This window comes from Delphinus delphis, chromosome 15 (assembly GCF_949987515.2).
Source record: "Delphinus delphis chromosome 15, mDelDel1.2, whole genome shotgun sequence".
NCBI classification, from domain to species: Eukaryota; Metazoa; Chordata; class Mammalia; order Artiodactyla; family Delphinidae; genus Delphinus; species Delphinus delphis.
In genome coordinates this window covers 64395777-64539235 of record NC_082697.1, presented here as the reverse complement: position 1 = coordinate 64539235, position 143459 = coordinate 64395777, and the positions used below count along the sequence as shown (strand labels likewise).

The window sequence follows — 143459 nt, the reverse complement described above, 5'->3', positions numbered from 1 at the left end:
CTGGTTCTCAGGCCTTCAGAATGGACTGGAACCACACCACCAGCCTTCATGGGCTTCCAGCAGATTGTGGGACTTTTCAGCCTCCATAATTTCTTCATATATATATATATATATATATATATATATATATATATATATATATATATATATATATATATATATAATTTGTTCTCTTTCTCTGGAGGACCCTAATACATCCTCTTTTCTATATCACTCTTCTTTCAGTTCCCAGAAGTCTCCAAGTTCTTTCCCACCTCAAGGACCTTTTACTTCTAGCTGAAATATTATTCCCCTCACCACCTCCTTGCCTAGCTCCTTTTTCCTCATCCTTTAGAGTCAAGCTAAAGTCATTTTCCCTGGACTTCCAATATAAATTATCTTCCCGTTATTTTTCTCTTATATACAACTTGAGGATGTATATATACAACAAAGAGACAAGTCTCAACACACAGCTTGGGGTGTATCTTTACTTGTAACATCTCTTTCTTGTGCCAGCTCTGAAGCTCTTTGAGGACAGGGATCGTGTCTATTTTGTTCTTCAGTGTAAACCCAGTGCCTGGTGTGTTGTAGCTCCCAAAATATATCTATTAAATGAAAGAACATAGTCATTTTCAAGGCCAATGTTTGATATAGTATTTTAGAGAAAAAAAACAGGTCCCTTGCCTAATACATGTCTTCATTTTGCTATACAATTTATGGTCGACACAGTATAATTTATTATAATTTATTATACAGAGCAACAAAAAATACAATACTTAAAGTTTCTGCCAGGAGGCAAAAATTAGCCATACCACCCACTAACTCTGGGAGACCCCATAGACTTGGAAAAACCATTGGAAGCAACTGCTAAAACTTTGTTTGTGATGTGGTTAAATAACTAGCTCTCAGAAGGAATTTTAATGCTCATCGTACAAGGTCCAGAGAGTTTCTGTGGCATAATGGCCCACATACATTCAGAGCTCTACGTGCTTCTTTAATGTCTACATCATTTTCTCTGTGAGGAAGAATGATTTATCTTTAGTTTGCTTAAAAATTTTTTTCCAAGAATTCCAGACAATCATAATCTCAGTGATAGCAGAGCTTTCTACTATAGTACATGAGCTAACGAACTCAAAGAGGTTTGTGGAATCCCTGAGACATAGTGCATGCTTAATAAATGATACTTTCCTTCCCACATCCCTAGGGATATTTTCTTCTAAGGATTAAACAAACTTGCAATAAGTAGTAAATAAATCCTAGAGATCTAATGCATAGTATAGTGAATGTAGACAAGAACACTGTATTATGATCACCAAACTGGCTAAGAGACTAGATCTTAATTGTTCCAACCACTAAAAGGAAATGATAACTGTGTGATGTGCTAATTACTGCCACAATAGCAATCATATCACAATACCTAAATGTATCAAATCAACATGTTGTACACCTTAAATGTACATAATGTTATATATCAAATATATCTTAATTTTTTTAAAAGTGCTATTTAACTCAGACTACTGATGATGAAAATGTCCCTGAAAGAAAATAGATAGGTAAGTAAAGGAATTTTCTTTGGGGAAGATAAAAGTGAATATTTAAGAAGAGCTGCTGGGCCTTACCTCTGCTCTATCTTGAAGCTTAGCTATAAATCTATAGCATGCTTCTTTCTTTCTTCCTTTTTTAATTTAAAAAGCTGGAGAAAACATTAAATTTGGAAAATAACTCTTTGGAGTAAGGAGCTCAGTGTTTTCGGGGACAGTCCTGGACGTTGAACATTCTCCCATCTGGTCCCCATAGGAGAATTCTCTCTTCTTCTGCCACATCTCAGCATCCCTGTGGTTATAACTGAGCTCTTCCACTCTTTACATAAGAACCAGGCTAGCTAAACCATCTCTATGGAATGGGATCATGGGCTTTTCCTGAGGCAAAGGTGGATGTTCTACCACTGTCTGGACTTGGTGGGCGATCTGCAGCTTAAACAGGTGCAGCATTCATCCTCCGCATCAGCATCACCTCTCTGAGGATGACGCCACCACCCTCTATTCTAGAGGGTTACAACTGGCCTGAACTATGGCAAAGGGGGTCATCCACATAGATTGGACAGATTGGAGAGCTGGCAAGTCTTGTGCCATGAAGCAGGGGCCATAGGCTGGATGTAATGAGTGGACAGTCCTCTCCAGGTGGCAAGAGAAGGACAGTCAATGCAACTTCCAAGCACTGGTAATTTATGCTTCCTGAAGTGCTTACTTAAGTGAAGATTAATGTCTCCCCTTAGTGACACAACTCTGTGTTCCTTCTCAGCCCAGAGACAGTGGCTCTCAAAGTGTAATCCCCAGACCAACAGCATCGACAGCACTTTGTTAGAAAAGCAGATTCTCGGTCAGTCCCCACCCAGACCAACTGAGACCCTTCAGGGTGGGGTCCAGCAAGCTGAATGTCTTAACAAACCCTCCAGGTGACCCTGATGTGCACTAAAGTTTGAGAACTACGGCTCTAGTCTAGGGCAGTGCTTCCCCAGCTGTGCTTCGTACTACACTCTCTTGGGAAGCTTTGAGAATCCTAATGCCCAGGCTTCACCCACACTAATTCAGTCAGAATCTGGCAATGAGACTTGGGCATCAGGAGTTCTTAAGGATCCCCCAGGGTCATTCAAAATGGGCAAGCGAGTTTGAAAACCACTGCTCTATCTAGGGCCTCACTGCTCAATAGTGTGGTCTCCGGACCTGCAGTATCCATTGGCATTACCTGGGGGCTTGTTAGAACTGTCAGATCTCAGGGCCCCAGCCCAGACCTGCTGAATCAGTCTGCACTTTAACAAGATCCCAAGTGACTCATAAGCACATTAAAATGTGACAAGCACGGGCCTGGGGTACAAAAAACGCAACCTGAAGTGCGTGTCTCAAACTTTCTGACTTATAGATCAATGATTTACTGAACCGGGTCCAGAGGTTGCTGATTTTGTTTTTCCGGTTCTCTGGTGACACTCCCCCTCCCCCCTTCAATGGGGGAGGGGGAGAGCACCTGGGGGAAAGGAAATAAATTCAAAAAGCACCTCAAGGGGGCCCTACAGAGCAAGTAAGGGAGGAAGAAACACTTTAGTTACCATTTGGGTGTATTCTGGCCATATTCTGTTCACCATATTATTAATCACCACTTTGTCCAATGGCAACTCCCAGGAGGCCTCCCCATAAACAAGCTGTTTCTTTCTCTCTCTCTCTCCACCCCACTCTCCAATTTCTTATTTCATTATTTCTCAACATCTTACCAGACCACTACTGAATGATTTAGAAAGTGAAACCAAGGCTGATTCAGAACTGGAATAAATATTAACCATGACTTACTGTTAAAGAAGTGGAAGGAGGTCCAGATTAAAATAGGCCAACGCTGTGACCAAAGGCAATAGAAATTTTATTGCCTTGCAATTTTTTTAACCTATAAGATCTTTTTTATTAACCCAATCCACATAGTCAGCTTTTTTCCTCATCTCTGTATATGTGTGTTTGTGTGTTGTCATGACGAATATGAATTTTCAGGATGCCTGTGTATCCTGGGCAGCAGGGTATAGAAAGAGCCTTCGGCTGGGAGTAAGTGTCCTTCACAGCAAGTCACTTTACTGGGCTGGACCTCAGTTTTCTTGCTTCTACAGTAAGGGAGTTTACAGTTGTGGTTGCAGATTCAGATGCCTCCAGGGGCCTAGGTAGAAATCCAAATGGGGCAAGGGCAGCCCCTCTCTCTCCTTATTAACCTGTGAAAATGTGGGTCCAATGCTGCCAGATTTCAAAGGAAGCAAGAAAAGAAAATCTGGACTTTTTTGTTTGCAATTTCTCAGTTTTTGAATATTGGTAACTAATAGAAATTTCCCCCCAGAATTTGGAAACCACACCAAACACTCCTGAGGCCATAGTCCACCGGCGCTAGCTAAGTAATGTCCTCCAGCCTCAGTGATATCTCAGCACTCTTTAAGAATTCCAATTCTACCCCTTTAATGAAGTTGTTGTTTTTTGTGTAGTCATATTTTTGTCTCTAGTTTATTCTTTCAATAAATATTTGATTACCCATTATAAGCCAGAAACCATAGTTGACCAGAAAAAAAAAAAAGAATGAGATGGGGCTTTCTACTTTTAGGTGAGCAAATGGGAAAGCTAAGTGAGATACTCCAATAAGTAATAAGGCTCAGTGAATAATTAGGCTTTTTGAAAAGTCTAAGGAAAGGCAGATCTGGTTCTTTAGTCAGACACACAATCTTTTTGAGGCTTGGTATTGTCATCTGTAAAATGGGGGAGAATAATACCTCCCCATCAAGCCTGCGTGAAGATTAGAATTCTGTCTGTAACGTACTTGGCATATAGATGATGCTCAATAAACAATGCTATCTAGCGCTACTACTTTTATTGTTACATTATAAACTCCTAGGTGTTAGGCATTGGGTCTGATGGAAATCATGTGACGGCAGTTCTTAACTTGGAAGCAGCTGGTTGTGTTCCCAAATGTATACCTTCAAGTTTGTTTTCCTGTAGAGATGGCATCAGTTGGTTACTCCCCCAAGCAAACCCAAAAAAGCCTATTTAAACTATAGGATGGGGACTTCCCTGGTGGTCCAGAGGTTAAGATTCTGCGCTCCCAACACCGGGAGCCCAGGTTCAATCCCTGGTCAGGCAACCAGATCCCTCACGCCACAAGATCCCGCGCACCTCAACGAAGATCCCGCAAGCAGCAATGAAGATCCCGCGTGCTGCAATTAAGACCCAGCACAGCCAAATAAATAAATATCTAAAAATTAAAAAGAATAATAAACTATAGGGTGGCCTAAATATTGCACAACTGCAATTTTTTAAAAAATCAGAAAACCCCATTGATGTGATGCAAATACAACAGAAGAAGCCCTGTGGGGTTCTTTTTAACAAAGTTAAAGGCTTTTGGCTTATTGTGAGTGGTGCTTCTAGTTACACATGCTAAGCCAGGTTTAACTAGAAGACCAAGAGCAAAGAGCTGCATACTTGGTGATTCCGAAGTGGGCTTGTAGGGAGGGCCTTTAAGATGGATGATTCTAGGTTTTTTAATTCGTTTGATTGCGCTTAAAAACATATAACTTTCCTTTTGTTTGAGCCAATTGTCTCTAACATTGTGTTCACACTTATCCTTAAGGCACCATCTTTAGGCTGATGACTCTCAAATTTGCATCTCCGGCTCTTAGCTTGGCATCTCTAGTTGGAGATCTCATATGTATCTTAGATTTGACTTGGTCAAAACAGATCGCTTGACCCAAATTTGCCTCCTCCCAAGCCTTTCCTATATCAATAAATGACAATGCCATATGTCAAATCCTGGAAAACATTCTAATTTTTTCTTATTCCTATCACACCCCATATCAAATCCCTCAGGTAGCCCTGTGCACTTTGACTCTGATATTCCATGGCATTATATGAAAAATGGGATCACTCCTCACCTTGTGCACTGTATAGGTAAATTCAAGCCACCATTTTCTCTACTCCAACAGCCTGCTAACCCATCTCTCTGCCTCTCCCACTTCTGACCTAACACAGCAGCCAGGGTGATCTTCTGAAACCATAAATAACATATCTTTTTGGCTCAAAACCCTCCAAAGGCTTTTCATTGCAAGTGGAATAAAAATCCAGACTGTCAGCCATGCCCCAGAAGTCTTATGTGATCTAGCCTCCACCTGTTTTCCCCCTTACTGGCACCTGAGGTCGCTTGCACATCTGCATCTCCTGCCAGTAAGTTCTTTCATGACAGCCTTCCTTCTCATCGTCTCTTCCTTAGAAAGGCCTTCCCTGACCATCTCTTTCACAGACTTCTAGCCGTCCCCCAGTATCCACTCTTCCCCTTTTTCAAAGAAATGGAACCTCCTATTTTTAGCTGAGTCCGTAATTGGCCAGTGTCCCTTAAACTGGTTATGGCTACATGACTAAGTTCTATCCAATGCAATATAAACAGAAATATCATGTGGCAGTATCCAAGAACCAGCCTTAAAAAATCATTGGTACATGCCTTTAGCTTCTTCTCCCCATTTATTCATTCTGCTGGCTGGAACGTGAACTGATGGCTGGAGCTGGAGCAGCCACCTCAGACCATGAGGTAACTTTGGAAATGGAGGCCAAGCACGGCAGAGCAACAGAATGGAAGGAGACGGATCCCTGAGGACTTCATGGAGCAGAACTGCCATAACAGCCCTGGATTACTTGCTTTTGGACTTCTACTTGAGAGAGAAACAAACTTTTGTTGAAGTCACAGTTATTTTGGATCCTGTTACCAACTTAATTCCAACTGATAGACTACTCTGTCTAAGGCAGCCCTCTTTCATATTTATCTGCAATTTTTCTTCAAAACCCTTAGTGCCTAAAATTACCCTCTATATTTATTTATACTTTTATTTATATTTTTAATATCTTGTCCCCTCTGGAATATAAACTCCTTGAAGCCAGGGATTACCTGATGTTCAGTGCTGTATCCCTATCTCCTGCAAGAGTGCCTAGGACATAATAGGTGCTTAACAAATATTTGTGGAATGAATTGGTGAGTGAACACCTACTATGTGCCAGGGAGAGAGATACAAAGATGATTAACATATGTTTCCTGAGTCCCTTGTCTGAGAAGCTCACTGTCTGTTGGAAGTGGTGGTCATCCTCCTTGGGTTCATCTAACCATGGTTCTCAGCCAGGGGCAGTTTTGCTCCCCAAGGGGCATTTGTTGATGTCTGGACCTATATTTGATTGTTACAAGTTAGGGGATGCCACTGGCATCCGGGGAGTAGAGGCCAGGGAAGCTGCTAAATGTCCTGCAAAGGACAGCCCCCCTCAGCAGGTAATTATCTGGCCCCAAATGCCAACAGTGCTAAGGTTGAGAAACCCTGAGCTAGTCAAGGTCAGTGTTGATTAGATTTGCCAGGGGGAAAATTGTTTGGGCTGCACAAGAGTAGAAGCCATGAAATGTGTGGGATGGCTGAATTGCCGAGGTCGGCTGAGTTGTCAAATTCTGCAAAGCTCTCCGCTGAGAGGCCAGCTCCAACCATTAACCATTACTTGTCACTGGGCCCACGTTTGGAGGACACTGTGCATTCAGAACAGTAAAGTTATGTCCAGAACTCTAGAAACCAAGCCAGAGAAGCTCTTTGAATGGTATCGTCATGAGTAGAAAGAACTCTAACATGAATACTCACTTTGCCCACTTTCCCCAGGGAGGCTGACAGAGCTGAGTCTCTCTCCCACTTTCTGCTGTAATAAGTCTCTTCTTTATTTCTGTTGGATGAAAGGGGTGTGTCCACATTCACGGGCCTCCCACAAAATGTGATTTTCTCTTGCAGGTAAACCAAGTAAACAAATGAAAGATGAGGGTAGTCTAAGGGACAGGAGATTATGGAGGTGATAGTTCTGGGCCACTTCATATTTTAACTACCCCCCCTTGTTTTTTTTTAGCTTTCTAATTTGTTAGACACTGATACGCTTCGTGACTTTGGCTAGGGCACTTAATCTCCCTGAGCCTCAGTTTGCTCATCAGCAAACTCAAGGGGGTGGATCAGGCCATGGCTTATCTGTCTTCCACTCTAAATAACCATGATGATTCATCTATCACCGGTTAACCATCAATTAAATGATGGCAACAAATGCCCGGGTTCAAAGAAATAAATTTGAAAATAAAGGAAAGACTACGGTGATTCTTAGCATCAATGTTCCTCCCTCCCACCCTCTCCTGAGCCATTTCAAAAACAAAGCATCAGCGCTAATCTTTGGAACAGTATTTCCTAAAATATGTTTCTTAGAACGTAGCTCCTCAAGATGTGAAAATGGGACTCTACATCAGAAAAATTGGGGAGCATACTAGATCCTCTTTTTGGAGAGTAACAATAAATCATTTTAACGTTTTATAAACCCAATGCTTCTCACTTATTTGACTAGAGATTTCATTCTTCATTGAATATTTATTAGCATCCTAGAGAATTACAGAACTAGTGTTCTGTGAAACTCACTGTTGGAGACCCTGACGTGGTATATAATGCCAATATCTTTTGTTCAGTACCTACTTGGAGAGGGAATGATGGACCTGCTAAAAAGATTCCCAAAAGAGACAGACATGTTTTACAACTTCCCCGGTCTTCAGTAGACATATGGGCATTACCCATATACCTGGTGTCAGGCAACAATAGCATGCTAAAGACACACTATTAATAAAATCCACTTATTGGTCTCATTTTTTTGTTATATCTATGATGCAAAGAGAGAAAACTTTAAACATATGCTTCTTTGCTGAATTTACTCTGTCAATCTTATTCACTAAGACTCTATTACAGGGTTGACAAATAGGTTTTTTCTCTCATGACAATTTTGATCAATGGGTAGTGGCTGCCTAGAGCTCTGTATTAAAAACAATAATAAGACCTTGAATGGGCTTGGAGGGCAAATATGCTGTGATTGATTTTTTTTTAATGTGTTTATTTTGGCTGCATTGGGTCTTCATTGCTGCACAAGGGCTTTCTCTAGTTGCGGCACACGGGCTTCTCATTGCGGTGGCTTCTCTTGTGGCAGAGCACGGGCTCTAGGTGCAAGGGCTTCTGTAGTTGCAGCACAGAGGCCCTAGAGCACATGAGCTTCAGCAGTTGTGGTACGAGGGCTCAGTAGTTGTAGTGCACGGGCTTAGTTGCTCCACAGCATGTGGACTCTTCCTGGACCAGGGATTGAACCTGTGTCCCCTACATTGGCTGGTGGATTCTTAACCACTGCGCCACCAGGGAAGTCCATGTGATTGATTCCTAATGTCTCTTGTGGGTATAGTGCTGTGATTGATTGTTGATGTCTGTTGTGTGTATACACTAGTAGAAGACATAGGGTGCTTGTTGTGTGTTTCCTCACCAAAAATCTTACAAACCACCCACATCGGCTTGATAGGGGAGTTAAGACTTAATACACTTAGGTGTCAAAAGGAATGGTTAAGATAATTCTATAGGGTCAGATCTTAAAGATAAATTGAATGCAAGATCTCATTTGGGCCTTGAAGGTTAGAAAGGTTGGGTCTTGTGAGGAGACCCTGGGAGGTAATTCTCAGCAGAGATTGCAGATGAGCGGCCAAGGCCCCAGGAATAGCTTGTATCTCTAGAGCTGCCCAGATACAGTGTCAGCATCCCTTAGACAGTGCTTAATAAAGGTTCATTCTTATCCTTTATCTAGCACAGCTCTGTCCAATAGAAATATAATTTGAGCCACATATATAATTTGAAACTTTTAAAAAGTAAAGAGAAAATAACCACATTTAAAAAGTAGAGAGAATTCCCTGGTGGTCCAGTGGATAGGAATCCATGCTTTCACTGCCCAGGGCCTGGGTTCAGTCTTTGGTCGGGGAACTGAGATCCCACAAGCTACACAGTGCGGCCAAAAAAAAAAACAAAACAAAGAAAAAGTAAAGAGAAACAGATGAAATTAATTTTAACAATATAGTTTATTTAACCCAATATATCCAAAATATTATTACTTCATACAATCAATGCAAAAATTATTAATGAGAAGTTTACACTCTATTTTTGGTACTAAGTCTTTGAAAGCTGGTGTATATTTTACTTACATCATATCTCAATGGGAACCAGCCACATTTCAAGCACTCAATAGCCCCAAGTGGCTAGTGGCTACCATGTTGGACAATGTTAGTATAAACTACCACTCTTATTCATATGTTCTGTCTTCCAGAAAGTTTGAATAGAGTTAATTTGGTTCCAGCAGTTTTCCCAAACTCTATTCTGATGCTGGTGTTAGCAATATATTTTTTTTTTTTTGCGGTACGTGGGCCTCTCACTGCTGTGGCCTCTCCTGTTATGGAGCACAGGCTCCGGACGCACAGGCTCAGCGGCCATGGCGCATGGGCCTAGCCGCTCCGCAGCATGTGGGATCTTCCTGGACCGGGGCACGAACCCGTGTCCCTGCATCGCCAGGCGGACTCTCAACCACTGCGCCACCAGGGAAGCCCAGCAATACTTTTTAATCTAAAAAGTATTTCTATTAATAGCACATAAGAAAAATCCATTATTCATTACTTTAAAAATAATTTAAATTATTATTTTTTAAGTTAGAGATTGTTATTTTTGCTTCGTGTTAACATTAGGAAGGCAGAGTTATTAGGTAGAGAACAGTAATAGTTCCTACGACTTGTTCTTTCTCTACTTTTTTTTTACCATTTTAAAATTGATGTAAAATATACATAACATAAAATTTACCATTTATGTGTATAGTTCAGTGGCATTAAGTACATCCACACTGTTGTTCTACCATCACCACCATCCAGCTCCAGAAACTCATCATCCTCCCAAACTGAAACTCTACACCTGTTTTTTTTTTCCTACACCTATTAAACAGTAACTCCCCATTCTCCCCTCCTCCTAGGCCCTGGCAACCACCATTCTACTTTCTGTCCCCATGAATTTGATGACTCTAAGTTCCTCCTATAAGTAGAATCATACAGTATTTGTTTTTTGTGTATAGTTTCTTTCACATAGTATAACGTCTGTAAAGTTCATCTATATTGTAGCATACGTCAGAATTTCCTTTCTTTTTAAGGGTGAATAATATGCCATCGTATGGATTTACCACATTTTATTTATCCATTCATCCATCAACGGACACTTGGATTGCTTCTGTCTTTGGCTATGTGAATAATGCTACCATGAACATGGGTGCACAAATACCTGTTTGAGTTCCTGCTTTCAATTCTTTTGGGCATATACCCAGAAGTGGAATGGCTGAATCATATGGTAATTCTATTTTTTAATTTTTTGAGGACCCTCCATACTGTTTTTCACAGTGTCTGCACTATTTTACATGCCCATCAGCGACTTACAAGGGTTCTATTTTCTCCAATTCCTGGCCAACACTTGTTAGTTTCTGTTTGTTTGTTTATAACGGCTGTCCTAATTGGTGTAAAGTGGTATCCTATTGTGATTTTGTTTTGAACTTTCTTAATGATTAGTGATGTTGAGCATCTTTTCATGTGCTTATTGGCCATTTGTGTATCTTCTTTGGAGAAGTGTCTCTTCAAGTCCTTTGCCCGTTTTTTTTTTTTTAATTGAGTTGTATATTTTGCTGTTGCCCGTGTTGAGTTGTAGGAGGTCTTTATATGTTAACTCCTTTTCAGATATATGATTTGCAGATATTTTCTCCCGTTTCACTCTGTTGATAGTGTCCTTAGAAGCACATCATTTTGGTACTTTATGGCCTGACCAGAAAAAATATTCCTCCATTACATGCCCCTCAAGTGGTTTTCAGGTTTTCTTCGACATCAGATAGCCCAGGGTTTAAAACCAGGTTCTGCTATTTACCAGCTGGGTGGCCTGGGGCAAGTTACTCACGAAACTTTCTGAGTACAGTTTCCTCCTATGTAAAAATCAGGATTTGATAATATTTACCTCCCAGCGTTTCAGGAAGGGTGGCAGTTAGAAATAAATATAATTAAAATTCCCAGTAAGTAGTCACTATTATTTTAACAAAATGGTGAAAAAGGTGGTTTCTGAGTTTAAACTGGGGAGCTCAAGGCCAGGCTTTGTCTTTTTTTTTTTTTTTTTTTTCAGGCTTTGTCTTTTATTAGCTCTCTTCCATCCCTGGTATTTGCTAGGAATAAACACAAGCCAGTGATTTGGAGATTAGGCTATTATTTTCCTACAATCCTATTATTTTCATATTTCTGTTTCCCTTACCCCAGGTGATGTCATACTCGGCCATCTGCTTCCCCTGCATCCAAAAGCCACCTCAAGTCATGCTTTTACTGAGAAGCTTCTTCCGGGGCCCAGCAGGAGGGTCCCCTGAGAGGTGGTATGCCTGGGGGATGTTCCAAACACCCAGGCCAAGCAGAGTGACCTTCAAATCATTGTAGCACAGAAGACCTTCCAGAATAAGCCTGCGTTTGCCTCCTTGGCATGGGATGAAGGGATCGTTTCAGTTTCAGTAACGCATATAGCAGTGCACTAAAGAGGTCAAAGAGTTCTATTTCAGCGAGAAGCTCTGCAGGGAAATATTTATCCCTCCCTTATTTGGTAGGCTCTTTAACTACAGTGAATTAAATTTGCAACACCTGTTTGCTTTTTTAAAAATGGCTACTCATAGAAATTGATGCATTAAGTCGATTGTTGGTTAAGTAAATTATCCGGGCAACATGGGGACAGGCATGTGAATTTAAGCTTCAGCTCTACTGTATGCTACCTATGTCACCTTGGGCGAGTTGTGTCCACTATAAGCCTCTGCATCATCTGTAAAAGGGGAATAAGAAGAGCAATCAATCTTATGTGATCATCTTGAGGGTTCCATGAACGATGAGCTGGTTATTGTAGAGCCTTTGTACCATGAATGGGGAGGAGCAAAAGCCCAGTAAATGTCAGCTATTGTTATTATCAACTGTATCATCATCATCATATCAGACTTGGGTGACTTCCAGGCAGTGACAACAAGTACTAAAGGCACCAGTCTTCTTTGCCCTGGGTTAACTTCCATCTCTACACCTCCTCTTCCCACCCCCAACACATTAATATCCTTTCTCTTCAACCCAATCCTGGTGGGCCCTGACTTCAGGCAAAACGTTTCAGAAGGCTGAAGGTGGGTAAGAGACCAGGAAACGACACTAGAAGTCACAGATTAAAAAATGAGGAAAAACCAAATTCTACACTGGTAGGAGCTTCTACTAAAGGCCTGCGAGAAAGGAAGATAAACTATCTTTGGCCGGACAATACTTAACATTTAGCATTTGAAAAAAAAGTTTTGCTCCCCTACAATCCAGTTCTTCAGAAAGACATATACTAGGTACAAGAAGGAGATATACACAGGACATCTTTTTATTTATTTTAAAGTTTTATTTATTTTTATTTATTTTTGGTTGCATTGGGTCTTGGTTGCTGCGCACGGGCTTTCTCTAGTTGCGGCGAGTGAGGTCTACTCTTTGTTGCGGTGTGCGGGCTTCTCATTGCGGTGGCTTCTCTTGTGGCGGAGCACGGGCTCTAGGCGCGTGAGCTTCGGTAGTTGCGGCTCGCGGGTTCTAGAGCACAGGCTCAGTAGTTGTGGTGCATGGGCTTAGCTGCTCCGCGGCATGTGGGATCTTCCCTGACCAGGGCTCAAACCCGTGTCCCCTGCATTGGCAGGCGGATTCTTAACCACTGCGCTACCAGGGAAGTCCAACACAAGACATCTTTTTAAAATGTTAAAAGATGACTGTACAAACAATAGATGGCAATGACTTGCTGGGGAAATTTTATTTACATAATCTGCATTTTATTTACATATGTGCCTGATATTGCTTAAATCTTAAAAAGCAAAGGAGCTGGCTCCTTTAGAATCATCATATAACTTCCTGGGCACCTCAGAGCCAAGCATGGGGGAATCTCACCCTCATGTTTCCTGCACTTTATGTCACAAACAGCTTTGGATGGGCATCATTGTCCTCCTATTTTATTGTCTGGAGTGTGCACGAGTCACTGGGCAGCACATCTTGTGCCCTGATTCACAGAAGCTTGGCCTTGCCTCAAGCTGAGGCAGCCTGAGGGGAGATTTCAAATGTGTCAAGAGGTTTCCCAGCCAAATTCCTTCAGCACCAACTTGAAAACTGGCTATAAAAATAGCCCTTACTGAGGGAGCCTGACCTGTGACAAAGCTTTCCTAGCTGGGAGCAGGAATATGAGGGCTGCTGTTTTTCTTTTCAAAAAATCTGCTTTAATGTCTCTATGATGTGGGGTTTACTTTTTAAAAATCCCTCTTGTACTCCAGTCTCCTGTTTGAGAATGACATCCCTTGATTTTTGGAGCCGAATTGGGGTTAATCCTGCACCAGATCTGGGGATTATAGATCCCCAGATTTGTTTACTCAGGTTATACATTTGAGTGTCTGTCTAGGAAATTTGGAAGATCTATCTAGGAAAATCCTGGGGCCTGTGTTCAAATCCTGATGCCAGGGTCTTTCAGAAGTTAAAGGCTCAGGTCAACTTATAGTTTTGGAGTTTCTGAGTGTATTAAAAAATTAAGAAATAGCGAACAGGACACAGCATTTATGGTATATTTTAACAGTTTTCTTTTTACAACTGACCACTTTTAACACAAGAGGGAAGAAACTACAATGCAAAAGGATTACCTATTCAACAGGTGAATAATGTAATACAATTATAAAGGGTAAAGGCACAGCCCCTCGAGGTGTGTGGGCTGGTAAGGGGACACAATTGTTAAAATCCAGGCTACTTCCTTGTCAGTGTGTTTTTGGGACCTTGTGTATAGCCTCATTAGGCAATAACGTCAAAGGTCTAAATCTGAAACCTTGATGAATGTGAAGTCAGGCGCAGGACCAAATGTCCCTTCTGTTCCTGCCTATGACAGTCCCCTGCCTGCTACCAGCTGGGTGATTTTGGACAGGCTGCTCAGTTACTCTTGGCATCAGAGATACCTACCGCATAGCGTGGTTTTGGAGAATTCCATGAAGTAAATTAGTAAAATAGGCATTAGCAAATGCTCAATAAATATTAGCTAGAGTTGGTCACCATTATTAGAGCTAACACTCTATGCCTTGGCCAAAGTTTATTTAATTGTTCTATGTCGGTCACTGCCACATAAGAGTATTGTTTCTCTGTTCGTTCATTCAATACGTATTTATCAAATGCTTTAGCTTTTTTAAAATTGTGTGTTTCTTTTTAATTAATTAATTTATTTTTGTCTGCATTGGGTCTTCATTGCTGTGCGAGGACTTTCTCTAGCTGTGGCGAGGGTGGGCTACTCTTCCTTGCAGTGTGCAGGCTTCTCATTGCGGTGGCTTCTCTTGTTGCAGAGCACGGGCTCTAGGTGCGTGGGCTTCAGTAGTTGCAGCTCGCAGACTCAGTAGTTGTGGCACGTAGGCTCAGTAGTTGTGGCTCTGGAGTGCAGGCTCAGTAGTTGTGGTGCAAGGACTTAGTTGCTCTGTGGCATGTGGGATCTTCCTGGACCAGGGCTCGAACCCGTGTGGCCTGCATTGGCAGGCGGATTCTTAACCACTGTGCCACCAGGGAAGTTCCTTAAAATTGTGTTTTCAGGGCTTCCCTGGTGGTGCAGTGGTTGACAGTCCTCCTGCCGATGCAGGGGACACGGGTTCGTGCCCCGGTCCGGGAAGATCCCACATGCCGCGGAGCGGCTGGGCCCGTGAGCCAGGGCTGCTGAGCCTGCGCGTCCGGAGCCTGTGCTCCACAACGGGAGAGGCCGCAACAGTGAGAGGCCCGCGTACCTCAAAAAAAAAAAAATTGTGTTTTCAAATACTATTTCTATATTTTAATTAGAAAACGAGCAATAAGCAGGGGAAAAAAATCACCCGTGATCCCACTTATCACAGGATATCAATATTAAGTAAATTTAATACATTTTTTCTAATCTTTTTTCTATAAAACCTTCCCCTCCCTTTTTTTTTTTTTTTTTTTTTTTGCAGTACGCAGGCCCCTCACCGCTGTGGCCTCTCCCATTGCGGAGGACAGGCTCCGGACGCGCAGGCCCAGCGACCATGGCTCACTGGCCCAGCCGCTCCGTGGCATGTGGGATCCTCCCGGACCGGGGCACGAACCCGCGTCCCCTGCATCGGCAGGCAGACTCCCAACCACTGCGCCACCAGGGAAGCCCTTCCCCTCCCTTTTTTAACTGAGCTGAGGTCATAGCACATGTTCACATTTGGATCTCATGCTCTTTTTAATTTATTTTTTACTTTTTAATTTAATTTTTATTTTACATTAGAGTATAGTTGATTTACAATATTGTGGTAGTTTCAGGTGTACAGCAAAGTGGTTCAGTTACACATATACATGTATCCATTATTTTTCAGATTCTTTTCCCATATAGATTATTACAGAATATTGAATAGAGTTCCCTGTGCTATACAGTAGGTCCTCGTTGATTATCTATTTTATATATAATAGTGTGTATCTGTTAATCCCAAACTCCTAATTTATCCCTCCCCTCCACCTTTCCCCTTTGGTAACCACAAGTCTGTTTTCGAAACTGTGAGTCTGTTTCTGTTTTCTAAATAAGTTCATTTGTATCATTTTTTTTAGATTCCACATATAAATGATATCATATGACATTTGTCTTTCTCTGTCTGACTTACTTCACTTAGTATGATAAGCTTTAGGTCCATCCATGTTGCTGCAAATGGCATTATTTAATTCTTTTTTATGGCTGAGTAGTATTCCATTGTATATATGTACCACATTTTATTTTTTTTGGTTCTGCCACTATTTTATTTTATTTTACTTTATTTTACATATAAATGTATCTATTCTTTTTCAAATTGTTTTCCTATTTAGGTTTTACATAATATTGAGCAGAGTTCCCTGTGCTATACAGTAGGTCCTTGTTGGTTATCCATTTTAAATATAGCAGTGTGTACATGTCAATCCCAAACTTCCTAACTATTCCTTTCCCCTACCCTTCCCCCCAGTAACCAGAAGTTCCTTCTCTAAGTCTGTGAGTCTGTTTCTGTTTTGTAAATAACTTCACTTGTATCATTTCTTTTTAGATTCTGCATATAAGTGATATTATACAATGTTTCTCTTTGTCTGACTTACCTCACTTAGTATGACAATCTCTAAGTCCATCCATGTTGCTGCAATCGGCATTATTTCATTCTTTTTAATGGCTTAGTAACATTCCATTGTATATGTATACCACATCTTCTTTATCCATTCCTCTGTTTTGTATTTTTTCATTTTAAAATTAATTAATTAATTTATATTTTATTTTTGGCTGCGTTGGGTCTTTGTTGCTGCGCGTGAGCTTTCTCTAGTTGCGGTGAGTGGGGGGCTACTCTTCGTTGTGGTGTGCAGGCTTCTCAGTGAGGTGGCTTCTCTTGTTGTGCAGCACAGGCTCTAGGCACGTGGGCCCAGTAGTTGTGGCACACAGGCTTAGTTGCTCTGCAGCATGTGGGATTTTCCCAGGCCAGGGCTCGAATCTGTGTCCCCTGCATTGGCAGGTGGATTCTTAACCACTGTGCTACCAGGGAAGTCCCCTCCATTCCTCTGTTGATGGACATTTAGGTTGCTTCCATGTCTTGGCTATTATAAATATTGCTGCTATGAACACTGGGGTGCATGTTTTTTTTTTTTTTTTTTTCGGTACGCGGGCCTCTCACTGTTGTGGCCTCTCCCGTTGTGGAGCACAGGCTCCAGACGTGCAGGCTCAGCGGCCATGGCTCACGGGCCCAGCCACTCCACGGCACGTGGGATCTTCCCGGACCGAAGCACAAACCCGTGTCCTCTGCATCAGCAGGCAGACTCTCAACCACTGCGCCACCAGGGAAGCCCCATGTATATTTTTGAATTATGGTTTTCTCCAGATATATGCCCAGGAATGGGACAGCTGGATCATATGGTAGTTCTATTTTTAGTTTTTTAAGGAACCTCCAAACTGTACTCCATAATGATTGTACCAATTTACATTCCCACCAACAGTGTAGGAAGGTTCCCTTTTCTCCACACCCTCTCCAGCATTTATTGTTTGTAGACTTTGTTTTTGGCCATGCTGCATGGCATGTGGGACCCAATTCCCTGATCAGGGATCGAACCTGTGCCCATGCCCATTGCAGTGGAAGCACAGATTCTTAACCAGGGAAGTCCCTGTTTATAGACTTTTTAAATAAATATTTATTTATTTAATTTACTTGGTTGCACCAGGTCTTAGTTGCAGCAGGCGGGCTCGTTAGTTGCAGCTTGCTGGCTCCTTGGTTGCGGCATGTGAACTCTTGGCTGCAGCATGCATGTGGCATCTAGTTTCCTAACCAGGTATTGAATCTGGGCCCCCTGCACTGGGATCACGGAGTCTTAACCACTGAGCCACCAGGGAAGTCCCCCTGTTTGTAGACTTTTTGATGATGGCCATTCTGACTGGTGTGAGGTGATACCTCATTGCAGTTTTTTTTTTTTTTTTCGGTACGTGGGCCTCTCACTGCTGTGGCCTCTCCTGTTGTGGAGCACAGGCTCTGGACGCGCAGGCTCAGCGGCCATGGCTCACGGGCCCAGCTGCTCCGCGGCATGTGGGATCTTCCCGGACCGGGACACGAACCCGTGTCCCCTGCATCGGCAGGTGGACTCTCAACTACTGCACCACCAGGGAAGCCCCTCATTGCAGTTTTGATTTGCATTTCTCTATTTCATGTTCTTTTTTAAACATGTAAGCATAATATCTTCCCGATTCCATTAAAATCTTCATAATTATAATTTTTAATAATCTGAAGAAAATTACAAGTACGAATGGACTGTCTCCTAATGTTTCCTACTGTTGGACACTGAAATAATGCCCCCTCTTTTTTTGTGTGTGCTATTTATAAGTAAAACTGAGACCAATACTTCTGTATCAATCTTGGTCCATATCTTAGTTAATTTCCATTTCATTCCTTCCACTAACAACTATTTTTTGAGTGCTTACTCTGAGTCAGGTGCTGTGCTGTGTGCTGGGGATGGAGGCGGTAAAGGTGAGACAGGTATGGACTTGAATCTCACAGAGCTCATATCCTAAGGGTGAGACAGATAATAAATATGCAAAGAGACACAATACTTGCAGATGGTGATGGGTGTTACCAAGGAAAGAAATAGGGTGTGTGATAGAACACACCTGGAAAGGGCACTGGCCAGCTTTTTTGAGCAGGGAGGTCAGGGAAAACCTCTCAGAAGACTTGAGATGGTATACCCTGAGAAAACCATCATTCAAAAAGAGTCATGCACTACAATGTTCATTGAAGCTCTATTTACAATAGCCAGGACATGGAAGCAACCTAAGTGTCCATCGACAGATGAATGGATAAAGAAGATGTGGCACATATATACAATGGAATATTACTCAGCCATAAAAAGAAACAAAATTGAGTTATCTGTAGTCAGGTGGATGGACCTAGAGTCTGTCATACAGAGTGAAGTAAGTCAGAAAGAGAAAAACAAATACCGTATGCTAACACATATATATGGAATCTGAAAAAAAAAAACCAAGTTTCTGAAGAACCTAGGGGCAGGACAGGAATAAAGATGCAGACGTAGAGAATGGACTTGAGGACACCGGGAGGGGAAGGGTAAGCTGGGACGAAGTGAGAGAGTGGCATGGCCATATGTACACTACCAAATGTAAACCAGATAGCTAGTGGGAAGCAGCTGCATAGCACAGGGAGATCAGCTCAGTGCTCTGTGACCACCTAGAGGAGTAGGATAGGGAGGGTGGGAGGGAGACGCAAGAGGGAGGGGATATATGTATACATATAACTGATTCACTTTGTTATACAGCAGAAACTAACACACCATTGTAAAGTAATTATACTCCAGTAAAGATGTTAAAAAAAAAAAAAAAAGACTTGAGATGGGCCAGGAAAATAGGGCCAGGACTAGGGTGAGACAAAAGAGGTGCCTAGAGGCCCTAATTTAAGGAGGCACTCACTCACAGGCTGGTGCAAGTGCAGGGTTGGCACTTGGACAACCTCAAGAGTGAGTGCCTCCTTAAATTTGGCCCCAGAGGCACTCCACTCTTTACCCCAGTGCCAACCTTGATGGGAGTAAAGGTAGGAAAGGCATTCCAGGCAGAGGGAACAGCAAGTACAAAAAAGTGCAGGGGCTGGAGAGGCTAAGTGTGTTTCAGGAACTGAAATTCTGTCTCTATTATTGGAGTGGACTGAAAAAGTGCTAATGGAACCAGTGAAGCAAAACTACTAAAAGAAGTGAGAAAAAATTTTGGAAAGTTTTCAGAGTTGATCATATTTGATGTGTATATATTTTTAAGTATCCAAGTAGTCATCATGGGAAAAACCGGGCTTTTAATTCTTTCTTCTCAGTGGTTTAGAATTGTCTTTATAGTCCACATGTATTGGGAGGTGAGGATGTGGTGGGGTCCCCAATAACTTTTTCAGTGCTTAGGTGCTCAAAAGTGGTGTTACTCAATCTTGGCTGCATATTAGAATCCCCTGGGGAAGTCAAAAGTATTGATGCCTGAGAGATCCTGATTTAATTGGGGTACAGCCTACATGAGGGCGTTTTCCTATAAGGACAAACTTTAGAACCATTGTTAGGATCCTGTTTTGGGTATGAGCAGCCCTGGGATGTTTGCAATGCAGGAGAAGCCAGCTTTTACAGGCTCTTAGTAATGATGAGTCTGGATTTTATCCTAAGAATGGGAAGCCATTGGTGCATTTTAAGTAGGATGTTCGCATGATCTGATTTTTATTTTAAGAAAATCACTTTGTCTGTAATGTGGCACATTTCCTTAGGATAGTTTCCCAGGAGAATTAGTGGGGGAAAGGGCGTTAATTTTAAGTCTTTGGACACACACTCTTAAATTGCTTTCCAGGAAGTTGCTGCCACATGACACTCACCCACCTCCCATGTCCTCACACCTCCCCTGTGCCAACACTGTTTTTTTTTTTTTTTTTTTTTTTTTTTGCGTTACACGGGCCTCTCACTGTTGTGGCCTCTCCCGTTGCGGAGCACAGGCTCCGGACGCGCAGGCTCAGCGGCCACGGCTCACGGGCCCAGCCGCTCCGCGGCATGTGGGATCTTCCCGGACCGGGGCACGAACCCGTGTCCCCTGCATCGGCAGGCGGACTCCCAACCACTGCGCCACCAGGGAAGCCCGCCAACACTGTTTTTGAGGGTTAATCACTTCCATGAAAGAAGTAGAAAAAACAATGATAAATAAGAAGGAATTGTTTGAGCAACTGGGCACAACCCCTGCCAGCTACTTTTCTTTTTTTTTCTTTTTCTTCATTGGTCAAATATTATCCAAATAGCCACGTGCTTCAGAGAAGTGGTGAATCTGATCTTTAGGTAATTTTTTTTGATTGCTTACCATGTGGAAGGCACTGTGAAAAACACTTTACATGCAAGATCGCTATTAATCCTCTCAACATCCTCAAGAGGTCAGTGCTAATATTATCATCTTCATTTTACAGATGAGAACCTGGGGCACTGCGAGAGTCAGGAGCTTTGCTGATGCTCCCTCAGCTCTTAAGTGGAGTTGGAATTTGAACCCAGAGCCCTTCCTTGAAGTACTCTGCTGTTGTTCTGTAATTTGAAAAGGTTAAAGGACTCCTGACATTTTTCTCAGGGGTCTAAGGTTCTGATTATTCTGTTGGGAATCATTTTGGAAGCTGAACGATTGACATAATTTGGTCATCACTGCACCTTTGTTGCAATCAACTGTTGAAGCAAGTCAAAATGATTAATTGGCTACATCAGCCATTTGCTCATGGGTCTGAGGGTCCCAAAGAGGAAGAGAGCATCAACTTACCTGGAGCACAAAAAGAAAAGAATCTGAGGAAGACAGGTCCAAGAATCGTCAAAACTTAGAATTAAGAAAAGGCTTTGGGGGAAGGGGCCTTTTTAGTCAGATTGCAAGACAGGCTTGCAGAATGATGGAGAGAGGGGAGATTGAGCAAACATAACAATTCCAGACATTTCTAATAATAGATCTATCTCTCTGACCCCTACTCCCAGAGTTGCTTAAGGACAAGGATTGAGTCTGGATCTCTGTCCCTGTCCCCAACTGCTTGGTTAGTAGATGATCAATAAATTTTGCTGAATGTTGAATGAAAGAATAAATCATGATTAGGCTGCACATTAAAAACATACTTGAGGACAATATGTTCACTGTTGCTTATGTAATTAGACATTAACTACAAACAAACCAAAATAACTTGTGGCAGGATTAACAATTTTCCAGAGAGAACCATACTGAGTGAGGGGACCCTAATCTTGGGACTCGATTCAAGAGGGACTTTTTCTCTTCATCAGAGAGTAGGGAAGAAAGGATACCTCTTGTAGGGCCCCGTTTACAACTGGTGGGATCCTTCCTCACAGCAAGTGCAGGGGAACCCAGGGCAAATTTCAGGGTAGAGTGTGTACCTTCTAGATGCATCTCTCTTCACTCAGGTATTTTATTAAAAAAATTTCTTTTTTACACATGTGGGTGACCATGCTTGGGTCTGACCTAGTGGGAATTTCTGTGTTGAGTCAAATAGCCCCAGTTCAGAGGAGTTTCTTTTTTCCTGAATGGGTGGAGGGGAGAGGGGAGAAAAGTGCTTTTGAAAATCTAACTTTCTATCCTCTAGAACTGGCAGGATCATACCTTTATGAGGGGTTGCTGTGCACAAGAAAGGAGCCCAGGGTTGAAGCGGGATGAGTGTGTAACACCTCATAATCTCAAGTACTTTTGGTAACCATTTTAAATCACACAAGCAACATATAAAGACTTTCTTCTTGCAACATAAAATAGGTTAAGACCCTCTGTGCAGACAAGGGTAAGATCCTTTTTACTATCCTCCCCAAAGGTAACTCCTGTTACCTGTTCGATGTGCATCTTGCTGACCTTTTCTCAATGTATATGGATGGCATTCACATCATGTATCAGATGCTTTAGTGAAGTCTTTCTGGCGGACTGTCGCTGTGGGGGAGAGAGTGCTCAGGTTTGCCCCCCAGCCCCCCGACTCTTTTTGGAGGGGAAGGTGGGCAAGTGTAACGGTGAGAGGATTTCAGAGCATATTTCACATTGCAGGGAATCGGGTCTGGTGCTTGAGAGTACTCCGCTTTCTCGATTTAATTTAGTTTTTTGCAATGTGAAGAAATGGTCGAGGTGTCAGGACTCCATGGGCATTTCAGGCGTTGGCTGGGTAAATAGATACCCACCCTCTCTCTTTTTTTTTTAATTTCCACTTTTTACCGTAGAAGGTGAGGAACGTGGAGGCACGTGAACCCTAAAGGCACGCCTCCGTGTGTGTGTGTGTGTGTGTGTGTGTGTGTGTGTGCGCGCGCGCCCCCCCCCCCCAGCAAGGGCACCCCAGGTTCTTAATTGGATGCTTGTTTACACCTTACTGCCCGGCCCTCAAGGGGTCAGGTGTTTTCCCGGGCTTATGTGGGAGGGTGTGCGTGTGGGAGTGGTGGCGGAGATTCCCCTCTCCCGTGATCCCCTGCGGCGGGGCCAGACCTCGGCGAGGTCCGCGGATAGTGCAGAATACCGCAGGGCGCGGGAGGATCGTCCGCTCGCTGAGCCCGGCCCCGCCCCCGCCCCAGGCCCCGCCCTTCCGATTCGGCCCCGCCCCTCTCCCTGGCCCGGCGGGCACCGGCCCCGCCCCTCACTCCCAGCATGCCGTGCGGCAGCGGCGGCGCGGCGGGCGGAGTCGGGAGGTGGGGTAGCCGTGGCTGTGTGAGCTTGAGGATCCGCGGCCACCGCCTCCTCCTCGCTGTTCTCCTCCTCCTGCGCCCCGGCGTCGCGGGCCGCGTACGGCCCTGTAAGAGACGTCGCCTCCCCTTCCTCCGCCTCCCTCTCACCGCGCCGCTCCCGCCTCCCAGTCCTGCGCTGCGGGCTCAGGCGGAACCCGGAACGGCCGTCCGCCTCCTCCGCCCTCCGCCGCCTCCTCCTCCTGCTCGGCTTCCTCCTCTGACCCGGGCCGGAGCGGAGTGTCGGCGGCGGCCGGTTCGGGCGGCGACTCGCGCTTCTTCGGGCGGCGGCGCTTGGCCATGTCGTGTCGGGGAAGGTAATGAGCCGCAGAGCCCCGGGGTCTCGGCTGAGCAGCGGCGGCGGCGGCGGCACCAAGTACCCGCGGAGCTGGAATGACTGGCAACCCAGGTGGGTGAGCCGGCGCCCAGCTCGCCGACCCGACCCCGGGCCCCGCCTCGGGCGGGCCGAGGCCTAGGACCGCCGGGGTGGGAGGCGCGGCCTAGGCTCTCCACCCTCCTCCCCCCACCCCATCCCCCGCCCCGGGGAACCAGGCGCGGCTTCCTGGGTCCCCTCCCGCCCCGGCCGGGGGAGGAAGGCCGCTGGGAGGCGAGGCCTAAATGCCTCCCCTCTCCCTGCATTTCAACTCGGGGGCTGGAGCCAAGAGCCAGGGCGCCGGGAGAAGGCACTGGCCTAGGAGTTGGGTGAAGGAAGGGGGACCTGGCGGTGGGGGCACTTTTTACTTGCCACCTTGCCCTCAAGTTGGGATATGAGTTGGGGGATCCTGAGAGTACGGGACCCTCTCTGTTACCCATTAACTTCCCTGATCTTTAACCCTTTGAGTCCCCACGTGAAAGATTTCCTTAACTGGGATCCCTTCTGTGACCCCCACGTGTTAATATTAAAAAAACAAAACAAAACCCAGCACTCCAAGGCATTACTCTGACAACAGCGTAGTTGTGGAGCATGAGACTAGATTGTGACTGTGTTAATGGGGCCGACCGACCCTGGTACTAGGAAATGAAGTTTTCCCCAAGTGCAGGGGCAGTTACTCTGGCGGAGAGCAATTCATACCCGGACACTTGTACGGACAGTTGCTTAGAGGAGTAGAGAATTTGATTTGATTTCAGACAGGTTTGGGGCCTAGTTGGAAATGAGTATATGAGGAGGATCGAGTTTTGTTCCCGCCCCCCCCCCACCACTTTTTGGCCACCCCGGGCCGATTGCAGGATCTCAGTTGCCCAACCAGGGATGGAACCTGGGCCTCGGTAGTGGAAGCACGGAATCCTAACCACTAGGCCACCAGGAAACTCCCTGCGGAGCATCGACTTCTTAAAAAAAATTAATTTTCGTGTCTTTCTGATTAATCATGGGGCAGTTGTACCTAATTTAGGACTAATTTATTCTTATCTCTCTTACTGAATAAGTGCTTGTAATACTCAAGACTATCTTGGAACTTAGCCCAGCGCCTAGAAGAACTTCCTAAACGTATATAATATTTTGGGGTTAGTTGATTCATGGAGCTCTCATACTTTGAAGCACACTTGCCATATGATTGTCCAGGAACTGGCCAAATAAATGTTAGACAAACACACGTTGTTGGGATGACTTTTGCTTCTTGATGGTTTCATGTAATTCCAGCAGTGTTTGGAAATAATTTGGTAAGATGTTCGAAGGTAACACTTTAATACTTGATAGAAAAATCAAAGTACTCTTTTGGCTACTGAGTGGTACACATCTCATTCTGTTTAATATGCCTTCCCAAATCCTGTGTCTGTTGAGATCGGGTGTATATAACTAGGTGACTTTAAAAGTTAATGCCTGAGCCTAGAATTGAGATAAGTAGTTAAAAAAAAATGTTTTGAAAGCATAGTTTTACTTGTTCTTTACCACTTAGGGTTTATGCCTGCTTTACATAAAATCAGTTAACTAGTTTTGGTATTTTTATCTGTAATTGACATTCTTTTGTATGTTCATTGAAATGTGTGAAATTTGATTTTTTTTTTGCATCTAATGAATTAGATGATAAATGAGCTTGAATTTGACATTTGAGAGCTCTTTGACAGTAGATTTTCCATTATTTTTCAGTACTGTGGTCAGCATATGTAAAAGAATGTACACAGTATCCCTTTAGAGGACTAAATAAAGTGCCCTTCACAAATAGTCCTGGAGCTTCTGGAAAAGAATAAGTTGTAGCTTGTGTTTCTAAATAAATGGAGTAGCCCAGTTGCAGCTATGGGTTGAGATCACCTGGCTTAATTTGACAGGTATGAAGCAGAATGGCTTATATAGTTGTGGAATATGTACGTGGGTTATTAGTATTGTCTGTTTTTTTTCAAGTACTTTATTTCTTGGCTGTGTGTGGGGGAGGATGTATGCATTCTTGGAAGCTGTGCTGTTTCACAGTCTCAGAACTTATTGCCTAGGTAGACAGATACTGTGAGATGCCCTTGGTTACATGGAGCAACAGTTGATTAGGATGTTGGAAATACTTGACTTTTTTGTAGAGGAAGGAATAGAAAAGTATGGACAGTACGCCATAGCAAAACTTGATTTCTTTGCACTGTTGCCTAATTGTTTTGTTAAATAGCCAATAAAAAACTTCAGGTGTTTGCCAAGTCATAAATTTTCATGAGTTAAATTTGAGGTGGTTATTCTGTACCCTCTTCACTTTAGAAAGGTGACAGACTCCAGTTAACTGACAGAATGGAGCTCGATTTTTCCCCTTGCTTAAATGGGGGTTTGTTTTTCTAAACATCTTCAAATGCAGGCACATTCCGTATGGTTCATCAGAGTCATTTTGGTTTAAAAAAATTTTTTTTTGCCTTTCTGTACCAGTCCTTGTCTGATTTTTTTGGGTTCTATTTTACTAGATTTAGTCTTTTTGAAAAGTAGGATTTAAAAAAGCAATTTTTGCTTGGTTTCTTTTAGTGTTAGTTTGTCAGTTAGTCTGGAAACCGACTGTTGAGTCAATGATGGCCACACCTGATACTTCACACGTATTGACAGGAAGTGTTCCAGGTGGCTGAATAGACTAGTGTCGTGTGGCAACAGAGCAAGCCCACCTTTGCTAAAAGCATACCTCTAGCAGAAAGCATTTTCTTCATTTTCATTCACTGTACTCTCCATTAACTTTTTTTAAAATAAATTTATTTTATTTATGTATTTTTGGCTGCGTTGGGTCTTCGTTGCTGTGCGCGGGCTTTCTCTAGTTGCAGCGAGCGGGGGCTACTCTTCGTTGCGGTGCTTGGGCTTCTCATTGCAGTGGCTTCTCTTGTTGCACAGCACAGGCTCTAGGCGCGCAGGCTCAGTAGTTGCGGCTCGCGGGCTCCAGAGTGCAGGCTCAGTAGTTGTGGCGCACAGGCTTAGTTGCTCTGCGGTATGTGGGATCTTCGCGGACCAGGGCTTGAACCCATGTCCCCTGCATTGGCAGGCGGATTCTCAACTGCTGCGCCACCAGCGCAGCCCCTCCATTAACATTTAAGAATGATTAGGCAAATGAGTGGTTTTATTACTGGCACTAACCAGTCTCTCCTTTTCTTGACTTTATTTTGGGGAGTAATCTTCTGGGTGCACCAATCAAGATAGAGATCAGAATGATTTGTTTTAAAATTAAGTGTATATGGGACTTCCCTGGTGGTCTAGTGGTTAAGACTCCTGGGCTTCCACTGCAGGGAGCGCGGGTCTGATCCCTGTTTGGCGAACTAAGATCCTGCATGCCAGGCGGTGAAGCAAAAAAAAAAAAAAGTGTGTAATTTGTTATATTGTTCATTTTAATTCTCCAAGATGACAAGACTGATTTGACATTGGAGTCAAATATAGATTAGTTCAACAAGCAAGAGTGAGCGTTGTCAAATGAAAACACATAATTTTACTTCCACACTTGGGCATCTTAAGACTTTATTCGTTTAACAGATATATCTTGGGTATCTTACTGTGCCCAATGTTAAGATCTTTCTACAGTTCTAAAAGGATGAAACTGTATATTAAAGACAGCTTCTATTTTTGGTAAAATGTAGACAGATTGAAGTTCTCACAAGTACAAATACCTTCATTCTCCATTGTCACAGACCAAAAGATGGGGAAGAGGGCTGTGAAGATAGAAAAGCCAAAAACTAGTATGTCTGACATTGTGAGAAGCTGGATTTTTGAAACTAGAGTTGTCTATTCAGCCTTTTATGAGTCTGTACTGTCTGATGTCCATAGGTGCATAATATAGTGAAATACATAAAGGGTGAAATTAAGTGGAGTTACATATTTTATAACTATAAATAGAGCTTTAAACAGAATTTAATGGTTGCCAATTCTGTACCACAGATTTTCATGTACATTAAGGAGTTCCAGATAATTGTGTATGGGTGTTTAATTTGGGGGGAAAGTTTATTTTTTCCATTATAGAATAAAATATATTCCTTATGAAACATATGGCAATTTTATCTTTAAATTGAACCCTTTTCCCCCTTCTGTTGTGGTTCCTTTTTAAGTTGGGAGTATAACTGAAGGGTTTTTTAAATAATAGGAGATTGTGAAATATTCTAATTCAATGAAAATATTCTAATTCAGGAAATAGTGATCCTGTAGGGATTTTTATGACTAATAGAGCTACTGTCTTTAAGGAGATTATCGGTTAGTATGGGGGATAAGAAAGGGCTTTGTAAAAGGTAAAGCAGTATATGGATATTAATTGTGATATAATTCTTGGTAAAATTCTTTTTATATGTGGTTTACAGTTTAAAACTTGGAGAGTCAGAGGAGGGAAAGCTGTATAGTTGAGTAGGGGGCAGTGGGACCATGAAATTGATCTGTTCTATTTTGACAGTAAATTTGGGGGGGGGATCAAAAAATAGAAGAAAGCAGGGAAATGGCAAAATGCAAGTTGTCCTTGGTAAAATGTTACCAGTTTGGTTAGAAGGATGGGGTATTTGTGAGGTGTGATACAAATAAGAGATGAAGCTTAAGAGCTGGAGTGGGGCTGTATTGTAGGTCTTGAATCATACTGGACGTGTTTGGAATGACTTTAGGGAACTACTGAAGTTTTACCAGCATGGAAGTGGCGTAATTGAGGAAGATTAAAATTAGTTGTGTGTGTGTGTGTGTGTGTGTGTGTGTGTGTAACCACAGTAGGAGGCAGTTGGAACAGTCTAGACAAGAGACTGTTGAGGACCTGAATATTGTTTATAATTCATGGTTTAAATTCAGACAAAAGTATTCAGCTCAATATATGGAATTTCCATAAGCAAGAGCCCCTTATTTGTTATCTGGTGTTGATTGAGGGTGATCACTAAAGTGATACTTTATATCTGCTCACACTACAATTCAGGTTAGGACACTTACATTATATAGGATGATCATATACACAAAATGGAGTGTGGTTGATGGTTTTTTTTTTTTTTTTTTTGAACACTGAGTTCTCACAACTTTTAAATTTAGGCTTTCCTGCTTTCACTGCTTGGCACTTGCTTACTTGATTTTCTTTCCCAATCCTAATCACCTAAAATAAATCCCTGAGGCGGCTTTCAGTGGACCTCCCTTTATAGATTCACACAAGCTGTCATTTGTTTGGTGTCTCTTCATATTGTTTTCTGCTTACCTGTCTTTGACTATCTTAAAGTTTTCTCAGAATCCATTTTATTTTGGGGACTAGAAAATAAAACACATCCCCTCTTGTTTAGAGGTCTAACAGTGAAGGTTGCAGACATTTTGTGGTTTAATTCCTGTATGAAATACTCCAGCTTATTACTTTTTTTAATGTAGAATATAACCTATTAAATTTTTAGGGAGACATTTGTGTTCTTTTTTTTAAATTGAGGTATAACTGACATACAACATATTAGTTTCAGGTGTATGTATATGTTTTTATTATGTTCTGCTCCATCTTATATTAGTTGACGGTACTTTTTCTCTCTTAGTTGAATTGTTTTTTGAACTTGTTACTTTTTTGAGATAAAATTTATCCATGTATAGGTCTTAAGTTGAGTGATTTTTGACAAATGTATACACCTGTGTAACCATAATCCTGATCAAGATACAGATACACAATGACTTTGCAGTTGGATAACTTCCCTTCCCACTGCACCCACCCACCCCAAAAAAAAAACAAAAACCCTGGCAGAGTGTACATGTGGATCTTACCTTAAAAGTTATTATAGACAGGAAATTTTTGAATATTATCTTATGATTTATTACCAACTTATGGTTTCTGAAGATTGATAACCTCGTCATCTTCAACATAGTTCTGTTATTCCTCTTTTGCTATAAACAAACTTGGGATATCTGAAGATCCTTGTGAAAACAGTTTCAGATGGTGGATCCACTGTTAACCTTTTCAGGCATTTGAGTCCTGGAACACAGAGGAGCTCTCCTAAGTTTGTTGGCTAAATTTATTCCTGTGAACTATACAGGTTCACGGACTTTTCTCTTCCCTCTTGAACCTACCGTTGGTAGCTCTGTTTTTTTGTCCTCTCCCCAACCTAAACATTGCACTTCCCTTAAGATCCTTACCCTACCCTCTGCCCTCTGTGATCTTTCCAAATCTTGGTACAGGTCTACAATGAAAGGGAACTGTGCTTATCACTTCAACCTTTTTTTGTTCTCCCAACTAGTTTGTCCCTGAAGGCTGAGCCTGTCATTTTCTCTACTGTTCTGTGTACTTAGCCTAAAGCACTCCCCAAACTCATTTCTGTCTTAAGGGCCTTTGCAAGTCCTGTTCTTGCTGTGTAGCTACTGCATAGATTGTTCTTCTCAGAGTGCTTGACCTGGGTGTTTTCATGCTATCTCAGCCTAAGTGCACCCCCTCAGTGAGAAGCACCAGGCTTCTCTAATAACACTCACTATCTGAGTTTTTTTGTGTGTGTCTTCCCCAGTAAGACATAACCTTTATGTATGCATGCATTGTATAATGGTTTTACTTCTGTATCCCTTCTTCCCTACCAGTGCGTCAATAAATAGTAAACACTCTAAATTTGAGTGTCCTTTCTCGAGTAAATACATGAAAATGGAATTCTGCAAGTTTGTTTTTGTGTTTAGAGTTAACTGCAGGGCTTAGAACACTGTAACTGTAGGAGGCATTTTGAGAGGAACTGTTCCTTGTACAGCAGCTCGGTTAGCCGGAGGCAGCAACTTAAGTAAGGTGATTGTACAGGTTCAAAGGGACAATGTTCTAGTGGACTGAGGTGACCAGATCAGACTATGGCCATTTAAGATTCATAGGTTTTATCCATCTTGAAGAAATACTCTGCTCACATAAAGTTAATTTATACATTGACAGTTTATCCCATATCTGTTGTATCTATTTGTACATTATTTAAACAGTCTAATCACCAAAAAGTTAAGCACTGGGTGGGTTGAGCCTCTTTTGACATTCCATTAGAAGGCCTGAGGAAACAAACCTCTTGCCAGTTGTATGCCTGCTGATTGGGGAATGACTGAAATCCAAAATTTCCAGAATCAACAGGTTTCTTTCATAGTGAATTACTTCTTTCATATTAATCTTCATACCCTTTGAAAAAAGGAGATTGTATTCCTGTTAGAAATCATTCCTTAGGAAGTTAATGTTGCTATTCATAGCGTGTCTAGGATCTCATGTTTATTATTTAAAAACCTGTTACAGACTTTTTGTGTTTATTACTTAAAAATCTTTTTCAAAAGAGGAGTTTCTGGGGAATTCCCTGGTAGTCCAGTGGTTTGGCGCTTTCACTGCCAGGGCCTGGGTTTGATCCCTGGAGGGGGAACTAAGACCCTACAAACCACACAGCCCCCCCCACCTCCCCCCTCCCCCCAAAAGAGGAATTTCTGGCTTCCCTGGTGGTGCAGTGGGTTAAGAATCCGCCTGCCAATGCAGGGGACACGGGTCTGAGCCCAGTCCCGGAAGATCCCACATGCCGTGGAGCAACTAAGCCCATGTGCCACAACTGCTGAGCCTGCGCTCTAGGGCTCGTGAGCCACAATTACTGAAGCCATGGTGCCTAGAGCCGGTGCACCGCAACAAGAGAAACCACCGCAATGAGAGTCCTGTGTGCTGCAACTAGACAAAAACCCGCGCACAGCAACAACGCCCCAATGCAGCCAGGAATAAATAAAATAAAATAAATAAATTAAAAAAAAAGAGTTTCTGGTATCAGAATTGTAGATTGCTTTTTGGTATGGAACTTACTAAATTCTGCTATTTCTTTGTTTATAAGGAAAGGCACTACTTTTTTCCTTTACCCTTTTTATCATCAATAAAGCACCTCAGCAGTGCTCTTATAGGTCCACAAGAAAATTATTACAAGCTCTGCAGTGGCCTAAGGTAATTATATGTATCTGTGTGCAGATTTTTTAAAAAAATTGTTGAACTTAGTATTTACTAGATTTTTATTTTTGGGGTGGCATCTAATATATTAATACCTTTTCTGCTGATTAGGCAAAAGCCGTCACTAATAAGCATGTCTTGGACTATATAGTGACATGTATTAGTTTTTCCTCTGTATATGACAGCATTGGCAACAATCTTGTTTTTTACTGAAGTTCTTTGAATTAAAATTTTCCCTCTTATTTAAATTTAATTGAAAAATTATCTTTACTGTCTCCTCTTTAGCATTTTCATCTTCTGATTTAAAAAGATGTGTGTATATGGAGTGTGTGTGTCAGTGTGTGTGTTTGAAATTTTAACTTTCATCTTGGAATATTTAGTTCTTTGAAGCAACCTATGACTCTTGCTATCCTGCCTCTTAAGGGTCTCCCTAGTTTATATTCCTAGTAATATGGACCCTGGAATCCTTGTCTGAAATATATCACTTTATTTCCAGTCTCTTTGCTTTGATTCTGACACTGGAAATTCAGACTCATTGCCCTAATGACAGAGTGTATGTTGACTTCCTGCAGTTTGCCAGAAATTAGGCAGAAAAATCTATTAATTTGAGGAAAAATGTCAGACTTTTTGTCTGTTCTCTATAGAATGGGACTCTCTTCTGATTTGATGATTAAAAAGATCCAAAGATGATCACCAGTATCACATAGTATTGTACAGATGAATTAATGCATATTTAATTGGAAAGAAAACACATCCTGGATTTTCTTTCCTAAAAAGATTGATTGTTTTTCTTCCTGTCCTTATATTCTTTTGATAAATTTGAAGAAAAATGAAAATGGTTTTCCAGAAGTAAGACAATGAACCTTGAGATTTAGTGTCTATTCATTAGTCTGGTTTAGAGGAATCTACCCTGAGGTACAGTTTGTATTGTTTTTGAAGGACTTGAGTTAGAATTCTGTTATAAGTGATTAATTGTCATTATTTGAAATATTGATGTAATTTTCATATGTGGTATCTTGTTCCTTTTTTGAAAATACTGAAACTAAAGATGAACTTATGCTTAATAAAAGTGTGTTGGGGGGTGGTAATCAATTGACTGACTATAAGACAAAGTTTTGTAAAAGCAGCCTTTTATTTAATTAAAGTGGCCTATCTTGTATAGTTACTATAATGCTAGTATTCCCTGTGTTTTTATTGTAATCTTATTGAAGATGTGAAAATTACACCACAGTGCTCTTCTCCCTGCTCTTTTAGTCCATTTAAAAATCCACTTGTTGTCTTAGTATAATTACATTGGAGAAGTTAGAAGTAGAACCAGAGTGTTTTAGATTCTTCTCTAAGGTATATTTATTTTTAAGAATGTGTGCATTTTTAGTTTTGATCCTTTACAAATATTTGTCTTAGGAGAGGCTGGGGTCATGAAAATAGCAATGGACTAAGAATGGGAAGACAGAGGTCTTTTGTACTGACGTTACCAGCTGTCCCTCTGAGGAGGGATGCATTCCCTAAGACGCAGGGTTGTGAGGGTTAAAGATAAAGTTTGGGAAATTACTTTCAAAACTGTAAAATGCTATACAAATGATATGTATGTTGTCACATCTGAATCAAATTTGGAATTTTAAAGAACCTCCCTCTTTTATCTCTTCCTCAAAAAGTTAGAATTTACTACACACATGCACCCACGCTCTAGTTCAAATTTCATTTTTCTCTTCTAGAACTCTGAGTACCTAGAATGTGTGTGTGTGTATGTGTGTGTGGTAACTTCTAAAAGTTTCATGAAGGGCATTTATGTCAAGTGTCTTAGAGGATATATGACTGGAAGCTCATATAATTGTTAAATTTCTATTAGGTATGGCATTTGCCATCCTTAGTATAATAGTGGCTTTTCTTTTTACATTTTCTACTTATAGGCTTCTAGAATGAAAATTTCCATTAGGCTATCATCCTGTTTCAAGTTGGCCAATGAGGAATTTGACTGTAGGTCTGCATCATTCTTTATTATTTTTTCTATATATCTTATAATTCACACTTTAAGAACTTGATACCAGTTGAAATTGTGAGACAACAAAAATAATCTAATCTTTCTGACTGCATTTATTGTAGGGCAGGTGCAAATGGAATTAAATAGAGACAGGGTAGGTTAAAAGGTAGCTTGTACCTTGCTTAACTTTCATTATACAGTTGGAATTTAAAAACTGATTCTTATAAGAACATCAGTTGAATGCTGCATTGCGTTTTCTCCCCTACTCTAGTACGTATGTATGTTTGTTTTAAAGGGAGTAGGGAAATCATGGAATCATGGAAAGGATAGCCTCTGGCAATGTAATAGTTTGAAATACATAAAAAAAGAAGAACCACATACATCTTCTAAACAGATAGGAATTAATGAAATTTTGTATCATTACGTAGTGTATATACAGTATTAAGCTTTCATGAGATTTTGGTACTATTTTACATTGTAGCACTATAAATTTACTCAAAATGGGTAAATACTGCCTCCTAAGGAACTTCATATCTAGAAACATTGATTTTTCTCTTTCGTTTTAAAGTTCTTATTTTATACCACTTAAATCGATCTGATACAAGTGTGTTTAGTGTAAAATATAACAAAAGAAAGAGATAGGGTTTGTATAGGCCTTTTGAGTTTGTATAGGCCTTTTGAGTTTAAAGTGGCTTAAGTGATGATTTTGAACTGTTTCATAGCTTTCTCAAACTTATAGCTAAATACTTTAAATACCTCAGTGTATTTCTGGCCACTGCTGAGCACAGTTGGAGTGCTGTTTCTTGGCGCTTGATTGCTGCTTACTAGAATATTTCAATAACTACCCCAAACTGTCTTCATTTAATAAATATTTCTGCAGTTAGAAGAGTAATCTGGTTTTTGTGGAAAATGTCTTCCTTTCCCAACTATTTGATTTAGGAGCCCATGTCTTTTGAGATTTATCTATGAGACATTTTTATTTGTTTATGTTTAAGCAGGGGAGGATATGGCTGTTCAAGATCACCTCTGAAAAAGAGGTTCCAATGCTTAAGTAGGAGGGTTTACCATACATACTTTACCATGATACCACTGATTACAGGTAGTATGTTTCTTTACCAGTTTGGTGTTTAATAGTGTTATTTCCTACCCCAGGATACCTAAGGAGATAGGTCCTAAAGGAGTTACTGGACATGTTGAAAGGAGTCAGAGTCCATTTAAAAATCCATTTGCTGTCTTCATATAATTATGTTGGTAAAGTTAGAAATAGAACCAAGTGTTTTAGATTTCTCTCTAAGGTGTATTTATTTGTTTAAGAGGGTTGGGCTTGGGGGTCATGTGTCTGATTTGAGAATGGCCTAAAGATATTTCTGGTAATGTCTTCCTCTGTTGAGAATCATGTGTGGAATATGAAAATCAGTGTCTTTTCCCTACTTGCCATTATATTTAAGATGTGTTACATGTTAAGGGGTGCATGTTAGAATATTGCTTTTTCGATGCCCACATCCTTGACTCTGCCCAGGATTTGTAGGGTATACCATACCATTGTGGCAGTAGAGCCTAACTTGGTAATAGTTTTCTTTAAAAATACCTGTGTCTAAATTGCCTAGTATTTACTTTTTCTTGATGTGTTACAAGTGATTTTTGGCAACCACATCATTTTTCTTGACCTGTAAAAAAAAAAAAAAAGTGGTAATGATGTTATCTGTTACACAGTACATATTTGTACCACAGTGCTTTTTTGGATTATTTTTAAAGGGAAAATTTAAAATATGTAATTGTTAGAGAATCTCACAAGCATGTTAGTCCCTTGGGTGTATGCTTGAGTCTATTAGTCAGAGGAACTTTATCAGAATAACTCTACAGTCGTTATTTGCCTGTTTTCAGGACTTTTGATTTTTATTTACTTATTTGTTTGTTTTGGCCCCCCCCACCCCAGTTTTCAGGACTTTTTATGTTTTTAAATATTTATTTATTTGGTTGTGGTGGGATCTTCGTTGCAGCGTGTGGAATCTTTTAGATGCGGCTGCAGGATCTTCAGTTGCGGCATGCAAACTCTTAGTTGCGGAATGTGGAATCTAGTTCCCTGACCAGGGATCAAACCCCGGCCCCCTGCATTGGGAGTGCAGAGCTTTAGCCACTGGACCATCAGGGAAGTCCCCAGGACTTTTTAAAAGATGGTCGCACACATTTCTTATATTATAAAACACTCTGCCCTATCCTTGATTAGAGTCCCCCTCTGGTCTCAAGACTTCGTTTTAGGATTTCTTTAGTGTTTAACTCTTAGTGATTCTTAATCTTCTGTGTCCTAAGTGGCTATGTTTGGCATATAACTGGAGAGTCTGCGTGAAGGTGAGGGGGTGGGACATGTTTCTTGGTAGACTTTCAGTCTTTTTGTCCTTCCTCTACTAGGGAGGTCACGCAGTAAGAGATTTCCTTTCAATCTTGGCATTTTCCCAGGCCGAATGGGATGTTTCTAAAGTACTTCCAGGACTTGCTGACAAAAGAGGAAGATAAGGGATGCAAATGGTAGCTGAAGCAGGGTTTTATTTAAGGCTGTAAACTAGCTTGGGTTAAAAATAAAGGTCAGGGCTTCCCTGGTGGCGCAGTGGTTGAGAGTCTGCCTGCCGATGCAGGGGACACGGGTTTGTGCCCCGGTCCCGGGAAGATCCCACATGCCGCGGAGCGGCTGGGCCCGTGAGCCATGGCCGCTGAGCCTGCGTGTCCGTGTCCGAGGCCCGCATTACCACAAAATAAATAAATAAATAAATAAAGGTCAGAAGAAAGTGAGTCCAGTTAACGTGGTGCCTTAGATTCGGAAGCCTTCAGGTGAACAATTATTTAGCATTAACAAAATTGGTTTTTTTTGTTAAATGCTGAAAATTGAATTCACATCTGTATTGGAGATTAAAAGCATACCACCTTTTATCAATATTCTTAATGCCTAGTAAGAAATGAATTTATGCCAGATGAGGTACAGAACCTCATAATACTTAAATACGTGAAATAAATTAGAAGTGGACTGCCTGTCTCTCTCTCAGGCAATGATTTTTCTGATTTTGCCAGCGACAGTGCTTTGACTCTTTAAATTTTTTATGAAAGCTATCAAAATGGGTAGGTAATAAAATATTAGGAATTTACAGGGTGTTTCTTTTTTAAAAAAATAAAGTGCTATAAGGACTTATCTCAGGCATTTCTCAAGCATTGCTGAAGAGTAAAATTACTATCTTGCTAGAAATTTGGAACTTTTTTACTATTAGTCTAGGTAACAGTTGTCTTTTACTGGTTTAAGTGCACTGTTTTCTTTCTTTCTGTACCTTGGCTAGGTTAATCCTTCCCTAGCTTAAAGTTCCAGCTCTCATGCCTGATTAATTCAGACACTGACAGTCTGGTTTCATTGGAGAGCATCCAGTGCTACATTTTTGCTTTTCCATTGAGAATGGCTACAAAATATGGCAGGCAATATAAGACACGAAATATCGAATTATTAAAAATAAATCAATGTTCTTTTACTTTTATACCTTTACTGTAAAGAAACATACTCTTTCCTATATGTCAGATTTATTGAGGTTTAGTTTATATGCTGTAGAGTTCTTTGAGTTTTGAGGAATGCAGATAGTATTGTAACCATGAGCACCACAATCACGCTGTAAATAGTTCCATCATATCTTCCCTTCCCCCACCCCAAGTTTCCTTGCTCCCTTTTGTAGTCAACTTCTCTCAGCCCTTGGTAACTCGTCTTTTTTCCCCTATAATTTTGTCTTTTCAAGAATGTCATAAATAAGGTTTTAAAAAATTGTTGTAAAATACACATAAAATTTACCATTTTACAATTCAGTGGTATTACGTACATTCATAACATGTGCAACCGTGACCACAATCTAGTTCCAGAACTTTTTATCACCCCAAGTGGAAACCCAGTATCAATTAAGCGGTCACTCCCCATTTTCCCCTCTTCCCAGCACCTGGCAACCACAAATCTATTTTCTCTGTGGATTTGCCTATTCTGGATATTTCATATAAATGGAATCATGTAATATGTAACCTTTTGTGTCAGACCTCTTTGACTTAGTATAACATTTTCAAGGCTCATCCGTGTTATAGTAGGTATGGCTGAATAATCATCTGTTGTATACCACATTTTGTTTATTCATGCATCCTTTGATGGGCATTTGAGTTTCTATCTTTTGGCTATTGTGAATAGTATTGTGGTGAACATACACCTAGAAGTTTTTGTTTGAACATTTGTTTTCAGTTCTTTTGGGCATATACCTGGGAGTGGATTTGCTAGATCATGTGGTAATTCTATGTTTAACTTTTTGAGGAACTGCCAAACTGTTTTCTGAAGTCCTTTGTACCATTTTACATTCTTATCAGTGATGTACGAGGGTTCCAATTTCTCCACCTCTCACAACATATTCCATTAAAATTTTTTGGCTATTCTAGTGGGTGTGGTTTCTGTTTGTGGTTTTGATTTGCATTTTCCTATTCACTAATAAAGTTGAGCAACTTTTCATGTGTTAATTGGCCATTTGTGTGTCTTCGGAGAGATGTATCAATTCAGGTCTTTTGCCCATTTTTAAATTGGATTGTCTTTTTGTTGAGTTATAGGAGTTCTTTGTATATTTTGGATACTAGACACTTCTCTTATGAGGTATATGATTTGCAAGTATTTTCTCTGGTTTTATGAGTGGTCTTTTCATTTGATAGTGTCCTTTGCACAAAAATAAATAAGACTTCTAAAATGCATATTAAGTAGAATTTAAAAATTTGGAATCATTTAAATATATTACCGAAGCCATCCCTTTCTATTACTGGCTTCTTTTTTGTGTTCAGAGAAGTTATTATTAAGATCATATGCATAGACCATATTTTAGTTATATAAAGTTTTACCTTAGAAGACAAAATTTTTACTTAAATAATCACAATGGATTTTGATCCAAGGTCATCTTCTACTCAGTTCCCCACCCCTCTCCATGCAGCAACCACTATATTGTTTTCCTTTCCTTATGAAAGGTGTGTGGTATTAGATAATACAGTATCTCTGCCTTCAATACTAGCATCTTTTCAAACTAGTGGGCAAATTGAAGCTAGTATATAACTACTAAAGTGCAAGCTAGTGTGGTTCTCTCTTTGAGTGTTGTAAGAGTTTGAAGAAGGGGCTGAATGATGGGATTTTTATTTTATGTTTTTTCTGAAAGCACAGAACATTTTATACTCCTAATTGGAACTTATACTAACAGTTCTTTTTTTTCTAGATTGTAAATTCTTAGAGGGTTGGAACTATCTTACTTAGTTCGCCTTTTGGAGTCATTACTCCAAGTTAGTGCTCTTGTTGTAGAACATAACCAAGAAAATATTGTTGATTAGGGAGTATGGGTTCTAGGTTGAATGTTGAAGAAAACTTAGTGTTGGGTTAGGTTAGGGGACTGCATTCCAGTGTCAAGAGAAAGGCCTCAATTGTGAGAATAGGCAATCATTTAGTCAACAACTAATTTGTGTGCCATCAAGGCAATGAGGGGTACAATGATAAGCAACGCTAACAGGCTCTTGCCCTTTTGGAATTTACAGTCTCCTGGCAGAACACAGTTAAATAAGCTTCTCAAATGGTGTAAGAGCTAAGGGAACTATTAGGTTCTCTGGAAGCACTTATATAGCAGGGACTCCTAGTCACCCTCAGGGGAATCAGAAACTTTGTGAAGGAAAGCTGAAGCTTGAAGGACATTGAAAAATTAGCTAGGGTTGGCAAGTGCTGAGGACAAGGCTGTTCCAGGCAGACGAGCTGAGCAAGGTGACTGAAAAATTGGGATGGATGGAGCATAGAATGTAAAAGGATTACAAGAGTGTGGAGAGTTAGCTGAAAAGGGAAGTAAGGTACATAAGATGATAAAGGGCAGTGGGAGGACATCAGATTTGTGTTTCATAAGAATTATTTTTGTTGCACTGTGGAGGAGAAGTGGGAGAGAGGTGAGAATTGGAGGTGGGAAACATACTGTGTCTGACTGGCCAAATAGTGCCATTTATTGGAAAATACCTGATGGTGGTACCATTTATTAAAATGGGGGTTCCAGGAAGAAAGGAGCCAGTTGTGTTTGAGGCATTAGAACATTAAGATTGTTTTTTTAAACAGTTGGGTTTATAGGTCTGGACCTCAGAGTGGACATCTATGATGGAGGCCTGGATTTGGGAGTCGATGTCATATAGGTGATAAGTACTGCCATCGGCATGGATTGCGGGAGAGAGTACAAAGTGAGATGCATAGAGGGCCTGTGGTCAAGCTTTGAGAAACTCCAAGATTTAGTATTTGATAGAGGAGGCTGAGCAAGCCTTCAAAGGTTCCTGAAAAAGCAGAACCAGAGAGGCAGCAAGAAATACAGACTATAACATACTATAAGCCAAAGGAAGGGAAGAATCTGGTTACTTTGAATTCTCAGGATCTGAGCCCAAGTTATTGTAAGGATTTTAAAAAGAAGTTTTCATTCAGCCCACCTCATTCCTCTGTAAGGCACCTTTGTGTAGGCCACAGCCTGCTCAACCCTGCTCAGAAGCCCTGTGAAAACCTGCTATGAGAGGATGAGTAAGAAGCAGCCTGGAGTATATCTTGCTTTTATCAACCTGGAGGTCTTAGTTGGTTTTGCCAAAAGTGATAGGGCAGAAGTTGGATTGGTGTAGCTGGAGGAGCTAGTGGAGGTAAAGAAGTGATACAGCGAGTAGAGACAATTCTTAGTGTGACTGCAAAGAGCAAGGGCAGATTGTTTAGTTGGAGGGATGTGGAATTGATGGACTTTTTCTGTTTTTGGGGAGTTTTTTTTTTTTTTTTTTTTTTTGCGCTACGCGGGCCTCTCACTGCCATGGCCTCTCCCGTTGCGGAGCACAGACTCCGGACGTGCAGGCTCAGCGGCCATGGCTCACGGGCCCAGCCAATCCGCGGCTTGTGGGATCTTCCCGGACCAGGGCACGAACCCGGCGTCCCCTGCATTGGCAGGCAGACTCTCAACCACTGTGCCACCAGGGAAGCCCTGGGTGTTTTTTTATTTTTTTTAATATTTTTATTTTTTTTTCGATACGCCGGCCTCTCACTCTTGTGGCCTCTCCTGCTGCGGAGCACAGGCTCCGGACGCACAGGCCCAGTGGCCATGGCTTACGGGCCCAGCCGCTCCGCGGCATGTGGGATCTTCCTGGACCGGGGCACGACCCGTGTCCCCTGCATCGGCAGGCGGACTCTCAACCGCTGCGCCACCAGGGAAGCCCTGGTGGGGTATAGCCCATATTTTTTAAAATATGTTTTTGTATTCTTATATTGGAGATATTAGGAAATTTTACATGTTTAAGGAGAGCATTCAGTTTGGTGGGAAAGGTAGACTCCCTAGGAGAAAGACTATTTGTGAAAAGTTATGAGAAGGTAGACATAGAATCCTAATCAAGGCCTAGAGTTGGGTGCAGGTGTGTTATGGTATCTTTTTTTTCCCCCTTGGTTAAGTAGAAAGAGAGAATTTGTCAGGGATTTAGGAGAGTATTTTGGAATCTGAAGAGAATGGGGAATGTCTGGATAGTGCATGTGGGAGATGAACATTGGAGGACCTGGGGATGTGGTGCTTACTGATGGATGATGGAATTGATAATTGGGTTTATGCAGGGTTGGGATTTTGCCAGATTGGTGTGAGGGAAATGTTAAGGCAGGTTAAGGGAATTGGCAAGAGTTATTGAAATGATAAACCATGAAAAACTGGTTAAAGAAGGAAGTTAAGAAGAAAGAAGGTACTTGGATTGGAAAAAAGTAGAGAGAATCACTGGAATTAAAGTTACTAAAAAAACCTTTAGAGTGGTATTGAGAAAGTGTGAGTAGTAGAGAGTTGTCAAAAGCAAAGCAAGTCATTGGGGGCATTGAGCAAGAAGAACTGAAAAGGGCTTGTGGGATTTTAGAGACAAGTAAGCCACCAGTGGCGGTTGCTACTGGGGCAGGAGCAGTTTCTGTGGAGTGCGGAGGGTGGGACCCTGGTTACAGTGAGTTGGAAAGTGAGAGAAGGCAAGGAAAAGAAATTTTCAAGAGGTTTGGCTGTGAAGAATCTATCTAGACAATTAACTTTAGAAGGAGAAAGAGAATTGAGGTTTTTGTTTTTGTTTTTTTAGAGGAAAGACCTGAATGTGTTTATATGTTGATGTTGTGATGAGCATTGGGAAAGTCAGAGATGCGAGGCATACTCCAGAAGGTAGGGAAATGTACGAATCCAAAGGGTTACTGCAGATAGGAGGTTTAGTTGTTCCATTATGTGAGTGTGATGGGAAGAAATGTTCTGTGTGCAGACATAGGTAAATTTGTAGATTGCTGGAAGGAGGTTGGCAGGCAGTGGTGGAGTGTTGAAGAACTTGAAAGTTAGAACTGAGTTTGAGTTCTTGCTCTGCCTTTAATTAGCTGTGCTGCTTTAGGTAAGTTATGGAATCTTTGTTACCTCATCTGTAAGAAGGTAACTTACCATCTTCAGTAATCACAATAGGATTATGTTGAAGATTAAATGAGGTGATAAATGTATGTAAACTGCTTGGGGAGGTTGCCTACCAGACTTTATTATGAGCTCAGAATTTAGTTCTTACTATTCAGAGTGCTGTAGAAAAACTTGTATTTCTAATATAGCAAGAATCTGTAAGGTTATCAGTGGTAGTGCTGGGGGAAGGAGAAAAGTGCAGAAAGTTTGAAAGCTGTTTTGGAAAGCAGAAAACCCTGGCTAGGGAGTCACGGGCAGCATTGAAGACTCAGTGATAGGGAACTACATGGGAGTGGTGTATTCACCAGCCTTTACACTGAAGACACTTGTGCACATGAAGCAAAGTTTAAAATCTAATGTAGTACCCTCCTAGTTACTTTGTTTGTCCTTTGTGGTTAATATGATTAGAGATCTGTCAATAGAGGCTGTTTGAGATTCCTTGGGAGGAATATAAACTATACTGAAGTTGAATCTTTTCTATGTTTTGCTTAAAGATATTATATAAAAACAATTTACAACCCTTTAAATTTTGGGTTAGAGTATATTCAGTCATATAGGTGCAGAGTTAGAGCATGTCTGTAAGACCACCCTTACTTCTGATAGTTGCAAGTTTGGGGGTCCCCAAGACCATTCCTGGGTTGGATGATTCACCGGAAGGACTTATAGGACTTATTGAAAGCTGTTATACTCATGGTTACAGTTTATTACAGCTATAGGATACAGATTAAAATCAACCAAGGGTAAAGGTGCATAGGGTAGAGTTTACGACAGTTCCAAATGTGGAGCTTCTCCCCGTGGAGTAGTGAGCAGTGTTACTTTCCTGGTATTGATGGGTGATAATACGTATGGAGTATTACCAGCCATGGAAGCCCAGCCCAGCCTTGGTGTCCAGAGTTCTTATTTGGGCTCCATCATTGACTGCCCACATGCACGAACTTAGTTTCCAGCCCTACTAGAGGTTGAGTTGATCCGTGTGACTCAAAGGCCCCACCATGCATAGATCACATTGTTATACTTTCTAGTGTGACCCAAAGTTCCCAGGTGGACAAGGGCACTTTTTTTTAAAAAAAATTATTTATTTATTTTTGGCTCTTTTGGGTCTTCATTGCTGCCTGCGGGCTTTCTCTAGTTGCAGCGAGTAGGGGTTCCTCTTCGTTGGGATGCGCGGGCTTCTCATTGCAGTGGTTTCTCTAGCTGCGGAGCACGGGCTCTAGGCTCATGGGCTTCAGTAGTTGTGGCTTGTGGGCTCTGGAGCGCAGGCTCAGCAGTTGTGGCGCACGGGCTTAGTTGCTCCACAGCATGTGGGATCTTCCCAGACCAGGGCTCGAACCCGTGTCCCCTGCATTGGCAGGCAGATTCTTAACCACTGTGCCACGGGGGAAACCCAAGGGCACTCTTATTAGGCATTATATTCCAGGAGTTTAGAGATTACCTTCCAGAAGCCAAGGGTTAAGTCCAGATCTCTCTTTGGGCAAGGTAAAATTCTTTACAGTTTTACAACAATCGTTAAATATATTTTTATATTTTGAGGCTGCAGAAACTAATTAGTTGATGTTTGATTGATAATTAAAAGTTGGTAATAAAGAACCCATAAATTGTATGGGTTTGGTATCGTAGACACTTAATACTTAAGTAGCTAAGGAAGTTTCATTAAGAAATACTAGCTGTTAATATTTATAGTAAAATTGAGGTAAACTTATAATTTTGGCATGATGGTTCAATTCTGTTATATTAAATTTGAACTTACTGTTTTCTCCTGTGGAAACAGTTTCATATAATGAAGTCCCTGAGCCTCCCAAGTGAATTTTTTAGCCATAGACTCATATTTTAGAGCAATGTCTCTAATGTGAAAGTACACAAGCCTCAGAGTTATGCATAGTTTCACCTTTTCTCTTATACTTTTTTGAAAGTATGTCTGAATCCAGGTGAGTAAGAGATATCACAGAGATAACCTTGAATTTATTTATTTATTTATGTATTTTTGCGGTTCGAGGGCCTCTCCCGTTGCGGAGCACAGGCTCCGGACGCGCAGGCCCAGCGGCCATGGCTCACGGGCCCAGCCCCTCTGCGGCATGTGGGATATTCCCGGACTGGGGCACGAACCCATGTCCCCTGCATCGGCAGGCGGGCTCTCAACCACTGTGCCACCAGGGAAGCCCTTGAATTTATTTTTAAAAAGTAAATCAGTTTTAGTGGTATTAGCTGTTAGTATGAAAAACTCACAGCATATCCTACAACTGCTTTGTGACAGTGATGCTATGCATCTTTGAGTACCATTGCTTTAGAGAATAAATGCATTCCCACCTCATTGGCTTTAGTGCAAATATCATTTCCTAGTTGATATCCATTACAAATTAGATCTCACCATGAGAACGAAATCCCTTAATAAGCCTAGTTAAAAACAACTTGAAGCAATATGATGCTTATTCCGGTGGCACCACTAGGTGTGGTGTTTGCATCAAGTCATTTCCGGGTGCTTTATGGAAATGTTTTCTGATAGGGAATTCCCTGACTTCACATTTCCAGGCTGACTTTTCCCCCTTAAGAACTGGACCACAAGACCACACTTAGCCAGGAGATACTTAACTATCCCCTAACACGTGGTAGGTTGTTGACGTGAGGTCTGAGGGCTTGGGTCATTGAAAATGAATAACCTCTCAGATGTATTACATTTTCTGTATATTGAGAATAGGTGACTAAAATGAGCGGTAACTATATTTGCATGTGATTTGTATGTTATAGTTAACATTTAAATTCTTTTGTACTAAAAATTTTTTTGTTGCCACCTTAAGCCTCTGTTCTCTAAGGCATAGAGTGGCATGTGCCATCTCAGTTTTTGCTTCAACATATGAACCCTAGAGGGCCATAGTGCAATTAAAAGCACCTAACCCATAAATGATATTTGCTTCATGTTTGAACAACAAATGTTTTAACCCACTGTCTTCACTAATATTGTAACTACTGTCTTACAGATTGACTTGATGCAAAAACATCACAAAGGCTCCATATTATACAGTATGCGATTTTTGAGGTATGAGCTTTAGAAACTTACCTCTCATGTGGCATGTACATCAGGCTTTAACTTCAGTTTAATCATTTTGGGGAATTTATGCATTTCTTTTTTTTCCCTCTCTCTCTCCATAATATTTTTAGAGTATTAAAGGGGCTGTGGAGGTATTTTTGGATTCTTGCTAGGATACTTAGTCTTAACAGATACATTTTCTTTTTATCACTAAATTGAGACACTAATTCTGGCAGATGATAGCTTTTTCAGCCCTTATAACTAACTTAACATTTATGCCTGCCTCTTTGAGTTCAAATCTGCATTTTCTATTTTGTGCCTTTGATTGCCTCATTTTAAGTGCTCATTTCCGTTCTTAACAGTTTTCTATTTATTGGACTGGGATGATCTTGTTGGTGCTAACTGCCTGATATTGACTTTTTGAGAACTAAGCTGTCTAGATATTATAAAAATAGAGATTTCATATAAATGCTGAACTATTTTGTGCTTTTGGGTTCAGAATACCTATAACTTGAATTCTGGTTAGAAATATTTTGATCAGTTTGTATTGGAAGAACTTAGCAACCAGGGAGTTTTTAGACAGTTCTGAGACAGTAGTTCTACCCTAGTGAATTTTTTGCTATATTTCTGAAAACCCAAATTCTGAAAAAAAAAAAAAAAAAAAACTTGGTGTTTATTACTAATGAGATTTAAAAACGTGTATTTCTAACAAATTGGGAGGTTGTTCCTGTTTTTTTTCAGTTTAGTTTGAAATCAGTGCTTCCTAGTTAGCAATGGATTTGTTGGTAGCAGTAGATTGCTTAATTTCTTCAGTGAAGAAGTTAAAATCAGCTATTGTATGTTGAGTATAAAAACTTGTTTTGATCATATTCATATGTTTATGAACTATTTATATTTATTTGTTTAGACTGAAAACCTTAAGTATATTTACTATTATGGTCATAATAACTTCAAGTGTACCTTAAAAGCTAAGTATTTCTTAAGAACTTATCTTTCTTAAGCCTCACAATAACATTACATAATAGATAGGTATTATCCCCATTTTATGCAAAAGACAACTGAGGCTTGGAAATTAAGTTCCTTGTGCAGTCACACATACCTTTTCAGTGCTAGAGCTGGGATTTGAGCCCAGATCTTTTTTTAACCCATATTCGCTATTGCCTTGTGTTTACTGGTATGTCACCAGCAAAAGATACAAATATTTAACTCTCAATGGTAAGAGTATATATGTGATGCATAAGCATAATGAAAATTAGAAATTCAGATTATTTAGATATTCATTTAAATATTGATAGACTTAAGTTATCTTGATGTTTTAGAATTATTTTATTCATTCATTTACTAACAGCTTCCTTTTCTAGGTTGTGTTAGATGCTATACGTATAGACAGGTTCAAAATCTGCCAGAAAAGCTCATAAGTCCTCTTTTATTTTTCAGTTCCCTTTTAGAAATTAATGATATGTTATGGTTTATTATAGGTGCTCATTTAGTGTGCTATTTTAGATACATGGGGGTAGATCATTATGTTAGTTTTAAAAAGTTCTCATGCTCCATTTAGTGGTAAAGGTATTTAAATGCTTATACTTAGTATACTTAGAAAATATCCTAATACATTTTTTTTGAAATTCCATAGATTTTATTTTTCATATGTTGGAAGTTCTGAGCTTTGTCAACAAGTGAACTCTGAATGTTTGAAGAAGATACTTCACTATGGAACCTTAGTTATATGCATAGTATGCTAGGGTTATGGATTTTTATCAAGTTTCAGATTGAGAGCCTTCAGGAATAATTTAGATTGGTGCCACATAGGTATCCAAGTTTAATTGAATCTATTTGTCTACATTCTGTATTAACAGTTATTGCAGTAGGTACAGATCAGGGTGTCTGAGCCTATGCACCTTTTCATATTTAGTGTTCTTGGGGGGGCAACGAAAGGATGATAAACTCGAAATGAAATACACAGACACTTTTTTTTACACATAGGGGAGGGCCATGGGGGTTGAGGAATAGCTCAGTTTCTGCTCTTGCCAGTGTCCTTAACTTTTCCAGATAATTATGGGTGCAGCAGGTGTTTTAGTAAGTATCATAAAAGTGATTTTTTTCCAGAAGGTTGTTCCTCTCAGAAGAAATATCAATAGCAGAGGAACTTTTTTCTTGGTATTTTTCATATGCTGCCATAGGGTAGTTAGTGTTTTATTTCTTTCTTTTTTTTTTTTTTTTTTTGCGGTACACGGGCCCCTCACTGTTGTGGCCTCTCCTGTTGCGGAGCACAGGCTCCGGATGCGCAGGCCCAGCGGCCACGGCTCACGGGCCCAGCCGCTTCGCGGCACGCGGGATCCTCCCGAACCGGGGCACGAACCCGTGTCCCCTGCATTGGCAGGCGGACTCCCAACCACTGCGCCACCAGGGAAGCGCATGTTTTTTTATTCTTGATACCTTATGGTTGATGGAAGAATAAGGCTCATGAGAAATTATAAAGTTTAGCTCCCTATTTTACTGATGGGGACATTGAGGCATAGAGATGATCCTTAGATAAGGGTACTAATTTTATCCTGGGGCTGAGCAGCTTGTTAATATCAGGTATCTCGGATTATTCTAGGCGGTACTTGAATTTTAAATAGATTATGGACTGCAACCTTCAGCTTTATTGGATTCCTGACACCTTGCTTTTATTTTCCTCATTTTTAATAATTTTAATAGATATTCTTTATATGAGGAATCTTCAGTGAAGTCCTCAGTATTGCCATACATTAAAACAATCTTTGCAGCTAATGTGTTCTTTCCTAATATCCTATTGAGCTTGCTTTCAAATTTCATTCTATAATTTATTTTCCCACCAAATAGTCAAGTTACAAATTTAGGTGAGAGAGGGAGAGAGCCACATTGCCATGAGGCAGTACTTTAAAAATAATTTGGTAACACATTGCCCCTGCCTGATATGTTGCCAGTGTTTTTTTTATTTTTATGACTGGGAAGATTGTAATTTTTCCACTGGTTAAAACCCTGTTCTGGGAGGAGGAGATTTAGGAAGAACTATTCCTTTTATCAAGTCATGTGAAAAGAATCCTGGGACCAGGGTGACCAACTGTCTGTTTGCCTGGGACTGAGGGAGTACTTAAGACATGGAACTTTCAGTGCTAAAACCTGTTAAGGTTTGCGTTGGCCACCCTAGTCCTGGTAGTTATTTATATTTCTGTATGGGTCTTTAGATAGCAGGAGGGGCTGAAAAGCTGGTATTTCATCCATTGACAATCCCTTCCCAGTTGAAAGACTTCTTATTACACATTGGAATGCTTATGTATAATAGTAATGAGGAGAGAGGCATGTATGAAAGAAAGATTTATGATTTGGGTTATCAAAATGTTTGTTTAAAGTTGTAACCTTATATACTTTTCTCTCTTTGCAGAACTGATAGTGCATCAGCCGACCCAGATAATTTAAAATATTCTTCATCCAGAGATAGGGGTGGGTCTTCCTCTTATGGACTGCAACCTTCAAATTCAGCTGTGGTGTCTCGGCAAAGGCACGATGATACCAGAATCCATGCTGACATACAGAATGACGAAAAGGGTATATATATTTCCTTGCTGCTAGAGGCACGTTTTTTGTGCGTTTGTTTTTTTTAACCTAGCTACCTCTCCCTTTCTTCCTCCTTGCCTGTCTCTCGCTCCCTCACCTCTCTCTTCTAATATGTTTAAAATATAAATATTACACACAGTGCTGTTCTTGAAACTTCTTAAGTTTACCCCCTTAATTAAAAAAAAATTTAAATGTACTTTTCACACACGCAATACATAAATGCAGTTTCCTTGCCCCCAAAATGCAATATTATCACTAAGGCTTTCCTGACTACTGTCTCTCCTCTAGACTTCTGAAAAGTTTTAAAGTACAAAATCTGAGTTGATTTAGTTTCCATTTCTCTTCTTATCTTCCACTGAAGATAACAAAATGAAATCAATGCATGCATCACAGGGAAAGAGTAGAAGCCAAGGCTGGTTGAACTGCAGATTGGGTCAGAAGAACCTGAACTATCAGGAATTGATTGAGTGAAACAAAGAGCCCTATTGAAATAATGTAAATGTTGCTGTTTTTAGGTGGCTACAGTGTCAATGGAGGATCTGGGGAAAATACTTATGGTCGGAAGTCGTTGGGGCAAGAGCTGAGAGTTAACAATGTGACCAGCCCTGAATTCACCAGTATTCAGCATGGCAGTCGTGCGTTAGCCATCAAAGACATGAGGAAATCACAGGGTAAGGCTGGGTAAACTGGGGACAATCACACAAGCCTCTGCTGAGACATCTCCTAAATGCCTCTTTCTGTACCAGTGCCTTGCACCTGTGTGAGTTGGTTAGCTTACTGAGTTGAGAAACATGTGCAGGTGATAATTGTTTGCATTCCTTTTCCTGTGAACTGTTCCCTACCATGAATTACCACAAGAAGGTTTTTAATACTTTTTAAAGGAGAATTCTCTTAAAATAAGATTAGAAGACTGGGTAAGATTTTAAAGAAAGGATTTTCCTGATTATAGTGGATACTGAATGTATAGTGGACTCTTACTGCAGCAAGTCTTTGAACTCTAGGGTGAGGGTAGGGGTGTACATGGACTGGGCCCTTTTCTAAAGTTAAATACACAGTTACTGCTTCTTGCTTTATAACACAAACCTCACTCTATAGGTAAAGTGTCTCGAAAATTCATAGGATTAAAGGTAATGATCATTTTTTTTTTTCTAAAAGAGAAATTTATTGTATTGGTAAAGCTGCTTAAGAAATCAAGATTTCTGATTTATACACTTTGTTGGGTATAATTACTCTTTGGACATTTAGTTTATGACCGTTTTTTCCCAGTGAGGGCTTTGTGTGTGTGTTGTGTGTATCTTGGTGAACATCTTTGTGTTTATAGTTTTTTGCATGCAGTTTAAAAAAAATTTCGATAAATTTTCTAAAATGGAATGACTAGTCAAAGCCTATACTGTCTCAAAAGTGTTTGAAGGGACTTCCTTCGTGGTCAAGTGGTTGGGACTCTGCGCTTTCATTGCAGGGGGCACGGGTTCAATCCCTGACCAGGGAACTAAGATCCTGCATGCCAAGTGGTGCGGCCAAAAAAAAGAAAAAAAAAAACCACCGGTGTTTGAAGTCTTAGATTTAGGTATGATAGAGTTAGAAAGTGACTCTAAAGCTTATTTAGTTTAGATCCCCCTTGCAAGCTCAGAGTTATGCAGTTTGCTAGGGGTAGAATTGTAAATAGAGCCTAGATTTCCTGACTAGTAACCTAAATACATTTTTAGCAGTCATCCTTACTGAAAATACTCTATAGGCTAGGGATTTTTAAAAATCTTATTCCTTCTCTCAGATGTTGTAATTTCTTTTATTATCTATTTTCCTTTCATTCATTAGAAATGAAACTGTCAGACCCTTTAATGTGGTTTGTGTTAATGTACATGGGTTAATGATGATAAATTGTGCAGCTGAAAATTTAAAAAGAAAAATTTAGTACTTAAAACCATCTTTATTAGTAGTGTTCAGCATTTTGAGTACTCCTGCTTGTTCTTGTCATTAAAAAAGGGAAGAAAAGTTTTGATTTGCCACTTTCCTTGTGGCAGCATACTTGCACATGGCAGGTGGTAATTAGACGTTTGTTGAACTGAATATGTGATTGCCATTCACCAAAACTTTGTCCTAGGAAAATGATGATGATGTGAACAAGAGGCTCCCCTGCAGTGGGAGACCTAGGTGAGAAATAGAAGCATGTACCCTGTTTCTGCCTGATAGAGACTTTATCCCTAACCTGTTGAAGTTTCTTACCTATGCTCTTTACCTAGATGTTGAAAACAGTTTGGAACAGATTCGAAGAGAATAATTTCTAAGCCTTTCTTTTTTCTCTGTCAGTTGATCCTCTGGAATGAGGTGTTTGCGTATCCTTTTTGAGGGTCTGCTGTGTGCCCGCAGTCTGCTGGGGCTGGGTTTATAGTGATGAACAGAAGTGTTAAAGGACCTACATTCATTGAGCTTTTATTGTCTGGTGGACTGTGATTTTTAATATACTTTAAAATATTTGGGCTGTAAAGTTTCTGTGCTGATTCATACTCAATGTTTATATTCACAGAGCGATCGATGTCTTATTCTGATGAGTCTCGACTGTCGAATCTTCTTCGGAGGATCACCCGGGAAGACGACAGAGACCGAAGACTGGCTACTGTAAAGCAGTTGAAAGAATTTATTCAGCAACCAGAAAATAAGCTGGTCAGTATAGTATGTTTGGAAATGTTGATCAGTTTCATTTTTCCATAGTTTAGTAGATAATGTTACCTAGAGTGGTTTTAAGAAGGGAAAAGTTTTGCTTCCAAGGAAAAATAATAGGGATTCCTTATTCCAGATTGATTTGGCCTATATTATGATGGTCTAGAACTTAATGCCCCTAATGTATAATTTATCTATACAAATGTTAGATCCACATTGGTTCCTTTTGCAATAAAGTGCTTTTGACCTTTTACACATTTATTCTGTTGTCCTCGGAATTTTTTTTCTGTGTTCCAGGACAGAATATCTCTGTTTTTCATATGTGAAATTGGGGTAGGAGGTACATATTTTGTTCATGGGTAAGTTTGGTGGCCTGGGCTAAATAAATGGAAAAACACTTTAAAGAGTAAAGTACAGGAGGGAGTTCCCTCGTTGCCTAGTGGTTAGGATTCCGGGCTTTCACTGCTGTGGCCCGGGTTCAATCCCTGGTCAGGGAGCTGAAATTCCACAAGCCGTGTGGCCCGGGCAACAAAAAAAATAAAATACAGGAGCAGTTACAAATTTCTTCACCCTTCAAGTAAGTCTCCTAATGTTAAATTAAGAACTTGCTATAGGGCTTCCCTGGTGGCAGTGGTTAAGAATCTGCCTGCCAATGCAGGGGACATGGGTTCGAGCTCTGGTCTGGGAACATCCCACATGTCGTGGAGCAACTAAGCCCGTGCGCCACAGCTACTGAGCCTGCACTCTAGAGCCTCCGAGCCACAACTACTGAGCCCGCGTGCCAGAACTGCTGAAGCCCGAGTGCCTAGAGCCCGTACTTTGCAACAGGAGAAGCCACCACAATGAGAAGCCCGCACACAGCAAAGAAGAGTAGCCCCCGCTTGCCGCAACTAGAGAAAGCCCGCACGCAGCAACAAAGTCCCAACACAGCCATAAATAAATAAATAATTTAAAAAAGAACTTGATATAGAACAGGAGAAAATTAATGAAATGGTATAGTGAGTCAAATAACATTTGGTTCAAAGCAAGCTTCCTCCAACCCTCCTCCCCATTTTATTATGAAAAATTTCAAATACACAGCAAATTGAGAGAATTTTACAGTGAATATCATAGTGTCTAAGCTCTGTCATTAACACTTTTATCGTATGACTGTATCATATATCTCTCTACCTCTTCCTCTATCCATCAATCCATCTTTTGTTTTAAAAATGCATTTCAGAGTAAATGAAACAAGCTTTTTAAGTTTTTTTTCCCCCCCATTGATGATCATGGCTGTATATTTCCTATGGGTAAATTTCTTTCAGAGTCTGAAAGGAAACTTATGACACTCTTAACTTATGATATAATTGGGACCTGGGAATAATAAGAAAAGTAAGGTGTGGTCCAGTTATAATTTGGAGGGAAACACAAGTTAAAAAAAAAAGAAAGTACACAGTGTTATTCTTAAAAGTATAGGAATCTGAAGCTTTTATTAATGTGTTTTTTTTTAAGGTACTAGTTAAACAATTGGATAATATCTTGGTTGCTGTACATGATGTGCTTAATGAAAGGTAAGTAATTTAAAAGACTAAAATATATTTTTAGAAACTATTAAAAAGTGTACAAGAAGATAAACCCATTGGCTTCATTTATGAACATCTACTTAATGTTTAACTGGGTTCTCTTGTCATCTTTATTTGTGTAAAAATATTTAAACAGTAATTACCACTGAATACAAACGAATCCACTTGAAAGGGAGAGCCATTCTTCTTTTTAATTTGTCAACATGACTGAATAATTGAGCATTGACTTGTAGAATGACGTAAACTCTTAATGCAAGTGTGAATGAATGCAATTAACTTTTGTAAACTAGAGCATTTGGAAACTGCTTAGAGAGTAGAGGTGAAAGGGAGCTTCCTTCTTTGGGCAACAGTGGATTCAGGCCATCTATCCTCTGAGGCTACTGGGGTTCTCCAAAGGTGTGCAGTCATTTCTTCATATGGTGATTCCCAAAGAATTGCAGTGTTGGAAAGCATCCAAAACTCATCTCAGCAGATCACAAACCTTACTGCTTTTTGATGGTTTTATTTTATATAGTTTCTCATTAATATAATACTTAAATCAGTGTTGTCCTTTAAGTTTACTGTATTTAACTATTACCATTTCCTATTTTATAGTCCTTACATATTGAATATTACCAAGTATATAATTATATAGTGTGTTTTATCTGATCACTTGTTGCTGCCCTTTTCTGCAAATCAGTTAATGTAGTTTGAGATGGAATTTGAAGTCTGAATTTTAGTATTTCTAAGCCTTTCCTTACTGTTTGTAAATAATTGATTCTATAAAAGGAAATCTAAAGTCTTAACAAAGGTACTTTTGGCATTGCAGGAGACAGAATAGAGAGAATATTTGAAGTGGATAAAATTTCAACCTTTTGTGTAGTTTGAATAAAAATTATAAAATCATTTAAGACATTCTGTTGTAAGATGTGTCATTCTTGTCATCTTTGAAAGCTTAAGCTTTTTGTGTATTTTGTTTTGTTTGCATTAAAATAAACACAGTAGCAAATTGCTTCAGGAGTTGAGACAGGAGGGAGCTTGCTGTCTTGGCCTTCTTTGTGCTTCTCTGAGCTATGAGGCTGAGAAGATCTTCAAATGGATTTTTAGCAAATTTAGCTCATCTGCAAAAGATGAAGTTAAACTCCTCTACTTATGTGCCACCTACAAAGCACTAGAGACTGTAGGAGAAAAGAAAGCCTTTTCATCCGTAATGCAGGTAAGAATTTCTGGAGGGTTGGGGGGAATGATGATGCGCTTGGGAAGAAAGTTGTCCTTAACACACATCCTTGAAGGGGAGCTTAAAGAAAGGAAACTTAGAATAGGGGTTATATACTGATTGATATATGACGTGAATAAAACTCATGTTTCTGAATTAGAGTAAATGATACACACTGAAGGTAGATTTAAAGTAAGTTATTTTAAAAATTTTGTCTTTTTGCTTTTTAGAAGCTTTCTTTTGAATTTGCGTAGTACTAGAATCATTTACAGATTTGAAAATAGAAGCTCCATGAGGAAAACCACGTAGAAGGGGGCTTCACATTTTTTGAGGGAGATAAAAACTAAACACCACAACTTATTTTGGGCCTAAAGTTTTGATAATATGTCAAAAATTCTTATTCCTAGTGATATAAAATAAATAATTGTGTGTCTGAATTACTATTATTATTTTTTTGGCTGTGTTGGGTCTTCGTTGCTGCACGCGGGCTTTCTCTAGCTGCGGCGAGCGGGGGCTACTCTTCGTTGCGGTGCGTGGGCTTCTCATTGCAGTGGCTTCTCTTGTTGAGGAGCACTGGCTCTAGGTGCGCGGGCTTCAGTAGTTGTGGTTTGCAAGGGGTACGTGGGCTCTAGAGCGCAGGCTCAGTAGTTGTGGCGCATGGGCTTAGTTGTTCTGCGGCACGTGGGATCTTCCTGGATCAGGGATCAAACCTGTGTTCCCTGCATTGGCAGGTGGATTCTTAACCACTGCACCACTAGGGAAGTCCCTGTATCTGAATTATTAAGATCGTTCCCAATTTAATTTTGAGCAAAGTTATAAGTAAGTAAATTTTTGTTGAGCTAATGTTTTTAAAAATTTAGGATGTGGTGTCTTTAGAATATTTGATATCTTTATGTAATTTGCTTTTTTTATTAAACAATTCATGGTATGTTTTATTTTGGTTAATTATTTTTAAAAAACATGAGAAATCTATTCTGTCTTTAAAAATTTTATTTTTATTTGATTATAGAGGTTGTGACAAAACTTTGGAAAAGATGCAGAAAATAATTTGTAACTAACCAGCATAACACCAAATTTGGCTTATTCTGCATACAGTTTTCATAATATGAACATTTCCCCAAGTATTTATTTTGAAAAATTTTAAATCCACAGGAAAACAGATGGGCTGGCACATTAAACATCCATATATCTTTTACCTAGATCTGTCACTTATTAACATTTTGCTGCAGTTGTTTTGTTTCTACACACACACAGACACAGACACACACAGAGACACGATTTTTTGTTGAACTGTTTGAAAATAAATTCCACACATCATGATGGCTTATGCTGTGATACTTCAGCATGCCTCTGCTAAGGTTAAGGCTAATCTCATATTAACATTATAATCATACCTAAGAAAATTAATTTTGTCACATAAGACAATCCATGTTCAAATTTTGCAGCTGCCACTAAGATGTCTATAACTTTTGTCTTAACCCAGGATCCCATCAAGGTTCATGTATTGATGAATCTTTAATCTCTTGAAGATGGTGGTGTGCCTCTTTAACCTCTTAAGTAGAACAATTCTCTGCACCCTTTTTTGTCCCCCTTATTTTGTAGAATGTTCTATGTTTTGGGCTTGTCTGATTATTCCTTCCTGTTTAGATTCAGTTCAAATATTTTGGTCACGAATACTTCATGGGTTCATACTTAGTGCTGTATCACACTAGCAGGCATATAACTTCAGGTTCACGTAACTCTTAGATAAAGAGTTTCATCACTTGGTTAAGGTGATGACCAACCAGATCTTTCCATTGTGAAGGCTTATTTTTCTCCCTTTGTAATTAGTGAGTAATGTGGGCATGATACTGTGAGACCTCCTGAATATCCTGATTTTTTCATAATATTTCACTTGATTTTAGCATTCATTCATATTCTGTGCATTGTATAGATTATAGCATTGGCTGTTGCAAAATGGTGGTTTTCTAATTGTAGCATTTCTTCTATATTTATAACATCATTCTTTTGTAGAGAAGAACTTTCCTTTTGGGGAAAAAATTGATTTTAACAAAAAATTTTAGCTACAAAATATTCTATAGGTAGTATGCCATATATTTATTTTAAAAATATATATAGTGGTAACATGAGCCTGTGTGTCATTCTTGTGTTGGGGCCATGCTAACCTTCTTTAAATCATTCCAATTTGAAGCAAGTACTAATATCTTAAAGTATAAGTCGTACAACATCTGCTCTATGTTTTGAATTGGAAAATAATTCTGGTACTTTAAAGACAAGTTTCCCAAGCACATCTTAGTTTTTCTACTTAAAATTTTAATCACACCCATGGTTTTGAAGAGAGCACTTAGGAACAATGTAAACATGTAACTTAGGAATAATGTTAATAGATATTAAATGAGGGGAAAACAGTGGATTGAAATGTTTTCAACTTTTTTGGGAACTAAAACTATAGAATTTATTTTCTTTGATATAGTCAGTTTTGGCTATAGTCACTATTAAATAATGAACCTAATTTGCTTGTTTTCTCCCTGTTTTATTAAATGTTCACGGTTTGTAACTTTTATTTTTTAGCTTGTAATGACCAGCCTGCAGTCCATTCTTGAAAATGTGGATACACCAGAATTACTTTGCAAATGTGTTAAGTGCATTCTTTTGGTAGCTCGATGTTACCCTCATATTTTCAGCACTAATTTTAGGGTGAGTTCCCCGCCCCCTCTTCCCAGATGATGGGGTAAGGGATTGGCTGCATGTATGAGGACCTGGGGAATTAGATAGAAAACAGAGTTTCTGCTCCTTTGAGTATAATTGGTTTTAAGGTCCAGGATTGAATGATGCAATAATGTAGCTTTATAAAAAATACCATCTGTACTTGCTAACACTAATACCTTAAAATACTTAAAGAAATATTTCATCAGTGTCATAAAGAAAGTTCCATTATTCTCCTGCCCTGCCCCTCCCAACCCCGCTTTAATGTATAATGTCAAGAAGGTGGGACGTAAGATGTTCTAGGTTCTCTTACTCTGAAATGTTCCACAGGTTGGAATAGCAATAAGACCTTAAAATGATTAGTCCCCCTTCTCTGTCTCCATCCAGGATACAGTTGACATATTAGTCGGATGGCATATAGATCATACTCAGAAACCTTCGCTTACACAGCAGGTGTCTGGTGAGTCGTTCAGCATATACCAGTCATTTAAATATTGTGGGAAGGAGTGTTCGTTTCTCAAAGACCAGCTGTTAACACTACTTTTTTGATAATGCAAGAAAAATAATTGCTTCAGAGGATATTTTGGTGAAGATTACTTGTTAGCTAAATTTATCTTTTAAAAGGAAAAATGTGTACTTTTGTAGTAGGTAGGGAGAGTAAATACAGATTGTAGTGTTGCACCTGTGAGTAAGGACTTTATCTCAAGTCATTTGCTGCGTGTGCTGGTAGGAGATACCACAGTGGCAGTACCCTGAAGGGTAGAAAGGAAGATCCTGGATATTCGTGATTTATTGTTTTTCTATTGATTAAACAAATGGATTAATTTGGAGGATTGTCATAAATGATAAAGAAAAAATTTTTTTTCCGTGTTAAATGAATGACTGTTATGACTCACTTGGACATTTCAACTTGTTCCAGGTGCTGTAGTTTCTCATAGCTTATTTGGTGAAATAAACTTCTGAAATTAAGATATACAGGTGAGAGTAGTTCTCTCAATTCCACTGGCAAGTGGTCCCATTTCCCCTGGAGGGATGAGTGTACGCTTTTGGTGACCACGTGTGGCCCTGGAGAAGAAAGCCAAGGTGGCCATAGATTGGCACATTTTAGTCTAAGTCCTGTGTGTAGTGACAGTATGGCTACTGAATCTACTTATTAAAAAAAAAAGGACATGAGATTATATTTTACTTTCTGGAGAATTTTCATTTCTGTAGCGTTAAAAGAGGCAGTGGTTAATCATTAGTATATTAAACGGTTTACAGGGAATTCCCTGGTGGTCCAGTGCGTAGGACTCTGCGCTTCCATTGCGGGGGCCCGGGTTCAGTTCCTGGTCGGGAAAATATTATCCCGCAAGCCGCGCAGCACGCAGCACGGCCCCAAACAAACAAAAAACAGTTTACAGTCCTAATTTTATGATATAGGGCATGTTTCAAGAGTGGGCAACTTGAAAACCAGATACCTTTTAAAAGAATTCTCTTAAATATTTTTTTAACTTGGACTTAAAATTTTTTTCTACTCTTCCAAAATTTCTTGTATGATTCCTAGGGTGGTTGCAGAGTTTGGAGCCATTCTGGGTAGCTGATCTTGCATTTTCTACCACTCTTCTTGGTCAGTTTCTAGAGGACATGGAGGCATATGCTGAGGTGAGTATATAAAAAATGAAGTTATTTCCTAAAATTTCAGGTAAGAAAAAAGCAAAAACAAAAATCTAAAGCAGTGCTAGATTTATTTTAAAACAATTCAGATCACCTGACATTTAAGCAAAAATTATGAGACCATTGCAATATTTTAATTATTTTTAGATGTTTTTAAGTTGCCAGCAGAATTACCAGAAAGATAGAAAAATTGCAGGCCTAATTTCCCAAAGCTTGAAATAATCTTGGTGGCTGGTAGTTTCCTGAAGACATTTTCTTCAGTTGTTTCTTATTTTTTGTTATGAAAGAGGTGAATTGATATTGTATAAAAGCCCCTAAAGGCTTTTTTCTCTTACTTCTATTGGCAATCTTGGATCATGCTTCGGAGGACAAGGCTTGGCTTCAGCCACCTTTGAGTATGGTACCTTTAATACTGCTGTTGAAGTGTCTATTATTGGTTCTTGGATTTCCTGGCCACTGTCCTGACTTAAACCTGCCATCTTAGTGTTTCTTCCCTACTCAGTTGGTAATTACCAAGATTCTTGTTTGGTGGTCAAGGCTTCCGTAAAGATTTAGCTTCATCTTTTCTTTATACTTTTGCTACTTCTAGCAAACAGTTACTTCACTACTTTTAACTCTACCAATCTATCTGCCTCTTAACTCTACCAATCTATCTGCTCCCTTTCAGAGAAAAGTGAGGGAATATTTTGCTTCCACATGTTTCTTTACCCCTATGCCTAGGATGTCTTGGTTCCTAGCACACCTTTAAAGCTGATCTGCTTCTGATAAGCCACCCATTCTAGTTTGTAGAGACTTCCCTTTGCTATCCCTAAGATTGAATTCTCTTTGATTATTTTGGTGCTTAATTATGTGTAGGTATATGTTGGTTGTAGTACCCCGTTTTTTGCTAATCTTTTCCTTTGAGTATGTCTAATTTCCTCAGCTAGCTTATAAATCTGTAGGCTAGGTCTTCTAAGGTCTTAATAATTTTTTAAACCAACCTCCTCTAAACTCCCCCAACCCCCTTGCTCTTCATGTGAATAATATTGGCTTAGTATACTGTTGACTTGAGTGGCTCAAAGAATCTATTGAGGTTAATATTTGCTTATTTAAATAATTAGAGAAGCAAAATCTACTTTTATACTTAGATTCATGTTTCCTTTTCTCATAAGCCGAAATTCCTCCTTATTTGTAAAAATGTATTATAAAGCTAATTGATTTAAAAATTGGGAGTTGTTTTTTGTTTTTTAAACAATGTCTTACTTAAATAAGAATGCTATTGAATTCACATCTAGGACCTCAGCCATGTGGCCTCTGGGGAGTCAGTGGATGAAGATGTTCCACCTCCATCCGTGTCCTTACCAAAGTTGGCAGCGCTTCTCCGGGTATTCAGTACTGTGGTGAGGAGCATTGGGGAACGTTTCAGCCCAATTCGGGGTCCTCCAATTACTGAGGCATATGTAACAGATGTAAGTTTTAGTAGTCTTTAGTATCATTCAGCAAAAATTGCCTTTTCTTTTAAATGCTTGTTTACCTAGTGAGCTATGTTATTAATCCCTCATTTGTTTAGCATGTGTGTAGGTGTCTGGCCACTTTCTTAAATGGCCAGAAAAGTAGGGAATTCTATATCTCACTCCCCTCACACCCCCAACCTGATGAAAAAAAGTCCACTCTGAATTTTTAAATGCCTATGAACTTTTCTTTTAGGAGATTCTCTGTAGGTTCATTTATTCTTGTTTTTAATATGAATTCTAAAATCTTATTCTTTAGTTTTTTAATAATACTGAGTTTTGCTTTAAAATTATTGTGTCTCCTTTTAGTTTTTCAACATACTAAGAATAACTCTTAACAGGGAAGGCCTCGAAAAGTAATTTTCTCTAAGCATGAGAGGATGAAACAACTTGATAGCCTAACATCAAAGGATGTAAAGATATAAGAACTTAAACTATGTAATAGCCTGAGACCAATCATAAGAGGTAGCTAGATTGCCACATTTCAGCAGCCCCAGACATCAGCTGCACTGTATTACAGTCCAGTGAGTGGTTCAGTGTAATGAATGTGAGAAATGAACCCCCATCATTATATTCTGCTTGAATAAGAAGGGAGAAGAAACCTGTGTGATAGTCATAAAAGATTTAACCTAAATGATTAAAATTTTACTGCTAGTGTAAAATTCTAGCTTTTATGAGCATTTACTTTCGTTGAACACTTTGCTAGATAAAATAGGACATTAATTATATATATATGTAATTCTTGGTAAGTTAATTGTGTATTTGAGCAGAAATGTCCTGAAGATAATTAAAACCAGCATGTTAATATGTTAATATTTTGAAACTGATCCAAGTGGTTTAATATTTTTATTTTTACTGTCTGAAAGATGGGTGGTTGATGACTTTGTCAGTGTTGAAATAAAAGCAGTTTATTATATCTATTTATTTATATCTATAAAACAAAAGGACAGGAATGTATCATTTTCCAGGATAGTTCTATATTAAATGTACTCTTTTATGAAGGTCTTTTAGGTCCTTGCCAAAAATGGTCTTTTAGGCCTTTCAAATCTATATGCAGGTTTACCAAAAAACCCCTATATGTAGTGGTTGTTGAATATTACAGAAAAATTTGAGAAATATTTTTCTGTATCAATCTTTTCTGTGTCTGTTTTTCTGTACTTGTTTTTTCCTAAGTTATTTTTATGAGAAATGTAGTACATTGACTACTGTAGTTTACTGGGGTTTTTTGGGGCTGGAAATGATAAGATTTTCATAATCCTCAAATAGGTATTATATGTTATGAATGAGAATGTTTATATTTATCTTTACATAGAGACCATCAGTACATGAACTTTCATAAGCTAAAGCTATCTTGGATATTTAGTTTTAAAAGATTGATTAAAAGTCCAAGTGCTAGATTACGGAAAGTTATTCTCACGGCAGGTTATTCCCATGTTGTTAATACTGTTACTGTTCTGAGTTCTGGTGTATTTCATGATTATTATGAAGATTCTGAACTTCAACCATTTAGTGACTTTGGTGGGGGGATAAGAATTGGGTATAAGGGAAATAGAGTATGGCAAATTCCATTCCTCTCACAATAGTACTTTAGAATACTTAGGCAATATCCTTTTTGTGTATTGTACCAGAGATACCTTATTATTATTCAGCCACTGAGAACTAGAATATTAAGAGACTACTGACAAGGCAGGCAGTTAATTTTCAATAGAAACTGCATTAAATAGAAAATATTTCTTGCTCTGTGGAAGAATATGAGTTTTTTTTAAAGCTGCTTGTTTTCCCCATTGCAGGTTCTGTACAGAGTAATGAGATGTGTGACGGCTGCAAACCAGGTGTTTTTTTCTGAGGCTGTGTTGACAGCTGCTAATGAGTGTGTTGGTGTTTTGCTCGGCAGCTTGGATCCTAGCATGACTATACATTGTGACATGGTTATTACATATGGATTAGATCAACTGGAGAATTGCCGGACTTGTGGTACAGATTATATCATCTCAGTCTTGAATTTACTCACATTGGTATGTGAATTCTTTTTTGTTTAATATGTTTATTCAGGCCCTTAAATTTAAATTGATGCGGAAGAAGTTAAGCCCTTGTTTGTTTGTGTTTTTTTGCATTAATTAGTCTTATCTATATAATCTAGTTTGTTTTTGCTCTAGTATCTGTGTACTTTTAGTATTTGAGAGCTCATCTCAGTGTAGCTGTACTTTTTTTTCGATGAAATATCCTTTATTTCGATGAAATATCATCCTTCACATGAGACTATCTAGCACTCCTGATAAATACTGTGTAGAGAAGGTACTTGATAGCTATTTTGAAAGACCCTGTTGTTTTGTTTCTGAAACATGAAAACTTCTTTGATAGTTTTTATTATTTTCTTAATCATAAATATCCCTCCTCTCTCCGCCTTTTATTATGGACCTTTTGAAGTATATTAAAAAAAAGTAGAGTAGTATAATGAATCTCTGCATACTTAATACTCAGTTTCTATAATTAGAAGCACATGGCCCATCTGGTTTCATCTAGGCCTCCTACGCTCTGCCTCCTCCTTGCCATCCCTGCATCCCCAACTGGATTATTTCAAAGCAAATTCTAGATGACATTCTGCTAAACATTTCTGCCATAGTTACACTTCCCTTTGCCAATGTGAAAAAAAACCCATGTTTAAGTGTAAATACATGTATACTATTTCGGTATCTAAACGTTTTAATGTCACAATGTTAAGGCCTAAACATATAGCTTAGATATATTACTTTTTTCTTTAATAGATTAATTTTCAGAGCAGTTTTTAGGTTTACAGAAAAATTAAGCAGAATGTACAAAGTTCCCATATAACCTGTTCCCCCAGTAGTTTCCTCTGTTACTAATATCTTTAGTTTTAGTGTGGTACTTTTATTACAACTGATGAGCCAAATTGAGACATCATTATTAATTAAAGTCCATAGTTGACTTTAGGGTTCACTCTCTGTATTGCACATTCTGTGGGTTTGACAAATGTATAATGCCATGTATTCACCATTACAGTATCATGCAGAAGGGTTTCAGTGCCCTAAAAATCCCTTGTGTTCCACCTATTCTCTCCCCTCTTCTGGCTGGCAACCACTGATCTTTTTACTGTCTCTATAGTTTTTGTTTGTTTGTTTGTTTGGTTTAATTTATTTATTTTTGGCTGCACTGGGTCTTCGTTGCTGTGTGCGGGCTTCTCATTGTGGTGGCTTGTCTTGTTGTGGAGCATGGACTCTAGGCACGCGGGCTTCAGTAGTTGTGGCACGTGGGCTCAATAGTTGTGACTCGTGGGCTCTAGAGTGCAGGCTCAGTAGTTGTGGCGCACGGGCTTAGTTGCTCGGCGGCATCTTCCCAGACCAGGGCTCGAACCCACGTCCCCTGCACTGGCAGGTGGATTCTTAACCACTGCGCCACCAGGGAAGCCCCTATAGTTTTGCCTTTTCCAGAGTGTCATATAGTTAGAATCATACAGTATGCAGCCTTTTCATATTGTTTTTTTTTTCCCTTAGAAATATGCATTTAAGATTCCTCCATGTTCTTTTGTGAATTGATAGCTCATTTCGTATTTTATTCTTTTAGATTGTTGAACAGATAAATACAAAACTGCCATCATCATTTGTAGAAAAACTATTTATACCATCATCTAAACTACTATTTTTGCGTTATCATAAAGAAAAAGAGGTAAGTGATTCATTGATCAGACTTGATAAACTTAGGTCATTGAAGGGTTTGACTCCTGTTCCTTAGTAGGCTACATAAATGAAATCGAAATGATAAATATTTGATTTAGAATATAGAAATTATAATGATTCACTTAATATTTGATTTTCATACTGTATACTTTGATCAGTGATATGCAGGTAGTTTTTTCAGATTTTATTAAATTTGTTTTATTAAAATGTGATGTGTATGTTGTAAATAATACTTCATTGTTAGCTTCTTAACCGACTCCCAGTCAAAGCCACTATAGACTTTCTAAGTAGATGTAGGAAAACTTATCTTAATAAAATGGTGTTTGTATGTGTTTTGATACTGGCTTGAAAAAAAAAAAAGGACTTTTAAGAAATTTCACATTGTCATTTTTAATTTAGAGGACCCTTTTTTAAATAAAGCTTTATAGATTTTAAAATGCTTACTGATACTATGTAGGTTTCCTAAATTGCTTTTTTAAAAATTAAGGTCTTTGGTGTTTTGGACAGTAAATTTATCAGTCTTAAACTGATGTGCATCACCATTATGCAGATAGTAATACACTTTCCATTTAATTATCACTTTCCTGAATTCTTATTTTAAGGTTGTTGCTGTAGCCCATGCTGTTTATCAAGCAGTGCTCAGCCTGAAGAATATTCCTGTTCTGGAGACTGCCTATAAATTAATTTTGGGAGAAATGACTTGTGCCCTAAACAACCTGTTGCATAGTCTACAACTTCCTGATGCCTGTTCCGAAATAAAACATGAGGCTTTTAAGAATCATGTATTCAATGTAGACAATGCAAAATTTGTAGTTATATTTGACCTCAGTGCTCTGACTACAATTGGAAATGCTAAAAACTCACTGATTGGGGTGAGTATTTACTTGTAATGTCTTTGTTTTATCCCATTTCAGCCTCTTCTTATTGCATGTTTACATATTTCATTTACCTATCAAGGCAGTGTGTCTACAGAATCACATAGATCAAACGGCCATATTTTGGACATGCCTGGATAATTAAAATTGACAGGAATATTTTCTTGCCATTATGTTTAGCTCTTGCTTTCCTTGATAAGTTTTTTATATTTGTTCTATTTTTTACAAAATGCATTTTAATGCTTTCTCCTATTTACTCTAGCATGCTTTTAGAAAAATTGTCAACATTTTCCACAGGGCAAGTTTGTATAGTTCTTTTAATATGCAACCCCTTCTTCCCCTGGTACTCTTTTCCTTCTTCCCACTAGAGTTAGTGCTTCCATATGGTCCTTATTTTTTGACTAACTACTTTTCTCTAGGAACATTCATATATTCTTTTGGAAAAAGAATAAAGATTTCCTGTAAGAAATTTGAAGTGACCATGCTTTTCATTTATAATTATTGCTGTGGTTAGTATATTTCTCCCTCCTAGTGGACCTTGCAGGATTGAAAAACATGATTTATAATGAAAAGTAATGGGATATTATTAAGGGGATAATGTAGTCTAAGAGAGAAGGGAGGGAAGAGTCAAGATTTGATGTTTATATTTGCATGCTTTCCATATTGTTAGATCAGATTGCCCTGTGTCCCTCCATAGCTGCTCTTTCCCTCACTGCTAGGCTGCGGTAGACTCTTCCATTCTTTGCATTCTAAAATTTGGTTGTTGAGAAATTCACATTGTGCTCAGATTTGAGGTTTACATCCTGCACTCTGGAAACGAGAGGGAGTCGGGACCGGGCAGTCAGATGGAAAGGAGTATCTTAGCAATGGAAAGAAAGGGAAGGATGGAAAAGACTTAGAGTGGCAGCGTGTGCCTTTTTTCTCACTGGACAGGGCAACTTGCCATTTGAAGTACATGGAAAACTGAGGAAATACGATCTACTACACTGAAGGGTGCAAGGGCTTTGTTTAGACGAAGGATCAGCAAATTACAGTCCATGGACCAAATCTAGCCCACTACGTGGTTTTTTTTTCTTTCTTTTTTTAAAAAAATATTGAGATATAATTCACATACATTATAATACTCATTTAAAGTATGCAATTCAGTGACTTTTAGTATACTCACAGAATTGTGCAACCATCACCAAGCATCACCTCTTTTTGTAAAGAATTTTTATTGGAACATAGCCACTTTTATTCCTGTTTTTTTGTCTGTAACTTTTCTCTCTGCAGTGGCAGAGTTGAGGAGTTGGACATTGTACCAGAAGTGTCATGTGGCCTGCAAAGGCTGAGCTATTTACTCTCATCTTCACAAGAAGTATTTGTTGATCCCAGGTTTAGTGTACTAGCTTGTTTCCAAATTTAAATCTGTCAATTTTAATTTTTAAAAATGTGTAGACATATTTTGAAGGATAAACTTTTTGTATGCTCTTGTATGTCTTGGAGGAGCCATACGTTTACTTTCTTTTGTATGTCATCAGATGTGGGCGCTGTCTCCAACTGTCTTTGCACTCCTTAGTAAGAATCTGATGATCGTGCATGGCGACCTGGCTGTTCACTTCCCTGCCATTCAGTACGCAGTGCTCTACACATTGTATTCTCATTGTACCAGGTAATGTATTTACATATACTTCTTAAGAAAAAAAAATTTTTTTTAAAAGGGAACATGGGTCCTTTAGAGTATACATTTATTTTATAATTTATTTTATTTTATAAATTTATTTATTTTCGGCTGTGTTGGGTCTTCATTGCTGTGTGCGGGCTTTCTCTAGTGGCGAGCGGGAGCCATTCTTCGTTGTGAGTGGGCTTCTCATTGCGGTGGCTTCTCTTGTTGTGGAGCACGGGCTTCAGAAGTTGTGGCACTCGGGCTCAGTAGTTGTGGCTCGCAGGCTCTAGAGCGCAGGCTCAGTAGTTGTGGCGTAAGGGCTTAGTTGCTCTGTGGCATGTGGGATCTTCCCCGACCAGGGATTGAACCATGTCCCCTGCATTGGCAGGCGGATTCTTAACCACTGCGCCACCAAGGAAGTCCCTAGAGTACATTTTTTAAAATGTGTATTGACTTAACTTTGGAATTGCCTTTTTTTTAAAAATGAGAGATGAAAAGATGATCCAAATTTTGTCTTCCAGGCATGACCACTTTATATCTAGTAGTCTTAGTTCCTCGTCCCCATCCTTGTTTGATGGAGCGGTGATTAGTACTGTAACTACAGCTACAAAAAAACATTTCTCAATTATATTAAATCTCCTGGGAATATTGCTTAAGAAAGACAATCTTAACCAGGACACAAGGTAACTAATACTTATAATATTGTTTCTAACTTTTGTTAATTTGGCTTCATAATTTGAGAAAAAGAAATGACTGTCATTTGAATGGGTAGAGCAACTTCTTCATTATGAAACACTTTAAATTTTTGTTTTATTATTTAATCTAGAATTTCTTGTTCTTTCCTGAAAGAATTACATGAAACCTCGCCCTCCTGCAATATTTTATAGATGAATGTATTTATAGAGATTTAAAAATATTTTTTGCTACAATTTATGCTAGTTTGGGGAGATTTTCTTAAAAGACAGTTTTGGCAAAGGAATTTCTCTAGTTTTAATATTTGTTTCTTATCACTTGAGGTATTTAAAAGACCAAAAGAAAACTAATGTAAAAAGAATAGGTTTTTCAAGGTGTTTTTCTATTTTTTTTTAATGTGAAATCAACTGTGTATTTTGTGTTTCAGGAAACTATTAATGACCTGGGCTTTGGAAGTGGCTGTTTTAATGAGGAAGTCTGAAACATACGCACCTTTATTCTCTCTTCCATCTTTCCATAAATTTTGCAAAGGCCTTTTAGCCAACAGTAAGAATCTGAGATTATTTAATTTTGTTAATCAGTGCTTAAAAGAGATCTTTGTTAATGGCAGAAAGATAGTCACTTGAGTGCTTTTCATGACTGGAGATGTATCATCCCCATTTTAATGACAAATGCATAATCTGTCTTAATTTTTTTGCCATTCTTAATATGTGGAAAACAAGTTGTTTTTAAGTGATTGTCACATTTTTAAGCTTATGTGATTGTTTATACATTCCATGTACTTTTAAAGTTTCCTTCAGAGAAAGATTTGGGTTAAGACTAGTCACCCTGAGTGGGTTTTGTTGAGAGTATCATTTTCCCAAATGTTACTGCCAGTGATGGTTCCAGGCAGGAGCAGCCCCTCATCCATAGTAGGCACTCATTGTTTATTGAAATGAATGGATTCAGAAAATTATGACATAGTGGCATATAATTTCTTCTGGCAAGCTGAAAGTGTCTTTAAATTTTTAATAGCTCTTGTCGAAGATGTGAATATCTGTCTACAAGCATGCAGCAGTCTACATGCTTTGTCCTCTTCATTACCAGACGATCTTTTACAGAGGTATGGATTAAAGATCCAATATTTTGACCCTGGCCCTTCTGATCCTTGGAAATATTCCACACTTCTATTATCTATTTCATTTTTTTGTAGGTGTGTTGATGTTTGCCGTGTTCAGCTAGTCCATAGTGGAACTCGTATTCGACAAGCATTTGGAAAGCTATTGAAGTCAATTCCTTTAGATGTTGTCTTGAGGTATGTTGGTGCAAAGACATCCCACAATGTTTAGTTCAGGAAAAGACAAGTTGCCTGTTAGTGAATTAATATCACATCTTGTATGGCACTTCTCAGTGACTGAAGAGATGATAATTGCTACAGAATAATACTTATAATGTCAAAATATTTTTCTCAGTAGTTATTATTCGTAAATTGTATTCTTTTATAGTTTTAAATTAGGTCAATTTTGGTGCTTTAAGAACCTTAAATTTCAAAGTTGTAACATTTCTGTATGTATTTTTTAAGTCTTAATTTTATCAGTTTTTACTTTCAAATTTAGTTGGCAGGGAAATGATTCATTTCCAGTATGAACTAACTTTTTAACGAAAACATTTTGCATAACAATGACTTTATTTTCTGTCTACAGCAATAACAACCACACAGAAATTCAAGAAATTTCTTTAGCATTAAGAAGTCACATGAGTAAAGCGCCAAGTAACACATTCCACCCACAAGATTTCTCTGATGTTATTAGTTTTATTTTGTATGGGAACTCTCATAGAACAGGGTAAGATTATTTCTTTGACTCTTTCATCTGGGAAAAGTAATTTAAATATACATGAATGTCTTAACCCTGTGCCCAGTTTTGAGGAGAAAATATGTCAGGGGTGGCAGAGTAGAAAGTAATATTCTTCTCAAATGGGTTGTTTTAAGTTTTCAGTAGTAGGAGGAATTGCTTTGAAGATGGCATCTGAAGAAATAAAAATGGGCTTTGCAACTGACAGTGATGGTGAAATGTAGTTGACAATTAACTGATCTGACCTAGTCATCAGTGCTTTGCGGAGGGGCCTGGGGGCGTAGGCATTCTGGAGATTTTTAGTTGCAATGAATGTTTTATCCTGATAGCCAAATTGTCATGAGCCTTTTACCCTAATAATCTGTCTATACCATACCCCATCCTATTTCAGCTCTAAAAGACCTCTTTAACATGAGAGGTGGGGACATAATGCTTCCCAATTTTACATGTTTGCCTTTTTCAAGTGGGGAAGATTGTAGTCCCCTACTCCCATTTCCCTTGCAGTTTGTTTTTTGTTTTTGTCTTTTTTTTTTATTTTAACGAAGTTATCATTGTCTGTTAAATATGAAACTGCTTTTCCCAGGAAGGACAATTGGTTAGAAAGATTGTTCTATAGCTGCCAGAGACTGGATAAACGTGACCAATCAGCAATTCCCCGCAACCTGCTAAAGACAGATGCTGTCCTTTGGCAGTGGGCTATTTGGGAAGCAGCACAGTTCACTGTCCTTTCTAAGTTGAGAACCCCACTGGGCAGAGCTCAGGATACCTTCCAGACAATTGAAGGTAATTAATTGACTCTGCATTGCTTCAAACTTTGTGATGTAAATACTTTCAAGCTTACATTAAGAAATAATGGACTTCTTATCTTGTTAAAGCAAAAATTTGAGAGTATACGATTTTTTTCTTTAGTACTTTACCAGTTAATCTTTTAGATATGTTTGTTAGAATAAACTTTTATTAAATAATCATGTTGTATGTGTTTTTGTTCACAAATTTAGGGGATTTGTGTGGAGAAGATTTTTTTTCCTCTAAAAATGAAAAGATCTTGTTGGGACTTTTGTTTTTAAATGATGAATATACAGAGGATACTTGATAAATGTGAATTTGTGAAATTATCTCTAAGAACTTCTAGAATCTTTGAAGATTCCTTTTAAATTTGGAATGCTGTTTTTGGTTTTAGGTATCATTAGAAGTCTTGCAGCTCACACATTAAACCCCGATCAAGATGTTAGTCAGTGGACAACTGCAGACAATGATGAAGGCCACAGTAGCAACCAGCTTAGACTTGTGCTTCTTCTGCAGTATCTGGAAAACCTGGAGAAGTTAATGTATAATGCATATGAGGGATGTGCCAATGCATTAACATCACCTCCCAAGGTTGGTTTCAGTGGGCTGAATGTTGCTTGGTCAGTTTCGTGGTCAAACCTGGCAGTGTGTGCATGCAGAGCTGAAATCGCAGTAGACCTATGTATATGCTGTATGTGTATTTGAGACATCTCTGCCTGTAATTTGAACCAGTCCTGAGCTCTTCTTTCTCGTCTAAAGGTCATTAGGACTTTTTTCTATACTAATCGCCAAACTTGTCAAGACTGGCTGACTCGGATCCGACTCTCCATCATGAGGGTTGGATTGTTGGCAGGACAGCCTGCTGTGACGGTGAGACATGGCTTCGACTTGCTTACAGAAATGAAGACAAATTCATCTCAGGTAAAGTGGTGTGTGTGTGGAGTTAATTAAATCTGTTAATTAGAAAAATTGGGGCTTAATTCCTTTGCTATGATCTAATCTATGGATGAAAGAAGTTAAAGTTTCTATTCATTTTTTTAAAATATAAATTTATTTAGTTATTTATTATTTTTGGTTCTGTTGGATCTTCGTTTCTGTGCGAGGGCTTTCTCTAGTTGCGGCGAGCGGGGGCCACTCTCCATTGCAGTGCGCGGGCCTCTAACTGTTGCGGCCTCTCTTGCTGCGGAGCACATGCTCCAGATGGACAGGCTCAGTAGTTGTGGCTCATGGGTCCAGTTGCTCCGTGGCATGTGGGATCTTCCCAGACCAGGGCTCGAACCCGTGTCCCTTGCATTGGCAGGCCGATTCTCAACCACTGTGCCACCGGGGAAGCCCCCATTTTTTTTTAATGAACTTTTAAAAAAATATATTTATTCATTTATTTAATTTTTGGCTGCATTGGGTCTTCGCTGCTGTATGCAGGTCCTCTCTGCTGTATGCAGGTCCTCTGTAGTTGCTGAGAGCGGGGGCCACTCTTCGCTGTGGTGGCCTCTCCTGTTGCTGAGCATGGGCTCTAGGCACGTGGGCTTCAGTAGTTGTGGCTCGTGGGCTCCAGAGTGCAGGCTCAGCAGCTGTAGCATATGGGCTTAGCTGCTCCACAGCATGCAGGATCCTCCCGGACCAGGGCTTGAACCCGTGTACCCTGCGTTGGCAGGCGGATTCCCAACCACTGCGCCACCAGGGAAGCCCGGTTCTATTCATTTTTAAAGCTTTTGTTCCAGTATTTTTATACAAGCAATAACTTCCAGGGTCACCTATTCATATTTTTTACTTAGAATGAAAATATTCATTACTTATGCTTAAGGGTTAGAACTTTAAAGGTAATTCTAAGAAATTTGTGTATAGAAGAAAGAATTTTTATAATAATATATAATGATTAAGTATAAGAGAGTAATAATTTTATTATAGATGTAAAAGTATAGTACTAATAATGTTATAATGTAGGGAAATGTGCTGGCTAGTAAGTAGGGTCACTAAATAAGTGGAATCCAAAAATTGCACATGTTTACTAGTTAAGGTAATGTCAGTAGGCAATATTCAAAGACATAAAATTAAGCATTCTTTAATTCATGGTTATTTAATTTTTGTTTTATATTTACCTCACGTGTTACTCCCAAAGATGCCACAGTTTAAATGTTTAAGTAAGTTTGTTTTGTAAAGACTGACGCGCATGTGCTATTAAGGTCCATCACCACCACCGCCCTTTGTATCTACATTATATGTAACATTTTAGGTAATTCCAATAATGCAGTTTCATTGTTGTAAAAATAATTGTTAAATAAATTTGACTTCAGGCTTTAGATTGTGATCGGTAGTTGTAAATTTAGTAGAGATTTGGATTTTGAAGGTATTGAGGTCTGTGATTGATTTTTCTGAATGCCACTCTCAGGGGAATGAATTGGAAGTAACTATCATGATGGTGGTAGAAGCACTGTGTGAACTTCATTGTCCTGAAGCTATACAGGGAATTGCTGCCTGGTCATCTTCGGTCATTGGAAAAAATCTTCTCTGGATTAATTCAGTGGCCCAACAGGCTGAAGGGAGGTAAGTTGGAAGGAAGGAAATGGGTGATAGGATTTCTCTATGTTAAATTTTTTTGTATTACTGACTAACATTGTAATTAAATGTTAATTACACTTAATGTTGATTCTTAATTGATAACCTTTTATGTCAGAGTCTGATACAAATTGCCCTTTGTGGCCGGAGTTCTTGCTCATTAGCTCTGTGCACTAAATGTTCAAACTCATTGCTCTAGGTAAACTCATTCAGTGCCTCTATGTATGCTTATGTAAGTTTTACCAAATCTGGAAAATGTAGGGAAAATAAAAGAATGGCTCATAATTCCATCTCTTAGTGGTAACTGTTAGTTTTGGTGTACATATATGCCTTCTTTCTAGTTCTTTTTTCTCTTATATATAGTTTTTTATCCTTTTCGCAGAATAGCAGTATTTCTGCTGGTCTCATGATTTTGCTTTTTCTACTCGGCAATATTTAAAAAAATATTTTGCCGGGTTAAATATTCTACGATGTGATTTTTAACAACACATTTTTTTTTCTTTTTTTTGGGAATGCACCATAATTTAACGTTCCTTATTGTTGGACAGCAAGGTTATTTGTGATGTTTTTACTAATCTTAATGCACCATGGTACTTAGTTCTTTGCTTTTGTTTGTGATTATTTTCTTTGAATGCATTCCTACAAGTTGATTTACTAGAAGAAAGGCTATAGACCATAAGGCATATGATATAAACTATTGCTAATTTACCCTACATAAAAGATGGTTCCAATTTGTATCTCTAACAGTAGAGTAACACCTCTTCCCTGCACGTTTGTGAATACAGAGGGCTACTGAGAAACAAGAACCCTGCCACCATATTAGTGAAAATGTTTAATTTACATTTCTTTATTAATAATAGAACTTTCCCCATATGTTATTGACCATTTGTGATTTTTAAAAACATAGATTATGTCTTTGTGGCCTCTCGGTTTTTTGTTATTGATCTGTGAGATTTTATTATACACCAAGATTATTGATGCTAACTTCTTGATTGGTAATTTGTTTTTAATGTTCATGTTTTTTAAAAAATAAATTTATTTATTTATTTTTATTTTTGGCTGTGTTGGGTCTTTGTTGCTGTGTGGGGGCTTTTTCTAGTTGCGGTGAGCAGGGGTTACTCTTCGCTGCAGTGCGCGGGCTTCTCATTGCAGTGGCTTCTCTTGTTGCGGAGTATGGGCTCTAGGTGTGCGGGCTTCAGTAGTTGTGGCACGCAGGCTCAGTAGTTGTGGCTCACGGGCTCTAGAGCACAGGTTTAGTTGCTCCACGGCATGTGGGATCTTCCCCGACCAGGGCTCCAACCTGTGTCCCCTGCATTGGCAGGCAGATTCTTAACCACTGTGCCACCAGGGAAGTCCCTTTTTTTTTCGGATGCCCAGAAGTTTCAAATTATGATGTCATTAGATCTGTTAACTTTATGTATTTTTTTTCTTGTGTTTGTTTTTCTATTTAGTCTTTGCACACATTGAGATTAAATACTGATATATTCTGTTAGTTATTTTATACTGTCTCTTAAACATTTAACGATTTTTGAACTTATTTTCATTTTTTGTGAGGAAGAGATCTAATTTTGTGCCTGCTCAACCCCACACAGAATAATCAACTCATCGTCTCAGCTCAATTGATTAACTCATTCTTTCCAGTTTTTTTAGAAATGAAGTATGTGGATAATTAAAAAATAAGACTGTTTGAACTTGTGTTGAAGGTTTGAAAAGGCCTCTGTGGAGTACCAGGAGCACCTGTGTGCCATGACAGGTGTTGATTGCTGCATCTCCAGCTTCGACAAATCTGTTCTCACATTGGCTAATGCTGGGCGTAACAGTGCCAGCCCCAAACATTCTTTGAATGGTGAGCATTCGGGGTTTAAATAAAAAGTTGTAGTCAAATAGTTTGTGCTCATGATCTTACTGTATATTTTTAGATTTCTTTGCTCTTTGAAATATTTATAACCGCTTTGGGTCTCTCTCTCTCTCTGTTTTATGAAATACTTTCACTCAGGTGAATCCAGAAAAACTGTGCTGTCCAAACCAACTGACTCTTCTCCTGAGGTTATAAATTATTTGGGAAATAAAGCATGTGAGTGCTACATTTCAATTGCTGATTGGACTGCTGTACAGGAATGGCAGAATGCTATCCATGACTTGAAAAAGAGTACCAGCAGTACTTCTCTCAACCTAAAAGCTGATTTCAACTACATAAAGTAAGGATTTCTTACCCCATTAAACAAATTTTCAGTAAATTTAAAGTCTTCTTTCATGGCAGAAAAATATTAAAATTGTCCATATTTACTATGGCAAGATGGTTATAGTTCTAATAATACTGCCATTCTAAAAATGACTACAATGAAAACCCAACATTAGAGGTGAGGTGGGTATTCATGCAATGGGAAGACAGATTTCTATGTTGAAACAGTCATTTGGTATTGATTCTCAGAGCCTGTTCTAAAATCATGATGAATATAAAGAGAAATTTGCCACTGCTTTAGAAAGGATAATGTTTGATGGCTTTGTTTCTAAACTAGGTGTGAATATATCAAAAACATTTATTATAAAGAGGTCAGAGTTCATGACATTTGTAAATTAAACTCCCTTTTTTGTTTTTCCCTTATTCCTCTCTGCATTTATTAATCTCTTAATTCGAAATTTGAGTACAGGCTGTGTCCCAGACACTTCGCTGGGATGATAAGGGTCATTAGCTGTCCTCACCATCAAGGAGCTCAGCTTGTAGTGAGTAAATGAATTAATGGGTAGTTTCTGCATTGAGCACGTACTGAGTGCCAGCCACTGGGGTGTAGCACTGTGTACGACAGACACAAATTCTAACCCTTGAGGAGCTGACCTTCTAGTGAGGAGGAGACACACAGACTAGGTTGGGGAATGCCATCAGGACGTCATTTGAGCACAGACTTGAAACAGACCTGATGCAAGGATGATAGGCTTGGAGTGTTCTGGAAATGCCTGGGAAGCCACTGTGGTTGGAGCAGAGTGAATAATAGGAGATAAGGGTAGAGAAGTAGGTGGGAACTCTGAAAAAGACTTTGACTCCCAATAAGGTAGGAAATCTTAGGTGGGATTTGAGTAAGAGAGGCATAGCATGATCTGACTTACTGGCCCACTCTGCTGGGTTGTCAGGAGACTGGAGGTAAAGGGCCAGCGTGGATGCATGTAGACCATTGATCTGTGGGGCAAAGGTAGAGGGAGGAAAAAACAGATGCTATTAATTGAAGTAGGAACACACAGAGAACAATGAAGTATGTTTAAAGTATGTGAAATATGCAGACAAGATTGTTTTAGTAAGCAGTTAAGAATTGGATTTGGAACTAAGGTGAAAACCCTGAGCTTGAGAGAGATTTGGGGAATCATTAGTATATAGGTGATACTTACAGGTCCTCTTTCTTTTTCATTCTTTATACTCCAGAGCCTTCATAAACCACCAAACCACAGATAATGCTCTGGAGAAGAGTGAGTGAAAAAGAAAGAGGGCCATGGTTAGAGTCCTTTTGAGCATCTTTGTTAAGGGATGGGAGAAGAAGCTGCTGAAGAAAACACAAGGACATTGAGGAAGGCAATGTTAGAGATGCAGAAGAACCAGACAGGAATAGTCATCCTTGTCGGGCGCTTCATAGACTTTGAGCAAGAAGAGCTTTGTAGAGAGAGAAGGAGAAGCAGCCAGGTTGAATACTGTGGAGTGGTGGAGAAACTTGAAAATGAAGTTTTAGTTAGGTTAATTGGGTAATGAAGTCAAGGAAAGAATGCTGTGGCTGGAACAGAGTACTGTGTGTTTATTATAAATATTGGAGAGATTAAATGTTCTTTTAAGCCTTGGGGAAGGAGCCATAAGAAGACAGGTTGAAGAAGCAGGGTAAAGAAGAGTGATTGAAGGATTAACTGGACTCCACCTTTCCTGTGCCTCAAGGAAAGCAGTTAAAGTTGGATATATACAGTTTGGGGAGTGCATGTGGATTGGGGGGTAAAGGTAGAGAAAATGAAAACAGTCTGTGTTTGTTTTTTTCCTGAGGTGTCAGTCATTAGCTGAAAGTGCAAGGGCATAGTGGGGACACAGCAGACCTGCCTTTTCTGTGGTGGCAGAAATGATAAGTGTGTTGGTCACCACACCGAGACAGTTCATCAGTGCCAAGTGATTATGGCTCACCTGAGAAGCTGGTGGTTGCATTGATCCAAGCTTGGGGTTTATTAAGGTAGAAGCAGGTACAGTCAAGTGATGTACATTTCCAGTGCTATATTCAGTGCTGGAAATGTAAGGGAGGTGACATAGTGAGAGGGACGGGAAAAGATGAGAGATTAATGGAAAAGAGGGAAATTGAGAAACTGTAAATCATCATGTTGGTTGGAGAACAGCTGTAATAGGAATGGGAACAGAATGCAAGATCTGGAAGTAGCAGTGGGTTGCTAGGAGGGTAAGGCCCTCATCCTGGCATTGAAGCTACAGACTATCGGAAGGAGTTCCAGAGGTGTACCATTTTCAGGTAAGGTGAGGAGAAGGGAAGGAAAAATTCTTTGAAAGAAGAGAAACAGCTTCCAGGAAACAGTGGAAAAGGGAGAGGAGGAGGGAGGCCAGCAATGAAAGAAGGCAGGAGTAGGATATCAGATTGAGATTAATAGAATAGGAGACCTACTGGGGCTTGCGCTTTAGGTGAGCAGTGAGGCCATGCAGGGAATTTAGTGGTAGCTTGGGGAGAACTAGATGTTGAAGTTGCCCTGCAGAGCTCTACTGTTAGTGTTTTGGTCGGGCCCCCAAGGATAACAGACTGCAAAAAGAGGAAGGAAACATGGAGGGTTGAGTATGCTAAACTGAATGTCTGTAGCTATGACTTTCCAGTTTGCCACTCTAATTAAGATGGTAGTCACATCTTCAAAGTAAAAATAAAATGGTGGCCTACGTGGAAGGAACTTTCATCAAAGGAATTCTGTATAACTGCTTTCTTTTTCTAGAATTTGTTCTGTATTTTTGAATGGTTCCACAGGCTGGATAGAGTGTAAAACGAGCTAACCAATATTTTAATTACAGATCACTAAGCAGTTTTGAATCTGGAGAGTTTGTTGAATGTACTGAGCAATTAGAATTGTTACCAGGAGAAAATATCAATCTACTTGCTGGAGGATCAAAAGAAAAAATAGGTATTTGAGATAATTTTAAAATTAAGTATTTCAATGAACAAGTTGTTTAAAATGTTTGACAGTATATTTTAGTGGAAAATCTGGAAGTTTTTCTGTACATTTTTTGGGGCAGAGTGTGAAGCAAAAAATTAGGGCTGTTCCCTTTACCTTTGGTTTAGCAAATAAAAAATAGTTTAATTCAAATTAAGCAAACTAAGAAAGGCTACTGTAACACTTAGAGATTTATCTAGCCATTTTCTTTGAAAAAGTGCAAGTTGTGTTTAAATATTTTTCTTGCTTGACATCTTGATGTGGTTCATTAATTAAGTTCTTTGTCACAACTGGAGCATTTTGTAAAATGTAATACTGAAGTTAGTATTATGAATATTTTGTGTGTTAACGTTGACTTGCTAAATTCAGTGTTTGCCCCTTTAAGTGGTAGGTTGACTTACTGATTTTTGAGTCTTTGAACTCATTTTGAGAGGTCTGAGGTATTATTTTATGTGAAGTATTTTTATATAGCTACCAGAAATGCTTAATCATAGTATCTGAACTTAATATGAAACTGCCTGAACTTAAATATGAACTTAAACATGAAAGGAGGTATTCATTGGTGATTGTTTTTTAATACTGTCAAGGTATCTTGTTAAAAGCGAATTAACTTAGTGGAACTTATTCAATTTCTGTAGATATGAAAAAACTGCTTCCTAACATGTTAAGTCCAGATCCAAGGGAACTTCAGAAGTCCATTGAAGTTCAGTTGTTGAGAAGTTCTGTTTGTTTGGCAACTGCTTTAAACCACATAGAACAAGACCAGAAGTGGCAGTCTATAACTGAGTAAGTGTCATCCTAAGGAGGTAAATATGCATTATGTGTACCTTATGGTAAATGTGTGTAGATTGGTGGGGGTGAGACAGTTACCAGATCACTGCAGCGCTAGTCATGATAGCTTCATTTTAGTTGTAGAAGTCGTATGATACGTGAATGTCACTTGCTAATATACAGAGGTTGAAACTAAGTAAAATTAAAAGTTTTATATCCCCAAAAGCTAATATTGATATCTTGACTTGCTTGTGTCATTTTACTTAAGAGCAGGCAGTTCCTTTTTCTTTCCCCACTTTGGATGCCAGTATAGTAGCATCTTATCACACTGCCTTATCCCTTTAGTGGTTGCAAGTTGGAAAATCTTATTTATTAATTAGCAGTAAATATTTTCTTTCAGAAACGTGGTGAAGTACTTGAAGCAAACCTGCCGCATAGCTATTGGGCCACTGAGACTTTCTACTTTAACGGTTTCACAGTCTCTGCCAGTTCTAAGTACCTTACAGCTGTATTGCTCTTCTGCTTTGGAGAACACAGTTTCTAGCAGACTTTCAACAGAGGTGTGTATATGTGTATTTTTAACCAGGATATCCTTCTGAACATTAATAGGCATTAGTGTGGAACAAAGGCTGTTTTTCACGTTTTAAAAATAGCATTTGTAGCATTTTTTGGACAAGCTAGTAAGTAAATCCAGAAATCTAAAATTCCATTTTCAGGCAAATTTTTATTGGAGAAGTATGTGAGGAAGATGGAACCTAAGATGTATAATCTCAAGGATGGCTGGTTGCTTAGGGTTTTTTCTCCCTCCCTCCCTCCCTCCCTTCCTTCCTTCCTTCCTTCCTTCTTTCCTTCCTTCCTCCCTCCCTCCCTCCCTCCCTTTTTTTGGAAGAGGAGTTGGTTACGTAAATGTATACCAGATTATATAAATTTCAGATTTGACTGAAAAGAAGAGACTGTGCCTCTTCCTTCCAAATAGGGTAAAGTTTAACCGAAGATGGGCCCTTCCCAAGGGAAATAATCTTTGAGAATCTGTTTATGAAGCAGTAGTTTTATGTTTTTCTGTAACTTAGCTTCTGCTTTATAGTAAATGAGCTGTTTATTTTTTTATCAAAATGTGACTGCTTTATTGATAAGTACAATGATAAATTGGACTTAATATTCTGAAAAAAGTTTTTTCTTTTGGCAAAACATAGGTTTTTCTCTTTAGCGTGTTGTTTTCTCTTGTAATTAGAAGATACAGTGAAGAAAGGGGAGCGTTTAATAGATAAATCTGGAGTAGATCTGAAGTAGCTGACCTGTGGGGTCGTATAAGGAGCCTGTTTACATTAAGCAGTTTTGGTTTTTCTCTGGCAGGACTGTCTTATCCCACTCTTCAGTGAAGCTTTGCGTTCATGTAAACAGCATGATGTCAGGCCGTGGATGCAGGCATTAAGATATACCATGTACCAGAGTCATTTGTTGGAGAAAATAAAAGGTAATTAGCTTTTTTTAAAAAATGGCTTTGTTGAGATATAATTACACATTTTGAGTGTATAGTTCATGATTTTTGACATTTCTTCACCTGTGTAGCCACCAATTCAGTCAAGATGTAGCATACTTACCTCACCCCCAAAGGTTTCCTTATGCTTCTTGCCAGTCATTTCTCCCATCTGTCCTGTCTTGGGCAACTGCTGATTTGCTTCCAATCACTATAGATTAGACTCATCTTTACTAAAGTTTTTTTTATAAATGGTACAGTATGCTCTGTGTCTAGCTTCTCTTGCTCAGCATTTTATTTTTTAAGGTTCCCTGTGTTCCACGTGTCAGTAGCGCCATCCTTCCTATAGTTGAGTAGTATCCATTGTATGAATATACATCGTATGAATATACATTGTATGAATATACCACAATTTGTTTATCTGTTGATCCTTTGATGGATATTTGAATTGTTTTCAAATTTGCGCTATTATGTCTAAAGCTGCTGTGAAATTCATGTACAGGTCTTTGGGTGGATATATATTTGCCTTTCTCTTAAGTAAATGCCTAGGATTGGAATTGTTGGGTCATATGGTTTAACTTTTGAAATAGTTCGGCAGTTTCTTATAAAGTGATTGTACATTTTACACTCCTTCTGACATCTACATACTTGCTATAGTGGTTCTTTAATTTTAGTCACTGGAGTGAATATAATAGTATCTCATTGTGGTTTTATTTGTATTTTCCTGATGATTAATGATATTGAGCATCTTTTCATTTGAATAGTGGCCATTGTATATCTTATAAGTGTTCAACTCCTAGCCATTTTTAATGAAGTCATAAGACTTAAATATTCTGGATTCAAATTCTTTGTCAGATACAATGTACCGTGAATGTTTTAAATGCTTCAATTGAATAGTTAGAGAATTAGTATTTGTATCAATATTCATAGGTCTCATATTTAAGAAAGAAATGTCATATTAAAGGGATATTAGCAATTTCCTTTTCGCTCTAATACAGAAAAGTTGCCAGAATTCTGTAGAATTAGTCAAAAATCTGGTCGCTAGGGTTACCGAGTAAATTTGAGTTTTAAATTTTAAGTAAGCCAATGCTGGGGTATGCAGGGTGATTACTGGCAACTGTGACTCACTTGGACCCTCAGTGCCAGATAGACCTGGGTTTGGATCTTTAGCCCAACACTTGCAAATCGAGGGACCTTAGGGCAAGTCATTAAACTTCTGAGTCGCTTTGCTTTTCAGTTATGGGGGTTGCCCCACTCATGAGATTCTTGTAAGGATTATAGGAAATGAGACAAGGTATATAAAAGCCCTAGCACAGAGCATGGCATATAATAGGAATACAAATATCATCTCCTTTCCCATCCTTCCCATATTGAATAAGTTTTAGAACTGAGAAGAAAAAGTCAGTAACCCAGTAGTTACATTTGGAGACAGAACCTCACTCCTCCTTACTTTTCTTTCTTTATTCAGCAAGTGTTTATCAAAATATGTGCTTTGTGCCAGGTACTGCGCTGTAAGTTGGGATGTAATGGTGAACAAGACAAGCCTTTTTTCTGCATTCCTAGGACCAAAGAGATTCTGGAGTCTAGCAGGGAAAATTGTCATCAAGCAAGGAGCAGCAATATAGTGTGCTAAATGGAAGTGCACATGCATGGTGCTTAAAATAGCACAACAAGGGCACCGATTTAATCCTAGGAATCAGAAAAGGACTCGGGGAGGAAGTAATATTTAAGCTGAGACCAAGGGGCGGGTAGAGATGAGAAAGAAGGCAGACTGGTGTAGTTAGAGAAAATATCATGTGTGAAGTCCAGCAGCAGTAGTAAAAGATTCTTAGATGACTCAATTCTCAATTCTCGCCTAAGGGAGCATGGGAGGAGATGAAGCTGGATGAGATTGAGATTAGAATGCAGTGTAAGCATCAGTGCCTCATAAGCCAAATTTCAGAGTTGGGGCTTTATCGGAAGGACAGTGGGAAGGCCTGAAAGGGAAGTTAAGTGATCAGATTTACCTTTGTGTAAGATCAGTTCAGTTGCAGATTGGAGAATGAATTAGAAGAGGCTAAGGCTGGGGGCAGAGGGACCAGTTAGGCTGAAGTCCCTGCTAAAGGTAACCAAGGTAGTAGCAGTAGGGACAGAAAAAAGCAGATGTGATATGAGGATTGAAAGTAAAGGCTAAGATGACTGCCAGGCACCTGCTTAGGTAGCCAAGTTGATCATGTGCCTTTACCTGAGAAAGAGAAAACAGAGAAGGAAGTAGCTTTGGAGGGTGGTGGAAAACGGATTCCATGTAACACAGGTTAAAGTGCCTTTGAAATACCTGAGTATAGGTGACTGGTAGGCAGGTGGGACTCAGATGTCAGGTCTGGGCTAGAGATGAAGATTCAAGAGTCATCAGCATTTGTATGGTAATGGAAGCCACAGGAGCAGATGATATTGTCCAGGGAGAGTATGCAGAGTAGAGTAGAGAGCCTAGAACTGACCCCGAGGAACACCAATTATAATGGATGGGTAGTGGATGAGAAGGAGACTGAGAAAGATTCTTCAGAAAGGTAGGAGTAAACCAGGAGAGAATGGCATGGTAGAAGGGCAGAGGGTACTTACTCAAGAAGAGGGGATGGTCTAGCCTTACCCTCATTCCTCACCCTTGGCTTAGGCTCTTTATACTAAAACGATTCAGAAGCTAAAAAGTTAAATTTCTTTTTTTTTTTTTTTTTTTTTGCGGTGCGCGGGCCTCTTACTGCTGTGGCCTCTCCCGTTGTGGAGCACAGGCTCCGGACGCGCAGGCTCAGCGGCCATGGCCCACGGGCCCAGCCGCTCCGCGGTATGCGGGATCCTCCCGGACCAGGGCACGAACCCGTGTCCCCTGCATCGGCAGGCGGACTCTCAACCACTGCGCCACCAGGGAAGCCCAAAAGTTAAATTTCTTGTACTGAACGATTTTTACTTTTGTCTACTCTGTTGTATACATTTATTTTAACAAACATTTATTGTTTATTGTATGCCAAGCACTATGCTAGCTGTTAGGGATTTAAAGATGATGAAAAACGAATTATATTTATTTAGGGAGGTAGTGGGGAAGGGAATAGTTGGGGAAGAAATTTTTTGGCCATGTTTCTCTGCAATCTGGGATTAGACCAGGCAAGGACTAATAAAACATTTTCTTCTCTCCAGAACAAACAATTCCAGTTAGAAGCCATCTCATGGAATTAGGTCTAACAGCAGCAAAATTTGCTAGAAAACGGGGGAATGTGTCACTTGCAACAAGACTGCTGGCACAGTGTAGTGAGGTTCAGCTGGGAAAGACCACCACTGCGCAGGATTTGGTCCAGCATTTTAAAAAACTATCAACTCAAGGTCAAATGGATGAAAAATGGGGGCCTGAACTTGACATTGAAAAAACCAAATTGCTATATACAGCAGGTTAGTAAAATGAATTATGATTAATACGCGACTATAATAAAAATCATGTGTGTGAATGTTACTGTGTATGGTGTAAGGCAATAATAGAAAAGTTGATTTTTTTCAACTGTTGCAGAAAATTTGGGTCCTGAAGAGTAAGTTATGTGTAATTGACTTACCTCTGCAATTTGGTGCTTTTAAAAGAGGTAATTTTGTTATTGTTTATTAAAGTAGGAAATGTTTCCAGAGATCATTGGTTATCACTGAATTTAAAATATTACTTTATCCTGAAAAAATGTCATTTGTTTGCTTCTAAGGCTTCTGAGGGCTGGTGTTTTGATTTTTTATAGGCCAGTCAACACACGCAATGGAGATGTTGAGTTCCTGTGCCATATCTTTCTGCAAGTCTGCCAAGGCTGAACATGCTGTTGCCAAGTCAATTCTGACATTGGCTAAATGGATCCAGGCAGAATGGAAGGAAATTTCAGGGCAGCTGAAACAGGTTTACAGAGCTCAGCAGCAGCAGAACTTGACAGGTCTTTCTACTTTATCTAAAAACATACTCACTCTAATTGAACTACCGTCTGTTAATACAATGGAAGAAGAGTATCCTCGGATCGAGAGCGAATCTACAGGTAGGATATGTTTGATTAGCTTTAAAATATTAATTTCAGAAGTTATTTCCCCCTATTTTAAAGTTTACAGTGTTAGGCAGGCTATAATTGGCCACAAAAACTGTCTCTGTGGAAATTTAGTATATTATATTGCCCAGAAGTGACTAAAGCACATTTCTTTAGCATCTGATGCCACTGTGGAAGTCACTGAACTCCGCCTCCAAGGCCATACTTCCCACCTCCCCAGTTCATGGTGCTTTTATGGACCTTGATGTTTTTCCTGGCAGTAAGGTCCTGCCTGTGATATCTAAAATTCTACCTCATGCTAGGAGGAACAACAAAGTTACAGAATAGTGGCCTCTGGTCCCGTTGACTGGTGGAGCACAGAAACTACAGAAAGGTTCAAGTTTCACATCCTGACACTAGTGCTAGTAACAGAAGGATACTCGACAAATAGGATAGTTAATTCATTCAGTGTTTGAGTGCCTGTTATGGTAGGCACCATTGTCCAGGTTTTACAGATTGGGAGATAACTAACCTTTTTGCTGAAACATGAGAATTTTGTTCATGTCGTTCATTTTGTTGTTGTGAAGCCTAGAATTGTAGTTACTTACATTGGTCTTACTAAGTAATTCTAATCTATGTACTGTAGCCATCTTTATTCACAAGGGATATGTCTTGTGATCATTATAAATCTTCATATTAGCAAGTGGCACTATAGCAGGAGATTTCTTCACTTCTAAACTGGAAATAAAGATATTTACCTCATGAATCTTTGATTGAATGAAATTGTATACTCATCACCTATCTGTCATTTTTGCCAGAATGTTTAAGCTGAATCTAATTGTGAGGAAATGGCCAGTCAGATTCAAAATACAAGACATTCTAGAACACATCTGACACCTGAACTGTTCGTAAAGTTCAGTATCATGAAAGACATTGATGTGTTTTACAGGGTGATAATTTAAGCTTACTTGGGAAGCTGAGTGATTCATTTCAACATATTAGCCTTTTAGAAAAGCATAATACAAATGTGTGCTTTATCAAATTATGTACCATATAACGTTATAGAACTTATTATTTGCAGATAGTAAAATCCTAAAATGTTAATGGGAATGCCATTAGAAATTTATGAATGTGACATTGTTATTTTTTTCTCCACTACGGCAGTACATATTGGAGTTGGAGAACCTGACTTCATTTTGGGACAGTTGTATCACCTATCTTCAGTACAGGCGCCTGAAGTAGCCAAATCTTGGGCAGCGTTGGCTAGTTGGGCTTACAGGTGGGGCAGAAAGGTGGTTGACAATGCTAGGTATGTATGTTGAAATGTGTAATTTATTTAATGCATTGTAAAATAGAGATTTTTTTTTTATAAATTTATTTTATTTATTTATTTATTTTTGGCTGCATTGGGTCTTCGTTGCTGCGCGTGGGCTTTCTCTGGTTGCGGTGAGCGGGCTTCTCATTGCAGTGGCTTCTCTTGTTGTGGAGCACGGGCTCTAGGCGTGGGCTTCAGTAATTGTGGCACATGGGCTTAGTAGTTGTGGCTCGTGGGCTCTAGAGTGCAGGCTCAGTAGTTGTGGCACACGGGCTTAGTTGCTCTGCGGCATGTGGGATCTTCCTGGACCAGGGATTGAACCCATGTCCGCTGCATTGGCAGGCGGATTCTTAACCACTGCGCCACCAGGGAAGCCCACAAACTAGAGATTTAAAATCTCTGCTGACATGGCAAAGTTTAGGTTGCTGAAATACTGATGATTTGTTTTATTTTTATAGTCAGGGAGAAGGTGTTCGTCTGCTGCCTAGAGAAAAATCTGAAGTTCAGAATCTGCTCCCAGACACTATAACCGAAGAAGAAAAAGAGAGAGTATATGGTATTCTTGGTCAGGCTGTTTGTCGGCCAGCGGGGATTCAGGCAAGGAAAACATGATACAGTGTTTGGGGGAAATAGTGTCAAGTTCACTGTTCTAAATCACATATACTTGATTAAATGTTTTGTTTCAAATGAAACTTTGATAAGATGAAAGTGAGTTAAAGTAGTTTTCTAATAAGAAGAATGTGATTTCTTGAGAAATCAAGTCATTTCCTTAGGGTCCTGTTAAAAAAGGCAAAGTTTGTTTTATGTAGATTTCTCTTTTAATTGCTCTTCTGATCAGAAATTCTTAATACTGGCTTGGAAGCTTTTAAAATATGCCAGTGTCTAAGCCCTTCTCCACATATTCTGGATGGAACGTTTGTGTATGTGTTGGGGATGGGAGGGTTTATTGAAGTTTTACTAGGTGATTCTAAATATACAGCCATAGCTGAAAACCAGCGGACTAGATGGTCTGTAGCATTTACTCCCGCCCCTCTCAAAGTTCTATGAATTCTAGAATGTTATAACTATTAAGTATTTAGTTGTAGACTTTAGAAGTTTGCATTTTATTTGCTGAGATAAAACTGTGTTGACTTAGTTCTTGCTCTAGACTTCAGCATATATCAGTGTCTGTCAAAGCTGGTGTTAAGTACATGTGCAGTACTGTAGAGAGAGTAAGGTAATTCTCTGCAGGCAGAGTATTATGTTGTAACTCTGAAGCATTTAAATTCCCCAAATCAAAATCTTTGATCTTTGCTAAATGCTTATATCCTTCATCATTAGCTACGTTAGTGAGTATATCATAAAGAGAAGCATAGTAACATTGATTTAATATGTATAACACTAAATGTGGAGTATTTTGGTCTTTCATAAATGAGAAAATGCTTGCATATGTTAGGAAAATCACGTACCTTTCTCCCTTTTTTAATTTGTGCCCAAAAATAGCAACTTTTTTTGCCCTATTTTTCTTCAGGATGAAGATATAACACTTCAGATAACAGAAAGTGAAGATAATGAGGAAGATGACATGGTTGATGTTATCTGGCGTCAGTTAATATCAAGCTGCCCATGGCTTTCAGAACTTGATGAAAGTGCAACAGAAGGAGTTATTAAAGTGTGGAGGAAAGTTGTAGATAGAATCTTCAGCCTGTACAAACTATCTTGCAGTGCATATTTTACCTTCCTTAAACTCAATGCTGGTCAGGTAGGTAGCACAGTGTTCTGTTAGGAAAGTTTATTTGAAATTTCTTTTCTCGTAGATGGAAGCAGTATTCTGAATTGTCTTATTTTTTCCTTTCGTTTTTCATCCTTAGATTCCTTTAGATGAAGATGACCCTCGGCTACATTTAAGTCACAGAGCAGAGCAGAGCACGGACGACGTGATTGTGATGGCCACGTTGCGATTGCTCAGATTGCTTGTGAAGCATGCTGGAGAGCTTAGGCAGTATCTGGAACATGGCTTGGAAACAACACCTACTGCGCCATGGAGAGGTGATAGTCTAAATGTTTCAGGAAAAATTATTTCTGGGTAGAAGATAATAAGGCTGTTGAAAAATAATAGTTCCCTGGACTTCCCTGGAGGTCCAGTGGTTGAGACTCTGCGCTTCCACTGCAGAGGGGCATGGGTTCAATTGCTGGTCAGGGAACTAAGATCACACATGCCAAGTGGCGTGGCCAAAAAAAAAAGTTCCTCTATGTTTACTATTTGAGTGTGTTATGAAATGGCTATATTAGTTCATAGGACACTCTGGACTGCTTGTTATACCACTTCCCTCCCACCTTTCAGAGAAATGGAAGGCTGAGAGGCGGAAGCTTTTTATATACAAAAGGAATTTTGGAGAGAGTGGTAAGAATAAGTTTCAAAAACTTTCATGTACCCTTTGAAAAAATTGTCTGTTTCTGCCTTCTTTTACAGGCACTCACGAAAATATATTTCTCTATAACATTTTTGAATTGCTTAGGATTTTGATTATAGCTCTGTACCCTGACTAAACCTGCAAATCAAGAACTATTGTGTATGGTTCTTTGCTATCACAGGGAGAAATTTGAGGTTCTTGGAACTTATGCTGACATATCAAGTTTTATCCTTTTGCCTCCACCATGTTGACTGTTTTTAATAACTTTAAAGTATTTTTCTTTCTTATCCTGAAGGAATTATTCCACAACTTTTCTCACGCTTAAACCACCCTGAAGTGTATGTGCGCCAAAGTATTTGTAACCTTCTCTGCCGTGTGGCTCAAGATTCCCCACATCTCATATTGTATCCTGCAATAGTGGGCACCATATCGCTTAGTAGTGAATCACAGGCTTCAGGTAAGGAATTTTAAAATACTGCTACTTTAAGTATAAATGAGTTTGCAAACAATGTTTTATAGGTAAAATTTTTTGAGCTTTATGTTCCAGAGTTGATAGAGTTTGTAATTTTTCCATAATAATAATAGTAACAATAATAACACCATTTATTGAGTGAGTAACTACCATGTCTGGCAGTAGGATGTGTGCTTTACATGATATCTTCAGTCTCACAGTAACCCACCAAGGCTTGGAGAAATCTCAGGTTCACCTAGCTGAATTAACTGGCAGACAAGGATGGAAAATAAGTTCTGGGCTCTGGCTGGGGGAACACTTTATTTGTTGAGACTCATTTATTATATTTTCCCCCATTTATCTTTTTTTTTTTTCGGTACGTGGGCCTCTTACTGTTGTGGCCTCTCCTGTTGCGGAGCACAGGCTCCGGACGCGCAGGCTCAGCGGTCATGGCTCATGGGCCCAGCCGCTCCGCGGCATGTGGGATCTTCCCGGACCGGGGCACAAACCCGTGTCCCCTGCATCAGCAGGCGGACTCTCAACCACTGTGCCACCAGGGAAGCCCCCCCATTTATCTTTTATTAGCTTATAATATTAATAAATATAGAAGCTGAACTTGTAAAAAGGCAAAATATCCATGATCTTTGGTCAGCTTAGTGCACAGAAGGCAAAATTAGTTAAATGAGTGCTCTGGGATCAAATACATTATTGATGTTTTCCCTAACTCAACATATGCACATGGAGAAGTATCCAAATTATACCTTATTCTCCCATTTCACTTTAGGAAATAAATTTTCCTCTGCAATTCCAACTTTACTTGGCAATATTCAAGGAGAAGAATTGCTAGTTTCTGAGTGTGAGGGAGGAAGTCCTCCTGCTTCTCAAGATAGCAATAAGGATGAGCCTAAAAGTGGATTGAATGAAGACCAAGCCATGATGCAGGATTGCTACAGCAAAATTGTAGATAAACTGTCCTCTGCAAACCCAACTATGGTGTTACAGGTACAAAAAAACCAACTCATATGTTTTAAAATAAATTTTTATTGTCACCACCCCCCCACCCAAAAAAACTCACCTAAAAACTAAACCCATAAAACTGTTACAGAAATATTATTCAAGGAGTAAAGCTTTTAAAATAACCAAAATTGGTTTTATAAATCTTTACTGATAGAATCACTGATCAAGGTTCTCTAATTGGTTAATGAACAAGATGCACACATTTCACTTGCAATATCCAGTGTTTGCAGAACTGTGCTGTGTGTAGATTTGTAGATGAGCATATTTGGATGTGCCGTGTGTGCAGGTTCAGATGCTCGTGGCTGAGCTGCGCAGGGTCACTGTTCTCTGGGATGAGCTCTGGTTGGGAGTTCTGTTACAGCAACACATGTATGTCCTGAGACGAATTCAGCAGCTGGAAGATGAGGTGAAGAGAGTCCAGAACAACAATACCTTACGCAAGTATGTTTTCATATACTTACACTCCAAAAACATAGCTGCCTCTTTTTTTTTTTAATGTAAAATACATATGAAGTTTGTCATTTTAACTAATTTTAAGTGTACAGTTCAGTTGCGGTAAGTACATTCACAGTGTGATGTCCAGTTCCAGAACTTATCCATCATCCCGAACATCTCCGTACCCATTTAATAGTACTTCCCTTCTCCCCTATCCCCAGCCCCTGGTTACCACTATTTTGCTTTCTGTCTTTATGAATTTGACTATTCTGAGTACTTCGTGTGACTGGTATCATATAGTATTTGTCCTTTTGTGTCTGGTTTATTTCACTTATCATAATGTTTTGAAGGTTCATTCCATGTTGTAGCATGTATCAGAATTTCCTTCCTTTTTACTTCTAAATAACATTCCATCGTATGGATATATACCACGTTTTATTTATGCACTCATCTGTCAATGGACACTTGAGTTGCTCTTGTCTTTTGGCTATTGTAAACAATGCTTCTATCACCACACAAATATCTGTTTGAGTCCCTGCTTTTAATTGTGTGTGAGCCAGTGGATTTGCTGGGTCAGATAGTAATTCTATGTTTAACTTGTAGAGGAAGTGGTAAACTAGGTTCCAATTTCTCCATACCCTTGCCAACATTTGTTGTTTTCTGTCTTTTTGATAGTAACATCCTAATGTGTGTGAAATGGTATCTTGTGGCTTTGATTTGCATTTCTCTAATGACTAATAATGTTGAGCATATTTTCATGTGCTTATTGACCATTTGTATATCTCCTTTGGAGAAGTGTCTATTTGAATCCTTTGCCCATTTTTGAACTGGGTTGTTTTACTGTTGTTGAGTTTTAGGGGCTCTCTAAATATTTTGGATATTAATCCCTTATCATACACATGATTTGCAAATATTTTACCCCTGTTTTATGCATTGTCTTTTTCACTCTCTTGAGTGAAAAAAAAAGTCTTTTTTAAAAAAAATTTATTCCTGGCTGTGTTGGGTCTTTGCTGCACGTGGGCTTTCTCTAGTTGCAGAGAGCAGGGGCTACTCTTCGTTGCGGTACGCGGGCTTCTCATCACGGTGGCTTGTCTTGTTGCAGAGCATGGGCTTCAGTAGTTGTGGCACGTGGGCTCAGTAGTTCTGGCACACGGGGTTAGTTGCTCTGTGGCATGTGGGATCTTCCTGGACCAGGGATCGAACCTGTGTGGCCTGCATTGGCAGGCGGATTCTTAACCACTGCGCCACCAGGGAAGTCAAAAAAAAATGTCTTTTGATGCACATGATTTTTTAGTTTTGATGTAGCCCAGTTTATCAATTTTTTCTTTTGTTTTCTTCTAAGAGTTTTAAATAAAGCCTTAGCTTTTATGTTAAGGTCTTTGATCCATTTTGACTTATTTTTTGACATATAGTAAAAGGTAAGAGTTCAGCTTCATTCTTTTGTAAGAAGATATCCAGCTTTCCCAGCACCACTTGTTGAAAAGAGAAGGCGCCTCTTTTCTATGCTGGATTTTTTGCAATGCTGTTTTTAGTCAGTTACCTTGCTTATATTTTATTACTTTATTTTGACTATTCTTTGATACTGTTTACTTACACTTGACAATTAAATTGTTCCTTGTTTGTATTGAACTCTTTACGTCTTTCTGGTCAGAGAAGAGAAAATTGCAATCATGCGGGAGAAGCACACGGCTTTGATGAAGCCCATTGTGTTTGCTTTGGAGCATGTGAGGAGCATCACGGCGGCCCCTGCAGAAACACCTCATGAAAAGTGGTTTCAGGATAACTACGGTGATGCAATAGAAAATGCCCTAGAAAAACTGAAGACACCATCAAACCCTGCAAAGCCTGGAAGCAGCTGGATTCCATTTAAAGAGGTACAGAAAAATCTCAAGAATGCTACTGAAATAGGAAATTCCCTGAGATGAAAAATTTAAGTAAGGGGACTCCTTTTACTTAGAACACAAGAGAACTTTCTAAGCCCATGGAAGGCAGCCAGTGGTCAGTTTCTTGTAAAGAATATAGAGAAAGGTGTTTTCTTCATTTTTAAGAATTTGAGGATGAGTGGGCCTAGGGTGGCAAACTTTAATCTACTGAGGGTTCACACCAGGGAAGAATATACTGTAAGAAATTAGACAAGGAGGAGCTGTGGCCTTGAGCTAAATACTGACTGCCTGCTATATTCTTCTCATAAAAGATTAAGAAATTTAATCTTGGACCTATGTAGTTTTTCTTGGTGGAATGGTATTCAGTATTTCTAACAGACAAAATATTCACACGTCACAACATCAGTTTTTATAAGGAATTCTTTGACAGCAATTCTGCATAGCCTGTTTGAGGGATGATTAGTGTAATTAAATACTTGAGAATCCTTATTTTTTATGTTTTGGTCCCCTTAATTCTGTATGTTCTTTGGTTTTCATATGTTTCAGCAACAGCACCACTAGTTGGGGGAGACTGTTTATTTATTTATTTAAAATTTATTTATTTTACTTTTGACTGTGTTGGGTCTTCGTTGCGGTGCACAAGCTACTCATTGCAGTGGCTTCTCTTGTTGCAGAGCACGGGCTCTAGGCACGCGGGCTTCAGTAGTTGTGGCACACGGGCTTAGTTGCTCCGCAGCACGTGGGATCTCCCCTGACCAGGGCTCGAGCCCGTGTCCCCTGCATTGGCAGGAGGATTCTTAACCACTGTGCCACCAGGGGAGCCTATTTAAGCTACTTTGTAGCTTTTTTTCTTATCCCTTCTTTTCTTATCCCTTTCCTATATTGCTCTTAACTGATTTCATTAACTTTAGTAATGAAAAAACTATTAAAAGATATAGTGTAGAGACAAAAAATATACCTGACTTTAACTAGTAAATGCAAAATAGAGGAAACTAGAGGAAATGCTAAATTCAGGGGAAATGCCTTAGAAGCACAAGATAAGAGCACTAACATGAAGGATGAAGTTTATTATGTGTGGCCTAGCCAAGACTTGTTTTCTCGTGTTCCAGCAGTAGTTTCTTGCTTCTTTGTGTTCTTCTCAGTAAATCAACCAAGAAATCCAGAGGAGGAGACAGGGAGAATAGTTTTTTTTTTAATTGAAGTATAGTTGATTTATAATGTGGCGTTACTTTCTGATGTACAGCAAAGTGACTCTTTTATATATATAGACTTACATTCTTTTTCATATTCTTTTCCATTATGGTTTATCCCAGGATATTGAATGTAGTTCCCGGTGCTATACAGTAGGGCCTTGTTGTTCATCCATCCTATGTATACTAGTTAGTATCTGCTGATCCCAGTCCTTCCCCCACCCCCACCCCCTTCCCAGGGGGAGTACTTTTAAAAAACCCCGTGTGTGTGTGTGTGAAATAAGTCATAGAGAAAACTTTTAGAAGTCCTATGTCCCTCCATAATTATATCTCCCTTTCCACAACCACTGCTCTGAATTAATCATTACTTACTTAAACAGTTTTTATTGATACATTTCTAAATGGTATATTGTTTAGCTTCTCCTGTTTTTGAATTTCATATAAATGAGATTATATTGTATGTACATGCATGTGTTTACCACTTCCATAATTGACGGATCAGCATTAGGTTTTTGTTTTTGTTTTTGTTTTAATGTCATCCATATTTTGTATACAGCTGAACATTGATAGATTATGGGACAATACCACAGTTTATCCTTTGTCCTGTCAGTGGATACTTGATGTGTTTCCAGTTGTCTTTTTCCTTTTTTGAACAAATGTTGCAAAAGATTGATTTAAAAATTTTCACATGAAAGCAGAGCCCAGAGTTCATTAAATCAGGTGTAGATTATTGAGTTAGCTACAAGTAGAGATACAGCTATACATGATCCACTCCTGTGAGTTATAAGAGATTGTGTGTTTTTCTGCATACTTAAAGTAGTCAGAGCTCTAAATTGTTACCACATTTTCAGATGGCTTCCTTAAGTGTGTGTCTACCTGACAGCCAATAGCTGGCTATATCTTTTGCTCTACTGCAAAGACTGAAGTGACTTGTTTGGGCATTGATTGGACATAGCTTAACAGTGGGGAATTTGCTACAAGCCTTGAATTTTGTGATCACAGTAGTGATTTCTTTCCATCTGCTATGATTTCATTGCATATTTGTACAGAGGAGGTGGGAGCGGTCTGAACAAAGTAGAAATCACCTAGAGCATATCAGCACACCAGTGTTTCCCCTCCCAGGATGGCCTGAATATGTAACATCAAATTAAATGTAAGAACTAGACAGGAGGTGTTTGTATTTTAAATTTATCTTTAAGGCAGATAGAATGGAGAAGAAAATAAGTGTTGTAATGGTATTGTAAACTTTTCCTATCTTAAATATAGATAATGCTGAGTTTGCAACAGAGAGCACAGAAACGTGCAAGTTACATCTTGCGTCTTGAAGAAATCAGCCCGTGGCTGGCTGCCATGACTAACACTGAAATTGCTCTTCCTGGAGAAGTCTCAGCCAGAGACACTGTCACAATCCACAGTGTGGGTGGAACCATCACAATCTTACCTACCAAAACCAAGCCAAAGAAACTTCTCTTTCTCGGATCAGATGGGAAGAGCTATCCTTATCTTTTTAAAGGTGAGATTTAAAAGAAGAACATTAGTCTGATTATTAACACTGTGTGTGTGAGTGTGTGTGTGTGTGTGTGTGAGTGTGTGTTAGGATTGTTTTAGGTGAATATCTATATGTTGTGAATAGCCTGGAGTATCCTGTATTTTGATAGAAGTAGTTGGAGGCTGTGTAGTATGATTTTCCATTGCTTCCTCTCTTCTTGCTTATGAACTTACAGAAGCAGGGCAACTGAGGTACAGCTAATAATGCTAGTATCTAATACCTTGTGACAATAGAATGTTGTCTAACGCTCTCATTGTGCTTCTTTGGCTGTCACTTCTTGACTGCTGTTGCTAATTGAGAGGAGCACAAAAAAGTGGTATGTTTCCAGTCCCATCCCATTGCACTTCACCCCATCTGGTCACCTACTCTAGCTACTTTAATTTTGTTTCCATAGGATTGGAGGATTTACATCTGGATGAGAGAATAATGCAATTTCTGTCTATTGTAAATACTATGTTTGCTACAATCAATCGCCAGGAAACACCCCGTTTCCATGCTCGACACTATTCTGTAACACCACTAGGAACTCGATCAGGCCTAATCCAGTGGGTGGATGGAGCCACACCCTTATTTGGTCTTTACAAACGATGGCAACAACGGGAAGCTGCCTTACAAGCACAAAAGGTTGATTAAAATTAAAATATGTGCTTTTATTTGAATGTTAATAAACAAGTATATATATTAGTCTGTTCTCTGTTACATGTGACATATTTCTAGTCTTACTGCCCTTGAGGTTTTTTCCAAGTTTATAAGAGTTAAAGAAGGAATAGACACAACTTTAAATTTGGAGTTAATCACTGTGGCATCCTATTTTGTACCCGTGAAATTTATTACGATTTAGAACAGTTTTTTAGAATTCATTTAGCTAAGTAGCTGAGTGCTTAGTGTATATTACAGGAGTAGTACTAAGTACTACAGATAAGAAGATAAATTTTTAAAGTCACAACTTCAGGTTCCAACATCTAGACAAATAAAATGAATCTAAGTAGGGCAGGTATGGGAAGCAGCAAGAGTTTGAAAGGCTTCAGATTTTTTTAGGTAGGCCTAGGAGACTACAGAACAGGTACTGAGGGGGTGAATTGGAGGTGGAATTAGAGAAGGGCTATTTAAATTTTTGTCTAAGGTGTTTCTGAATATCTGTTGTTAATTTTACATTGATTAAGTCATATTGGTGAAGAATGAAATATGTGCAATAAATGAGTGATAAATTTTAAACAGAATTATATGTTACAAAGAAGAATGTAACTTGGATGTTGAGCTTGAATTGAACCTCAAGAAAATATAACAGTAGACAGAGTTTTCAATAAAGTAGTAATACCAAATTAAGAAAATGATATGTAGATTGTAAGAAAGATGCATAGTCCAGACGGCTTGGCTATTTGATGGATGAGATTTAGCTAGCTAAGTAGAGAGTTCCGCTGAAAAACCAGTTTTTAAAATACTGCTTTATATTCAAGGTAATCTTTATCCTTATTTAAAGAAAGTTGATCTTTCCTTAAAAAAAATTTTTTTAAAGGCCCAAGATTCCTACCAAACTCCTCAGAATCCTGGAATTGTACCCCGTCCTAGTGAACTTTATTATAGTAAAATTAGTCCTGCTTTGAAAGCAGTTGGACTTAGTCTGGATGTGTCCCGACGGGATTGGCCTCTTCATGTGATGAAGGCGGTATTAGAAGAGTTAATGGAGGCCACGCCCCCAAATCTCCTCGCTAAAGAGCTTTGGTCATCTTGCACCACCCCTGATGAATGGTGGAGAGTCACACAGGTATGTGTTTTGTTTTAGACTATCATTAGTATTATTGTTTCTTTGCCTGCTTCCTGTCTTGTCTTGTTCACCTTCCTCCTGCCTCCCTCCAGACTTGGTAGTTTGAGACCTGCATTTGAATCTTATATTACATTTATTTTTATGAGGCATAGCCATGACTGGATGAAGGCAGAATGGAGGGGATTATGGATTAAATGAAAAGGAGAATAAAAACTTTAGAAAGGGAAAAACTAGAGAGGCTGAAGAATAGTTCTGTTTTTTTAAACCTGCATTCTGATACTGATTAAGTTGGACCAACCTGTGTCCTATGCTGTTGCTCAGTGCAGAGTTTCTGTGACTACGTGCAGCGTCCCTGCAGAGCGCTAGCTGTTTATTTAGAAATAAGGGAGTAGGATTATGGAGGTTTGTAAATTTTAGAGAATCAAGTCCATGTTGGAAGGAAATTTGCTAATGATGCTTAACTTGCTCCCCCATCCCCTCTTCTTTAGTCTTATGCCAGATCTACTGCAGTCATGTCTATGGTCGGATACATAATTGGCCTTGGAGATAGACATCTGGATAATGTTCTCATTGATATGACGACTGGAGAGGTTGTTCACATAGATTACAATGTTTGCTTTGAAAAAGGTAAAATTAAAGACTTTTTATATGAGGGTCGAATTTATTTTGGTGAAAGGACAAAAATATAATGATTTATCTTTTCAAGGTAAAAGCCTTAGAGTTCCTGAGAAAGTACCTTTTCGAATGACACAGAACATTGAAACAGCACTGGGTGTAACTGGAGTAGAAGGTGTTTTTAGGCTTTCATGTGAGCAGGTATGTGTTTTTTTTTTCTCTTACACCTCTTAGTGTACCTGTTTAAATCAACAAATCCTTTGGAATGAAAAACTACATTTTAATGAGGAAACTTGTGGCAAAACTTAATTAAAAGTCTTCTGAAAACAGGTTCTACACATTATGCGGCGTGGCAGAGAGACTCTGCTGACACTGCTAGAGGCCTTTGTGTATGACCCCCTGGTGGACTGGACAGCTGGGGGTGAGGCCGGGTTTGCAGGTGCTGTCTATGGTGGAGGGGGCCAGCAGGCCGAGAGCAAGCAGAGCAAGAGAGAGATGGAACGAGAGATCACTCGCAGCCTTTTTTCTTCAAGAGTAGCTGAAATTAAGGTGAGGCCAATGATAATAAGTCATCGTCATCTTTTGGTTAATAGTTAACGTGTCCAGGACTTCCCTGGTGGCACAGTGGTTAAGGCTCCGCCCTCCCAATGCAGGGGGCCCAGGTTTGACCCCTGGTCCGGGAACTAGATCCCACATGCATGCCACAACTAAGGAGCCTGCCTGCCACAACTAAGACTTGATGGAACCAAAAAAAAAAAATAGTTAACATGTCCAGGGAATTCCGTGGCAGTGCAGTGGTTAGGACTCGGCGCTTTCACTGCTGGGGCCTAGGTTCCAGCCCTGGTCGGGGAACTAAGATCCCACAAGTTGTGTGGCATGGCCAAAAAAAAAAAAGTTAACATGTCCATAAAAAAGTTGAGTGAAACTTTTTCTTTTTTTTAAAAAATTAATTAATTTATTTTTGGCTGCATTGGGTCTTTGTTGCTGTGCACGGGCTTTCTCTAGTTGCGGCGAGCAGGGCTACTCTTCGTTGCGGTGCGCGGGCTTCTCATTGCGGTGGCTTCTCTTGTTGCAGAGCATGGGCTCTAGGCACATGGGCTCAGTAGTTGTGGCTCGCGGGCTCTAGAGCGCAGGCTCAGTAGTTGTGGCAGACGGGCTTAGTTGCTCCGTGGCATGTGGGGTCTTCCTGGACCAGGGCTCAAACCCGTGTCCCCTGCATTGGCAGGTGGATTCTTAACCACTGCATCCCCAGGGAAGTCCAAGAGTGAAACTTTTTCTAAAAATTGGTTTTGTACGACTGTAGTGTATAATACTGAAATGGCAGCGAAGTAAGACACAGTTTGCTGTGATCTTTCACTAAGAAATGCTCCCATGCAAAGACACACAGTCACCCTCACACATGGGAGGTGGGTTAATGATTTGAAAAAATTATACCTTTCTTAATAGACTGAAAAGTGTTTACCAATGACGGTTTTAAGTGTTCTTTACTTGGATAGCCTCCCTCCTTCTTGATTTTAATATCGTGGTAGCCAGTGATGCTAATCTTGTTTTGTGTGGCATGGTGGTAACTGCGTGTTATTGTGGAATTGAGTCTTCATTTTATGGCTGTTTGAATTGACCACATTAGTTATCTTTGTAAAAATATGGGTGATGCCATCACACACACACACCCCGGCTTTGTTGAGATTTAAGTAGAGTAACATGTGCAGAATGTCCTTCTAACATGATCCTTCTGACAGACATCATCATATCTCATAGTCAGCCCTATATAAGAATCTTCTTAATAATGTCTTTTTACAGGTGAACTGGTTTAAGAATAGGGACGAGATGCTGGTTGTACTTCCCAAGCTGGACAGCAGTTTAGATGAATACCTGAGCTTGCAAGAGCAACTAACAGATGTGGAAAAACTGCAGGGCAAACTGTTGGAAGAAATAGAATTTCTAGAAGGAGCTGAAGGAGTGGATCATCCTTCTCATACTCTGCAACACAGGTTTAAAACAAGTGTTGAACTCTTATTTCTAAAGATATGCCATTAAGGATAATTTTCATATTTTTGTGTAAACATTGTCAACTTGAATTAGAATTATTGCAGCAACTCAGATAAATAAAGCTCTCCCAAGGACTGCATTTTCAAAGTGTTAATAAAGCAGAATTCACTTAAATTTTCTGCTTTATTATATTTAATTTACATGTTTGAGTAACTATGGGAGATGGTGGACATGGTGGTTAGAACACTGAACTTGGATTCAGAAAACCTGGGGTTTGGTTTTCTCTCTGCGGTTTGTATCTGAATCCTTATTCATTTGTGCAGTGGATCTTGTCTGCTTGGCTGAGTTTTTTTGAGCATTAAACTAAAAGTGATCTAAGTGAATGAACCTTGCACAGAGCTGCTGCCCAGCTCAGTGAAGGGTGGTTAAATGTATAAGTGCCAAACACTGCCGGAGACGCTGAGATTACGGAGACCTATTAAGTCTCAGTCTTCCATACTTCAAATAACTCGTAACCCTGGCAAATGTGGTAGAATTTTATTTAAAATGTTGAGTGTAGTTAGGGAACTCTGTAGGGTCAGGAAAAAACAGAGAAGGAAAGGACATTTGAGCAGTGCCCTCAAGATTAAAAGGAGCTTACCAGGCAGTCCAAGTATAAGCAAAATGTACTTTCAGGGTAATGAAAGTACACAGAAGAAAGAAGAGCAATCAAAAATTTTTCCTTCCATTAGGTATTCTGAACACACTCAACTACAGACTCAGCAAAGAGCTGTTCAGGAAGCAATCCAGGTGAAGCTGAATGAATTTGAACAGTGGATAACACATTATCAGGCTGCATTCAATAATTTAGAAGCAACACAGCTGGCAAGTTTGCTTCAGGAGATAAGCACACAAATGGACCTTGGTATGGGCTGACTTATTTTAGATATACATGTGAGCATGTGGGTTTTGTTGTTGTTGTGTTCGTGTGTGGAGTTCTGGTTTGTACTCCCTTTCAGTAACTGCTGATTTGAAATGGTTTCATTGTAATCAATGATTATCTTTTACCCAAAGGTCCTCCAAGCTATGTGCCAGCAACAGCCTTTCTGCAGAATGCTGGCCAGGCCCACTTGATCAGCCAGTGTGAGCAGCTGGAGGGGGAAGTCGGTACCCTCCTGCAGCAGAGGCGCTCGGTGCTGCGAGGCTGTCTGGAGCAGCTGCACCACTATGCAACCGTAGCTCTGCAGTATCCGAAGGCTATATTTCAGAAGCATCGAATTGAGCAATGGAAAACCTGGATGGAAGAGCTCATCTGTAACACCACAGTAGAGCGCTGTCAGGATCTCTACAGGAAGTAAGTTTGATCACTTTCCATTTTCTTTACTTCTCATTGGGACTGGAAGCAAAGTTGTGTTCATGTTTTTAATTGCATAGTATTCTATTTTTCTGAAAGAAATGGTTGATAGATGGAATTTAAATGGAGTCACTTTTCTCTTGGTTTTAAGAGGGTTTGAGCTCATGTTTTCCTTTAAAAGACAGTGTGTTTTTCCTAATTGATTAAAATGTATCCCAGTGTAAGCATGGTTGGATCAGGGTAAAGAGAGCTGAATTCAAATATTGATTCTATCGCTCACTAACAAGTTATCTTAGGAAGCTACTTTCGCTTTCGAGACCTTTTCTGTAAAATGGAAATAATGATTTCTACTCTTCAAGGTTTGAAGATCAAATGCAGTATTCCATATTGTCTTTTTTCGTATTTTGTAAGGCGTGAACTTTTTTTTACAAGCACCTCTTTCTCTGTTTACAGATATGAAGTGCAGTATGCGCCCCAGCCACCCCCAACCGTGTGTCAGTTCATCACTGCCACTGAGATGACCCTGCAGCGGTACGCAACAGACATAAACAGCCGTCTTATTAGACAGGTGGAACGCTTGAAACAGGAAGCTGTCACTGTACCTGTTTGTGAAGATCAGTTGAAAGAAATTGAACGTTGTATCAAAGTTTTCCTTCACGAGAACGGAGAGGAAGGATCTTTGAGTCTAGCAAGTGTTATTATTTCTGCCCTTTGTACCCTCACAAGGTGAGTTAGCTGACCACATAGTGAGACCATTTCATTGTCTTGCGAACATTGATGCTTATGGAGAGTTCATGTGTCTTTTGTTTGATCCCAAACTTAAGATATCCTTTTTCTTTCATTAGTCTTGCTCGGTGTAAGACTGCTTTATTTCCTTTCAGATTTTGAATATCCCATTTATGTGTGTTTAGCTAAGTCAGTTTCACTGTACAAATATTTATCTCATTTTTTAGACGTAACCTAATGATGGAAGGTGCAGCTTCGAGTGCTGGAGAGCAGCTGGTTGATCTGACTTCTCGGGATGGAGCCTGGTTCTTGGAGGAGCTCTGCAGTATGAGTGGAAATGTCACATGCCTTGTTCAGTTACTGAAGCAGTGTCACCTAGTGCCACAAGACTTAGACATTCCTAACCCCATGGAAGCATCTGAGGCAGTTCACTTAGCTAATGGTGTATACACCTCACTTCAGGTGAGTACTTCTAAATTAGCTTAAATTTTAGAAGTTTGTTTTCGGTATTGAACGTTGTGTTTCTCATCTCTGGGTCCGAAAAGTGATTTGACTTCCTCCCTTTTAATGCTGCTTTCTCTAAACTCAGAAAGCATTAAAATATGTTTCTCACATATTTATAGGAATTAAATTCAAATTTCCGGCAAATCATATTTCCAGAAGCACTGAGATGTTTAATGAAAGGAGAATACACATTAGAAAGTATGCTTCATGAACTGGACAGTCTTATTGAGCAGACAACTGATGGTGTTCCTCTGCAGACTCTAGTTGAATCTCTTCAAGCCTATTTAAGAAATGCAGCTATGGGACTTGAGGAAGAAACACATGCTCATTACATCGATGTCGCCAGGCAAGTGAATGCTAAGCTGTGTTCTCTTTTCTTGTGAAAGAGATGGGTAGCCAGATAAAAGTTTTGAGTTCTTATTTTACTGTAAGCTTACTTTTAATTTTCAGAGCAGATATATATATATATATATATATAAGCATTTATAAGTAATGTCTTTAAACAAAAAACCTTTTATTTGGGGGAATTCCCTGGTGATCCAGTGGTTAGTACTGTGCGCTGAGGGCACGGGTTCAATCCCTGGTTGGGAGCTAAGACCCTGTGAGCCTTGAGGCAGGGCCAAAACAAACAAACAAAAAACAAAAAACCCTTTTATTTGGAAATAATTACAGACTCATAGGCAGTTGTGTTTAAAAAAAAAAGTGTGCAGGGAGGTCTTGTGTACCCCTCATTCCTCCTTCAGTGTAACGTCTTGCATACCTATGGTACAGTAGCAACACCGTGAAATTGACATCGGTACAGTCCACAGAGCTTACTCAGATTTCACCAGTTACACATGCACTCGTGTGTGTGTGTGTGTGCGCGTGTGTGTGTGGTTTTATCACGTACATATATGTATTCTTTTAGGGCTGTAGTTTCACCATACATGTGCACACACACAAAGTAGAGTGTGGTACTTTTTAAGCCAGCCCTTGGAACTCCATGGAAGCATCTGAGCCAGTTTAGTTAGCTAGTGGAGTATACACCTCATTTCAGATGAACACTTTTAAGTTAGCTTAAGTTTTATAAGTTTGTTTTAGGTATTGAACATTGTATTTCTTGACTCTTAAATCTAGGGTAACAATTTGACTTTGGAACCTGTAGAGGTTGGGCAGTTTCTCCAGCCATGCACTGTACCCAAAGCTAAGCCCTACCCTTTGTGCTTCGTGACTCAAGGCCTCTTTCTTTGGCATTCTGATGTCCAGTTCCCTTCAGAAGGTATAATTGAGAGAGTAGAAATGAATTGACCCACCATACTTCCTCCCGTGGGAAAATTTCCAAGATACAAGAAAGTAGAATAGTAATGAACCTCCATTTTACCAACTTCAGTAATTATCTGTACCTGGTTAATCTCTCTCTCTCTTTCTTGCACCTGTTTAATCTTATTTAAATTGTACTGCTCCAGTTATTTTGAAGCAAATACCTTTTCATTCTTAAACTGCAGGAAGTATATATCTAAAATGTAAACTTATTTTTCTTAATTTATGGAGTCTTATTTCACCAAAAAAGGTAACAGCTCCTTAATGTTTTCTTTTATGTTGCATTAAAAATTTTCCTATTTTCTTGTTTCTTTGTAGTTGTTTTACCATAAAATTTAAAAAGTAACTGTAATCAGTATAGCATAAACATAAATGCCAGCCAAATAGTGATTTAGATTATTTGCACAAGAGCTTTATCATAAAATTTCTAACATTATTTTAAAACTTAGATGCTAAATCTATACACTTTTCTTCCTCACAAAATTTCAGCCCTTATTTTCCCTTAATATCTAATCTAGATTCCCTTTCCTGTCAAATGGAGGAATGTTTCCTTCCATGTATGCATTGGGTTACAGACTTCGTGTTTGATTCTGTTACAGCCTGTGTGTATCTTGTATTAGAGAAACTTTTTGGTAATCTCAAGTAAAACTTTATACCATCACGCAGCTCTTTTTCCATTAGAAATTTCTCGGGTAACCTAAATTTTAAATTCTCTTAATAATTCCTGATAGTTTTTTAGCTATTTATGTGTGTGTGATAAAGTTGAAAATCTAGTTAACATTAGTTTTACTGATAGTAGTCATAGGTACTGGGAATTGTATTTTTGCTTTTTTATATAAAATGTTTAGAATAGTGCTTGGATACATAAACACTACGTAAGTTCTTAATTTAATGATAATGTGAAAGGCACATTTCTGAAGACCTACCTTCGAGCTATGCATTATTCGAAACTCAGCATGCCAAAAATGATAGGTATTTCCATTTACTGTCTGTAGCTGGCTCTGCCATGTGACAGTAGTGTGAACATACTTGACAACTTTTGCTAGGTCCACCGGCTTTAGAACTGTGTGATTCTCGACATTTAAAAAAAAAATTGTCATTTTATATTATTTTACATTCTGTGTATAAAGTGAGACTGTAATACTTTATATAGTTCTTTTTAAAATGTCATAGTTCAAATTTGCATAAAATTTACTCACATTAATGATGGCTAATAACACTCCTTCCTTCATACAGAGACTTTTCCCCTAGACTCCATACACTAGCTGTAAGACTTGTTGATCTTACATTTTCCCCCAAATTTAATACTCTTCAGCGAGGGTTTTAACTCCCCTTTCTTTTCCTCTAGAATACTTCATGCTCAATATGGTGAATTAATCCAACCAAGAAATGGTTCAGTTGATGAAACACCAAAAATGTCAGCTGGCCAGATGCTTTTGGTAGCATTTGATGGCATGTTTGCCCAAGTTGAGACTGCTTTTGGCTTATTAGTTGAAAAGGTAAATATTGACATGGCTTTATGAATAATGCAAATGTAGGAAAGTAGTTGTTCAGTGTGTGAAGAGTGGAGAAGTGAACTTGCTTTTCTTTCATTTACATAGCTAAATAAGATGGAAATTCCTATAGCTTGGCGAAAGATTGACATTATAAGGGAAGCCAGGAGCACCCAAGTCAATTTTTTTGATGATGATAATCACCGACAGGTGCTTGAAGAGATTTTCTTTCTAAAACGACTACAGACAATTAAGGAGTTCTTCAGGCTCTGTGGTACCTTTTCTAAAACTTTGTCAGGTAATATTTCACTCTTAAACAAGCTGGGTTTAGTTGTGTAGTACTTTGGAGGGGGACAGGATAGAGTAGGCTTAATTTAATTGTAAATTAAATTAAAATACTAAGTTAATGCAATCTTCAAGTTTTTAAATAAGCAGCATTATTACCTTATTTTAGTGTTGCATGAAATACTGAAAGAAAAATTTCCTTTTTTAGGATCAAGTTCACTTGAAGATCAGAATACTGTAAATGGGCCTGTACAGATTGTCAATGTGAAAACCCTTTTTAGAAACTCTTGTTTCAGTGAAGACCAGATGGCTAAACCGATAAAAGCATTCACAGCTGACTTTGTGCGGCAGCTCCTGATTGGACTCCCGAACCAAGCCTTGGGCCTCACGCTGTGCAGCTTCATCAGTGCTCTAGGGGTAGACATTATTGCTCAAGTGGAGGCAAAGGATTTTGGTGCTGAAAGCAAAGTTTCAGTTGATGATCTGTGTAAAAAAGCAGTGGAGCACAACATCCAGATCGGGAAGTTCTCTCAGCTGGTCATGAACAGGGCGACTGTGCTGGCGAGCTCCTACGACACTGCCTGGAAGAAGCACGACTTGGTGCGCAGGCTGGAGACGAGTATCTCCTCCTGTAAGACAAGCCTACAGCGCGTTCAGTTGCATATCGCCATGTTTCAAGTTAGTATTTCTCTTTATAAAGGGGTTTTTCCTCAATGTAGGAATTTGAAAAACTGCGGGAATTAATACAGAACAGTATAAAGAAGAGAAAATTTTAAACTTCCTGAATTGTGCCAGCCCAGAGCAAACACCGAAATACATTAGCATTCCGGTGCTGTCTTTCCAATTATTCCTTGTTTCTCTTTTACGTAGTTGAGATCATTTTGTGTTCATGCTTTGTGTCCTTTGAATTAGTTTCCATCAGAGTTGTATGGTTCATGTTTTCATTAAGTATTACTTGTAAATGTAATTTCTAACAGTTGAATGTGTTCGTTAGGTGGATATGCCTTCTGTACTGTCTAACATAATTATTTCTAAAGTGACTTCTGTTTCCCTGATTCTCTAAGCTCTGTGCATACATTGGTCATCACTTGGGAACTGTTTTTTAGAAGCCTGTTTTTGTCCTTGGTTGTTTAGAGGCAGTATGACAGGCTTTGGGGGAGTGAGATGGATTTGGATTCAGGTATATGAACTTAAGTTTAACTTCCCTTAAGGTCTGATTTCCTTACTTGTAGAATGGGGACAGTATCTCTCTAAAATGTTGATGACTGTGCAGGTTAAAAATGATGATTTGTGGGGCTTCCCTGGTGGCGCAGTGGTTGCGAGTCCGCCTGCCGATGCAGGGGACACGGGTGCGTGCCCCGGTCCGGGAGGATCCCACATGCCGCGGAGCGGCTGGGCCCGTGAGCCATGGCCGCTGAGCCTGCGCGTCCGGAGCCTGTGCTCCGCAACCGGAGAGGCTGCAGCGGTGAGAGGCCCGCGTATCGCAAAAAAAAAAAAAAAAAAAAATGATTTGTGTAAGACACTAAGCACAGTATAAATTATAGCTATTTTTCTTCTTTCTTTATTTCAAATATAGGCTTCAATATTGTCAGTAGCTTCAGACAAGTTGTAACTCATGGAGTAATATTGGGGGACTACATTATCCTGGGATCTGTTTTGGCACAAACACTGGTTACTTTGTGTAACCAAATTTGTTTTCTGAAATGTATATAAAGCAGTTATATTTGGCAGTGTTACAAACCAGTTAATAACTTCATTTATATTGAAGCTACTTCCCAAGAGTGGAATTGGTGGGGCATGGAACCAGTGTATTTCCTTCTGTTTGCAGTTTTATCATTAGCTGTGTTCTTACCTCATAAGAAAAGTAATTTATTCAAATTCTGAAGTTGCATTTATTATATATTAACAGTTCTTCTAGCACATTGGGATTTTTTGGTATTTATTTTACTTCTAAAAAATATAATGTTGAGGGGCTTGCCTGGTGGTGCAGTAGTTAAGAATCCGCCTGCCAATGCAGGGGACACGGATTCGAGCCCTGGTCCGGGCAGATCCCACATGCCGCGGAGCAGCTAAGCCCGTGCGCCACAACTACTGAGCCTGCGCTCGAGAGCCCGCGAGCCACAACTACTGAAGCCTGTGTGCCACAACTACTGAAGCCCGCGTGCCTAGAGCCTGTGCTCCGCAACAAGAGAAGCCACGACAATGAGAAGCCTGCGCCCCGCGACAAAGAGTAGCCCTCGCTCACTGCAACTAGAGAAAGTCCGCGTGCAGCAGCGAAGACCCAATGCAGCCAAAAATTAAATAAATGAATAAATTTATTTAAAAATACATATATATATATATATAAAATGTTGAAAAGTTTTATTGTTTAATACATTTTAGAGTTTATTCCCTTAAAAAATTGACAACTATATGGAAAACATTATCAAAATCCTTCCAGTTTTGTTCATCTGAACACATTTTAAGCTGTAAGCACAATGTAACTTTTAAATTTTAACCCAAATGCCCCTTGGGCCTTCTGGGGCCACCTTACAGCATACAGGATGGCTTGATCCTCTGTCAGTAGTTACCTATGCCTTTCTGTCGCTTGTAGGTTCTCTGGAGAATTCTTTCTTCTGTGACTGCTGCCATTGCTTCTTTCAGTTACTTGTAAACTCCGTGCTGGGGAACTCTTCCCCTACCTTGCCTATTCCAACTTCTTAACTGGAGATTATATTTTAGGGGGATTGTGCAGCAGATTTTTACTTAGACTAGGAAACATCTTCAGAATTACTATTTAAATGTTGCATATCAGTGATCCCAGAAATTTATCAGCCATTCTCTACCTCAGGAAATTTTCCACCTGGTTGATTCTTTTATTGTGTTTCTGTTATTCTTCCCTGCTCACCCCACCTTGCTGCAGCTGGGTTTTTTCCCTCTTCCCCCAGTCCTAAATCACACCTCCCCTCCCTTGTTTATCTAAAGGCCTTTTTCCTGCTTATTTTATTACATTTCTTTTTCTTTGAACAGTGGCAGCATGAAGATCTCCTTATCAACAGACCACAAGCCATGTCGGTCACTCCTCCCCCTCGTTCTGCCATCTTAACCAGCATGAAAAAGAAACTCCATACTCTGAGCCAGATTGAAACTTCAATTGCAACAGTTCAGGTGTGTTTTGTCAGATCCTCCTTCTGGTACATCTTACTTTTAGAAATGACCTCCACTGTGGTGAAGTGTTAGTGCTCTGTTGTTCAGTCTGTCCTTGGCTTCTAAGCCACAGGAACATAATACCTTTTCACTTTTATTTTTAATTTATATCTTTTTTTCTTACCCTCCGAAGTAACTGAATCTTAGCAGTATATTTTGAACCAAGAATAGAGATATACTAAATATTCCAAGTTTTTAATGAATTTGATATTACCATGCTTTTATACATTAAGGGGACCTTGGTAATGGGAAAAACTCGAATACCAAATTTATTTTCTGAAATGTATACAAAGCAGTTATATTTGGCTTATTATTAATATCCAAGAAGCTTAGGCATTTCTTTACTTCTATTGTGCAGTTACTTAATGGAATTTTGTGATGTCAAAGGCAGCAGAACATTTTTCCAAACCATTTTTATTGACTATTTTTTGGTCATTTCAGCAAAATATTTAATCTCGCTTTCCTTTTTTAAATAAGAAAAACTGGTTTGATGATGGCTTTATATATCTCTCTATAGTGAATATTCCTATATCTCGTACACTCAGTAGTAACTGACATGTTTCTGTTCTTTTTATAGATTAATACTAGTATAAAATCAAGTATAATCACTTTTATAATAATTAAAATTTTTTTAATAAAATTTTTCTGGAGCTCACTTCTTTGAAGATTGAAATACCTTTTCTCTACAGCATGTTAGTCCTAGTTTTCAATTTAGGAGAATGAACTCATGCCCTTTCTGATTTTAGAGGTGTATATGTGTGAGAGAAAGAAATAGGGGAGGGAGGGGAGAGCGAGAGCGAGAGCAAGAGAGAGACTATGAATGTGAATTCCTCCGCTCAAAACGTTGAATAAATAATGAAGCAACTTCGTTATATAGAATCTTCCTCGTCATGATAACCTGGCTGTATTTTTACCATTATTCGTAAATTTTTGCATTTGTGGGAATCTGATTTTCATCTTTCACAATCAAAAGTATAAATGGATTTTCTTGTAGATAGCACATATAGTGCAGTGGGAATTTGGTGTAGCAGGTGTTTTGTTTTAAGGACTATTTTATTTAAAAATGAAAATGAAACTTCTTTCTGCAAATTTTAAGACAATAAACTGAAAGCCAATCCTTACCTATCCAAAACGTGTTTAGCCTTAAATATTCAACGTGAAATCAAGATTAATTCCAAAAGGTGACAGTTTGTTAAAGATGTTTTCTAATTTACTTATGCCCCATCCTACTTCTTTTGAATCTCTTGTATTTATATAAAATGCTCAACAGACAGGAAGTGAAGAGTGTCGTTTTCACTGAGATTCTGCTGGCTTTTATAGGAGAAACTGGCAGCACTTGAAGCAAGTATTGAACAGCGACTCAAGTGGGCAGGTGGTGCCAACCCTGCACTGACACCTGTACTACAAGATTTTGAAGCAACAATAGCTGAAAGAAGAAATCTTGTCCTTAAAGAGAGCCAAAGAGCAAGTCAGGTATAGGCACTCATGTGCGCCATTTTGTTTTCTGTTACAGGATTATATAATTGATTGGAAGTTACATGTGGGATAATTAGGAGTAGCTTGAGAGCCACTCTCTAGTTTACAGCACTGGGAAGAAGGACTGATAGGCCTTGGGGGAGAAAGATGGGGCATCCTTAGGCTGAGCTCACAGCCAGTTATTTCCCTAGACTCTTATTACCTCGCAGTTAAATATAAGGTGGATCCAGCCTCTTGGAAAATAAAGAGTTTAATTCCATATTTATCTAAGATTTTCCTTATATGCAACTATAAAGATTTGAATGTTATTTTTTCCACATGGCAATAAAATGTCTTAGGACCTTGTGTACTGCCAGAGGTTGTGGATTAACTTTGTTGTGATTGGGAGCAAAAAACAAACAAACAAAAACTACTATGTACTTTTTAATCAGGTGCAAAATTGGACTAATATGATTCCCATATCCCATATACCCATTACCAAAATTTAATAATTATCAACTTAAGCCCTACTTTATTTCCTCTATACTTCCTACTCCTCCTTCACATCCCATATTTAAGGAAATCCCAAATATTATATCATTTTATCTGTAAGTATTTCAATAAGTATAAAAATGAGAACTATTGGGACTTCCCTGGTGGTGCAGTGGTTAAGAATCTGCCTGCCAGTGCGGGGGACACGGGTTTGAGCCCTGGTCCGGGAAGATCCCACATGCTGCGGAGCAACTAAGTCCATGTGCCATAACTGCTGAGCCTGTGCTCTAGAGCCTGTGAGCCACAACTACTGAGCCTGCACACGTAGAACCAGCCCATGCTCCACAACAAGAGAAGCCACTGCAATGAGAAGCTTGCACACCACAACGAAGAGTAGCCCCCGCTCACCGCAGCTAGAGAAAGGCCATACTCAGCAACGAAGACCCAACGCAGCCAAAAATAAATAAATTTATTTTTTTAAAAAAAGAGAGAACTATTTAGGAACACAGTCACAATACTATTGTTGTACCTTAAAAGATGTGCTTAATATTGTCAAATATCCAGTTAGTGTTTTCTGATCTTTATGGTAAAGTTAGGCAGGAGTAGAAGCAGAAGGGGAACATTTCAGGTTGGAATTCAGACACAGCACGAACAAATTGCAGCTGAATATCATAACAGTTTTAGTATGGAGTAAAATTTCAGTTAAAAAACAATCGTGCAGAAGATAATATTTACCTGATTCTCCTTAGGTGCTTTTGGCCTTCTCAGTCTTAACAGCATCAACCAAAAAATGTTCATTTATTTAGCTTTTATAAGGAGTAGGTCTGTTTCCCACAAGAGTCATACATTCATACATTTTCAGGACCTGGTCCTGAATTCTGGAAATCAATAGGTAATATTTTTTTGTTTTCATTAATTGCAAATTTTTTCTTCATTGTGGTGGTTCCACTCTTCTTTTTCGTCTTCACAGGTCACTTTCCTCTGCAGCAATATCATTCATTTTGAAAGTTTACGTACTAGAACTGCAGAAGCCTTAAACCTGGATGCCTCATTATTTGAACTAATCAAACGGTGTCAGCAAATGTGTTCATTTGCATCACAGTTTAACAGTTCGGTCTCTGAGTTAGAGCTTCGTTTATTACAGAGAGTGGTAAGTCTTGAATCTTGGTGGGAGTGAAGAGATCGGGTGATTAAAATAAGACCAACTATATGCCCTCAAAATCAATTTAATACATTCACTCACTACTTTACATTTATTGAGCATGTACTGTATATGAGATGTTATGAGGGGGTACCGTGATGATTAAATCTTGCTTTTAGCCCCCAAGGAACTTATTTACACAAATAATACAGTGAATGAAAAAGTGAAAAGAACTCTCAGAGTTACAACTGGAAGTACTGTGGAGGTTCGGAGGGGAGGAGAAAGACAGTGTGTAGCAAATGACTCAGATGCTCTGAAAGTAGGGTAGCAGACAGAGGGCTAGTGGAAGATGAATGCTGGATTATCAGGTTGATAAATTCGGCATTTCTACTTTGTGGGAAGGCTTTAGACTATGTATTACGAGACTCTGGTTTCATTTTAAAGAGTGATTTAGGGCTTCCCTGGTGGCGCAGTGGTTGAGAGTCCGCCTGCCGATGCAGGGGACACGGGTTCTTGCCCTGGTCTGGAAAGATCCCACATGCTGCGGAGTGGCTGGGCCCGTGAGCCATGGCCACTGAGCCTGCGCATCCGGAGCCTGTGCTCCGCAACGGGAGAGGCCACAACAGTGAGAAAGAGTGATTTACAGTGGGTTTAGTTTCCCGGATATGGATCATCTTTGTTATTCCTTAGGTTTCTTAGGTTTTCTTAGGTTTTAAACTTTAAACATTTATGCCCTGTATGATTATGCAGAAAAGGTAAAAATCTTAGTCTGTATTTTATAGATTGTTTATTATTGTCAAGTAGTGTTTTGTAGGTAATTAATTCATGACTCAGCAACTGAGGTTCTTTGTGTTGCGGCTTGAGTTATGAATGTCTTTTGAGATGATGATGAAGAAAAGAACCTTATATTATTCTGGCTGATACTTAAAATCAAACAAATGCTTATTCTATTTAGGACACGAGTCTTGAACATCCTATTGGCAGCTCTGAATGGCTTTTGTCAGCACACAAACAACTGACCCAGGATATGTCTACTCAGAGAGCAATTCAGACAGAGAAAGAGCAACAGATAGAAACGGTCTGTGAAACAATTCAGAATTTGGTTGATAATATAAAGACTGTGCTCACTGGTCATAACCGGCAGCTTGGAGATGTCAAACATCTCCTGAAAGCAATGGCCAAGGTAAGACTAATACCATTGACACATAATTACTCCCCCCTTTTATAAAATTACAAACAGTTTTATTTATGAGAAAAAACCCTAATTTCTCTCAGGTCATATTTCCAGTTTGTTTGTCACTGAGTTAATTTGTGTTTTCATCAACTATTTTTTTTTAAGCAGGTAGTAAGTATAAGTAGTATTCTGATTTTGTTCACAGAGAAACCGGGGCTTAGAGAAATTGATTTATCCAAAGTCATATAATTTATAGTAGAGCTGAAACTTGAACCTAGTCTCACAGAGTATTTAGATCTCTAACCTCTCTTGCACCTCCCTACCCAAACTTGTATAGCTTGCTTCCAAAATAAATGAAATATCTTCCCTCTAGTACAGAATCTAGATAGTAAGGAAACTGAATCCCCAGAAAAGGCTGCGTTACTTCATCATCACAAAACAGTAAATCATTTCCTTTTTGGATTTTTTTTTTTTTTTTTTCCCCACATCACGTGGCTTGCAGGATCTCCACTAGGGATCGAACCCATGCCCCCTGCAGTGGAAGTGTGTAGTCCTAACCACTGGACTGCCAAGGCATTCCCTGGATTTGTTTTTTTTTGTTTGTTTTTTTGTTTGTTTTTTAACATCTTTATTGGGGTATAATTGCTTGACAATGGTGTGTTAGTTTCTGCTTTATAACAAAGTGAATCGGTTATACATATACATATGTTCCCATATCTCTTCCCTCTTGCGTCTCCCTCCCTCCCACCCCTGGATTTGTTTTTCATTGGAGTTTTTATTTGTGCTGGAAACAAGATTCCTGTGGAAAAGGAGTTAAATTGTAATAAGCATATTATAAACACATTGGTATTTGAAAAACACGTATTACCTGTTATCCAAAAGGTGATGGTTTTAAGAGTAATTACTGAAGCAAATACCATTTTTCTTGATCATTAACATACTGATTCTAGGATGAAGAAGCTGCTCTGGCAGATGGTGAAGATGTTCCCTATGAGAACAGTGTTAGGCAGTTCTTGGGTGAATATAAATCATGGCAAGACAACATTCAGACAGTGCTGTTTACGTTAGTCCAAGCTATGGGTCAGGTTCGAAGTCAAGAACATGTTGAAATGCTCCAGGAAATAACTCCCACCTTGAAAGAACTGAAAACACAAAGTCAGAGGTAAGAATGCCTTCTGGCCTGAATTTAAAATATAAGCAAAACATCTGGTAGAGTAAGTTTGTTTATGTAATTCATTTAATTTTTTTTCAGTTTTGTTCATATTTATAAGTAGCTATTTGCTAAAGCATATCATAAATGAGCCATTTTATTTTATATTTCAGTGTCTATAATAATTTAGTGAGTTTTGCATCACCCTTAGTCACCGATGCAACAAATGAATGTTCGAGTCCAACGTCATCTGCTACTTACCAGCCATCCTTTGCTGCAGGTAAGACTCCCCTACTTCAGAAGAACCTGAATCTTGACCTGTTAATAATCTACACATAGATGCTAAGATGTTTAATGAGTGTCTAATATGTTTCTAGTCATCACCTTTTTAAAGGGTTTCCTTAATGAACCTATTTACAAAGCAAATTGAGTCACAAATGTAGAAAGGGGGAGAGCGGGAGGAGGGATAAACTGGGAGATTGGGACTGACATATACATAATGCTATATACAAAATAGATAACTAATGGGGACCTACTGTATAGCACAGGGAACTCTACTCAGTACTCCGTAATGACCTATATGGGAATAGAATCTAAAAAAGAGTGGATATATGTATATGTATAACTGATTCACTTTGCTGTACAACAGAAACTAACACAACATTATAAATAACTATACTGCAATTTTAAAAAATTAATTATTTAAAATAAAGGGTTTCCATAAACTCTTGTCATATCTCAAACTGAACAAATTCTGGCTTAATTTTAAAAGTACTTATTGTTAGAGAGTAAAAATACCGTGTGTTCAGATACTCTCTAAATAATTTATTTTATGATTATAAAATATATTCTGTTAGGAAAATACAGAAAAATAATTATAGGAAAATCTATAGTTCCATTCCAATTAGAGGTAAAACCACTATGTATTTGTTGAATTCCCTATATGCATGCACACACATATACAAGTTGGATCATTCTGTGAATGCAACTTTTGTTGCCTTTTCCCACTTACTATTAAATAGATAATTTCCCTATCATTAAGTAATCAAAAAAATGACTTAATGGCAAGATTTAATGTGCCATTCTATGACTTTACCGTATTAATTGTTGGACAGTTAAGATATTTGTAGTTTTTTAATGCCACAACAAACTCGTGAGCATCGTTGTACAAATTTATATCTGAATATCTAGCTGTTTAGGCTATATTTTTAGGAGGAGAGTTTTTATTTTAAGGGATAAGGACTTTAAGGTTGTAAAATCATATCTAGTATCAGGGCTGTCCATTTGTAGTTGATGACTGAGAGAGCACTGCCCTGCTCCTTCATTTCCTGTGTACATGTAAATTGAGCTACCAACTCTTTCTCTATAGCAGTCCGGAGCAACACTGGCCAGAAGACTCAGCCTGATGTCATGTCACAGAATGCTAGAAAGCTGGTTCAGAAAAATCTAGCTACATCAGCAGATACTCCACCAAGCACTGTTCCAGGAACTGGCAAGAGTGTTGCCTGTAGTCCTAAAAAGGCTGTCAGAGACCCTAAAACTGGAAAAGGTAATTAGTCAGAATAAGGATACCTTAAATATTAATACTAAGTGGTGGTTTGACTTACACGTTTCCATTGCTTCACAGCTGTGCAGGAGAGAAACTCATATGCAGTGAGCGTGTGGAAGAGAGTGAAAGCCAAGTTAGAGGGCCGAGATGTTGATCCGAATAGGAGGATGTCAGTTGCTGAACAGGTGACCATTTTTAAACTTGAGCTACACATTTTAATGCTGCTGAAACAGTATAGGTTTAAAGATCCCCTCACCCCTATCCTTTGGTGATATATCAAGAAATAAGGAACTTAAATTGATTTTATTGGCTTCAAAAGATTTTGAGTGACACAGTTCTAGGATTATCAGATATTCAGCATTTGACTCTGACTCTACCCTATTAGCACTTTCCTTTCTTCCCAGTTCTCTTTTAACAAAAATTTGGGGTGTGGCTTGACCCCCTGTCCTCCAACAGAAGACCGTTAATTTGCATTTTAGAGAGGGCTGTGTGAAGGTTTTGAATGAAATAAGGATGACATTTTGGGTGTCATAGTATATATAAATAGTAGTATCTATAAAGTGTTCTTGGGTGTCAGTTTGTCTGAAGTTATTACTCTGAAATTTTATCATTAGTGTTTCTAAAATTGTATATATAAATTCAGGAATGAATTCTTTTCCCCATAGCTGTTTATTTTGAAAAGTTTCAAACCTATAGAAATATAGGAATGCTCATATATTCTTTACCTAGAATTGGTAGACCAATTGTTGATGCTTTCTTAACGTTCGCTTTACCTTTCTGTGTATGTGTGTTCATACACACAGTTTTTCAGAACCACATTTGAGAGTTAGTTGCAGACATTCTAACACTTCATGCCTAAATACTTTGTCTCCTAACCAAAACATTTTAATAATATATAGCTATGATATAATTATGTAATTATCAACTCAGGAAACTTAACATTGATGTTAACCATTGACTTCTATCCAACATTGAGTCCATATTCAGATTTCTCCAATTCTTCAAATGTCCTTTATTACTTAGCCTGCCTCTCCTTAACCACCAACCCAACCCCACCCCAACCCATACAAGATTTAGTCAAGGCTTATCTTGAATTTCATATACTTGTTCTACTTGTAATCTCCTTTAATGTCTAGAACAGTTCCTGAGCCTTTTCTTTCTTTTCTTTTATGACACTTATATTTTTGATGTGTCCAGACTACTTGGTTTGCAGAATGTGTCTCAGTTCGTATTTGTCTGACATTTTCTTCATAATTAGATTCAGAATCAACATTTTTCGCAAGAATACTTCGCCAATGATGTGTTCTTAGAATCTTACATCGGGGGCATGTGTGTGTTTGTGCTATCTTTGTTGTTAAGTTAGATCACTTGGTCAAGGGTAGTGTTCTCCTGAATTCTCCATTACACATATGCCTTTTCTTCTGTGGGGTAAAAATTTGAGACTTGTGAATGTCCTATTTTTTTAATGGTTTGGCATCCACAATTCAAATTTAACATCAACAAGGAAAGTTTTTTTTTTTTTTTTTTTTTTTTTTTAAAAAAACACTGTTACATCTCTGTATAGGATCTAAGCTTAAGCTCTTCTTGTTTAAGACTCATTCTTTAGAGAGAGTTTGTCAAGTTTGTCAAAAACCATGGACGGTGTTCTGGGTCCGGGGGTATCCTTACTTCAGAAACTTTTTGGTAGGTTAATGGGCTGTGTGCTTTCATGACTGTGCATCTTAGGTCTCTGTCCATCTTTTTAAAGGTTGCTTGGCTATTGTGCTTTTTATTCTGATAGTTATTAAATTTTATATGAAAAAGTTAAGGGGCTCACAGGAGTGGGGTAAGTATAGAGTTCTTTGCATACAACTTTTGGTGTAGGTTACAATTGAGCAGCCTTATATTGAGCATTTACGATATAATTGGACCCTGATGGGTGCTCTGGATAGAGATAACGATTATATCTCTTACTATAAAAGAAAATTTAGCTGAGTCAGAATCAACAGATATGGGGACTTCCCTGGCAGTCCAGTGGTTAAGGCTCTGTGCTTCCACTGCAGGGGGCGTGGGTTGGATCCCTGGTTGGGGAACTAAGATCCCACATGCCGCACAGTGTGCCCCCCCCCCAAAAAAAAAGAAGAATCAATAGATATTTGCTGAGTACCAATCTGTTTCAGAATCTATCTGCTGGGCACTTTTTAATGCACCTAAGCATTTGCCCAGTGAATTCATATGTTTAATCCCAAGGGCACCTGTGGGGTCAGTGGTGCTCTCTCTTCATCTAAGGATTCATAAGGCTTAAAGGGGATTGTGACTTTCCCAAGACACACATTTGTAAGTTATGGAATTATGAAGGAAGCTCAGATTACTTAACTTCTCTTCCCACCATGACAACTACACATCTTTGGGTAATTAATTTGGGAACTTACTCCTAAACAGTTCATATAACTCATATATGAGCCATGTTCTTTCAAGTTTTAAATGGCTTTAATTCTATCCTGCCTATTTTTACAGGTTGACTATGTCATTAAGGAAGCAACTAATCTAGATAACTTGGCTCAGCTGTATGAAGGTTGGACAGCCTGGGTATGAATGGCAAGACAGTAGATGAGTCTGGTTAAGCGAGGTCAGACATCCACCAGAATCAACTCAGCCTCAGGCATCCAAAGCCACACCACAGTCGGTGGTGATGCAACTGGGGGCTTATTCTGAGGAAACCTAGGAAATCTCGGTGCGCTAGGAAGTGAATCCTGCAGGACAGCTGCACTCAGGGATACGCCCAACACCATGGCCTGCAACCCCAGGGTCAAGGGTGAAAGAAAGAAAGCTCACCGCCTGAACACGGAGATTGTCTTTCTGCCACAGAACAGCTGCAAACGTGTCAGGAGGTTAGCTGCAGAAAGAAATCGGGATGCCGCGGAGCACAGAGTGATTTGGAACTCCATTCCACCTGACCCTGTGTGTACAATCCAGGAAAAATCAAACCCCGCTCAGAAACAGAGAAAACTGGGGCCGCGACACAGCCAAGGAAGATTTGATGCATTCAGATTCTTGCATAACACTTGTTGCTTGGCAACAGTACTGGTTGGGTTGACCAGTAAGTACAAAAAGGCTATGCGATATGAATTTCAGAAATGGACTGAAGAAGGAGAGCTATGTAACAGATAACACTACGTTGGAAGAACTTCTGAAATGAAGGGAAAAAACCCACCCCATCCTCCTCCTCCCCAGCCCCCACCATCTGCCCATCCCCCTTTACTTGATCTAGTAGATTAGCCATCTTTCACATTCACTTTTATTTCAGTCCTTATACTTCATATTCTTCCATCTCAATGCTGTTAACAACTTACATTTGGAGTGATAAACAGAAATTTTTCCAAAACCACCAGTAACGTGGAAAATGCAAGGATGGTTTAAAGGTCTGGTGATCACATACAAAATGTAATTCTGATTATTTAAGTCATTTCTGTGATTCTATCATGTACAGTTTCCAGAATTGTCACTGTGCATTCACAGGTAATGAATCTAACAGACATTTGATTTAATGTACACTCCCCTTCGCTTATAGTGTACATTTTTGGGAGGTCATTCAAATTTTCCCTCTTCTGTGATTGCTGTAGTTTCTTTCATAGAAAGTAGCTAATCCAATGTAATCTTTTACCTTTTTAAAAACCAGGATAGAGTACCTATTAGAGTTTTACATTGTTGATGACAGATTAACAATAAAGTGATGTTCTGGTGGAGGTAGAGTGAAATGTTTTTTTAATTCAGTTTTCTCATTTGGTACTTTTAATTTACAATTTACAAGGTGTAAATTAAAAGTGCTTTAGTTTACCTGGCATTTTAGGACATATACATGAAACATCAGCAAAAGTGCGAACCACCAACATCTTTTATTAAGTTCAGTTATTAGTGTGTGAAGTACTTTACTTTTTCCACAATTTTAAGTTTCCTGTTCAGTAGTGAATTTATGATCAAGGTTTCCTTAAATTTAGCATTGCATTTCAGTACTGACTGTGTAAGCTCAATTGTTGATCCAAAATAAAAATCCAGACTAGAATAGGATTCCTAAAGTCACGTATCAACACAAAGTAGAACATGATTAAAATCTGGATTGAGTACATTTTTCCTGCATTTTAGAGATTAGCACTGTGATCACTTTCTAGTTGCCAGTCTTCACAAACTTGAAAGGTATTAAGGAAAAATTCCACATAGCTCTGGCCTTTCCTGTATCCTCATTGCCACGTTAATATATAATCTTTAAATACTCATGGGAGAATGCATTTCAGTATCAGTGCTCTTCGAATACTTTGACAGGTATTACAAGAAAGGTGGTATCTTTGAATACCCCCATGTGTCTAATAGCAAGTTAAGGAACCTAGTGCATCAGATTTTATTTTCTTCATTCATCTTGAACCTTATTTTCACAATCAAAACAACCTATCTGGAATAATAATGCCATATTTGTGTTTTGCACACTGCTTTATTTCCTAGAGGCTATTGCACTCATCACTTGATTACCTCTACTCTCTCTCAAGATTAAACAGTCTTTCAACAACATTCTTTGTCACAGGAAAAACTTTTATCACAGTGATAAAACAAGTTCACACTAGTTTGTCCCTATAGGTAGTATTCAGAAATTGCTTCTTCTTTGGTAAAGAAGATAAATGAAATAGATTAATTTTATTGCCTGTGAATTTCAGGCTTCAGAGGTACCTGGCACCTTATCCTAGCGAAAACAAAACAGCTTTACATAAAAAACATGCGTCTCTGCTAAATTGTCCATCACTTTTACTTTAAAATGGTCCCTCAGAGAATAGTGTGGCATATACATGTTTGGTTGTAGGGCAGATAGGAATAACTGGGGACTTCAAAGCTTGCTCTTCACTGCACTCTGGACAACAAGACTCCCAGTCTGTACAGTTTGGCTTCTTCTGGGAAGTCATTTGGCAAGTAGCCTTATTTTGACCTGTTGTAAGAGAACTCAACAGTCAGATTTAATCAGAGGTACAAAGGCCTTGGTGATACAGCAGTTTGAGAAGACAGGGATATATTTTGGTGATTATCTTGTAAAATAATGTAAAGTTCAGAGTGCTGTGGTTATGAAGTCATGCATTTTTGACGATACAGAAATACCTGTGGAAAACCAGGGGTCTGCCTCTCTCTTTCTCTCCCTCCTTCTCTCTCACCCTCTCCCTTCCCTTCCCCTTCCTCTTGCTCTCTCTCCCTCCCGCCCCACCCCCTTCCCCTGTCTCTCTTATGCTCTCTCTCTCTCTTTTTCCCTCTCTAAGATTCAGGGGGTACAGAATAACTTATGACCCTTGGAAATTGAAGTTTATCTTAAGTGTTTTGCTGTCTTTAATTTTCTAGAATTGCCTGAGTTTTAGTTGATTTATCTGTAAAGCTGTGGAGGCTTAGTAGTTTATGGTGCTGTCTGTGTTTCTCTTTTACTGTTTCTTTGGTGTGTCTTGCAGTATTTCATTATTTCTGGTCATGAATTCTTCACATAGTTTGCTAGATGGTTATTAAGATTCTTTTGTGTCTGACACTTGTGAGTTTTTTGAGATGTGTGAGGTTTCTGTGTGAGAACTGAGAATCAAGCTCTTGATCTGCTTCCCTAAATTGCTTTCTTAGAGCCCAAACCCCAGGTTCAGGGTGAGGGTTTATAATACAAAGAAGAACTTCCATCACTTCTGCCCTTAACACTTGCCTCTATTACCTGAACTTAGTATGTAGTGTTCTTTATATTGTCCAGCGTTTGATGTTATCTGCATTGTTTTTGTTTTTAACTGTGGTTGTTCTGATGTGTGAAATTTAAGGAAAGAGCCATTAAAAAATTCCAAGCAGGGCAATGCAAGTGCAGCCAAATATTAGAGTTGATGTGCAATCTTAGGTCCTTTTAAATTTGGGGTGATATAGGCAGTACTTTGAATTGAAAAGTCTTCCTGGCCTATTTTCCTCCACATATTTGTGATTACTCTGGGGGCTTACTTGTTTTGGCAGTACTAAAATCAAAGAAGCTGGTTCTTCTTTTCTCCCAATTCTTTTCATATTAAAGAAAGCATCTACAATTAGCCTTGTTAGCTTCTGTTCGTATACATCAAAAATCAGTGAACGCTTTTCTGTTAGCACATTTAAGTACCTTTGTTTTACATAAAACCAGATAAATATGAAAACCAATGACCTTCCATTCTGTATCTTGAGATTGTAAAATGCCAGTAATTTAGAGCTAGGACTTTCCCCCTCCCCTTAAATCTAGGAGGTAGACTATGTTAATGGTAAGGGTCACTTAAAGAAGTGACAGATTTTTTCATTATTTGGGTTGTATTAGAAATACTCCTTCTATGGGGAAGAACTAGCATTATAAATTTTCCAAACACTGGGGAAGGAAATTCACTGTATTAGGAACCCGGAAGGGTTTATTTGCACTTTTCCTGCTTTTTTTTATGCCTGGGTAAGAGTATCACCATCTCTTATTTACAAAAGGGCAAATGGACTCCAATTGAGAGAAGCTTTATAGGTTCAAGAGTTAGTTGTACAACATGAACCATTCAGTCTCTTGCTTTCCATGGGAATTTGGGCTTACTAGGGAAGCTGTTGTGCTAATGCAAAAGTGTCATACAATTAGCTCGGCTTTTGAAGATGATAAACTTAATGAATTGAATGTTGTTCTGAAATGCAGACTTGCAGAATGTTTTTATGTCTTTCGAAGCAGCTTTTTTTTGGTGGTTTTTTTTGACCCAAGTTTCAGCTCCTGTTTGAAGTTCCTGTGTCAATTATTTTTTGGTTTAAATTTTCCTTATATTTCCACCTGTGATGTCAATGGCAACATCACACTTCACTTGTTAATTTACTTTACCCTTATTATGTAGAGCAAATTGAGTTGAACTGAATCTTCCTTGTTCTAGTAACATTGTATAAATAGAGTGGATTCTCTGTACAAAAGGTTGTAATGCCTCCTGATGGTTATAATTTTGTGATTGTATTTAAGGTTAAAAGTTGAATAAATCACACCAGCTTCCTGAAAGTGTTCATAATGCAACTTTTGGAAAACAAAAATACATGGCCTACTTTGTGCATATTTGCATTAACGTGGCAAAGATTGTATGAAATACCTGTTTTTCAAAAAATAAAGTGTTAAAAGACGTAGGATTTAAGCTCTGAATTTGTTGAAGTAGTTTCCAGAAAACTTAATTTTGGAATATGGGGAGATTTTTTTTTTAAAGCTAATTATTAATACCTACAAAAGTTTAAAAACTTGATTCTAAAAAATGTATTTTACACTCAGTGTTCTAATAGTATTTTTGAATAGCAGTAGAAATTATACTTCAGTGGGAAAGTTCTTAGTATTAAGGCACAATTTATTAAGCTTAATTTTGTATTTCTTTAAAAACTCCTGTAGAATACTATTGACGTGTATATCCCTGGTGTATGAAAGCTCTGAAGGAAAACAATGTCCAGCTTGTTTTAATATCTAGAAATCAGATTGCATTTGTTGCTGCTAGATTATGTCAGGATTTATGTTAACTGTTTAGCCACCTGATATATTTCAAAAGTTCACATCCTGCCTTTGTAATACCAAAAAAAAAAAAAAAAAAAGAAAGCTCCAAAGGAAGCTACACTAAGCGTGGGTGTTTTTGTTTTTTTTAAATAGGGCAATTGGAAGGTTAGTTAAGGAACTTATAGAAGTGATCCTAGGCTGTTAAATTGCAAATCATTCTGGGCAAATGTTCCTTGAGTAACAAATACTCTATGGAGAACCCATGCTATTTGAAAGCCATTTCTTCAGGTTTTTTTCACCTATCTCAATTTCACAAGCTGGTGTTGAAAAGTCTTTCTTCTGAAGTTGTACATAGGGAACTTGGGTGAAAACCAGGCACATTCTGTAGCAAAAACTGATTTCCCAAAATACACGGGGCAGTTTTTAAAGTCTAATAACCCCACACCCTGTCCTTTGGAAGAGGGCGTTGCTGTGCCTGTGGCGAGATCTCGCGCTCAGCACTCCGTATATGCACTCACTGTGTTGCTGCCGACGGACTGGGACCTTTTGATTTCCTTTGGAATAGGTAGCGGAGGGCCTGCTCCTCAGAGGTCACAACTTTAAAATCTCCCAAAACGGGCTGTCCAACTGGCTGCATTTTACCTACATAACCTGTTTTACCCCAACATTCCCTTAATTGGCAGTTTATTGAAGAGTCCCCTTTCCTTGCAAAGGCTTCTTTTTTACCCCCCTGAACTGTCCTGAACAGATGCTTTATTTCTTTTCAAAGTTCCATGGCAAATTTCACACCTTTTTTGAAATTCACAGTGCTCCGGTCCCCCTGGTTTTCTTAGGAGCAGCATGTGTTGGCTCACATTTCTTTATGTCTTCCCTGAAATCTTATGAACCCGGTAGTAATTTAAGGGATGCTTTTAAAATAAACTCGATGGCATAATATAGATGACTATAAAAGGGTAAAAGGCTGGAAGTTGAAAGCTACGGTAAGTTTTCCTGAAAGAGACATCTAACCAGGTTAACATTGGCATTATTTTGTTTGTATTGAGTAATGAAAAGTGTTAATGCATTTTGAAATCCTGGAGAGAAATATGTAGAATTCTCTCACATAGTTCATCTAATTCTTAGATTGCAATAAATTCCACTCTTATGAGAGAGTTTACATCTTTCCTTAGCATGACCTTAGTAAGAAAGGATCTGTCAAAACCAGTCCCTTTTTGGAGGGGGAGCTCGTAGTTTAAGTGAAGTGCCCCACAAAGAATTTCCCCAAAGAACCCATGAAAATAAGCCAATTTTATAAGTCGGTGCATTTTTCACAAGTTCTGAAACTATGCCCAGATTTCCACACCGTCTCCGCCGCCCCCGCCCCTCTATCAAACTAAGGCTTTATTCCTAATGGGTAGGGAAGGAAAAATTGCAGAAAATCTACATAAATGGCCCCTTTCACCAGTACTCAAAACCTCCTGAGATGGGCACGAGTCCGCGAGTCATATATCTGGGTCTAAGCTGCTTAGCGGCCTGGCTAGGGCTGCCAGAGCAGGTATTAGAAGAAAGGCGGGCTGGCTAGGGGCACAGCCAGGGTCAGGGCCACCGTCTGGGTCGGGAAGAAGATCCCAGCCAGCCAGCCTCCTTAATCACAATGCGGTTAGCGTCACATGCCCATCTCTGCCCTCCGCCTGATATTGGGTGGCATATTTCCTTGAGGCCTAAATTCCAGAGAGGTACCTTAGCTGCTTTGAGGTCCCCCTGAAGAGTCCGAGAGCCACCATGGCGGCCCTCCCTGGGGATACTAAGGCCGTACCAGGCCCCGTCCAGGGGCAGTTGAACCGATTCCGAAAGGCCTGGGCGGGGTGTAGCACATCTCCTGGGTGCTGATTGGTTATTCCGTGTCCCCGCCCCCTCGGCCCCGCGTGGTCTCCTTCTCCTTTGATCTGGGTTTCAAGACAAGCGCTGAGCAGCGGTTGGTCCGGCCCGCTTAAGCGTGATCTCGATTTGCCCAATGAGGAGCGAGCTTCGCGGGTTCTGTCGGGAAAGGCAGCTGGTCTATATAAACGGCCTGCTGGGCGTGCCCTTTCGCTAGAGTTGTCGTGAGTGCCTCTGAGGAAGGCTGGCTTTTGGGGGCGTTTTGCGCTCGCTGAGGGGGCACCTCGGGAACAATGGCGGAAGGAGATAATCGCAGCACCAACCTGCTGGTGAGTACCAGCTCCTCGTCGCGAGGGAACCGAGCGGGGCCTCCGGACTTCGGTGCGCTGCGGCCTCGTTCCTATCACCCGCCGCGGGCCCGGCCCTCCTCTCCGTTCCCAGGTGCAGGCGACGACGCCTGCCCTTTGGGCTTCTTGGGTAACCTTTGCTTGGCGGTCACTAGTGTCGACTCCTAACATCCCCTGGGGAAGGTGCACGACGGGGCGAGGAGGGCGCGTGATCATTCAACGCGACTAGGGGTTGAGGAGGAAGCGGGAGAAGGGGGGCTGTGACCAGCCTGGGGTGCAGTCCTTGGCAAAGGGCCGCGAGGGGCTCATCGAGCGCTTTTGCGGCCCAGACCCCAGCTGTATCTGGGTTTCCCCGTCTTTGATTTTAACCAGGATGTCCGTTCGCCCTTTTCCCCTAATACTTGGGCAGGGGTGGAGGGTCAAAGGGCTGCTGCCGAGAATTTCTTTTAGAGCTGGCACAGCTTTAAAACGGCAGGGAGGCTGCGAGCTCGCCGCTGGGAACTGGAGGTAGGATCCAGCTGGAGGGACAGTGGCAGGTTCTGGCGTTTGTCTGGAACGTGTAAGTCTGGGCGAGGGTGGGGGGTGTCCCAGGACGATTTTAGAGTAAGCCGGGGTCGGAGGGAACTACAGTAAGGTTGTATCACAGGCAGACAGTTTTAACCTCAGCACGAATCCCCCCTCAGGATCTAGGTAAAAACGAGAGAAATCCGTCCATCTTCTCAGTTGCCTATCCCCAGGAAAAGGCATGCTACTCACCACCAGAACAACAGTGAATAGAGAAACCAAATTATTTAATTTTGACTTTTGATTTTCCAAGAGCTCAGGTGCTAACGAATTAAGTGACTTTGCAGGGCAGTTTTGATTGTGCGTGATTTTCATTTTGCATTGGTTTTTAGATATGCATGACCTCTGCCCCCTTACATGCACACACACCACCACCCCCTTTTCTATGGTTAGCCTAGTGAGCCCCAGCCAGGTTTCTTTTAAGAGTTGATCGTTGCCCAAGTTCACACAGCTATTGAAACAACAGATCCTGGCCTGGAGCTCGGCTGCTCTTTCCACAGAGCAGTGTGACTTAATTTAAGGAGAACAAGGCCTTTGGCCTTGGATTTGCTGGATTCAGATATGTAAACCTCTGTGTATCTCAGTTTCCACATTTGTAAAATGTGGAAACTGAGCTTGTTGGGAGGAGTAATTAAAGTATAAGCACATAATATATTCAGCAGAGTTTCTGCCACATGGTAATCTCTTATTTAACTGTATTAAGCATGGTATATAAAGTCAGAAACATTGAGGTCACCTAAGTGTCAGTGTGGCACAGATAACATCTTTATCAAGATTAAGCTGCCCTGTCTCCTGTCATTTGCATATTTCCCTGTGGTAACAGTTATAAGAACACATGGGTTTCCTGTTCCAAGTTTTTTTTCTCTACCAAAATCAGCTTAAGGGCTTTTTGCCCCATTAGCTCATCTGAGAAGTCTACTTGCAGCTGATGGTCAAATTTGCAGAGAAATTTGAAGTCTAACCAAAATGTCCTGATAAGTGTAAGAAGCATTTTATTGAGATATATTGGGCTTAATATGCCTTTTATAATTTTGTAAAAGCACAGTAGTTTTCCTTAATTGTGCAGATGATGCCAACATCTAAATGATTTCATTGCACAAAGAGCTATTTTGGAAATTGAATGCTGTTCGGGAAGAGGCTTTCCTAATGGATTCAGAAGTAGGGGGCTAAATCAATGAAATGACAAAACACCAGACCAGTTGTAACTACCTGAAATGAGAAACTTTAAGTGATCCAATTTTATACTCAGGGTGCTGCCACTTAGTAGTGCATGGCTTTGGGAAAGTGCATTCTGAGCTCGCTTTCTTTAATTGTAAAATGGCTCTGATTATCCCTATCTTAAGGGGTCTATAAGGATTATGTTACATAATGCATGTAAAAGAGTAGCCCAGTGCTTGGACTTGGAAAGTGACCATTAAATGATAATTTTTTTCCCCATTCATTTCTGTCTTTGGTTTAAAAATTGCGTTTTTCTGAGAAACTAATTTGTTTAAGATAGTGATTTGTAGGAGCTGTTTTACATACCTGGTGCCTTAGAAGAATTTAACTCCCTAGGAGCCACAGAAATGTTGAGATTAGTAGAATGATCGCTTTAAATGTTACTCATATGTAGGCTGCAGAGACTGCAAATCTGGAAGAGCAGCTGCAAGGATGGGGAGAAGTGATGCTGATGGCAGATAAAGTCCTCCGATGGGAAAGAGCCTGGTTTCCACCTGCCATCATGGGTGTGGTTTCTTTGGTGTTTCTGTAAGTGAGCTATTAAATTTCTGTAGATTGTGCTTGTTACTCATAAGGGCTCAGGTTCCATTTATGGAAGTGCCTGAATCTGTAAAGAATGCCTTTGCGTAGAGCCGTTTGCCTAGTTTTCAGAATTTGTAGTACTTTGTAAACTCAGTTATCAAGGCAGTTGAATAAATCTGTGGCTCACACTTTTTGGTCTTAGGACCCTTTACACTGCTAAAAAATGTTGAGGACGCCAAAGAGCCTTTGCTTCTTCATGTTTACATTAACCGTTACAGCTGTGATGTCATGAAGCTTCCGGAAAACTACTTGTGAGAAAATTAGAATAAAAAAGGTGAATAACATCTTTGAGAACCAGAGGACTAGGAGGATAAACATCTTCAGCTAGGATTAATGACGTCTATGTTTTTCTAACCTTTATTAATTTTTTTTTTTAAACAGGACTATCTACTATCTAGATCCATCCGTTCTGTCGGGTGTTTCCTGTTTTGTTATGTTTTTGTGCTTGGCAGACTACCTTGTTCCCATTCTAGCGCCTAGAATTTTTGGCTCCAATAAATGGTAGGTGGCATAATGATGTGGCAGTCTAATTTCTGAGAAGTTACTGCACCAGGTAGCTATGACTAGTGTGTTGTAATTAAGCACAGAGAATTGTCTTAACCATCAGGTGACTAGGGGTTAGATTTATCGTTTGATGTAAAGAATTTCTTAGCTGATTCAGATATAAATCACAAACTTCCGGTACTTATATCTCTATAGTTCTTTTATACTCTAGCATTTATTTTGACTTTTTTTTCTTCCTAGACCTTTTTATTGAAGTGAGGCTTTTTTAGGTAATGTTTTATCAAGGATTGCAGACCTCATAATGGGCTTTCCATAAAAGTAGTATGTCTACTTCTACATTTTTTCCATTGATATTTAAGATATTATAATATTAATTTCACCAATTACTTTTGAATGAATATGAAAACAGTAACGTAGATTTTTTTTGCCTGTTCATTTAGCAACTATTTATTGAATGTCTACTTTTCTATTAGGCAGACTCTTCTGGGTGCTGTGAAATATTTTGACTTTTAAGATTCATCTTGGGACTTCCCTGGTGGTCCAGTGGTTAAGACTTCACCTTCCAATGCAGGGGGTGCGTGATCGATCCCTGGTCGGGAGCTAATGCCTCCCGGCCAAAACATAAAACAGAAGCAATATTGTGACAAATTCAATAAAGACTTCAAAAAAAAAAGAAAAAGATTGATCTTGTGTTTCACGTTGAGACCTTGAGGTAGTGCAGTGGAGGTTAGCAAAAGTGCTTTAGAATACGTTCAAGCTGTATGTATATAAGTGGGTTGTTGATTGCATTTATACCACTCTTTGAACGGGTTACTTATGAGTTCCCAAGATAAGTGGCTGTGGATCCTGTTAAAGTATTTTTTAACTTCCTTCTGGAATGTTGCATTTCTCTTTTGATCCAAATAGTGAGCAAAACTAGATATAGGAATGGATTTTTTTCTCCTAGCTGCTATACTCCCTTGGTTGTTTATTTTAATTTAATTGGTAGTCTACTTGTGCCTGTCGTTTTTCGTTCTCCTGATAATAGCAAATTATAAAATAATTCTATAAAAATAAGAATTTTAAATGTAGGGTTTGCTTAAGTTATGGGATAATTAAGCATTTTTGTATTGAAATAAAGATGTTTCTGCCATAGCACAATGGTTAGTGTTAGCAAATGTGCTTTGAATTGTTTTTCATTGTGCTGCTGTTTGGGGGGCAAGTTTGTAACTATGCAATGTAGCAATTTAACAGAATCAACCTCGGACCCTGACTTTATTAGCCAGATAACATTCTAATCTGCTAATTCATAACTCCTGGAGAAGAATTTTCAGAAGTAAGCTCTTGAAGTTTCGTGGTAATCAGTATGTGGCTCAGTCTTATCTACAGAGTGATTTTGTTTTTTGACCTTTATGAAGAAGGAAGGACACTGTTGCCTAGCCACAGTCCAGCCTTGACTATGGGCAGCATACAAGGTCTGATTATTTATAAGAAGTTCCAGGGCTCAGTAGAAGCCCTGCTACTGTATCTGTCACTGCAGATTTATAGGGACAAGGACTAGAGGAGAGAAAGCAACACATCTCCAGCATAGGGCTTACTTTTTATAGCAGCCATTATGTCTGTATAGCAAAGACAGTACAAAGGCAAAAATCAGAACCCAAAATACATTATAAACTACAAAGGGCTTTTTGGAGGATCTTTTTGTATTCTTACTGCTGTTTTGTTTGTGATTATATTTTCCCTCAATGGGACTAAATTTATAAGGAATTTGGATTTGAGCTCTTTGTGGCTGCCTAGGCCTCAAATGTATGAAGCCCAGTGGAGGGTATTGTGCTTTGAATGCTAGTAGTTATTATCTTACTGACCAGTGCTTAAATGTAACTGTTTGGTTGAAACTTCACATCTTCCTCAAGGACTCTGATGGGTCACCACCCAGGATTCATTGGGATCTGCAAAATAATATAGGAATAGAGAAATTAATTCATACTGATTTCTGCATGACTCATAGTAGTCATGAGGTTTTTGTTACTATCATTGACCAAATTTGGCTTTAGAACCATAGATGGCCATTACTTTGTACACACACGTGTGTCTTTATGTTAAAACTTATTCCTGTGCTATGAAAGGAGTCTTTTTTGCTATGCTGAGCAGCTTGTGGGATATAGTTCTCTGACCAGGTTTTGAACCCAGGCCCTGTGCAGTGAGAGCACAGAGTCCTAACCACTGGACCACCAGGGAATTCCCAAAAGGAGTCTTAATGGTTTAAGAACTTTTTCTATAACATAATGGTGAATCATTGTTGTTTTTATTTAGATTTTCTTTAGAAGATAGTTTCTGAAATTTGAGAGGACGGTGTATTTCTGTTTACTGTTAAGATTTGCCTATAGTAAAAGGGAAGATTCTTTTCCTAGGACCACTGAGCAACAGCAGAGATTCCATGAAATTTGCAGCAATCTCGTAAAAACTCGACGCAGAGCTGTGGGCTGGTGGAAACGCCTCTTTACGCTAAAGGAAGAAAAGCCTAAAATGGTACTTTTTTAGTTTTGACTTATTTAAGTAAAGCAACATTTTAAGATTGAGTCAATTTTTGCTTCATTGTAGTGTAAAGCCTTTTTGCTTTACTCTAGTTGTAGTTTGATGTTTATCATTATCTGTTAGTTTAACTCCTCTGAGTACATTCATAAATATTTATCTGTATTAAACTAAAAGTTAAAATTACATTTTGCATTCAATTTTTTATTCTTGTAGAGGTGAATTTTTTGTTTCTCTTTTATTTACTGAAATAAATGTAAAAGACATATATTTAGGAAGCATTTGTTCTCTTTTCTCTTAGCTTCACTTGAGGTTACTATGTGAAGTTATTAATTGCAAAAGTAGTTAACTTACAAACTACTTAATTTACATACAGAATTATAGTTATTCTAGGAGAGAATGTATGTAAATTCTATAAAGGAGACCTAGGGAGTTTTCTATGGCTTTTATATAATATATAGATACTAAATATTTTTAAAGAAAAGTGGGAATAAAAACGGAGTTATTTTCCAATCTTGGAAACAACCTCCTAAAGTTTCGCTTCTTAGTCTGTTTCTAGAAGTTGATAAATTCTTGTTATTTTCATTATTAGTACTTCATGACCATGATCATTTCTCTTGCTGCGGTTGCTTGGGTGGGACAGCAAGTCCACAACCTCCTTCTCACCTACCTGATAGGTAAGTCTTTGAGGACAAACTGCAGGCACATCCTGGCCAGTAAAGTCTAACTGGAATTTAGTAAGCAATATGTTCCTGCTCTCTGAGTTCCAGGCAGTGATTAAGGAACTGTGTGAGTATGGAAAGATGACTAAATCCCAGGTCCTTGTTTTCAGTGAGTTTGTGGTCTTACTGGAAGTTAAGACAAAGAACTAATAACCAAGGTAGAAAGTAATGTGCAAGAGGTAAAAATAAGCAGTGTGTCTTATCTGAGGTTGGGAGGTATGAAGCAGAAGCTTCTGGGGATAAATACCAATGGAAATAATGGGTTTCATGTTACTTCCTCCCATTAGAGTGTGTAATAGTTTGAAGAACTACCTTCTATAAAATGTTAGAATCTTTGGGAAGTTAATTGCTGCCTTTGTAATTTTGTTTTTGTTTTTAATTTTAAGTGACTTTCTTACTCTTGCTTCCTGGACTAAACCAACATGGAATCATTTCGAAGTACATTGGAATGGCCAAAAGAGAGATAAACAAGCTTCTCAAACAAAAAGAAAAGAAAAATGAATAATACATCTGCTTTATGCAGTGTGATTAATGGTGTATACATTGTCCTTGGGGACAGTGTCTTTTATGCTGTCTGGATACTAAAATGTTACAGATGTAGCTCTTTGCTGTCCCTCATTCTGCCCTTAGTTAGTAGAAATTCTGACTTGCCAAGTAAGGCTTTATGCCCAGTGTCTTCATGGGTGTGTTGTCATCCGCTGGCCTTATATGGACAACTCATTCATCATTACCACTCGTCTTGGTTTTTCTCACCCAGGGTTAATTGAACTCTTACTTTTAAAATAATATAGTGGTGAACTTCATCCTTTAGTACAGTTAACAGTGGCCTGGGATAACTGTTCAAGTTGATCTTTGCTGTAGCTGGATACAAGATAGTGGTCTGTGACTACAGGAAGCTGGTTCTACTGTCTACTTCCACAGTCTGCTTAAACAACTGTCTGGCTTCGTGAATATAGAAACCAAGTTTACCACTTCTGATGAAGAGACCAGTTAAGATTCATTCCTCATTCTGTTTCGACACTGTGGGAGAAGAATCCTCATGGAATAAAATGAAAGTAATTCCATGGCCTAGTATGTGTTGGCTTCTCCCTTGTGCAGAATTCAGCAATTTGTTGGAAGCATTGATCCTCCCTCCCAAATGGGTAATCTGACAGGCTTAGAACTCTTGTTCCCGTGCACTTAAACTTGAAGTTAGTACATCCTTAAGTGCTTTTTAGTAGCAGGCTTACGCAAGATGGTATTTAGGATTTTTAGCATACTTTTGATTTCAGATTTTCGCTAATGAAACTAAAGTACATAATAGGTTAAGAGTCATGTCTATGACCTTCACTCCAAGACCAGCCGATAAAGAACAAAACTCATCCTGTGTTTAGTCAAGATTCATTTCAGTAGAAAATCCTACTAGTTTTTCAAGACCAGAATAAGCCTTTAAAGGTAAGCCTCAAGATTCTCATTTTATGGTATCACTGGCTGCTTTTGGTCCCCATAGATGGAGTAGTTGAAATCTGTAGGAATGAACCTCTGAGGACTGGAAATGTGACATATTTGGGAACAATTCTTAAACTGATTAACTAGCTGTAATATAGTTTTGTGAATTTATTGCACTGATGCTGTAAAACCTGGACCTTGTGGTGTATCTGTTCCTAAGTAAGTGTTGTTTTCTCTCCTTCAATATTGCTGTAAACAGTGGCACCCATGTAGCATATGTTTGACTTCTCTTTTTTTAATGTTTCGTATACAAACTACCGTAATTTACATGTGTTTCCTCACTGTAAATAAGCTTGTCTTCCTAGATTTTTGTGTGTATGTGTGTTCTACCAATTAACTACTTTTGCAGTTTTAATCCTGTATTATTTCTTCTACTTTGTTTTGTGTAAAAGGGGAAAAATAAAAAAGCTGGAATCCCTCCTTGTGTCCTTTCTTTATAGCTTAGCCAGTACAACGTTTACATGATCGGATTTATGTACCCAATTAATGAACTACCCTGTGTGATCATTACATGGCTATAAGGTGCTCTTTAAGAATAAAATGAAATAAAAGGTTTAAATTTATTCATTCAGTAAACATCCAGGCACCACCCTAGATGGAAAAGGAGATACAATGAATAACTGATGGCCAAAGGTGATGTGTGAGAGGGCCTGGTTGGAAGAATAGGCAGGGAGCCATGCAGGAGAGAGTGCCTGCCCAGGCACCTCTGTACCCTAGGGCCTAGCTCAGAATTCGGTACCTGAGCTGCTCAGTAAATAATTGGTGGGTGACTTTTGTCTGCACTTAGAATTTTTTAAAAAATAGAGCCCCAGGCTTCCCTGGTGGCGCAGTGGTTGGGAGTCTGCCTGCCGATGCAGGGGACGCGGGTTCGTGCCCCGGTCCGGGAAGATCCCACATGCCGCGGAGCGGCTGGGCCCGTGAGCCATGGCCACTGGGCCTGTGCGTCCGGAGCCTGTGCTCTGCAACGGGAGAGGCCACAACAGTGAGAGGCCCGCATACCACAAAAAAAAAAAAAAAAAAAAAAAGAGCCCCAGTTGGATATTTTATCATTAGGCCTTACTATCTATACGTAGTGGATCCTGGGAACAGATTCAATGTCAAATTAAATCTCTTTGCTCCCCCTCTCCCCAAAACGTATGGATCCTTCCTTGGAGCCTCCTGGGGGCTTGATGATGTCCAGAACAGGGAAGTCTCAACCCAGTCACCATAGGTCTCCTCCTGGTCACTGGATGCTCTGAAATGCTGGTCTTCCACATGCAGCTATGATTACTCCCCAGGCCAACTTGGCTACTCCTGTGCTAGCTCTGGCCACAGCACAGGTCCCTTTTCAACTCTTGCCTTTGCACCACCTCTGGCAGAGGTCCTATCATTCCAGAATTCACAGGATGACAAGAGGCAGTTTATACATGGCCCTCCCGCTCCATTTCCACCCTTCTACCCTTTTTCCAGTTCCAATCCAACCATTCTGAGATTTCTGTCCATCTTTATATGCCCTCCTAGCTATTAATATCTATAGGCCACACACCCTTCCTAACGTTTCAGGATCCCCAAACCCCACAAGTAATTTAGTAGCTTAGACAAGTTATAAGTGACCACTTTTTTGTTTTGATTTTTTAACCTACAGCAAAATTTGGAGACTAAGTTAAGATTGAATTTAGTTTGCTCCCTCATTTGTGAAGTGGAGATAATAGTACAGATCTCACAGGGACATTATGTAATTGCATGTGTTGTTCTGAGGATTCAGTTAATCTACAGGAAGCACTTAGTGGCAGTTAGGAATTAGTAGTTGTTAGCGCCCTTCACGACACAGATCAAATGGCGCTTCCTCTGTGAGAGCTTCAGCAACTTTCCAGGCCACTTCTCTGTTCTCACAGCACTTCATATTGGCGTCCTATGTGGCACACTGCCCAGTATTGTGCTGTTATTTAGAGATCTGTGTCTGCTAGGATCTGTACCTCTTAAGGGCAAGAACTGACATTTTTGTCCTCTCACCTGGTACAACACCTGGCAGGCACACGGTAGGCACTCATTAGATATTTCCTGAATGAAGGGATGAATGAATGAATGAAGTGTATAAAGAGATGGTGGTACTAATTTTCTATTTATGGTAAGGCTCTTGAAGGAAAGTGGATTTATTCACTTACCTTCCCACTGTTGCTAAGGCCCTCAAGGTGAGCACCACATTTTTAGTCAACAGAATGTGTTGTTAAGTGTACAGGTAACCAGTTCTTAAAGGAAATGTTCATTAGAAAAGCAAATGTCCTTTTGTAAATGTAAGTTACAACCAGAGATTTTTATATCCCTGAGATGTTCAAACTGGGAGCTTGGTTCTCCTCAATGTTCACCTGGGATTTGAGAAGCATTGGGGGTGGGGGAGGTGGGCTGTGATGCCAATCACAGACGCTGACTGAGCACGCAGGCTCCCGGGTTTTATGTGTCTCTTTTATATGGATTATTTCATTTACCCTCATAGCAACTTCAACTGATTGGTGTATCATCCCCATTTTGCAAATCGGGAAACTGATTTGCCCATTCATTTATTTAAATACGTGTCAGCCGCCTACTATGTACGAGATGACTTTTCTAGAAGCTGTGGGTACAGCGGTGAACAAAACCAACCAAATCCCTGCTTACTTAATGGAGACAGACGATAAATACACTTCCAATATTTCAGGTGCTAAGTGCTATGGAGAAAAATTAAGCAGGGCAATGGGGTTGGGGCGAATGGGGAGAAGGTTGTATGAGTGTGTGATTGAATAGAGACCTGAGGAAAGGGAGTGGGGAGCAAGTCTCGGGATAAACTGGGGGGGAGGAATACTCAAGTTAAAGGGAAAAGCAAATGCAAAGACCTTGAGGCAGAGTATGCTTGGTGTATCTGAAGAAAAGCAAGCCAGGGGCGAAAGTTGGGGGGATGATGTTCCTAGGCAAGGAGGCAGGTGTGCAAGTCAGGGAGGACCTTGGTTTTGGTAAGGAATTTGGATTTTACTGAGGGTGCTAGGAACCCTTGGAGAGTGCGAGGTCTGACAAGTTTTAAAGCGATCATTGTGGCGGCCAAGTGGGAAACACAAGGAAGGGTAAGAAGGGAGGGTAAGGGTGACAGCAGAGAGGAAAGCAGTCCATGGCAGAAGTTTCAGATGTTGGATATCTAGCCTGAGGTTACTCAGCTCCGGAGAGGGCGGAGCCAGAATTCACTTCCTCCCAGGCCGTCAGACCCTGGGCTTCAAGCCGTACCTACTGAGCATTTATATACTACGTGCTAGACATTTTGCGAGCCCTTTGTCACCATTATCTCATCTGTTCACCTGGGATTTGAGACGGCTGAGCGTTTATTTTGAAAGCGCTTAAAAGGCTGAGCGTTTATTTTGAAACATTTGTGGCTTTCTTCCAAACTGTGTATCTCAGAACTCAAAAGCAAAGCCTGGAACTCCAGTAAATAATTTCTAATATTTAGGGAGAGTCAAAAAGGAAGCACCGATTAAAAAATATATTTTTGACTGTATGAAAAAGTACTCTATACATGTTTCAAAAAACAAAACTAAATTGTATTGGGAGAAAAGCAAGTCTTCCATCCCAGTTCCTAACGCCCTTCCCAGAGGCATTTACCGATTTCTTGTGGGTCCTTCTAGAGATACTGTAAATACGCAAGTATCAAAATTAATTCTAAATGGTAAACAGTTACTGCAATAAAAATTTGCAAATATCTAGGCCCTTGTCAGTTTTTGACTTTTACGGATTAAATGCTAGAAGGTAGTCGAACCTGTGCTAACGCCGCACCTCCACCAGCTAGCTCCCCAGGGCCTCGCCTGGGTGTTCGACTCCATCGACTCTCTACTGCCCACCCCTGAGGAGGTTCCGCCCCTCGCCCGCCTCCTTCCGCTAGGCAATTCATTTTTTAATTTTTTTTGTTTTTGGCGGTCCTTTGAAAGTCTCGCGATAGCCCGACCGCTTCCCATAATTCCGTTCACTCGCCCCGCCCAACTTCTTTCCGCCATCTTTCCGTGCCGGTGAGTGTCTTTCTCTCAGCGATCTAGTATCATCCGTCAACTATCGGTGCCATCCTATGGTCTAGGACTCGGCTTCGGTGCCCTGCGAGGATGTCGGAGACCTCCTGGGCCGGGGATACTATCCTTGCAGGGGTCTGGGCAGGCGGAGGGGGGAGTCCTGCCCGGCCGCCCCATGCTCTGCACTCTGGGGAGCCCGGTCTCTGAGGCGCAGGCCGCAGCCCCGGCGGGACCCGGAGCTTTCGACCGTCAGGGGGCAGTCCCGACTCTTTCGGCGGCGCCAGGATCTCCCATTAGTGGTCGAGGCAGCTCCTTGGCTCCGAGAAGCATCGGGGAGCCGTAACCTTGGTGAGCCGTGCAGCTTCCCATTACTTCGGCCGCGCCGGGAGCTTGGGAGACAGAAGATCCTCAGGAGGGAAAACTGGATCCTGCCTGGGGTGGCGGTTTGCTGGAACGAACTTGGGTCGTCTGGGCCCCAGGGTTTCCTCTCAGACACTTTGTTGAGCTTGAGGAAGCAGGTTGGATCCCTACTGTTGTCATTTGAGGCATGCCTCTATCCTTAGCTTTCAAAACTATTGAAGTTCGTGCCCATTGTGATAGAGTCGATTCTGGTGCATGTGAAATGTTTCTGCTTACCAGTGTGCTACGATTGCTGTTGGTCATAATTTTAGATGGCACAAGGACGGACGTTTCATTTTAATAGTTACGGGTGTTAGGTGAGAGTTGACTAGTATCTTTTGGGTGTTAGGACAAGGCTGACACTGAGTCAGTTGGTTTAAAGGACAATGTTAAATAGTACAGATGCTGCTGGATTCCAGAAGTTTGGAAAATATTGCTGGTGATTGTCGGCTCCCGTTCTGAATAACTGACCTACCATGGCTGGTATTTTCATTTGATTAATGAAATAATCAAATGAATTATTTGATTCGACACAGTCGACATATTCCTCTGGGTATCCTGGGGAACTAGCCTGCTTAGAAATGGGGAAACTTCCTCATGATAGAGGCAGAAAGGGAAGGATGTGTTCGCAGTGGAATGATTGGGTGCCTTTTAATGGCAATGCCAATAAAATCCCTGTTTTGTCTTCCCTGAACAGCCATAATGGTGCGCATGAATGTCCTGGCCGATGCTCTCAAGAGTATCAACAATGCCGAAAAGAGAGGCAAACGCCAGGTTCTTATTAGGCCGTGCTCCAAAGTCATCGTCAGGTTTCTCACTGTGATGATGAAGCATGGTAAGTGTCTTGCTGTTTATTATGTTTTGAGGTAAACATGTTACAGAATGGGTCCTGTAGAAGTTAACTGTTGGAGAGATGTGGGGAGATGTGGGAAGATGGGAGAACAAGGTGGCAGTCATACATGGGAACTAATGCAATTGATTGGGGCTGTGGACAGGGTAGTTCTGGACAAATGATGCTGTTCAAGAAATAACTGAGTAGGGTAGAACTGTTGAAAGGAAGAGAAAGTTTGGCAGCTAAAATGGCCTTTCTTTGTGTAACATTGCAGCTGCAACATGTCACTGAAAGGGCCCTGAACCTAAGAGCTCCTTGGGATGGAAAGGAGGATTGTTTTGTCTTGGGCACGAGGTAGCCTTTGGGAGTGGGAAGCCGTGAAAAGGCAAGGAGGAAATAATCCCCTTTTTAACATTTCAGGGTGGATTGTTTTGGGTGTTGCCCCCTAAATTTTAAAAATTATTTTTAATACAGTCACTTGTGTTCTGTAGGTTACATTGGCGAATTTGAAATCATCGATGATCACAGGGCTGGGAAAATTGTTGTGAACCTCACAGGCAGGCTAAATAAGGTAAGGATTGATTATCTTCCATGTTTAAGAACCTTCAGAATGGTCTACCAAGGTGTTCCATGTTATAATTGCCCTTGTAGAATCAGATAATGTGCTTGCTTTAGGTTAAAAAGATTAAGGATTGATTAAAATCGTTAATTTTTATATAGGACCTTTTACTTCGTTTGTTCTCCAGGTAGAATTGTGAGTTAACTTAGTGTTTGTGGAGTAGAAGGTATCTGAAGGGAGATGCGGGAGGGTTGGGTGAAAATGAACAACCGATGATACTGGTGTTTGAATCTTGGGTGGCTCAAGGCCACTAGTCCTGACAATGTAAATAACTTTTGGTCCTTCGTCTCGCTTGGTGATTGTTGGGTATTTTGAACAGAGAGTATGGGATTCTCTAACTATTAATATTTCTGTTTTTGCTGACATAGGCTGAATGTATGTCTTTGAGGTCTCTTCTCCCTGTAGGCATAATCTACTGAATCTGTTTGATTCTTTTGACTTTGTGGTTTAACTGATTCCATGTATTTTGGGGGTAGGTATCTGTCTATAAGCAAGTTGGGGGTCTCTAAGCTGCTACCCTGCTTTCTGTGTTCAGGTTTGTAGCTTTCCTATTTGCAAGGGGTCCAACAGAGTGGGGCACATGGGCCAAGAAAGTGAGTGGTTAGTGACAGGGGCCAGATTTATTGATAAGGTTATTTCCTGGACCAACAATTCCTATTTTACAAAGTTGGTTCCTTACATAGTGAATTTGCTTCCTGTGTGGATACTTAGTGTCAGATGAAAACTACTGAATTTGAAGCCTTTGAAGAATTTTTGAAGGGAATTTTGGGCCTATGTCTTGTTTTGTTCTGTTGTAGCCATTAGACTCCAATCCCACGGAAGGATTTGGATTCACTTCTCTTTCGCTCTGACCCTCACAATGTTCTTGAAGTACAAGAGGGCGTGTCTTTTTTCCCCTGTTTTTAGGAGTTAGGAAGCTGAGAGCTGAGTCCTGCTCAAGGTCTCAGTAAACTGTGGAAGAGCTGGTTCCAGTATATAGTTTAAAGCTGTCCTGCAGCAGCTTTTGTTGATGTTAAAAAAGCAAAACCAAAAAAACTTAGTTGGAGAAGTGCCCTGTACCACATTTCTCTTGAACTACACATAATAGCTTGAGAAATAAGTTTTAACAGAGTATTTCCCAAATGGAACTCATTTGTGACATCCTTGTTCAGTGGTATACTAGTTTAGAAAATCCTGGCTAACAGGTAGTTGAAATCCAGGCCCTGCCACATTTAACTGTTTGAATTAGTTTTTGGTTTCTCTCAGTTGCAGTTTTCTTACTTTATAAGACATTTTTGCCTCAGTTTCCTTCATGCAGGAGATAGATGTACCTTATTGTGGAATTGTAATGCAGTTGGGAAGTAAGGTAGTGTTTAAAGATTATAGATTAAGAAAATTCTTGCTTTGATTGTATCCTCTTAAGATTGATCTGCTTTGGGAGTGGATGTGCTGGAGTTCTGCTAGCTGAATGGAAGGGATTTTTGCTGCTGGAATAAAGCAGGCCTGGGTGTGGTAGTGTAGAGGCCTCAGAAAGGTCTTTCACTGTAGCTTGCTTGGGTTTTCCCTATTCCTATCCCTGTATTGCTTGCATCCAGTGTGGGATTGCCCTTGACAGTCAAGTGACATTTGTAGCTGGTAAGGTGATGTTATAAAAAGAAGAACCTGAGTGGGCCTCCTGCCATGGGGCAGTTGGGCATGACAGGTCCATTTTCAGTTTCTGTGGGTTCAGATCTGTCTAGGGAAGTGTACCAGCTCCAAAGACTTCACTAAGTTCTAATCTCATAGCCTCTTCTAGTTTACAGTTAAGCATCTTGGAATCTTTTTTTTTTTTTTTTTTTTAAATGTTTTATTTTATTTATTTAGCTGCACCGGGTCTTAGTTGGGGCATGTGGGATCTAGCTTCCTGATCAGGGATCGAACCTGGGCCCCCGGCATTGGGAGCCCAGAGTCTTAACCACTGGACCACCAAGGAAGTCCCATCTTGGAATCTTGAATGATTCTTATGTGGATGTGCACACACAACTTTCTGTCCGCTCCCTTAGCCCTCTGAAGGTACTAATCCTGAGTGTTCTCACGTGATCATTTCTTGTGTGTAAACAGCAGGAGGCTTCCTGCTTTGATTTTTTTTTTTTTTAAGTGCGCTAGTGATTTGTAGAGTTGGTGGTCTAGCAGAGGGCGGGGTCACATTTAGCTCTAATTAACTAAAGAGCCTTTTAGTCCCCTCATTTTCCACCAAATTGGATGTAGTCGTAGACCTTGTGTGAACCCACGGATAGATTCATGTAGCCTGTTAGTGGATATTTGAAACTTCATCGTGTTTTATGGTTTAGGTGTGATGGATTGTAGTGCCTTGGCTCTTAGCTCTCACTTTGGAGGATAGTTGTTGCTGTGTCATCTCTCCCACCCAACACTGTCATAGCATGTGGGTGGGATAACTCTACCTCGTTCTGCCTTCTATACATTTTGCTAGATTAGTAGGGCTTGACTATAATTTATTTGTCTAAGACTTGAGTTCTTTAAAATCTGGTCATTTGTGCTGAGGCAGCTCTGTGGGCCATAGGAATGCACACTGGTGTTATCTTGGTGTGTTACCTCTTCTGTTGACTTTTTCAATAGTTTGCCTTTTCTTCCTAAGTAGGCATAGTCTTAATTGTGTTTTTCAAATGGCATTTATATCAAAGATTGTACAAAATAGTTACCCATTAAATGTTGAGTTGGTTGGTTTATATGACTATTCAGTTATAAATGCATTTTAGTGTTACTCTTTTTCTGTTATTGGTGAAGTGTGAACAGCGTTTTCTGTTCTGTTTTTACAGTGTGGAGTGATCAGCCCCAGGTTTGATGTGCAACTGAAAGATCTAGAAAAATGGCAGAATAACCTGCTCCCGTCCCGTCAGTTTGGGTGAGTCAATTTTCCGTATTTAAAAGTTAATGCTGTGGATCCCTGTGATGCAGTTTGACTTGAGCTTTTTTTTTTTTTTTAACTTAATAGCAGTAGCAGTTGTCTCCGTTTCCATCCTTGACTCAAGGATTAGCTTCTGTGTTGCCATACTTCATGTGTTAGGCTCTAGTTTCTGAGAGGCGTGGAAGAGCTGAGGCTGGCTGAGAGACAGCAGAATTGTGTACCCTTTAATGTCTGCTCTTTTGGCTCAGTGCATATAGTTCATATATGTTCACTGTGAATCCCTTCCTATGGCCAGAATGACTTCTCAACCATTGGCCTCTGGGGAAACTCGATTTGAAAATCTTCCTCCTCGGTAAGAGACTGAGTTCAAATCCTGGTTTTTCTGCTTTAAACCTGTGAGGCCTTGGGCAAGTCATAGCCTTGATTTCTTCATCTTAAAAATGGTAGTAGTTCTCTTGTAAGTTATAGTATCACCTGATTTAGTTCTGGTAAAGCACTTTAAGATCTGACACAGTAAGTGCTTATCTATTTGTGGTTAAGAACTTAAACCCACAGTCATGTTTGGTGATGCTGAATTTACTCCCACTTCGTGGCTGCCGTATAACAGGTATAGTGTTATGAGCGAGTCATTTCTGATTGTAGTTACGATACTAATTTTCATGCCTCCCAGTTGGCATACCTTCTGTGTCTTACGTTGATCCCCATAGTAACCCATGAGGTAGCCAGGCCAGGTGGGACGCCCTTTGTCCAAATAACTGTGTACAGTAGTTTGCCTGTGATGGTACACACAGTAAGTGGCAGAAACAATTCAGTCAGTACTTTAATGCTTTAGATTGCATGTCTCCTTGAGAGCAGAAAGTGACATTTTGAAGTTAAAGGAGTTCCAGTCTTTGCTCTTAGGTAACATTGCTTCTCGTTGTTAGCTGAGGCCAGGGCTGTATGTGTATAGCTGATATCTCTGGGTTTGGGTCTTTGGTTCTAGGAACCGTGCCTGTGTACTGCCAGCCTGTGGAGGCAGCATTAGTCTGTGTGTCCATTATGGGAAGGCATCTTAAGCACTGATAAATGTTGGAGTTTTTCTGTACCAGAAAGTAGCTCTGTGTTGAACATTCTTAGGAAAAACTTACCAGCTTTTTTTTTTTTTTTTTTTTTAAACTTTCCATAGTTTCATTGTACTGACAACCTCAGCTGGCATCATGGACCATGAAGAAGCAAGACGAAAACACACAGGAGGGAAAATCCTTGGATTCTTTTTCTAGGGATGTAATACATACGTGCAAATAAAATGCCTCAGAGGACTCTGGTGCTTCCCTCAGTCGTTTTGAACTTTGTACAGCAGAGTAGCAAGAGCGTCTGCGGGAGTGTACAGCCTTTGTGTTAATTGGTGAATGCTGTTTCCTTGACGTAGAAGAAAGTTTTGACTTGGGATAACTTTCGCCGTCACCCTTGTGGCTCACCAGAGGAGGGTGTGTCTGGCCCTGGATGGTTGACTCTGGGTTGGGGTCCAGGTGGTGAAGCTGTCCCTTTCTGGAGTCTTACATTAACCCTGGAAGGAGTGGTGCCTTTCCTCTTTTTAGCTTGACAGAATACACATTTCAAGCCCTAAAAATATGATATGGTTGTAGTTGATTATGTAAGTGCTCATAAGGAAACAGATAACTAGAGCCCCACAGCTCACTAAGACTCATCTCAAAGTAAATTTGGATGGCATATCAGGGACATTTTAGCAATATGTGGTTATAAAATGTCATTTTTTCCAAAAAGTGGACCATCTTTTAAAAACTAGTTTTACTGTAAACCTGTCACCAAGTATATTCTGGAATTGGCGAGAATTAGTTTACTGGACCACTTGACCTGGGAAATGCTTGTAAAGAGCTCAGACACCAAAGAGAGGGCAGGGGTGGCTTTTGTGAAACAGACCACGGCTCCACTCTCCCTTCTAAGAGTAGTGCTGTCCAGTACAGCTGTAACGAGAGCTACACTAATGTGTAGTTAAGCCTTCTAGTAGCCGCGTGAAGACAAAGAGAAACAGCTGGGATTGATTTTTTTTTAAATAACATTTTGTGTTCAAAGGTTAAAATTTCAGGATATACTTGATGTGAAAAACGAATGGGATTGTACTCTTCATGATGTCTTTGAAATGATGAACACTACATTTATTTACACCTAAAGCACATCTTAATTGGGACTAGCCTCTTTTAATAGCTACATGTGGCTGGTGTTCCGTATTGGACAGCACAGTCTAGACTCTTGATTCTTGGTGGGTCTGGCCAAGGAGAAAGGACGCTTGGAAGAGATCCTGGGTATGTTATGTAATTGAGCACCTAGCCAGCTGTATTTTCCTGCATAGGAGTAGGGTGAATGGGGCAGCTCAGCCTTACAAAAAAGGACAGCAGCTACTTTTCCTCAGTTGTCTGCTGGTCAAGTGGGCCAAAGTTAAAAAGGCTGTCAGGTTGTAGGCCTCATTACAAGATGTCCAATAGACCCAATAGGATGTTAGGTGCCTAAACCTGTCTGATGTATGGGTTTGATTTTATTTTTCTTTTCAGAAAAGGATAAGTTTCACAGTTCTCCATTGGGATTGTTTTGATAACTTTCCCATAGGGCTGTTTTTTGACTTTCTTCTGGGTCAGACAGTTCTTGGTAAAAACCCTTGCTGACCTGGCGTAAGGTGAATTCTGGCAAGTGACGACTTCTTTGTTCTTCCTGTTGGGTAAACAGGGACAACTTAACCTCATGGGGTTGCTAACATGGACTGGTGCATGGCTTGTATTCAGTAACTTAGTAACTTCCTGGAAGGAGGGCCTACTGTAAGATATGGGAAACAGGAGTACCTAGACACCCTAGAGATGTGGCTGGTAACCACATGTGGTAGGCCTCACTTGCCAAAATGTGAGAAGAAAAGTTGAGAGGCATGTCTGGGTTTGGGGCCTCTGATGTTTGGAAGGCCATGAGTAAGTAACATGGGTTTGGGGCTCAGTACACCAGGATTGAGGTCTGCTTTTCCATGTAATAACTTTGATTCCCTCATCTGTATATTGGGGATATGGAAAAAAATCTACCTCAGTTGAGGGAAAGATGAGGTTATATAAAATAGCACTTGACAGTCATTTTACAGCTGTATTTGTCAGACACTGAAGTGAAGTGAGTCTAGAAGACCAAAGAGCTAATGGTTGATTGGTTCTCTTAATGCCAAATTTGTAAGCTCTAGGTGGATGGAGGCCATGTTTTGTTTACTGTTGTCTGGTCTCTAGCCTGATACATGGCACATAGGGGAAGACTCAGTAAGTACACGTTGACTGAATATCATACTGGGCATTGACTTCAAATGCTAAAGTGAGGACAAGAAAATGGCCCTATTTGCCATTAGTAGGGATCCTGTGTCCTTTAAAATGAACAAGGCTGGGAAAAATCTGGATAAGGAAAATTGGGTGACCTGTTGATGAATTTAACAGCACATGAGTGAGGAAGCAGGTGGCCTTAGTCCTTGTTTCTGAGACCCAGTAAGAGTTGTAACATGACCGGGGGCTGGTTGGCTGGGTCTAGACGCCTGGGTTTGAGGCTCTGGAGATAGTTTAGGTTCCTGCTGGCATAATGACTTGGCTCAGCGTTGTACTTTGCTGTGGTGTGAACTCAGCTTTTCCTCCTAACGTGCTACTGTTGCCAGCCGGCAGAGATCTGGGGTTCGGAGTGGGACAGCCCACCAGATGCACTTCGAGTCAGTGTTAAAGGGGGCCGCAGCACGTACCCAGACCCTGGAAGTCAAAACCGCTGCCAGGAACATCCTCCATGTT

At 39.6% G+C, this 143459-nt stretch overlaps 3 protein-coding genes and 1 non-coding gene across 9 annotated transcripts; 3 read left to right on the top strand and 1 right to left on the bottom strand.

The window, feature by feature from the left end:
* Positions 1–23131: 23131 nt before the first annotated feature.
* Positions 23132–120788, top strand: SMG1 (SMG1 nonsense mediated mRNA decay associated PI3K related kinase). 4 transcript variants are annotated; one of them, XM_060031820.1, is made up of 64 exons: positions 23132–23548; positions 44861–44919; positions 48317–48480; positions 49005–49160; positions 51014–51150; positions 52639–52697; positions 53691–53904; positions 56476–56601; positions 56998–57070; positions 58154–58251; positions 59538–59711; positions 61544–61768; positions 63336–63437; positions 64051–64320; positions 65844–65974; positions 66490–66651; positions 67089–67207; positions 67676–67763; positions 67854–67955; positions 68344–68484; positions 69077–69276; positions 69674–69870; positions 70039–70200; positions 71669–71823; positions 73539–73681; positions 73832–74033; positions 76862–76971; positions 77640–77787; positions 78173–78332; positions 79126–79246; positions 82418–82666; positions 82996–83280; positions 84430–84574; positions 85039–85177; positions 86091–86321; positions 86431–86608; positions 87269–87430; positions 88209–88426; positions 88728–88882; positions 90528–90750; positions 93216–93462; positions 93893–94122; positions 95015–95263; positions 95752–95890; positions 95970–96079; positions 96209–96427; positions 97679–97869; positions 98599–98771; positions 98921–99200; positions 99654–99926; positions 100154–100388; positions 100550–100776; positions 103078–103228; positions 103331–103520; positions 103716–104185; positions 106517–106654; positions 108014–108166; positions 109611–109790; positions 110737–110964; positions 111906–112117; positions 112279–112385; positions 113475–113654; positions 113733–113839; positions 116151–120788. In XM_060031820.1, the coding sequence occupies exons 2-64, from the start codon at positions 44870–44872 to the stop codon at positions 116226–116228; spliced, it is 10941 nt and encodes a 3646-aa protein (XP_059887803.1). In that variant the 5' UTR covers positions 23132–23548; positions 44861–44869; the 3' UTR covers positions 116229–120788. The 4 variants fall into 4 exon arrangements, 3 of the variants coding, with proteins under 3 accessions (XP_059887803.1, XP_059887802.1, XP_059887804.1); XM_060031819.1 differs by lacking the exon at positions 44861–44919; XM_060031821.1 differs by lacking the exons at positions 23132–23548; positions 44861–44919; positions 48317–48480; ... (5 more) ...; positions 56998–57070; positions 58154–58251 and having other exon boundaries at positions 59637–59711; positions 61648–61768.
* On the bottom strand, positions 56009–56117 carry LOC132439083 (U6 spliceosomal RNA). The gene has a single exon (XR_009522310.1). It is a non-coding gene; the product is annotated as a U6 spliceosomal RNA (small nuclear RNA).
* A 2413-nt stretch (positions 120789–123201) lies between the features above and the next one.
* Positions 123202–130689, top strand: ARL6IP1 (ARL6 interacting reticulophagy regulator 1). 2 transcript variants are annotated; one of them, XM_060031817.1, is made up of 6 exons: positions 123202–123323; positions 125518–125651; positions 126087–126206; positions 128600–128717; positions 129313–129397; positions 129829–130689. In XM_060031817.1, the coding sequence occupies exons 1-6, from the start codon at positions 123288–123290 to the stop codon at positions 129945–129947; spliced, it is 612 nt and encodes a 203-aa protein (XP_059887800.1). In that variant the 5' UTR covers positions 123202–123287; the 3' UTR covers positions 129948–130689. The 2 variants fall into 2 exon arrangements, with proteins under 2 accessions (XP_059887800.1, XP_059887801.1); XM_060031818.2 differs by lacking the exon at positions 126087–126206.
* Positions 130690–134902: 4213 nt separating this feature from the next.
* On the top strand, positions 134903–140975 carry RPS15A (ribosomal protein S15a). Of its 2 annotated transcripts, none has more exons than XM_060031814.1 (5): positions 134903–134934; positions 136028–136165; positions 136654–136733; positions 139577–139662; positions 140831–140975. In XM_060031814.1, exons 2-5 carry the CDS (start codon positions 136033–136035, stop codon positions 140922–140924), a joined length of 393 nt encoding a protein of 130 aa, XP_059887797.1. In that variant the 5' UTR covers positions 134903–134934; positions 136028–136032; the 3' UTR covers positions 140925–140975. The 2 variants fall into 2 exon arrangements, with proteins under 2 accessions (XP_059887797.1, XP_059887799.1); XM_060031816.1 differs by lacking the exon at positions 134903–134934 and adding an exon at positions 134967–135279.
* The last annotated feature ends 2484 nt before the right edge of the window (positions 140976–143459 follow it).

Coding starts and splice junctions, on each gene's coding strand:
- SMG1 (XM_060031819.1), top strand. CDS start 23,460: ATGAGCCGCAGAGCCCCGGGGTCTCGGCTGAGCAGCGGCGGCGGCGGC. Junction 61,769..63,335: donor TCTTGAATTTACTCACATTG/GTATGTGAATTC, acceptor TTATTCTTTTAG/ATTGTTGAACAGATAAATAC. Junction 85,178..86,090: donor GTCGGCCAGCGGGGATTCAG/GCAAGGAAAACA, acceptor ATTTTTCTTCAG/GATGAAGATATAACACTTCA.
- ARL6IP1 (XM_060031817.1), top strand. CDS start 123,288: ATGGCGGAAGGAGATAATCGCAGCACCAACCTGCTG. Junction 126,207..128,599: donor ATTTTTGGCTCCAATAAATG/GTAGGTGGCATA, acceptor TTCTTTTCCTAG/GACCACTGAGCAACAGCAGA. Junction 128,718..129,312: donor AGGAAGAAAAGCCTAAAATG/GTACTTTTTTAG, acceptor TTTCATTATTAG/TACTTCATGACCATGATCAT.
- RPS15A (XM_060031814.1), top strand. CDS start 136,033: ATGGTGCGCATGAATGTCCTGGCCGATGCTCTCAAGAGTATCAACAAT. Junction 136,734..139,576: donor TCACAGGCAGGCTAAATAAG/GTAAGGATTGAT, acceptor CTGTTTTTACAG/TGTGGAGTGATCAGCCCCAG. Junction 139,663..140,830: donor CTCCCGTCCCGTCAGTTTGG/GTGAGTCAATTT, acceptor AACTTTCCATAG/TTTCATTGTACTGACAACCT.